This window comes from Falco punctatus (genome assembly GCF_963210335.1).
Source record: "Falco punctatus genome assembly, chromosome: 7".
Taxonomy (NCBI): Eukaryota; Metazoa; Chordata; class Aves; order Falconiformes; family Falconidae; genus Falco; species Falco punctatus.
Window position 1 is genome coordinate 37,819,365 of NC_137587.1, and position 121,896 is coordinate 37,941,260.

Consider the following 121,896-nt stretch of genomic DNA (forward strand, 5'->3'; position numbering starts at 1 on the left):
ATGAAGAATGCAGTGTAGTTGGTCTGCAGCTGCTTTTGCTAGAATAATCTGGCACATGTTACTATATGCTGTCTGATTCTCAGCTTCAGGTCATGCAAATGACTTGCTAAAATAGTAATCCACCTGCCTTCTGATTGACCTGCAGGCATTTTAATATTTTAAAATAAGAATTCTAAAATAGGAAGACAGGAATCAACTGGAAAGCTTAATGTGCAGGTGAATACTTCCAGTGAATTGTATTTAACTCCTAATAAAAAAAAATTAGCAGTTTCACTGTGCCAAAACAGCATTTAATCTTCGTGAAAAATCCTGAAGGACTCAAAGAAGTCTCCTAGGCTGAGACTTAATTTAAAGTTTTTAACTTTTATCACTTAAATAGAATATTGTATTTATTTTAAAAATATGCTGAATTTATTTTTGTGCTGTAGTGTACCTAATATATTTTTTAAAAATAAGCTTAGAAGGCATGCCATAGCAAAGAGTCTCACTATTTAACCTTAATTCTTTGGATTTCTATTAAATTGATGGCAAAGTTGTGTCTTGGTATGTACCTTTCTGTGTTTGGTCATAGTGGAATTCAAACAGTTTGTTTCTCCATAGTATTCTGGTTCTGCTTGGTTATTTTATGTTCTAATTGAATTAATGTATTTCTAAATAAAAATCGTTAGGTACATAAACATGCCCTAGGGACACCTTGGGAAGCAAATGAAAGAAAAAAAAAAAAAAAAAACCTCTTGAGTTTTTGATTGTGAGTGAAGTATTTAGCATCTTCATTCAATACACTTTTTAGAGTGTATGTGGACTGTCAGAAGCAGACAGTGGGGCCTGTGGAGATTCCATTTGATGCTTTGCAGCAGCCAGAGGTGATCCCAGGTAGTTATCTGTGCGTCAAGGTAACAGAGGTAAGAATGTTCTGTACCTGAATTGTCATATCTAATAATCAGTACCTAAATAACTTTTGCAGAAATGAGTATCTGACAAGCTTAAATTAAAAGAGTGGGTGCTAATAATGTTTTTAGCACAGGGGTATCTGTAAGAGGTATGGAGAATATTCTGGGTTTTACTTTTAGTAGTTGTTAAACAGTACTTGCATGTTGCAAATAAATTGCAAACATTGAAATCCGTTTGCACATTAAAAAATTGTGGGATTTGTTGGCAATAAGTGTTAGCTGGAAATAGGCATGAATGTAAAGAGGATTAAAGGGAGAGGTAGTATATTTGTGTACACTGTAGAAACGAGAATCAGTAGGTATTTGGGCCGTTTACCTGGCGGTTATTAAGTGGCAATTTCTTCAGAAACTAGAGGTGATAAATGAGAGGAATTAACAATACTGTATGTTCATTCAGGGAAAATATTGCATGCATAAGAGAGAGTGCATTAGGAAAAAATTATGTACATATATATAAGACTTCTCATTTCTGAAGCTGAGAATATTTATATCTTGTGTTAACCGTTATCTTCTCAACAAATTGAATAATAGCAAGCAATATGTATGCTGCTGAAATAAAAATAAATTTTAAAATCCAAACCACTGGTAGTGGAAATTATAGGCTGAAGCATTAAAACAACTCTTGATAGTAGTGACATGTTTTGCAAGTGCAGAAAAGAGTATTTTCTTCATTTTATTCAGCTAAGCCTCTTGGATCAAAAATGTTCATGGATTTGATCAGATGTATTCCAATCACATAGCTATCTATGCTTCTTCTATTTAATACACCAGATTTAATGATCGTATGTATTGTAAATAAAGATTCTTTTTTTATCATGAGCATTAGATACAAGATCAGAAATGTTACATGAGTTTAGTAAGCCATTTGAAAAGATTGCTTACTTTGTTCAATTTGATTTAAATAGTGGTGTGTTCTTCTCAGTTTCCTAAAGGATGGGTAATTATAACAGTAACAGTGCTGACTTGCTGAGAAACATAGCTAACTGCTATTCTTTCACTAACAAGAAAAGTGCACCATATCTGTATGTATCTGTCTAATAACTGTATACCTTTGTGCATATTAATTTGGTTTAGAAAAATGGAAGCAGTGTCTTAACTTTCTGATTTAGTAATGCTTACATCAGTATCTATTCAGATGAAAATTGTATTGCAGTTGCACAGCAAATAAACATTTTTAAATAATGTCTAATTATGAGAGAAATGTCTCACTGCAGTACTGCAGGATGAGAACATTTCTCTGTGTGTGTCAGGAGTAGAAGTGCTTTCATGTGTTTTGCTTAGATGTGTTTTGTATTTGATGTAGAAGAATAAAACAATATGAAATCCAATATTGTCTAATTTTTATACTTTCAGGTAGTAGAAGCTGGACACTTCTGGGGTTACAGGACAGATGAAAAAAACAGGACTGTACTCCAGGCTCTAACTACTGAAATGAACTGCCAGAACCTGATGATTTGCCAGTGTATCCACATCCGGGCTTGATTTGTCTGGCACCATTCCCTGATGTGGAAAATGGAGTATACTATAGAGCTAGTATTCTGCCTGTTTGTGAAGATTTTGCTGAGGTACAGTAATAGATTATGTCATACTGAATTGGTGGGATGTAATTGGGTTAACAGTCTTCAAGCTATGCTTTTATTTTTTACAAAGCACTGTGTTCGTTCAAATTATAAATATTCCAGTAAAGAAATCTGTAGAACTAGAACTAAAATAAAACCTTAATAGCATGCTGCTAGAACAGATGAATTATTTTTTTCCAGAACACAGGAATATTTTAGTATTAAATTGAGAGGCTGTTGTTGATACAGTAAAGTATTTTGTGTGCTGAAGCAGAGCAAAACAAAATAAAGACTAAAGTCTCCAGTAACTTGGAGAGCACAGTAAGGAATGCCTAGATCAGTCCAGTGCTGCATTGCTGGCAGCAGCCACATCAATTCTTCATAGAGACATTGAGATCCATCTGAAAAGTAAGTTTCTTGCCCCTGTTGTATCGGTAGTTTTAAGTCATTTGTGGCCAGTTCATCTGAGCTTGTTCTTCTGCCAGTATTTCTACTTTTCTTCCTCTTTTCCCTTCCCCTGTAGTTTTCCCCTCTTTTTTTTTCTTACTGGACTTAGTTTTGCTGATGGAAGCAAGCTGCAGTCTTTCTCATCTCACATACGGCATTGACTCTCTGCTCACCTGATCTCCATCTCACTCCAATTTTTTTTTGACCTCAGTTTTCTGAAGCAGAATTACACATGCTCCTGTACTTAGTTCTGCTTTTGCTTCTGCAATGATGCTAGTATTCCTCTTCCAACACAGTGTTTCTTATCTGCATTCAAAAATATTTCATATGGCAGATGCCACGTTTGCCTTCTCATAGGTTGTTGGTTTTTTTTCATGGGGCCACCTCTTGTCATCTTGCAGTCAGTATTGTCTCCTTGGTAATTTCCAAATCATTAGAATTTATAAATAATTATAGAGTATTTATAGCAGAAATTGTTAAAAATTCCAAAGGATGTGATCTTTTACTTCATCCCATCTGGTTTTGCCTATTCTGGTTGAGTTCTCAGGTCCATTCAGTGTGACTTTTTTTGTTTGTTTGTTTGGGTTTTTTGGTTTTTGTATCACTGTTTATGTTGCAGAGTTCTATATCATCAGCAAATTCATCAGAATACTTTGGCTTTTTGTGCTGAGATTTAGTTACGGAAATTAGCACCATAGATAAAGATTAGTATTCATTTCTCAGGCCAGTACTTTTCTTTTGAGCAGTTCAGGACAGATTTTTTTTATTATTATTACTTTTGTAAGATTGCCCTTTGCACAGCCCATTCCTCCTTTGAATTTCTTGATTTCTTAACATAGCTGGGTGTCACCCCTAGAGAGTTAATACTGAACATTGTCATCTGTTCAAAGTCATGGAAAACTAGTGAATAACAGTGCTAGTCTCATCTCTCTTTTGCATTTATAAATCACTGGATCCACGTTAGTATTTGCTTATCTTAAAGTAGTTATTAGGTAGTATCACTCACTGTTTAAGAAGTAAGGTTGTACAGATTAAATTGCAGGGAGAGAATGAGAGCCTTTCCGAGAAATAAGCCTTTTCTAGATTTAGCAGATCATTGGCATTACCAGTGGATGTTTAAGCCAAAGGATCAAATAATAGACATGATAAAATTTTACCTACTATTTTTGATATGACTTCATTTGCATGTTTTTCAGACTCTGAATTTACTTGCATTTCATTTGATAATAATTACAGTACAAGACAATCTTAAACTTGGGTTGACCCTTTCCTTGCTGTTATAAGTAGCACTTTTAATGTTGTGGAATCTCTGCAGATTCTCATGATTCTTTTTCCAGGGTTTTTTTTTGTGGATTATGGCAATAGATCAAAAGTGCCTTTGAAGACATTAAAAAACATTCCACAATGTCTTCGAGAGCATCCCTTCCAGGTAGGGGTGATCCTACTTGCTGCTGCTTGATAGATATCTTCATGTCTGGTCAGGCAAACAGAAGTGCATACCAAATCGTAATGCTTTTGAGAATAATAAAGAAATAACATGTGTTTTGCTAGTGGGAGTACCTACAAATCATTAATAGGTAGATAAATGTTTTCCACAGATGTGTATGCACAGAGCAGTAGTTCTTGTGTGTAACTGAATTGCATTTAATGTATTTGGTTGTAGAGAAATATTATCCAGCCTTTTGGTTTTGGGGGCATGTGCTAGAGGGGAAAAAAACCCAAAAAGTCTGAACTTGCCGCCTGACGAGATGTAAAAAAACCCGAGTATTCGCTTTGGGGTTTTTTTTTAGCTGAATGTTTGAACGAGTCCTGTGTCTGCAGGGGCAACATTGTGTGGTCTGTTTCCCACCTGTAATTACAGGAACAGTGGAAGGAGAGAGGAAATTGCTCTAACTGCCTTCTGCTGCTTGTTGCTTTTGGTTATTGGTTCCTTTGCTGTCCATCAGTTCTATGAGAAGTAGATCTTCCTACTAGGAGAATGTTGTTCTGGTTCCTCTACTATTGCCTGCTTATATGCAAAGCTCAGGAGTAACAGGCTGAGCAGTAGATCAGCTTTGCTTTAGCCTGAAGAACCTCTGAGCAAATGGCAGAGGTCTGTACAGCCTAGAGACAAGAAACCATCAATGACTAGTTTAATCTATCATTTTCTGCTTAAACCTAGCTGCTTCTACTATGGGCAAGTGGCAGCGTAGTGTCTCTTCTTGTCTGCATGGCACAAGTTTACAGTGGCAAGTATCTTGCGTGCAGTTACTGTGCAGAGTATTTTTGCACCATCAAGGCTCCTGCTCTGCTACACTTAGTTACAGGACAAATGCACTTGGGATACCTGGTTAAATTTTGCAAAGGTAGAGGTTGTCTTTCCTTTGTGCTGCTCTGCTATTCTTTAAACTGTAGGCTTTACTTGGATCTTTTTAGACAGAACTGTCTTGGTAATTAAATAGTGATCTGAAACACAAATATGAAGGACTTTATAGCTAATTTTTTAGATAAATAATTCTCTTGAGCTATTTTTACAAATAAAATAACTAGACTTCAAGTGAAATGCAGCTTTTCAGTCCTCATTCAGATATTTTTAAGCTATTTGAAACAGGTGTATCATACTAACTTTATCTGAAGTGTTTAATGATGAGAATGAAAAAGGAAGCAAAATTATATTTTTTATTTTCTTTATCTCTTTTTAGTATTAAATCTTGACAGGGCTAATTTTGTTTGGTTTTCTTTCTTAATTGATTAAAAAAATAAGTAAAATTACTTTTGGCAAGAAGCTTCCTTTTTTGTGTTTTCTTCACTTGTATTAAAGGGATCTCTTTCTGCTTTAGGCCTAATCTTTTAATTACAAGTTTTAATGACTGGATAGAATCATTCAAAGACAGAATTACAGATAGTGATTGTGGAAAGGGGTTAAATAAGAGCTTAATTACTCTTGCCTGCCAGGAACAGAATAGCTGCAGTGGTCTTGCCAAGTTTTCTGTTACCTTAGTAGAAAAGAACTGTGGATTGTGAAGCTTTTGTCAGAGAAGACACTTCTACACCCCTAAGATTCTAATGTGGATGGTGAACTACTACCAAATTATCTTTTATTTATGCTCTGTTTGCTCTGATTCATTAGCAACTCTATACATTATTGAAGTGATAGATGTAATGTGCAGTTGCATTGGCAGTGACAGAATAGAAATTATGTCAGTAGCTTTAAAGCAGTCCTAGGAATTAACATAAGCCACAGAAATTATTATAAAGTCATTTATAGCTATTAATTCAAACATTTTGAAAAAAATGATAGATTTTTGTGCTGATTCTCTACTGAGGCTTCCATGGTTTTGCTTTAGGCTTTAGAATTCAAGATGTGCAAGATGCATCCATCTGCAGAATCTCTTGTGCATGGGCAGTGCTGGACTTCTGCTGCTAACGAGAGATTTGCCTCACTAGTACATGGCTCTAATAATCTAATGAAGGTGAATTCAGTTGTGCATGGTGTTCTGCATGTGGATGTTTTCCATCTTTCAAGGAGTGAAAAGCTTGTGAATATCCAAGATACACTTATTGAAGAATGTTATGCTGAGCTAGCAGAAGAATCAGATGAATCACAGGTATGTATGTATTCAGTAAGCTGCTTCTGCTTTGCTTATACTAATTTATTTCAGCTCAGGCTGTCTGAAGTTCTGAGAAGTTGAGCTGAAGTCTTGACTAGTGCCATGGGATTAAACAAGATTAATACTTGAATGGGGCAGTTTATTTGTGTGTGTGTGCGTAATTCATAATGAGCTGTTGGCCAAAAGCGTTGCTGGTTTGAGACACCTTTTTTTCCCAGGAGATAATTGCATCAATTGAACTGTGCCACCGTTTTTTGAAACTTGGAAAAAGTGTAACTGCTTCATAGTTTTAACTGTCTTCCCTTTTTATGTTTCACATATCTGAAAGAGAAGAACATTAGGGTTTGTATTTATATGCGAGTATGCGTGTTCTTTGTATAGGACCTTTTTTGTGAAATGTTTTTAAATCAGAGCTTTTTCATGGTTTTAACAGTCTTCCATTATTATTATCTTTGAATTGCTCAAGGAATTATTTTTGGACCAAGCAAAGAAAGAAAAGAAAATGCTTGTATCTTCAAGAAAGGAAGAAAAGCGTCAAACTGAAAGGTGGTTAAACTGCTTTTCAGACAGTAAATCTAATGCACCAACCCACAAGGTAACTTGAGTGTTCTTTCTGGTATGTCATTAATTGACCCCGCTTCTCACACTGTTTGAATGGAGATAAAGACTGAAAGGACCTTTAATAACCAAACCATATTTGATGCCTTTTGTAGTACATTATACTTTCTGTTGGTAGAAAACCATAATGGGACCAGCATCGTGGACTAGTCTGTTGCAGCTTTTAACAGTTTTGAAGTATATCCTAAGAGCTGAGTGAACCAATTACTCTTAATACATTCTAAGGCAGTACTTTGAAACACTGCAGAATAAAGATAAAACTAAACATAATGTTTCCACACATGATAGCCTTCATTATATAAGCTAAGGTAAAAAGTAAGATTACAACCCTATCAATTTCTCAGAAAATTTAAACATGGTTATTACTATACACAGTGTTCCATTCTTCCTCAGCTAGTGATATTCCTAAGCAGATACTGATGATAATGAAACAGTGGATGTTTCTTCCACTGCCAATTCCAAACTCAGAATTTATTCTTACTTACGTATTTTCAGATACCTAGTCACTACAAAGCTGGAATATAAAATGTGAAAATGTGTGTCCTGTTCTGCATTCTGATTATAAGTAAAGCCTCATCTACATTATAATTCTTTTCCCATTTCAGACCTCACAGTTTCAACCTTTCAAGCACCTATTCATGCTCAGGAGTAATCCTGTTTAACTGTTGGCTTTTATAAAGTGAGATATTTTCAACACCTAAAGATCTGCTCATGTAAACAAAAATGACCTGATTTTGTTAGGTCTGAACTTGTGGTTTTTATGCCAGAGAAGAGTCATGAATCTCAAGCACCTGTGAAAATATATTATTTTTTTTAGGTGTCTCAACAAACAAAGCTTGCACAAAATGGGGGGGGAAATGCTGATACCAATTTATCAATTCAGTGTTGCTCAATACATGCGGTTTTGGTTTTCATTTTTAAAGGACTTTGATTTGGAGAGGTCCAAGGTGCTGGCTAACTAGAATATCATTTGTTCATTCTCTTTTTGAAGGTAACACTTTTTGGTCCACTCAGTCCTTATGAGGTAGAATGCTATGGTATGACTAGAATATCCCAGCCCAGGTATAAAAAGACTTTTTACTGTGAACTATAGGCATGTTCTCAGCTGTTATTTTTAATAAATAGGCAAAAATGATCCTAGTTATTCTTGCAGATTTTTGCAGAGATTTTATTCGTAGAAAAGACTGAAATAGTCAGGCCTGAATTGCATTAATATGCACGCTATTGCTATGAAAAATTTTAAGAATGGTTTTATTAAAAGTAATGTCTTACAGAGAGATTTTATTAACCATCTGCTAAATGGTGTTGAGGTAATCTTCACCCAATAACTGCTATCCACTGTGGTTGCATTGTGAATCTGAAATATTTTCTTACGTGTTTGTATGGTTTTTCGTTTTTTAATGTTGAAAATATTTCTTTTGCTTTCTCCTTAGAAGTGGTTTCATACAAAGGAACAGCATAAATTATGTTGTCATCCATGATGCTCCACAAGATTGCTTTCAGCAGTTGTTGGTTGCTGCTTCTTTATTAACAAATGAGACTGGTAATGCTTAACAGAAATGTTTAGACATTTTGTCTAGACTTGTGGTTTTTGTATGAATAGTTCTATGAGTAAATATGTCACTGTAGTTCTAAGTTACATCTTTTTGAGGTTTCGTTTTCATTAATACTCCTAAGCTTTTTGGGGATTTTTTGTGACAGGATCTGCTGTGTTGTTAGGGGAAGCATCTTTGATGCCTCCTATTCCTGGCCTGCTTGCACTTCTCAGTATGCTGTTTGCTCCTGCTATAGAACTCAGGTATTCATGCATTTTTAGAAGTGGTGTTTTTTTTCTTTTTTTTTTTTTTTTTTAGGACCCTCACTAACTGGTGAGGGTTTTTTGTTCTGCTTTCAGCATTCAGTGTATTCTCTTCCTGTTCATGTAATTCTTCTATCTTTTATCAGTTTTAGCATAGTATGTAGCTAAGATAACTTCCTTTCTGTAGTTAAGAATGGGTGCTGCAGCCTCTAGACTCACAATAAGGCAATACAGGTCCTGATAGTCGTGCTGGAAGCCTAGGCAGGTGAACTGTAGAACTACGCAAGTTTTAAACCTACATGAGGAAAGGAACTTGTGTGATTTTTGTAAAACCACAAGTTCTGGCAGTTGCATTGCTGTTTTTTGAAAAAATTCTTGTGTATGTAGACTGTAATTTCAACATAGTGAAGTTTGCTTTCTTTAATTAAACTTTCATTTTGCATATGTATGATTTTTTTCAAGTTTTACAAGTATATGTTTTCATAACCGGAATTTTAGTTTTGTTTAATCGCTATATTAAAAAAACTCCAACAACAAAACAGTATGACTAGGTGTGAATACCTCTCAGTTGTTTTAGCTTCTTTAAAACACCTCCATCTTGCTTGGCATGGCTTAGACAAGTTCATTTAGGTCTGTCTTCATATAAGTTTAGTTTCATCATCTCTAGGTAAGACTGTTTTCTTTCTTTTTTGTATAGGGTTGATAAAAGTGGAAAGCGCTTTACTGGTGTTCTGTGTGGTTTGGGCGGGAGTCAGACTTGTGGGGTTCCACTGCTACCAGAAAATGACATGAAGCTGACATTTGATGTGCATTTCAGAGTGGAAGACATCTTGAAGGTAAAACATACCTAAGAATTTTTGCTATAGTAGGAATGAAGTAAAATTTGTTGCATCGGAGCTTGTTAACTATTAGAGTTAATAGGAAAACTTGTTTTAAACTGTGGGTTTGGATTTTTTAAGTGTACTGTCTGTTTATAACCTTGGAATCTTATCAGAAAAAAAGTTACCCCCTCCATACACCTTGAACAAAATACAAGGCTATAGCACAATACATTGTACATTTTTGAAAACAAAAGCTTCGATTTTGCACTAATAGGATGTCAGTACTTGTTTATGTTCTTAGTTATTGCAGGTTTTACTGATCAGCCTAACGTTACTGGTTTGCAGTCTTCATTTTGATTTTACAGGTCTGATAAGTCATCTGTATCAAGCTGCTTCCTTAGAAGCAGATCAACCAACCAAACAATAAACCCCCCTTATTCCTCATTAAAGCCTTTTTGCAGCTTGCAGACAGAGATCTGTCAGAAGGAAGTATGTGTGAGGAAAGAATGTGCTCTGTTACGCAGGACAGTAAACTGTATTTGACCTGTGCTTGACATTGAGATGTGTTTTAGACAGTGAAGGACCTCACATGCCCTGATTAGTTTCTGTGTACAGAGCAGGTATGTTAGGTGATGACCAGTGGTTTCTAGATGCATTTTAAGGACACAGCGAACATGCTGATGCACATATCTGTGAGCTGTTGTTTTCTGAAAGCAGTGACTTGTGTGGGTGATGTCTAAATTCATGACACCTTAGCCAGAATGGTAACTCCAAGCTGTTGTGCATGTGAAAATTATGGACAGATAGAGAAAAATCCTTAAAACTTTTACAGAAGGAATTCTGTGTTCAAAATATCCAGGCAAGTGGTAGCCTGTATGTTTTATGGCCTATCTGAGTAACCTTTGAAGACTGTGATATCAAGTGGCTGAATGTTAATGTCTTTGACCAGCAGAGATGCATCTGGAGCAAGAAGTGTTTCTAAAGCTTCAGATGTTTTTGCTTATGTTAATAACATTCCAGTTGAAGTTCAGTGCTATGGGTGCAACAACCAACTCAAAATAGTGCTGGTATAGAGTGCATTATATTTAGTTACTGGTATTTTTGCAGATAAACGTCCTGAGGACAGCCATTAATCAGGTGCTTTCTGAATGTGCAGCGCCTTCTGGACAAGAGAGGATGACACAGCTGCAGGAAAACGTTCATCAGAAACTTCTATGGTAATGATTTTGTAGAAATAAAATCTTCTGTTTCAGTCTCAGCAAAAACAAATGATTGCTTGAAGCATAGCTCAGATTAAGCTTTGGGGAAGAAATACATGTTCACATTTAATGATGCATTTCATTTACTTTGTTTATTTGTAAAGCAGTATACTCAACTTTAGACTTCATGTGGAAGCACTGGTTCTTCAGGGAAGCCTGATCACTTAAGAGTCATATAACTTAGACTGTAAAACCTGTTCTGCAGGTTCTGAGGTGTATCTTTGCTTCATTCACCCAGGACAAAGCTAATAAAGTCCCATGGCATAAGAGTGCGGAAGGATTTACAGTTCTTTCACCCTGTACATGAAATTTGAATTGTCTGCTGCCTTTCCTTCCTCAACAGACCTGTGTAGCATAGGTGTTGGCCCAGTTAATTGCTGGAACTTCCAGGTTAACTAATGAATTGGAGTAGGGCCACCAGCCTCTTTTTCCAGCAGGCCTCTTGTAACTGAAGCAGTGGTTCTGAAAAGACGAGTGAGTCAGTGCAGATAGTCCTGATGAAGTGTTTGGGGGAGCTAGTTACAGGGATACTTCATTGAACAGCTCCTTCTAATGTCTGCCGCTGCTGAGCATGCTTGTTTGTAAACATAGTGTGCATTTCAGTGCTGTCTGTATCATCGGTAGACTCTTTTCATCCTTACCTGGCTGTGTACTGAACAGATCTAAATAAGCTGTGGCTCAGCTATGAATTAAGTTATGTTATGCCCTCTAGGATTGGCCTCCTCTCTGAAATATGGCCTTTTTTTGCCAGCAGAGCTTTTCTAAAGTAACTGTATGCCAGAATGGGGCAGCTCCTCATGTTGATAAAGATCAGAAGCTTTTAAGCTTAGCTGCTCTTACCCTAGGTTATCAAAATGATTGTCAGAGTAGCTGTTTATGCTGAGTTTTCAGGTTTTTCTTGGTTTTGAATGTACTCACTCAGTTGACTTTTTTTTTTTTCTTTCCATCTGTAAAAAAGCTTACATGGTCTTTAGTTGAAAGCAAGTACCCATATTTCTTATTTCCAAAACTTATAAGAAAGTACTGTGGTGCATTTTCTAGTGAATTAACAAGTGTAGGGGGAGTCAGCCTTACCTTTGAGGCACTGGAAGTGAAATTAAAAGAGCGTAAAGAAGTGCTAGAAGATGTGGAGCTATATGTTAGCTGACCAGCAGACATGTTGGATATGACAAGGGAAAAAGATGATTATTTTGGGGGGTGTTACACTGTGTGTGCTGCCAGTGGGTCAGCTGCTTTTCTCTCTGAGTCATGGCAGCTTCAAGCCAGCTCTTGCAGTGGCTTATGGGTGCCTCCAGAAAGTGGTGGTACAGTTTCGTAAAGGCTGTGACGCAGATGCATCACAGATGCAGAGATGCACGCTGCTTGTGCTGTCAGCTTAAGGGGCACCAGTGTAGGCTGCTGGTAAACTGTTTGCCACTAATGTCTGAAAAACTCCTGGTAAAATGCCAGCTGCTGAGTGTACCGCTGATGCAATATTTAATTTCCTGTTTGTGTCCAAGTACCTCAGGCCAGTTGGTGTCTGCATTGCCTTTGGACACTGCCATGTATTACCATGTTTAGACTTCAAAGCTGAATTAAGTTTGCTTGCGTGATTCATGTGGAAACAAGTGTATGGAGAACTCAAGAAAAGTGGATAGGCAGAAAGAAACAACCTCTCGGAAGGTGACTGTGACAATAGTAGGAGCTTGTGCTTGGACATCAACGCTTACATGCTAGATTGAAGGCACAAAAACGTCACTGCTCCTTCTTTAGACATGTGGATGCTTGCTACTGGTTTGGGCACCTATTGTAGGTTGATTGTTCAGACGTTTACAGCCAGTCGGGAAGGGAAGGAGCAGCCTGTGCAGGTCCTCAGCAGTGGCGTGTTCCCCAGTTCAGTCAGTGCTGACTGCCTGACTCAAGTCATTCTCAACCTTCTGGGCTTTTTTTCCTTTAGGGTTTTATACCTTTCTGTGGTAGCATTTTCTCTCTTTGAATCTTTGTACTTTCACTGATTCTGTTCCAGTAATCCTGTGGCTACTTTTTCTAATGTTCTAATTTTATCTTATTTTATATTTTTTACCTTTTTGCATGAAGAGACAATCTGATTACTGTCATGGTGTCTTCTTTTCATTTGTGTAAGATCTTTATTCGTTTTGAATATTTTTTCTGATTGTACTTTTTTTGTGTCTTGGAAAAATGCTAACTTTTTATTAATAAAGAGTATGTAGGTAAAAATTTAGCCTGGACAGTCTTCGTAACTTTTTTCTATTTTTCGAAAGGTAATTGTACTTACAATGTCACCACTGCTTAAGACTAAAATCACTGTTTGAAAAACACATTTAGACAGAATTAATTAAAGTCTACTACTGTTGTACATGGCACAGCTTGAGGAAGTAACTAGAGCAGACAGGCAATCTATGGTAATTGAGTTGTCATGCAAAACAAAATATCCTAAAAATAGCTGGATTATACTTTCTAGTGAATAAGCATGCGTAAGACTTACAGAATAAATGGCAGTTGCAAATTCTAGTACTTTGTGAATTAAAAACAAATAAATCATTGTTTTCTTTAAAAGAAAATACGTACTGATACGCTTAATGTCCCTATGAAAATTTGGGTTTTGACTTTTTACGCTAGAGGGGCAAAGTACAGAGAAGTGAACAAATCAAACTGGACTAACAAGGAAATGTAAGATTCCCTTCAGCACAGACACCTTGTAAATGCCTAATTGTATCTAATATAAAAATTCCTTTTTATAATTAATTAAATACAAGTTTTATTTCTTAAGGCTGGTTTTGTGTAATTTCAGTTTAATTTGCAAATCAAAACCTCGGGATGTAATTGTTCCTACTTCATATGAGAAGCCATTTGCATGGAATCAGATAAGGGTATAAAGATAATTGTTTTTTTCCTTAAGAAGAGTAGTTGGAGTACCCCGGTACAGTTAAGAGTAGTCAAAGGGACAGTTTCCTTTGGAAGGGTGTCATTTTTGAGTATTAAATTGAAAAATACTGAAAGCACTGTAGAGTTGAATTTTTAAGGTATAAGAACTGTTGTGTATACATCAGTCTCTATTGATACCCTATTTTTGTATTTCACTTGTTTGTGTATCCATATACATACACGATAACTTTGTGTATACAAATACTTAGCCTTTTCAAACGGAACATTTCAGGTTTTTTAAGCTGAGAGAGGTTGTAAAGGCAACTTTACATTTGTTGGAAGTTAAAATTTTGTATTCTTTCTGTTCAGCAACCATGGCCTAACAGAAGAAGATGGATAAGTTTTTCTTGTTTGGGATTTGTCTGAATGCAGTGCATTTTAGTTTTGTTTTGGGTTGCTGTGCTTTCAGGTGGCTTTTCCCTTTTAAGCAGGTAGAAATACGGCTTGCTTTAGAATGCATGTGGTGGGATCAGATAGGAGGGCAGTTTTCTCAAAACCCTACTTGGTTTGAGATCTTGCCTTTCTTTCTGGAAGGGCCTCTGCAGGCCACTAGATTTCCTGATGAACAAGTGCATTGTCTTAATTAAAAAGAGGCATGGATTTATTGAGTGCAGGAGTAAGATTTCTGCACGCACCCTCCCTGTGTCTGTCCCACTCTGAGGCATATGAATGAGGGAGTTACGTCTCTCCTGTTGAAAAGATTGACAACAGTGACCAAGTACACAAGTGCACTTACTTCTTCTAGTAGTCGTTCACTGAGGGCTTAGTTGTTGTGATATACTTTGAGTTAAGGCAGTAAGTATTTCTGTTTCCGTATTTCAAATTCAGTTATCCCTGGTATTATGACGATAATCTCCTATACAGTTATACCGGTGTTTAGCTTTTATTACACGTTAATAATATAGGCCTTGGATCAGGATTTTCCCCACTGCCTCTGAAGTCTGAAGAATCTCAGGACATCTTTCTTACATCATCACATAAAATATTACCTATAATGCTTTGGAATTGATTGTGGTATATTATTCTGACTCAGGCAAACAGTGAGATACAGTATTTTATAGTACTGGCTCTTATGTTGAAATGTGTGGCACGGATTTAAAATTCCTGCATGGTTTGAAACTGTCAAAACTTTTAAAGACACTTTTCCTTAATGTTATATAGGAAGTCATTATTGAGAATGCATTCTGACTTTCATCTTGCTTCTTTTGATTAGGTGGATTCTCAGTGTATTATTGACAAGTCTGAAAAGCAGCATGAGAGAATAAACTATCTTTATCAGCTACATAAGCTTGTTAAGTTGAATGTTTAAGTATTTCTAGAAGTCTTTCAGAGGACAAGGTATTACAACTAGTCTAAAAATTACTTCTGTCTTCTATATAACCTTTGGATGTTTGTTTTACAAAACTGTTCCTTAAGATAGCATGAAGTGGGCTAAAACACAGTTTGGAGTATGTTAATTGTTGTGGGTTTTTTAACAGTTAAGGTTTGCTGACCTAGAGCAGACAAGTTCATTCATAAAACAAACTGATGTTAAAGCTGGATGCAGTTTTCTTGTTAATAATACTTCTGAGCAGATTTCTCACAAGGTATGTGAAAGACAAAGTAAGTCTAGATGTAGCTGTTCATTTTCCATCTAAAAGCTCATAAGCCATGGGCATGGTCTTTTTGTCTTCAGCAGCAAGTTGCATTTTCCCATTTTTTTGTTGTCAATTTTTTTAAAAGCCATACCACAAAGGTGTTTGGGGTTTTTCTTAACAGAAACCTGGAAGTCAGAGGAAACTGATCTGAGTTATATTCTGGTCCAAACTAAACCTTCCTATACTGGATACAATTTTTCCATTAATGTTTCATACAGCAAAATGTAACATATGTTTTCTTTTCCTGTATAGCAGAAGAATGTATTCACAAAACCTTTGTTTCATCCTTTCCTCAGATTTTTACCTGTGAGTTCTTTAGTCCTAAAAATTAGGTCAGTGGTTTCAGAAGAAAATGCAAAATTGAAATAAAATGTATTTGTCTCCTCTGTTGTGCGGTCATGCTTAATGAAAGCTAAATCTACTTATTAATGGTATGTGATTGCATTCATGAAATGGATGAATACAAAAATAGTACATGGAAAAATAGTAGTCTTTTCACTGTTCACTCAGTGATTTGAAGATCACTTAATATCCAGTCAGCCTGTGAAGAACGGATGGAATCAATGGTCACCATAAAAAAAGTGGCAGATTTGGGGAAAATAAGGGAACGTTTAAAGTAAGAAATTATTTTAGGCTGTACTGAAACAGAGGGGCAACTAAGTAATAGGCAATTTCAGTAGCTTCATAATAAGCGTTACTTCCTTAGACCCATAATCCTTGTGAATTAGAAAAAAAAAATCATGCTTCATATAGTGACATAGGTTTAATAGAAAAATGGCATCTCAGTGGCTTAGACAACGGTATTTCTCAGGTATGTTGTATGCAAATCAAGTGTTGCAGTTAAACACCTTTAGGAGCAAATGAAATAGGCAGAATGTCAAATCTTTGCTTGTTAATGATGGGAATTTCTGTAGGCAAAGGTAACTTGGTAATAGCAAAAGGCGTGATATAAATACTGCAACTCACTGGGATTCCTCATAAGCAACACTGAAACTGAGAGTTGAGAGGAATAGAACTGTTTTTCCAAAAACATTTTTCGATTCTCTTGACAGCGCGTCCCGGTGTGTGGGCGCTGCCATCTGCCGGGTTACAGGCGTGCTGCTGCTTCCCGGGAAGGTCTGCTGCGCGTTGTTACGCTTTCAGTACAAAACAGGTGCTCTCTGTAATCGCTCATGTCATAATAAAACCAAAAGGTTTCTACTCTCGTCCTTATGATGAGAGGAGTAAATAATGTTAACTCCACCACATGCCCAGTAACCCATAACCTGCCCCTGGTCAATCGAGAAATGAGAACTGTGTATTAAATCTGAAGAGCTCCCAGTTTTGTCTGGGTACATCATGTGCCTGCAGACGTGATACATGACAAATTATCCTTGAAGGAAATGTTACAAGTTAGCCTTGCTGTGAAATGTTATTTATTGCCCGATGAAAATGTAGTATTAACGTTTTAAAAGCAGCAGTTGTGTTTTATTGTTTGATTTACCTTTCAACAGCATTGCAAAATCACTTAGACAAGTTTAAGGTAAACAGCTTCAGGATTTCTCCTTTCAAGGTTAAGATTATGGAGCACTGGAGAAAGAAGTATTCTGCAATATAGTAGCATCTTTGCATGGCTTTAGGCATAATCCCAGTCGACCTTGTGTGTTCCAGGGGTTACTTCCATAAGAAAAAAGCCATGACTGCTTGTCAAGATCCCTCTTATCTCCAGGTGCTCGCCAACATATAGCAGAATGAGATTTCCCTTACCGTGATTTTCTAGTGATCATCCACATTTATGTATTTCTTCCATCACTGAGTCCAAGGTAGAAATATTTGAATCTATAAATGGTCAGGTTAACCCTCTTGAATGTCTGCAGTAGTCATGATATAGTGACAGATTGTACTGGTAGTTGCTTCTCAAGTCTGAAAATGTGTGCATTCACTGTTATTCATGCTTTCCCCTACAGCTGAAATGAAATCAGGTAACAGTTTTAAATCAAAAGCATTTTTTTGCTGTTGCATGTAATTCATTTTGGAATTTACTGCTGCAGGCTGTGCTAGAAACGAAATACACAAATACAAAAAGGAATCAAAACTCCAGAGAGGGCATGTCCTTTGACAGCTTTTAAAATTGAGAAACTCAAACTCCCTACCCTATTGAATTCCAGAACCTGAGAAAATACACTGAAAGAATACCTTTTTTTTTTTTTTTTTTAATCCTTTCTCAGGCATTTATTTGTGGCAAATAGAAGGCTGGAGAATATTGTTTACATATTGTTTTAAAGTTGCCGTAATAGGTCAGACTAACAATGCCATCTGTGATTGAGACATTCTGAAATCAGCAATAGTAGAATTGCATAGCACGGGTGATCACTAATAGAATGAGATGTCATTTAACTAAGTCTAAAGAGTGTTTTTCAGGACATGTAGTCTGTGTTTCTTGCCTTACTCTCTTCTGCTGCCTTGGAACTGCTTGTGTAGGATTCTGCACTTGCAAGGAGGTGGAGGCACAGCTGGTGTAGTCTGCGCTCAGGTCTTCGTAGGAAGCATATGACTTCCAGGGTGCAGTTGTGCTGTGCAAATATAAATATGCTGGGCCAGAAGAATTCCAACTAGAACATGGGGTGTACGCACCTCAGTAGCTGGATGTGACCGGACAAATATATCCTAAAAAAAAATGTAGTTGCTGTGTGATAAGTGACTTCTCATTTCTTCTGTAAATTAGTATCTGGAAAGAACTTGAGTTTATGAATTATTTGAGCCGATGGTAGATTTGGTGAAGACCTCAGATTCTCTTTTGGTTTACTGTTTTTCCTAGATTACTACTTAGATTGGTTACAGCTGGATTAGAACGAGAGAGTCACAGAAGATTTTTTTGCTTGCCAGCCTATTAGTTTAGTTTTCAGATCATTAAATAAGAATAAAAAATCATAGAGCATGTGAAGTGAAATCCATTTTGGAACTACAGTTCAAGAGATGCACTGTATGAACCCTGTGAGTGGAGGAAATTCGAGAAGCCTTAAACGGAGCGATAAATGTGCTGTATCAGTCAGTTTCTCTTTGTGAGGGTATCACAACAGACAGTGTGTTCTGGTTTCAGGTGGGATAAACTTTCTTCCTAGTAGGTGGTACAGTGCTGTGTTTTGGATTTGGTGTGAGAGTAATGTTGATAACACTGATGGTTTTGTAGTTGTTGCTAGGTAATGTTTATACTAAGTCAAGGACTTCTAGTTTCTCAGACCCTGCCAGCGAGAGGGCTGGAGGGGCACAAAAAATGGGGAGGGGACAGAGGCAGGGCAGCTGACCCAAACTAACCAAAAGGGTATTCCATACCATGGGGTGTCATGCTGAGTATACATAAGCTGAGGCGAGAAGAAGGAAGCGGGGCGACATTCAGAGTTACAGTGTTTGTCTGCCCAGGTACAGGTTATGCATGATGCAGCCCAGCTTCCCAGGAGATGGCTGAGCACCTGCCAGCCCATGGGAGGTGGTGCATGAATTCCTTGGTTTGCTTTGCTTGTGTGCGCAGCTTTTGCTTTACCTATTGACCTGTCTTTATCTCAAGAGTTTTCTCACTTCATTTTCCTGATTCCCCTATCCTGCTGGGGGGCAGTGAGTGAGCCAGCTCTGTGGTGCTTAGTTGCTAGCTGGGGTTAAACCATGACACGGTGGTGTAGAATTTGTTGGGCTTGAACAACTTCAGGCTTGGTTCGAAAGCTGTCATTCTTGCCCCAAGAGACAATGATAATACTACTGCCCTTCAATGACAAGAAAATATGTTCATATTCCCTATACGTTCATATGTTGTTCATGGGAAAGAATGTTCATAATGAGTTCTTGTCATCTATTACAAACACAATGTTGGGTCAGCCCAAGCCAGCTGATTGTATTCAGCATCAATACTCTTCTTCTTTCTTCAAATAAGTATATTAATTATTCTTTGCCACTGAAATTAAGACTGTATTTTTCCTGTATCCCTAAATGTTTCAGGGTAAGGTAGTTGCCAGAAAGTTAGGTTTTGAGAGAAGAGGACTGGAAAGACACAAAAGCAAGATCTTTTCTGATCTCAGTGTTACGAGTTATGTAAAAAAAACCAAAAACAACCAAAAATAAACAAACCAAAACAACAAACAAACAAAACAACAAAAAAAACCACCACCAGAATTCCAGATATCTGCAGGCATTTTTCAGGAAGGTTTCTCTATTGAAAACAAACAGTGTATAGTTTGGACAGGTGGCAGCAGTGGCAGGAGTACCGTGTGTTGAAAATGCTCAGATTTCAGTGTCCTCTAGACTTGTGTTGAAGAGACTTAAAGGATATTTTGCTAAACATCATCTCTTTTGTTAATACTCAACTGTAGACTATGAAAAAGTACGAGGTAGGAATTACTGGAGAGAGTCCTGCCAAGGGTGACTAAGATCATTAAGGACTGGAGCATCTCTGCTGTGAGAAAAGGCTGAGAGAGCTGGGAATTGTTCGTGCCTAGAGAAGAGAAGGTTGAAGGGGGATCTTATCAATGTACATGAACTACATGCGGAAGACTGAAGCAAACTCTTTTCAGTGGTGCCTGGTGGAAGGGCGGGAGGCAATGGGCACAACCTAAAACACAGGAGGTGCTGCCTGACCATCAGGGAACACTTTTGCACTGTGATGGTGACCACACACTGGCACAGGTTGCCCAGAGAGGTTGTGTAGGCTCCAACCCTGGAGGTACTCAGAAGTTGTCTGGGCATGGTCCTGGGCAGCAAGGGGGTTGGAGAAGATGACCCCCAGAGGTGCTTCCAACCTCAACCTTTTTGTGATGCCATGATGAAGAGGCTTTTCCAAAAGCATGTGTAGACAAGGTTGAAGCCGCCTGTTACCCATTATCTGAGAGATAAGTGCCTGTAATGAGGGAAATTTGATTTTAAACATGAGAAGGGCTAATGCCTCCAGGAGTTAAATGCCAGTCAAGGACTGGGATAGCTTTGAGGACCAAGAGATCTCAGGACGTGCTTCTGAATTTATTTTACATAATTTTGTGTGGGCCTGTCCGTAATGAACAAGGGACTGCTGATCCTGTGTCTGTGATGGGTGTTTAAGACTGTCGGTATGTTCTCCAGTTTGTGGTGCACAGTTTACCCTATAGCATCATAATGACCTTTTCTAGTATTTAAATTCTGATCTGTTTGACTAGTATTTATGAAGGTGATGGACTCATCTTCCATGCTGAATGACCTTAGGCCTGCTTTAAAGAATTCATAGTGTAGTTGTCTAGAACATGGAAAAGGGTAAGCAGCAGCAGAAGCAAGCTGGAAGAAGACATTTTCTTTTTCCATCTGCATACTGCTGGTTCAGACAGCCGCACAGATGATGGTCCAAGGGGGAAAGAGCTGCTTTGCAGAAAGTGCAGAAATGCTGCGGCTTGCTAACTGAAGGTAAGACCTTGCTCTAAAACTGAGATCTGTGGAGCATTTGTGTAATTATGGGAAAGAAAACCACCATTGTGTGCAACCAGTGAGGTTTTCAGCGCTGCCCCCCACCCCCACTCCCAGTTTTATTTTATTGGGCAAGGAGCAGCTAGCCTTCACTTAAATGTAGGTGGGGGCAAGGGGAGCATCTCTGGATAAATTTGTCTGTTGCACCTCTGGAGATACCTGGGTTGATCCTTGGAACCGCTGAAATATTAAAGTCTTCAATGAGACAGCATGTCCTTAAGGCTCCATTCCCCTGTATAGCTTCCAAACAAACGGCATGCCATGCTGAGGGTTGTGCACATCTGCCACGTTCCTCAAAACGGACTGAACTGAGATACAGGGCTACGTACAAATGTCAAAAAGGCCATGTGAGTTAGGATAAATGACAGGATCACAGTTCAAACTATGCAAGTGTCTGCATAGACTGTGACAGGATTTAGATACTGATTTTGGAAAGTAATTAGCACATTTTCAGGGGCATAGTAACGGGGCTTTTTGTCTGACTTTAGCCTGTAGAAAGTGATAGAACCGAACAGAAAAATCAAAACCCCATCATCAATGTAAAGCTTGATTTGGAGTTTCCTTTCTGTAAAAGGACGTGGAGAAAAGCAGAGGGAACTCCAAAGAGTCTAATAATTGAGAGACCTGAGGCAAAGAGTCTGTATGAGGTCAAGAAAGGTATATATAAATCCTCCCAAGGAGTGTTGAGGGAGGAGGCAACCTCCAAGGTTATCTGGTGAATCTGTAGAGAGGTTGTTCTTTTCTTAGGTGCTGAGCACAGCCACGTGGGCAGGTGTTCCTCACCTCTGAAAGCTAAATACAGAAGCATCAGACACTCAAGTGCCAGAAATGTCTAGTCGGATAGATGCGATGACTTAAATCCCTTGGTGAAAGAGAGGGTATGGTGCTCACTCCTTCTGCTGAGGGAGCTCTTCCATCCCGTGGGACAGGGACAGGACCTCCCAGAGGCCCTGCCTTCAAGGGCAGTGGGTCGCCCTCTTGGTGACTTTACATCCCCACGATGGGGAGGTGCTGGCAGCAGTTCCTTGGCATGCAGAGGAGGTCGTGACTCTCTTGAGCCAGTGGGGTACCCTGGGCCCCTTTTCCAAAGGGGCAGAAAGCAGAGCTGGGGTGCTGGTGCTCACCACGGGGCTTGCCATCGGGCTGGTGAGCAGCAGGCAGGTTGAGGTGAGTGGGGCAGGAATGCCTTCCTGAAGGGTTATGGCCTTCACTCCTTCTCCCAAGTCACCAAGGACTCCCTCCTGGTGAGTCCCCTGGGGACAGAGAGAAGTGGGGTTGTTCAGGGGAAGGAGGGAGGCAACAGTATGCTCCAAATGCAGGTGTCTGTTTCCTCTTATCCTCTAAAAAGGGCAGAGTCTACTTTCTCTTCCAAAGAACTGTAGTCGAAACTTCTCTCGTGGTTGGATGAGTTCATGTCCTTTTCATGCAACACTTAGGAAACGTGGCTCCTCTCTCCTTGCCAGTCAGAGCGATGAGCCCCAGGTATTACACAAACGCACCACTGTGGTGGTTTTCTTTTTCCTCCTGTATTTGGTAGTCATGCACTCCATGGAGCGTTTTTCAGTCTTTTCAGCAATCTTTTAAAATCATTTCTCTCAATTTGTTTTCTTCCTAAACAGAGACTAAAACACCCGGGGGTAACTTTTTCCCTGGATGCTTGTGTTTCAAAAAGGAACAGTACAGCTGTCAGCGATATTTCAACACTTGCATAACTCTTTTTTTTTTTTTTTTTTTTTTTTTTTTTTTTTCTCTCTCCCTGGTTTTCTGGGTTTGGTGTTGTTTGGTTTAGTTGGGGTTTTTTTTGGTCTCGTAGTGAAATACCAGACTGCATAATAGTGAAGTGAACAGCACAGAGGATGCATATCTATCTATCTCTGGGGTTTTTTTTGTCTAACTTTTTAATAAACACAGGAAGCCCAAATTTAAAGGACAGGAAAATAGGTAAGATTGGATTAGAACTCTTGATACACACAGTATCTTCCACAGCACGCATTTCAAGAGATTCCAGAAAATAGCTGTAGGGAGTCCCTCTGCTTTCTCTAGTTTAAAATGTAAGCGCTCTCTTGAACTAGTTCTATTCAGTCTGGGTAGCAGTCATGGGCAAACAGACTCCTCCTGCCCAGTCGCCAGTTAGGCTGGGGATTGAACAGGCACACTTTGAACCTGACTATTTTACATGTTCTCTATGGAATAGATAATTTCTTGGGGTTTTTGTGAGGGGGGTGTTTGTTGTTTTTTGTTGTTGTTTTTTTTTTTAATGAGAGTAAGGAGGTAGAAAATACACTGGGAAAAAAACAAGCTGCTCCCCCTCACTGTCACCTCTCTTTTCACAGGATTGCCACGAATGCAGCAAAGAAACTGCAGGAGGAGCGAGGTAAGGGCCAGTGTGGCTGGGTTGGCCCCGTGTGGTGTCCCCCTGGGGGTCTGCACATCCCTGATCAGATTTTGGGGGCACAGAGTCATTGGGGAGCCCCGTCACACTCTGCTCAAGCATCAGGCTTGGCTTCCGTGGTGGGGACAAGTGGCTGTCCCCATCCTCCTTAGTGGGACAGAGGCATCTTGGTCTCATAACTGCTGCCTGGGACATGAGCATGGCAGCAGTCTTAGTGGGGGATGACAGCCCCCCCCTGCCCCCCCCCAGTCATGCCTGCTCTCGCCCCACTCTGCCTTTAGGGGTCCAGGTTGATGCTGTTGTCCTGGAGTCATCGTACCCCAGCATCCGCGAAGCAGCTGCCCACATCCCCATCAGCAAGGTGAGCCTGGGGCAGGACCATGCGAGCTGTGATCGGGAGCATCACATGGGGCAGTGCTTGGGGGTACACGAGCCTGTCTACAAACACCCCCTAACTCCCCTGGCACTGATGCCTGAGGACTAGCGAGACATCACCTGGGAGGGCTCAGACAACTTTTAAGCCCTCTTTCTTTTCTTAAGGTGACCTTGAAATGGGTCTGCAGGTTCAAAATACTTTTATGGGGGAGGAGCAAGGGAAACAAAACCCAGGCGCATGGATGCAGAGCGGATGGCATAAGCGTCACTCCGATAGGAACCCAGGCTTAAAACCCCATGAGACCCTGCAGTCGTGACAGGGGGTTTGCCACCCAGTCCCGCTGGCTGTGAGGGGGACACCTGGGACATCAGACGTGAGCTAAAAAGCGTAATAAAAGATTTAGCTCTCTGCAGCAGCTGGGGTAGCTGTGCTGCTCGGCACCCCCTTGGCATGTCACTGCCACCCAGCCCAGCGCCAGTGCCGGGGGATGTGGCAGAGCCAAGCAGGTCCCCAGCATCGAGCAGAGCCCTGTGCAGGGACGGGGCCGTGCCCCTGCAATGATGGAGGTTAGGAAAGGTGACTTTAAAGAGAAGGGGGCCTGGGTGGAGGCTTTCCTGGACAGATGTTAGCAGCCTTGGCTTTGTGCCAGTGGAGGGCCTTTTGTTTTGTTTTTTGATATTTGCTGTTTTGCTCTGACACTTGCTTCTGCCCTGATACTTGCTGAGGGTTTTTCTTTCTTTTCTTTTCTTTCTGCATTTGCTTTTTCATCCCTGGTTCAAACGCTTTTTCATCATGTCTTATGCTGAATTTAAAACCATCTGGTGCTTTGTTTTATTGTGAGCCCATCAAGTGCCAGGACATTTATCCCCCTTACCCTCCTCCTCGCCACGACAGCACCAGTGCCTCCTAATCCAAGTGACAGCCCTGAAAAATCCTTGCTGTCACCCAACAAAGAGACTAGCCACATATTGCATGCGTGCAGCCAGGTGGGCAATGGGGACATGCAGCATCCTTGGTGTCCCCATGTCCCCAGCCAGCCCACAGGGAGGCACAGACCCCCGGCTCAGCAGTGCCAGGCTGTATCACCCCAGTACAAATTCCTGACTAAATTTTAGGGCTGGCTGTTAGCAAAGGTATCCTGATTTCATCTTTTCCACCCTTTTCCTACAGGAGGAAAGCATGTTTTTAAGGAGCCACAGAACCCTGCCAGACACGGAGCCTGACAGCCTATTTTTGGAGCTCCCTTCCAGCAAGCAGCTGCATTTGAGGACAGCATTTGCAGTGAGCGGACTTTCCGAGCAAGCTCAGCAGAAGGAAACCTCCTAACCTAATATTCAAGTTCAGGGGTAAGCATTCACACGTGCCCTTGCAAAATACCTGCTGCAGGTGAGCACTGATGAGCCTGGACCCATGGGGGTCCCATTTCAACGTCACCTTAAAAAAGGGAAGAAGGCTTAAAAGTTGTCTGAGCCCTCCCAGGTGATGCTGAAGCAGGACTTCAGGGTGCTCTCTCTAGTCCTCACCGCCACTCACCCATGCCATCATGTGTGACACAAGCCACACAAAAAAAAAAAGGGGGGGGGGGGAGGTGGGGGGCAGGTGGGAAGATCCAGGACTGCCAGCTGTGAGCTGCTTCCAACAGCTGGGCCAGACCCTGCGCCACAGCCAGGCTCGGGGCTGGCATGGAGCCACCCAAAAATGGGGTCAGCAGCTGCGGACACCTGTGCAGGCAGTGGGTGACCCCTCTGTGAGGCTGCCAGTGCCTGGTCCCTGCATGGCTCTTGCTGCCCTGTCGTGCTTTCCTTCCCGTTGCCCCTGCACAATGGGGTGCTTTGTTCTGCCGGGGCAAGGAAAGGTCTGGCTGCAGCCCGGGGAGCTGGGGGAGAACTGAGAGCTGCTCCTGCCTTCCAGGGGTCTGCTCCCGCTGTGCTGGGCCGGGCAAAGCACCGTCACCACGGCCTCTCGCTGGCCCAGGGGAAAGCAGAGCCATAAACCAACGAAAAAAGCTATGAAACCATCAGCAAAAAATAAACAAAGGGAGCACTTAGGAAAAGACACAGGAGGAAAAAGCAGGCAGAACCCTCCCTGTCTCACAGCTGGTGTGGGGAGAAGTTTGGAGTGAACTAAGCCCAAAGTTGGATATTTTTTTTTTTGCTTAAGACAGTGGCAGCGGTGCTGGGCCGCAGGTGCCATGCCTCCTCGGCTGTGGCTCGTTGCTGCCATCGCATGTCCAGGCCCCGCTGTACGAGTTGCATTTCCACCGCCGCTGCTCGGGCCTGATCCTGCACACCCTTTCAGCTGCAGGATTTTTTCCTCCAGCCCACAAGACCCTCAAGTTTGCTACGTTTGCTGTGGTGGCTCCTTACGACTAGAAGCATTTCTGTGGCTGCTCCATCCCAGTGTGCAACGCTGCTTTGCTGGAGCGTGGAATGATGGAATGGTTTGAGTGGGGAGGGACCTTAAAGATCATTTAGCTCCAGTTCCCTGCCATGGGCAGGGACACCTTCCACTAGATCAGGTTGTTCCAAGCCCCCTCCAGCCTGGCCTTGAGCGCTTCCAGCAATCTGCTGTCACCTCTGTGCTGATCCCTTCCAGCTCTCGCTGCTGAATAAAGCCTCTGCAGGCAGCGCTGGCCCCACCTTGCCCTTCCCTGTGGGCAGTAAAGCAGAGGCACTGGGGACCATCTCCCATTATCTTCATGCCAATGCTGATGTGCCCCAGCACACGCTGGGAATGGGGAAAAATTGGGGATGGAAGGAAAAAGCTCTTTTGTGTCAAATCAGTCGCATCTGCTGGTTGCTTCTGCTGTCCTCCTGCCTTGTGGCAGGGGAAGAGCAGCTTGCGGCTGCCTTGTGCCACCTTGTTGCAACATCTGCTGCTGGGGAATGCGCACCTGCCTGCCCACAGCCCTGGTTTGACCAGACCTGTCTGGATTTGCATTCAGGGCTGGCGCAGGCTGTGAAACATAAACCATACGGATTCACAGAGCTGCACATACGCACCCTGCCAAGCCCCCCCAGGTACCTGCCACAGGTGCCAAAGGGCTGCAGGGCCACAATGGCGGCCTCCCCAGCTTGTCCCACCTCACGGCCCTGGGCTAAAATCGCAGTAGCAGGCTGCTGGGCACGGTGACCTCAGGGCAAGCAGCGCAGGCCTTGCTTTGGGGGCAGGTGGGGTAGGAGCAGCCTTTCAGGGTGCCCGGGGGGGCTGGCTGCCCCCCGCAGAAGGGGCTGTCCCCAGCCCACTGGCAGCCTGCTTGCCGCAGCCCTCTCGCCCGTGGGCCCGTCGGCAGGCACGGCCATGGGTGGCCCAGCCATGTGTGTCTGTGTCCAGGCAGCGCAGCCTCCTGCGCCGGGCGGAGATTCCTGGGGAATACTGGTAACGCTGGGATATTTCCTTCTCGGTGGGAACTTTCAGCCTGGAAAGTTCCAGCTGAGTCAGTCTGACAGTGCTGGGAGGGGAACCAGCGGCAGGTTTCCACCCCTCCGGCTGAAGGCCAGGGACACTAGGTTTGGTTTAAAACATTTTTTCCTTTAAAAATTATTTTTTTTCATAACCTGAAAGATGTAAAAAAAAAAAAAGAATTTTTTTTTCTTTTTATATAACCTGGAAGCTTTCCCTGTGCGCTCCTTGCCCTGGCATGGCTGGTTGTCCCGGCGTGTCACCCAGCTGCCGGCCCCGAGCTCCCCCCGGCCCGGCCCGGGCTGCGGACACAGGGGGCTGCAGCCCCGCGGGTCCCCCTGGGCGGCGGCAGCACGTGGCGGCCGCAGCCCCGCCCCCCGGCTCAAAGGGGCGGGGAGGGGGCGTGGCCTGCCGGCAACATTGGCACCGTGAGTGGGCGGAGCCTGGCGGGCGCGGCCGGACGGCGGGAGCCATGCGGCGGCGCGGCGAGCAGGGCGGCGGGGCGCGGGCCCGGGATGGGGATGGCGACGGGGCCGGCGACAGCGCCCGGGCGGAGGGCAAGGCCGACGCGGGCCGGCGGCAGCGGTGAGTACCCGGTGCGGTGCGGGCAGCCTGGGCTGCCAGGCCGGTGTGGGGGCGCTGCCGGGCGCTCCGCGGGACCGTGTCGCCGTCCCCTTGCGGTGTCCGCCCGTTGCCCCGTCTCCTAGCCGGACTCCTGTGAGCGTGTGCTAGCGCCGAGTCCCCTGTGCCGTAGATCTGTCCCTCTGCCGTAGCCATCATCCCATGCTGTGGCCGTGCCTCTGTGTCCCCGCACCGTGGCCTTGTCACCTGGCTGGGGCAGTGACCCTGTGCCTTTCTCCTTGCCATGGCCGTACCAGGGCTATGCCAGCTGTCAGAGATGCCCCTCGGTGGACATGTCCCCATGGGGCCAGGCCTGTCGGTGCTCACCTGCGGCAGGTATTTTGCAAGGGCGTGTGTGAGTGCTCGCCCCTGAACTTGACTATTAGGTGTCGACCGAGAGCAGCACCTAATAATTAACTGCGGTGTCAGCGAGGGCATCGCTGGCCCGTTGCTGCCAGCGCAGAGCGGCACTGCTCAGAACAAAGTCTTGGGGGGGTGGCTGGGGTTTGAGGAGCTCCCTGTGGCTCCAGTGTGGCCCATGTCACCCTACATCCCCCCGGGAAGGGTGCCTGTGCCTGGGAGACCATGCCATCCTGCCCTGGCACCTCCTCTGCAACCCTTCCTTGGCATCTTGCAGCACTCCCCAGGGCAGGCAATGGGCTAAATCCTCTTCTGACCCCAGTCATGTGCTGGCAGGGAGCAAGCTGTGCTTGGACGCCTGTCAGAAACCTCTGCCCTCAATCCCCCCGGTGCCCGGACTAGTTTCCCCATCACCTGGCATGTTCAGCCTGCGAGAGACGCCGATGCCGGGCCAGCTGCGGCTCTTGGCTTTCCCTTCCCTCTCGGGGGCTGGTGGGTACAGGGTCGGTGCGGGGGGCACGGCCCAGGGTGGCTGGATGCGCTCCCCAGCCCTTCAGTGCAGGCTGCTGTCGGAGATGGTCACATGCCCCACCCTATGCCGGTGGCACTGGGGGACATCACTCTGGGGACTGGTTTCCCCCGCGGCGCTGTGGGCTCCCTGAGCCCCTGTCCTGGCTTTCCTCCGTGTCCCTGGGGAGCTGCAGAGGCTCTCGGTGCCAGGCTGGGGGGCACCGCCGTGACCCTGCCTGACCAGCCACGGCTCGGGGTGTTGCCACAGTATCAGTTGCTCCTTATTGCTGGTTTGGCTTGGAGCTCCTGGCGCTGGCGTGGGCCCTGCCCTTCCTGCCTGCCAGTGTCCCGTGGGAGGCTGCCGGGGACTGGATGGTGGCCTCTTGTGACACTGTGTCACAGTAGGGCTGTTCTGACACCTTGGCACCATCGCCAAAAGCCAAACACAACCCTGACAGGGGACACCATTTCCTGGGCCCAGGGGGACACAAATGGCAGCCTCAGGTCCTTACAAGGGAAAACCCACTGTATCCAGCCATCACAGCTGGGGTTGGGAAGGGGGACCCTGCTCCACTGTGCCCCAGAGCCCTTGGGACAGGAGGGGACATGCTAACCAGGTGCCTTCCTTGCAGGGGCTGGCTGGCCTGCTGTCCCCGGCTGCGCACCCTCCTCCTGCACCTGCTTCTTATCTACATCTCCGTGCCCTTCCTCATCCGCCTCTTCCCCGTCTTGCTCACCAAATTTGTCTACCTGAACTTCTGTGAGTGCTCTGGGGCTGTCCCAAATGGGGGAGCCCCACCCCAGGAATTCAGTGGGCAGGGGGGGTTCCCCCCCAAACATGAGTGGGGCTGCACCCAGTGCCTGGGTGGCACCAGGGCAGCACCCGTCTGACCCCCCGCTAGCTGTGGGCTTGCAGAGGAGGCACAGAGGGACCTTTCCCGTTGGCGCCTTCTGTTTTGCAAGCTGTAATAACATAGTGCCACCAACCCTGTTTACCGCCTGCTGTTACAACATATCTGGGCACGCACAGCCTCAACGGGGCTGGAAATCTGGGTGGGAGGAGGTAGCAGAGGGCTGTGCTCGCCTACCCGCTCCCCGGGCTGGCCCTACCACAGCCCTTGGCTTTTAGGCAAATAATATAGAAACAACGGCATGTTGCTTTGGAAAAAATGCATAAAAGCAGCTGGGTATGAGGCTCCTGGGTTGCCCGTGTGATGGCTGTGATTTCTCCATTAGTGGCCTTCCCCTTCTTCGTGGACTTTCGGCGGCCAGAGCTGCTGCTGAACAACACCATCAACCTGTACCTCACCACTGAGCCAGACGTCACGGTTGGCATCTGGTGAGTGGGGCAACCCCAGCACCCCGGGCGGGCACAGCCGTGTGGCTACGCCAGCGTCCTGCCTGAACTGGGGTAACCCTGCTCTGCCCCCCACCAGGCACACGGTGCCGAGCAGCAGAGCGGACGAGGCGCAGGGCAAGGACCAGCGCTGGTATGAGGAGGCACTTGCCAACGCTCACCCTATCATCATCTACCTGCACGGCAATGGGGGAACCAGGCGAGTACCCGTGAGCGCTGCTGTGGGGCCGGGACCCCCCGCCGTGCCTCTCCCAGGGGACGATGGCATCAGCACAGGGGGAGAACTAGCAAAGTGGGTGCAGCAGCCAGCAGTGCTGCGGGGCTGGGGCTGCTGTGGTGGTTTCTCACCCCATGAGTCAAGGGAAGTCCTTTTGGGTGAAAGGTGAAAGTGAAACATCCAAACCACCCACCCCAGAGCACCCAGCACTCCCTTCCTGGGTAAAACTCAGCCTGGTCCCTTGTCTGGCACTGCAGGGGAGGGCTCCTTGGGGGTCCCTTCCCAAGCTCTAAACCAATTTTCCCCATCAGGGCTGCGAGCCACCGTGTCCAGTTCTTGAAGGTAAGTGGTCCACTGTGGGAGGACTGGGACCTGCTAGGGTCCCCACACTGGCTCTGGGAACCCAAGACAGACCCTGGGCAGAATGAACCCAGCGATGCTGGGGGGACCTGGGGGACATCCACTGCCCTGCCCCTGGACATAACACAGTGCCACTCCACTGACAGATGATGGGGGCTGCTGGATTCCACATCCTGGCTCTCGACTACAGAGGTAAAATCATCCCCCTGCCTCTTGCTGTGTGACCCCCTGGGGCTGGTGCCTGCCAGGGTCACGACACAGAGCCATGTCCCCCCCCAGGCTATGGGGACTCCAGCGGGTACCCCACAGAGAGCGGCTTTACCACAGATGTCCTGGCACTCTATGACTGGGCCAAAGCGCGGAGCGGGAACAACAGCATCCTCTTCTGGGGACACTCCTTGGGGACAGGGTAGGTGTGGGGCTGGGCAAGGGGGACACACCTTGTGGATGCCAGCTGACACTGGAGCCCACAGCTGGTCCTCGGGCTGTGATGCTGCTGCCAGACTGGTGCCACCCAGGGGTGGAGCAGGGGGTTAGAGCAGCTCCTCAGCAGAGGCACCTGCAAAGGAAAACCTGGCAGGCAAGGCGGGGGTGTGAGTGCTGTGCACCCTGACGGGGCATCGTGGATGCTCCCCCTCACTGTCACCTCGCTTTTCACAGGATTGCCACGAATGCAGCAAGAAAACTGCAGGAGGAGAGAGGTAAGGGCCAGTGTGGCTGGGTTGGCCCCGTGTGGTGTCCCCCTGGGGGTCTGCACATCCCTGATCAGATTCTGGGGGCACAGAGTCATTGGGGAGCCCCGTCACGCTCTGCTCAAGCATCAGGCTTGGCTTCCGTGGTGGGGACAAGTGGCTGTCCCCATCCTCCTTAGTGGGACAGAGGCATCTTGGTCTCATAACTGCTGCCTGGGACATGAGCATGGCAGCAGTCTTAGTGGGGGATGACAGCCCCCCCCTGCCCCCCCCCAGTCATGCCTGCTCTCGCCCCACTCTGCCTTTAGGGGTCCAGGTTGATGCTGTTGTCCTGGAGTCATCGTACCCCAGCATCCGCGAAGCAGCTGCCCACATCCCCATCAGCAAGGTGAGCCTGGGGGCTCTGCCTGTGGGGCTCCCCAGCAGTGATGAGCAGGGGATCTGCCTGTGGGGTCCCCCAGTGGTGACAGGTGGGGGGGTTCTGCCCATGAGGTCCCCTGGCAGTGGCAGCCCCAGCGGCCTGGGTCTTCCCCCCTCACAGGGGAAGGGTGCATCAGTCACAGCCATGGCTCAGCACCCCCGCAACTCTCTCCCTGGCAGATCTACCGCCAGTTCCCGGGTTTTGAGTACTTCATCCTGGACTCGCTAGCTCTGGGCAACATGTTCTTCTGCAACGACGAGAAGTGAGTGCCTGGTGTGAAGGTGCACAGACGTCCCCATGGGGCTGCGGGGATGATGTTGGGATCACCTGGCCGAGGATGAGTGGGTTGGACATAGAATCATAGAACGATTTGAGTTGGAAGGGACCTTCAAGACCATCTGGTTCCAACCCCCTGCCACGGGCCGGGACATCTTCCACTAGCCCAGGTTACTCAGCGCCCCGTGAAATACCTGTGCTCTTATTTGTGTTTGCCCAGCTTCCTCATGCTTTAAAAGTGGCTTTTTATTTGCATAATTTCAGGTACCATTATTAAGCAAAGTCCACAAGCCACCACCCTTTTTTTGAGTATTACGCACTTGGTTCTCACCCACGCTGCAGCACACATGCCACGGTAGCCTTTGCTAAAAGCCACCTGGCTCATGGGCACATTTCAAGCCTGAGCACCCCATAACGGGGGTTTAAAGTTATTGGGGTGCTTGGTGCTGCCATGCTGGGGCAAGCAGCGAGGGCATCGTCCTGACGTGGTTCAGCAGCTGCCCTTAGCCACCGATGGGCTGGATGGTTCTGAAGGGCAGTGCTGGCAGGGGTCAGGGATGCTGTGGGACAATTAGCAGGAGATGGGGAGACTCCCATGAGTCTGTCGGCTCCGGGGTGACTCCTCAGCACTGTGCTTGCTGTCCACAGTGTGAAGGTGCTGACCTGCCCACTCCTCATCCTGCACGCTGAAGATGATGCTGTCCTGCCTCTGCACCTGGCCCACAAGGTGAGGACCGCTGTCACCACATGGGCTTTAACGAGGCCATCGAGTCTGGTTTGGGGTCCCCTGCACATGCCACTAACAGCACTCCCATCCCACGCCAGCTCTTTGAGACTGCTCGCAGTACCTACAAGGACAAAACCAAGGTGAAGTTCATTACCTTTCCCAAAAAGCTGGGCCTGGGCCACGACTACATCTCATTCAACCCAGAGCTGCCTGCCCTGGTGAAGTAAGTGCTGCTCTGCAGAAATTGGGGTGCACAGAACGACCCTTGGCCAATTCTTCCACAGATGCATCCTCCCCTGCTGCAACCATGGGTGTGCCTTCCCCCTGCTCCCTCCCCTCCCTCCGGTGTTTGCTGGCGTTGAGTTTTGAGCTCCAGTTGCTCCTCACTGCTCTGAGGCTATCCTGAACCTGGGTGTCATGGGGAGGTGGCCCTGGGGATAGTGCCAGCTCCTCCCTGCCCTGAGTGCAGAGCTGCCAGGTGCAGCTCAGACCCACTGATCCAGGGATCAGAAATCCAGCTCTCGGGCAGGACAGGACAATCAGCAATACAGCGTAAGGTTTATTGCGTCTTGTTGCAGAGACTTCTTGAACAGTCAGTGACGCCACCTGCCACAGCGGCCACAAGCACTCCCTCAGACTCCCAGCAGGAACCCCTCATGGCACTGAACTTACTGCTGTAATAAAAACTACAGAGAAACTTTCTAATTTGCCCGCTGCCACAAGGATGCTGCAGGTTACTCAGGGGATGGAGGTACTGCTGCGGTCTGGATGCTTGCTTCTGGGGCAGCACCATGTGAGCTGTGACTGGGAGCGTCACATGGGGCAGTGCTGGGGGCACACGGGCCTGTCTGCCAACTCCCCGTAACCCCCCTGGCACTGATGCCTGAGGACTAGTGAGAGCTGCACCCCAAAGTCCTGCTTCAGCAGCAGCTAGGAGGGCTCAGGTGTCCAGCTGTGCCGGCCCATCCCCAGCAGCTCACCCCCTACACCCACTTTCTGTGTCGGCGTTGGTGCAGGCGAGCTCAGTCGCTAATTTTAGGCTTCAGCAAACAGCCCCTTGGACTCTAATGGCACTTTTATTTTTAGCACCTATGCAAGCAACAGGGCAACGTGGTTTTACTTTCCGCACAGCCCCTACATTATAAAAATTTCCCCCCTTCCCCCTCCGTCGGAAAGCCAGCAGCAGCAACATAGAGACTAGACAGCAGAGACAATTGTACAGCGCGTGTGCTTGTGTCCCCTGACTCCAGCTGGCAGCAGCTCCGTGCCCCTACGCTGCCGTGCCGTTCGGGGTCTTGTCCTCGGCTGCATCCCGGGGCTCGTTGGGTGGCGGAATCTTCAGGTCAGAGGGCTCCACATGCCAGATGTCCTGGGCATACTCCTTGATGGTGCGGTCGCTGGAGAACTTGCCAGCTGCTGCAATGTTCTTGATGACCATCTTGGTCCATGCCTTGGAGTTCTGCAAGGAGAAGGGTGGGACAGTGTGGCTGGAGGTTTGTGCCATGGGTGGCACCTTAGCCCCAAGCCCAGCTTTCAACCAGAGAGCCCCTACAGCAGCACAGCCAGGAGCCTCCTCGCTAGGAGCCCATCTAGGTACACAGCCCCACCAGACCCTGTCACCAGATGGGCTGCTGTGCCCTGTCACAGCTCCCCTGCCTCATCCCCAGGCTGGCACTCACCAGGTACAACTCGCTGACCTTCTCCTGGCATTTGACATAAGCCTCATAGTCTGCAAAAACTTTAAACCTGTAGCAGCGAAGAAAGCAGGAGTCAGCAAGAGCAACAGTGCAGAGGTGGGAGCACGGCGGCGGCCGGTGGGCTCAGCACAGGGGGCTGGGGCTGCCAGATCTGGGGCCCCCCCTGGCACAGGTGCTTCAGGCGAATTCATCCCCCCAAGCCCTGTTTGCACAGGGCCCTGCAAGCCCATAAGTGCTGTGGCACAGGCTGGATGGGTGCCCCGCCGGGGCACACCTTGTGTCAACTTGCCAGGAAAACATTTCTCCGGTGTGAAGTGCCCACACCCTTGGGTGCTTTGTGCTCTGGCCAGGAAAGGCTAAAGGCATCTATCATCTGGTGAGGGCTGCACACCCAAATCTGTCTTGGCCTTAATGTACCACGGGCTTTAATGCAGCAACCGAAGCGCCGTACACGGACAGCCTTGCGTACCCGTGGAGCATCAATTGCTCATCCGGGTGCACGGGCCAGAAAAATGGGACTTTATCAACCAGAGGGTGGATGGTTGGTGCAGGGGGCTGCTCCACACGGGCACCAGGACTTTGGTGGAGAGACCCAACCGAGGGGATGGATGGCATCCTAGGCCTCACCTGTCATGGTGGAAGAGCATGTTGACCACATCTTTGAAGAGATCAGGCTCATCTGGGGAGAAGAAGCCGCTCTTAATCTGGTCAATGGCTTGCTTCAGCTCAGGGAGCTGGTCGTAGTACTCGTGGGCATTGTACCTGGTGGGGAAGGGTCAATATGAGATGGTGCTGTCATGGTGGTGGCACCCCCACAATATCCACAGCCCTCACCCTTCCCTGTCCAGCTCCATGACGTCCTCCACCCTCATGCCAAAGATGAACAGGTTTTCCTCTCCAGCCTCCTCGGCCATTTCCACGTTAGCTCCATCCATGGTGCCGATGGTGAGAGCCCCGTTCAGCATGAATTTCATGTTCCCCGTACCCGATGCCTCGGTGCCCGCTGTGGAGATCTGCTCCGACAGGTCGGTAGCAGGGATCACTGCCAGCAAAACACATGGACAAGGGGCTTGTGGTGACCAGCTCTGGGTTTGTGTCATGCCAAAGGACATTAGATCTGCTGTCTCGCAGGGATGGAGCCATGGGGCGGACATCCCCTCCCCACAGCGTGCCCCACGTGGGCTACCTTTCTCCGCCAGTGAGACCCTGTAGTTCTCCAGGAAGATGACCTTCAGCTTGCTGCCCACAACGGGGTCGTTGTTCACCACGTGACCCACAGCATTAATGAGCTTGATGATCATTTTAGCCATGTGATACCCTGGAGCAGCCTAGGAGAAAAGCTGGGGGTGAGCCCGGAGGGCTGGCACCAGGGGCAGGTGAAGTGCACCAGCTGCCACAGGCACCCGCTCAGCCCTGCCCCCATCCAAGCCACACGTCACACCACCAGATTTTCGGGGGCTTGTGTGACCACAGGCAGCATACGGTTGTGCAACCCCCCCAAGAGCTTGGTGCCTTGCTTGGGTTGAAGCCAACAAGTGCTTCCCCAGCACTCCCTGGGGAGTTTCACAGACATGGCCCCACGAGACATCTGTACCCAAATTCCCCAGGATATTTTCAAGGACTTAGTCCAACATGCTTTAAAACTCCTGACCCCACTTACCTTGCCCCCAATGATCACTGTCCTTGGCACAAACAGCTTTGCAGGATCCCTCCTGATGCCTGGAGAAGACAGCAGTGTGGTGTCACCCTCTGTTTTAGCTGCAGCCCCAGGGGATAGGGATGCTCGTGCACCCCAGGGCAGCATGTCCCCTCGGGGTGCGCGGTGGCTTACGGTTGTACATGGTGATGATGTGCAGGCAGTTCATCAGCTGCCGCTTGTACTCGTGGATCCTCTTCACGTGCACGTCAAACATAGAGGAAGGGTTGATCTTCACTTTGTACTCCTTCTCCAGGTACAGCGCAAACTTCACCTTGTTCTCCTGGGCGAGGGGGCAGGGAACATGTCAGCTCCCAGGCTGCAGCCCCCTGCCTGCATCCCCCCTGCCCCCGTCCCCTCACCTGCTTCACTTTGGCAACCTCCCGGATGAAGAGGTCATCGTCCACAAACTCGTGCAGCTTTGTCAGCAGGCTCAGGTCCCGCACGTAGTCCTCCCCAATTTTCTGCAAGAGGAGCACAGGCACGTGCTGATGGTGGGACGGGGGTGGCTGCCCTCATCAGGCATGCTGCTCCCGCCCAGCAAAGCGGCTGGATCTCAGGTGAGAGCCAAGCAGAGCCTGAACGTTTAGAAGATGTAAACGGCTGAGGTTGGAGCAGCATCCCCAGGGTTGGGAAGGGTCAGGGACCGGTGCGCTCCCCCCATGCCATTACCTCTGCGATGAGCTCTGCCAGCCCCGGGTTGCAGAGCAGGAGCCAGCGCCGCGGGGTGATGCCATTGGTCTTGTTCTGAAACTTCTCCGGCTCCAGCACTGCAAAGTCCCTGAAGCTGTGAGGATGAGGAGGGGACGGCTTCAGGCTCACCGACCTGGCACCACCACATTTCCAAGCTGAGGATGATCCACCACCACCTCCCTCCCCGCACTTACACTTGAGCCTTGACTATTTCGGAGTGGATTTTCGCCACACCATTGACAGCGTGGGAGCCGACAATGCAGAGATGAGCCATGTTGATCCTCTTGGTGCCCCCCTCCTCTATCAGGGACATCCTCCGCAGCCGGTCCACGTCATTAGGGAAGAGGGATGCAATGTACTGCCAGTGGAGGCCGGAGAGGTGAGCGGTGCTGGTGTTTAGTGATGTCCCACCCGACAGTTCCCAAGGAAGGGACACAATGTCCCCAGTGTGTTTCACACCAGCCAGTGCAATGGCTTTAACTGCAGAGTGACGGTGCAAACCCCCTCCAAAGGGTGCCCTCCCCCAGCATGGATGCCTCTGGACAGAAGAGTCCCCATAGAGCGGGTCTTGTGGACACACGCTTGGTTAATGGGGCCACTTTGGCAAAAGCCTCGTGCTGCCAGACCAGGAGGCTAAACCATCATCTCCCTCGCACCCCAACCTCATCCTTCTCCAGGATGAATTTAGCATTTAGGGAGCAAGGCAATGCCAACAGGTAGGTCCTTGGAGCAATGGGTGAAGCCTCTAAAACAGCCACCAAGTGCAGGATGGCAACGTGCTGGTGGGAAAGGGCTTTCCTACACCTCAGCCTCCTGAAATAGCAGCCAGAACCACCCAGCCACACACTCAACATTACCAGTTTGTGCATCCCCCTAATCCCAATGGTACAATGCATGCCATCCCCATCCCGCTCTCCAGAGAGGGCTCCTACACTGCCCCAAGGCACTCACATCCAGGTGTCTCTGGTTGATCTCATAGATGATCTGCAGGTGTCTGGGGAGCAGCTTCTCCACCAGGTCCACCGGCCAGCGCTCCAGGGCTTCGGGAAGCACAGTGTGGTTGGTGTAGGCAAAGGTCCGTTTGGTGATGTCCCAGGCCTGCCCGGGGCAGGGGGAGACGGTGGTGAGCAGTGAAGGGGGAAGCTGGCACCCACACATGGTCCTCCCACTGTGGCCAGCAGCACCTCCAAGTCCATGCTGGTTAAACCCAACCTGATTGCCCCACATCACTCCCCAGGCCACCAGCAGCTATGGGACTGATTCCCCAGACCCCCCGGTGCAGGAGGGTGGGTGCAAGTGGAGGGGACCCAGGGGCCAGGTCAGGTCTCCCTACCTTGTTCCACGGCAGCTTCTCGATGTCCACAAAAACCCTCATCAGCTCAGGGATGGCCATGGCAGGGTGTGTGTCATTCAGCTGGATGGCAACCTGTAGGAAGAGCATGGGTGGCAGTGGGGACAGGTGGGGGACATGTGGGCATCCCACTGCCCAAGTCAGTTGGGCACAGGCATCATGGAGGGTCCACAAAACCTCCCCAGCCCTGGGTGTACATCTGAGAGGCATCAAAACGAGTTCCAAGGCACACGTCAGAGCAACCCTGGCTCATACCTGGTCGGGGAAGGAATCAAACACAGTCCGGACGCTGTCCGTGCTCCCGAATTTGGATGCTTTGAAGCGGCGTATGATGTCCTGGAGGGTGGCAGCCACAACAAAGTACTCCTGCTTCAGCCGCAGCTCCTTCCCCTCGAAGAACTGTGAGCAGAGAAGCAGGGTGCTGCAGGATTGCACCGCGCTGCCCAGGCACGCCTGCGCCTTCCTGGGGCTCCCTGCTGTGGGGGGACCCATGCCAGGACACATCCACCCCATGGTGTGGTGCAAGCCCCCAGCAACAGGTTTGGCAGCAGCTCTAACCCCTACATCGTCTTGCTTTCCCAAATTGAGCACAAGGGTTTGAGATGTGCTGGTACAAATGGAGCTTAAATCTCTCCCCCGAGCATCGTGTAAACCCGTTCTCCCTGGTTTGAAAGTTTCAGCAGGAAGGAGAGGTACCGGGGCAACGGGAAGGGAAGCCACAGGGGATGTAACACCTAGGAGCTATTTCTAAGACAAGACTTAAAGCCACCGCTCACGCAGCACAGAACGTTAACCTGCTGGTCTGCCAAAGAAGATCCGTAGGAGGCAACCTCCCCCCCTCCCCGGAGCTGTGACACCCCCAGCTCTCCTTGCCAGCTGGGAAGGCTGGGGTAGGGTTAAACAGGGAAAAACCCCATCAGGACCTGCCCAAAACAGGCTGCCCAGCAAGGGGAGCCACGCCTCACTATCTCCCCCCATTTCCCCCCCAGGTCACTCTCATCTCCACTCCCTCCCTCTGCTGAGCGCAGATTTGCCCAGGAACGGACTCGCCTCTGCTGCAGCCCTGGGCAGCGCTGCTGAGAGGCAGCAATCCCCACCCAAGCATTACAGGTGGCGTGAAACACAACTGAAAGCATCTCTGCAGCACCCCGGCAAGAGGGGCTGCTCCACTTCGCACTCTGGGTGCTCTGTAGCTGTCCCTAAGGCAGGGACAGCCACCCTGCGTTGTGACTTACGTTGTCATTGGGGTAGAGGACACGGGAGATGTTCTCTGCCAGGTTTCTGTCCAGCACGGCCTGGATGTAGTCTCCAACATTGACTGGGGAGGAGCAGAGGGATAAGGGGGGCGCAGGACAGCCCCCCGCCCCATCCCGCATGACACCCCGCCAGCACCCACTTACAGTCCCGCAGGTTGAAATCGTTGGGTGCCCGAGCTGACCACAGCCGCATGGTGTTGACAGTGTTGTTCATGTACCCGGGCACGGGGGTGTCGTAGGGCAGCGCCAGCACCACCTGGGACATCAGCAGGGCAGCTGCAGCCAGGCTGTGCCCCGGCTGGTGTCCCCCCACGGCCCCCCCTGCCCCGCCAGAGCCCTCCCATCCCACAGACCCTCCTGCAGGAGCGAGCTCAGGCTTGCACCTGCCTTCATGGGGTTGCGTGTGTGTGGATGCGCTTGGTACCCCCTGCCCCGGGGACACGCCAGGTCTGCCCGGTGGCTGGTGTTTGCCAGAAGCGCTCGGGGGATGGGGAAAGGCCGTGTCAGGAGAAGCTTAATTTAAGCCGTCCTGCTGGGCTGTGCGTTGCAGACCTGCTGGAGGGGCTTTTGGGTATTTCAGACGTTGGATGCAGACGTGGAGCAGCAAAACCAGTCCCCATCCCAATGCCCATCTCCTCAATTTGCTCCACCGCTGCCTTTTCCACCCCAGCGACACAGCCTCACCAGTGCAACCCTCCCGGGCAGAGACGCTGGCAGGACCCATGCCCAGGGCACAGCCGGCCAGTGGGAGCCCCCCAGGACAAGCCGTGCAGGGGGGGTTCCCCACACACTGGCCCCGCAAGGCTGCACCCCAGCCCGTACCTGGGTATCGACCCACTTGGCACCGGTGGCAGTGTGCTCCACCCGGCCGTAGAAATGCACGGGCAGCATGTACTCGGGGCGAGCTTTCTCCCAGGGGTTGCCATGCCGGAGCCAGTCGTCGGCTTCTTCCACCTGCCAGGAGTGAGAGCAGTGATGGGGCCACCCAACCCAGGGACCTCCCTGGGTTGTGCCACGTGGAGGATGGCTGCCAGTGGCTCCGGCTGCTTGTAGCAAAGGGGACGATGCTTCGGAGCTCGTCTGCCCCAAATCCGAGTTTTGGTGCTGGCAGGGCGAGGCGAGCCCGAAGGCTGGGTTCTACTCCAACCACCCTGAACCCTGGGGTCTCCCTGCCAGAGGGGTGATGGATGGGGACGAAAGCAGTGTTTCTCTTAGTGCATCACTAACGCTGCTGTGCTGTGGCCAAGACACCATTAGTCCCCCTTCATCAGAGTTTCAACCTCAGCCTGCAGGCTGGCTAACGCAGCGGGCTCATTCCCTACCCTGGCCGTGCTGTTACAGGAGACAGCCCAGGTTAGACATCACCTCTGGCACGGCCAGGGCAGAGCTCCCAGCAGCAGCACCAGGGGAGGTGAGCCCCGTTCAGACGCAGCAGCTGGGAAATGCGCTTGCTGGCTGTAGATACAGCTTTTGGGAGTCCTCACAGGGTCCCTGGGGGTATCTGGGGTTGCCTCCCAGCAGGAGTTTTGCAGATACACGCTTTTCAATTGCATTTCCAAAACAGCCTCTTCTACCCTCTGATGCTTTAACCCAGGCGTTGAGCAGCACAGCAGGACTGGGGGGCTGGAGCTGGCCTCCCCTAGACCTCCCCACGCGGTTCCTGTACCACCTTGGCCAAACAGCCCCCACCCCACGAGGAACAGGGACGCAACTTCTCCATCCTCTCCAGCTCCACACAGCCACAGAGAAGCTCTCGTGGCGGTGCTGGCCCCAAGCAGGGCACACTGTGCACACGGACGAGGGCAGCCTGCAGCAGCCAGAGAATTCCCAAGGAATCCCCAGCAAGGAAGAGCTGGGGATGCCCCAGAGGTGGAAGCACCGACCTCTCTGCTCCTACAGCAGCCCCAGAAAGGGGTCCTGCTCCCCGCAGAGATACGGCTCATGTGCCAACTACGTGGGCAGGCATCTGCACAGACCCAGCTGGGATTTTTGCTAATTAGCAAGGTGTGCTACGAGGCAGGTCTGCTCCCCTCCACGCGGCTGTGCCAAGCCACTAACAGGCCTGAGCGGGAACTGTGACACTGGGCTGATCCCCAGCCCCACACGCTGGAGCCAGCTGGGATGAAAGACTGGCTTCCCCACCACAGGGAGGGATGTTATGTGCTTGCACCAGTTTAAGAAGTTAAACTCGTTCGAGAAAACATCTGACAAGATTTAAATACCACAGCACTGACTTTGGCTCCAGCAGTCTCCAAGCTAAGGGAAAGCATCTGTACACCATGACCTTGGCCTGACCTAAGGGGGCCACTGGCCTAAGGCAGCCAGAGGAAGGCGAGGGCCACACGCCTCTGTCCGTACCTGCCACCCATCCCGGATCTTCTGGTTGAAGATGCCGTACTCGTAGCGGATGCCGTAGCCATATGCTGCCAGCCCCAGCGTCGCCATCGAGTCGAGGAAGCAGGCTGCCAGGGAGAGGGGAGAGCAGTGAGCTGCACCTCCCCGGCGAGCCAGGAGCCCCGGCAGACGGCAGGTCCTTCACCCCACGGCCAGCCAGCGGCCCCAGGCAGCAGCCCTGCAGGGACACAAGCCAGGGCCAGCACCCGCTGCTCGCTCCCCAGCCACCCAGCGCCTCTCACCCCGTGCTGGAAAGGCTGGAGCAATAAACCCCGCTGAGTTTAGGTATCCCCCCCACAGTGGCTGTAAAGCCCCCAGGGCTGTGCCCCACCACCCAGGCAATGAGAGTGTTTTAGGGGGCTCACTCACCAGCAAGCCTGCCGAGACCACCGTTGCCAAGGCCGGCATCCTCCTCGATTTCCTCCAGCTCTTCCATGTCCAGCCCGAGCTACAGCCGAGGAGGAGAAGGCGATGGGAGACTTTCTAAGTGCCCGGCCCCGTGCAGGGGAGGCACTGCTGGCACACACTCCTGGGTGCTGCCCTGCACCCACCGCTACCACCTTCCCCTGCAGGCGGGCTCCAGGAGGTGGGTGGAAAAGCACCCGACCCTGCAAAATCCATCCCTGCAGGTGGGACACGGCGGTTTGCCCCCAAAGCAGTCCCTCTCCCCCTCCACTGCTGCTGCACAGAGCTGGCAGGGACCAGCTCTGGTGTTTAAAGCCACTACACCAGCCTTTACAAGGGGGACACACACCCTTGACCTTGCCATGGACAAGCCTCTGGGGCAGGGGGCACCCAGACATAACCAGGGCACTGCTCTTGTGGTCCCAGACATTTTGGGCAGGTCTCCCAGAGCTCATTCCCAGCCCCACTTCCCTCTCTCCATGCCCCAGCCTCATGGCTGCAGCCCCCCAGGGGCCGGTTCCTGCTCCCCCAGCACCCTCATCTCCCCAGGGCAGGCACCCAAGGGCCCACCCCCCTGGCTCCAGGCATCACCCTCTAACAGAGACACCCAGAGAAGCGGCTATACCACTTTTCCAGGGAAATTTAAAGTTCCCAGCCCAGGATGCTGTGGGGAGGAAGAGGTTTTGCCTATGCAAAGCTCCTTGGGCAGCTCAGCGGGAAGTAAGACGGTGCCTTGCCAGGGCCGAGCCACCCTTTCCCATGGAAACCCCTTGGTCCAATGTCCCGCTGATGTCCCACAGTCACAGCAAGTGGGGATGGCCCCAAGGCCACGGGCACCCATGTGGGAAGGCTGGACCCGCACCACTCATATGGAAGTGGGCAGCACCTTCTCCCAAACCAACTGGCCACAGGCAAGTCCAGGAGCACCAGCACCGGCCACAGCCTCGCCGTTGTTCCACGGCACGAGGCTGCACAGCTCTGAATTTCATTGGCAGCCCCGAATGCCTACCACAGTATTGTAAGTGATTTATATTACACCAAACATTTTATTTTGGAAACGTTTGGCATTTGCATCTAGGGGGCTCAGCGTACGCAGTAAGGAAGATTTGCCTCAGAGCTTGACCTGCCATTGCTGCAAAGAGGATGATTTCCAAATAGTCACACCGTCTGCTTCCCCAGGCTCTTCCCCTCCACCCTCACCCACCAGCCGAGCCGCCATCCTCATTGCACGGTCAATAGATAAAATATATAAAAAAAACCCCAAAGTAAGTTCCTCTCCTTTGAATGTTTGCACAAAAGCTGCTGTTGTGCAACCACCCCAGCCACATACGACGGCGTTGCTCACAAGGGGTGCAAACCACCAAAACCCTTCAATAACCTGAGTGCCGCCTGGTGCCAGCACCAGGCTGGGGTTGAGTTCGGCTAAGGTTTTATTCTCCACTGCCATCGATTACAGCTATTAACGGGCCCATGCGCAGAGCCATGAGCTTCCTTGCCATTTATGGGCTGGAGCCCTCATCCTGCCGGTGCTCTGCAGCACCATGCTGCATCCCTCAGCATGCAGCCACCAGGCTGGGCAGCCCCGATTGAGCAAGCACCAGCACACGGCAGGTCCTGGACCAGTGTTTATCCATTACGGCACCGTCTGCAGCTGGGGAAGCAGTCTGCAGCCAGCATGGTGCAACACGGACATCCCCAGGAGCTGGAGAGCACAGAGCCCTCCTGGTCCAGGTCCTCACCGACCCCCTGGGATGCTCACCTGGTAGATGGCTTCGTCGCAAGCGTTCTGCAGCCCCAAGTTAATCATGGTGTTCTGCAGAGTCCTCCCCATGTAGAACTCCAGGGAGAGGTAGTAAATCCTCTGAAAGAGAAAACCATCCCTGGTCACCTTCCCCAGAGTTGGAAGATGCTCCCCTAGACCCCAGAAGCCACTACCAGGTGTTATCTGGAAACAAGAGGAAAAACGCAACTCTCACCAGAGTCAAGGTGGTTTGCACCAGGAATTTGAGGGCTGGGGCTCCCCAGAGGCCCCACGGCAGCCGTGCCCTGCAGCCCCTGCTCTCCCACTGCTGCTGTTTCCCAAGCGGGGAACAGCAGAGCGCCGAGACAGTTTTGTTTGGACAAGCTCCGGCGCCCTGTCCGACAGCAGGAACAACTCCACCATGGTCACCCCGAGCACGCTGGTGGCCACGGCCGTACAAAGTTAAACTTTAAAGAAGAGACGTTTCCTAATACCACCCTGAGCTGCAAAGCAACCAGAAAACCAAGTGAGCCATCAGGGCCAGGCACCCACGATGGCCGCAGGGACACAGGCTTCCTCTGCCAGCCCTGGGGGGCTTGGTCTCAGGAGCAGGGCACGCTTTGGCCTCCCCTCTCGCCAACACCACGGGTGCAGGATACGGCCGGTAAGGCAGAGCCTTGCGTAAGCCGTGCCCCAGCGTCAGCACCGGCAGGTTTTAAGGAAGGATTTAGGCCGGAGGAAGCAGCTGACTTGACAGGTTTCCCCAGGACCTGCGCAGAGTCGGGCTGGGGACAGCGATGGGATGCGCTGGCCAGGATCGGTTGGGCTTACTGGTTTGGCCCCAGCAGAGCTGGGAGTGGTGACGCCGGGCAGGAGGCACCTGGCACGGCTATCCAGGCAGGTCCCCACAGTCAAGCCCTGGAAAAGGCTCATCTTTTTTCTCACCCCTACACGACACGGGGAGGGGAGCTCCCAGGGGGCACGGTCCCAGCGAGGTGTTGGCAGGGAGGAAATTGGAGCTGACAGGGCCACCCAGGTGTCAGGAGGGGATAAGGGCTTAATCCCCCCGCGGCCAGAGCCCCACACGGGGCAAGCCAGCGGGCGAGCAGCGGCGCAGGGGCTCCGGCACAAACTGGATTTCTCACGCCTGGGATCACCGTCGCGCAGATGAGGCTTGTGCCTGTTTTAAACAAGGCCGGTTTGCGGCTTGGCTTCAGGGTCATCAGCTCCCTTCGGATAATTCACCCTGGAAAGCTTTGCGGCTGCTTTTGGTAAAGCGCAGCCGGCGTGCGGGACAGTAAACACGGTGCCCTGCGCCCAGCTCCCGGCCAGGCTGCGCCCTGTTTGTTTTGCAAAGCAAAGGACAGTGGCCTCGGCGTGTTGATGTCCAGCCCCTGCGCTCGGCGGAGTTCAGGGGAACATCCCCCAAACCCGAACTCGACATTCCCCACATCCCCCTACCGCGCCCCAGACGTTACGACGCTGCCCAAATCCCCCCTCTCCCACCCCATGTCGCCCACCCCGGGGATGCCGAGGGGGGGTCCCACCCCCACCTCCCCCCGCCCTGCGAGGAGGGGTGGCTCCCAGCAGCCCGGGAGGTGGCTCAGCATCCCCGCGCTCCCACCTTGGGGTCCTTCTCGTAGTAGTACTGCTGGGTGCGGATCCAGCGCCCCACCAGGTGGTCCCGCACGGTGTGGGCCAGGGCGAAGTAGTAGTCGCGGGGGGTGGCCACATTGCGGTCCTTGACCAGGGTGAAGTGGAGGTGGCGGTTGAAGCCCCGTTTCAGCTCGGCCACGCTCTCGGCCCCCACGATCCCGCGGATGCTGATCTGCTTCCGCCGCTCCTGGTCCGACAGCGGCCGCGACATCCCGGCGGGGCTGCGGGGACACGGGGAGGGGACACACACCGGCACGACGTTCCGCCTCCGCCCCGGCTGGCGCCGCCCCGCCGCCCGCCCACGCGTGGGGCGGGAGCCTCCGGCCACCGGGGGGGAGCGAGGGGGGGGCCCGGGGCGCACAGAGGGGCGTGCAAAGGGGGGGACACGACACCCCGGGGTGCACAGAGGGGCGTGCAAAGGGGGGGGACACGACACCCCGGGGTGCACAGAGGGGCGTGCAAAGGAAGGGGGCGACACACTCCGGGGAGCACAGAGGGGCGTGCAAAGGAGGGGGGGGAACACAACCCAGGGGGGTGTGCAAAGAGGCGGGGGACGACCCCAGGGGTGCACAAAGGGGCGTGCAAAGGCGTGGGGGCGGACCCGGGGCGTGCAAAGGGGGGGGGGGGGGGGGGCGGGGGTGGACCGGGGCGGAGTGTGTGCGCGCAAAGGGGGACGACGACGACCCTGGGGGTGCACAGGCGGCGGGTGTTGAGAGGCGGGACGGACCCTGGGGGCGCGCAGGGAGGGGATCTCGGGGACGCACAGAGGGGTGTGCAAAGGGCGGGGGGGACCCCGGGACAGTGCAAAGAGGAGGAGGGCACGGAGCCGGGGGCCAAGCACGGGTACCCCCCCCCCGGCCGCACCTACACCGAGCAGCCCCGGTGCCGCCGCCGGGCGGGGCGCGCTTATCCGGCGGCAGCGGGCGGGGCCACGCGGCCCGCGGCGGGGGGGGGCGGGGCCGGGGGGCGGGGCCGGGGCCCTGCGAGGCCCGTCGGGAAAAGCCGCTCGCCCGGCCCGGACGGGAAGTGTCGCGGTCCCCATCCCGGCCCCCATCCCGATCCCGGCCCTGCGCCCCTGCACCCCGTCTCCTTGCAGCCCTGCCCCTGCACCCCACCCCCTCGCACCCCTTCCCCAGCACCCCTGCCCCTGCACCCCACCCCCTTGCACCCCATCCCCTCGCAGCCCTGCCCCTGCACCCCATCCCCTCGCAGCCCTGCCCCTGCACCCCATCCCCTGCACCCCCTGCCCTTGCAGCAATCTCCCCTCGCCTCCTCACCTTGCCTGCTCCACAGTCCCTCTGGAAGTGGTGTTGGACCCCAGTTGGCTCCGAGCCCCTCGCGGCCGCCTCCCCAGGCAGAGCTGGGTGGCTGCCTGCCCTGCGGAGTCCTGTCCTGCCTCCGGTTCCTCCTGAGGGCAGGGATAGCTGAGCTGAGCGTACAACGCAACACCTCTTCCTCTTCCTCCAGCTGTGCCTGCGCAGGCTTTCCAGCCTGGCGCGCTTTCCCTGCCCAGTTCGGCAAAGCTAAACCACACACAGCCAAGGAGCAGCCAATGCCACTGCTGCCCCGCGGGCCGGCCAGCCCAGGCGCTGCTGGGGCTGACCCAGCCACCCTGGCCATCCCCTCGGCACGAGGCCGTGCGCTGAGCCGGGTCCTGGCAATGAGCTGCAGCGGCTCGCCAAAAGTTCAGGAACCAGCCCAAACTGCACACGTGCAATGCTGGAATAAAAGGAATGTGACCCATCTTCCTGATTTTTCACAAGGCAGTTGAGGCGTTATTATCCGGGTGGGAGCCTGAGCACAGTTGCCTTGCCCATAGGTGCCAGCCCAAGCAGATGGGGCCTCGGTGCCCAGAGCAGGCGTCTCATGCCCAGGACCTGCCCTCCGATGCAGGTGGGAACGGCAGCCGTGCAAACGGTGCCATGCAAAGGGCTCCGAGAGCTGCTGAGCGTGGGGCAGAGCCCTGGGTGGATCTGGGCAGACGGAGCCCCCGGTGCTGCTCCCTCAGAAGTTGGAGCTGGGATGCAGGAGCCCAGAGGCTCTGCCCTGGCCTTCAGGGGCCAACCCGGGTGGTGGGTGTCCTCTGGCCCTGGGCTGTTCCCTCCCCGCCATGCGTGGCTGGGTTTTACATGCTGCAGGCAGGACGCAGTTTCCCGTATCCCCGGTGTCCTGGGCATGTTCCCTCTCTGGAAAGGACAAGCACCGTTCTGAGACATCACTTAATGCACTTAATGTAATGCATTAGTGTTTTTTTTTCTTTAGCCCTGGACTCAAGCCCATGATGAGCTCAGAGGCTTCACATTGAAAACCTCTTCTGAGGTGCTCTGAGAAAATGCAGAGCAGGCGCTCATATCCAAGCAGCAAGCCCTTCTCAGGCCCCTGGAAGAGCTGGCCTTGCCTTTCCTTTGGAAATGACCCCAGCGCCACTCATCCCTTCGTCTTTGCCCCTGTTTCTGGAAGAAAGATCCCCCCTGAAGGGATGTTGGTGTTGCCAGCGCTGCATCGCAATGCTGCTGGGCTCTTTCGCTTAACATCTCATGATTTCCGTCATTTTCTCTCTCTTCCCCCCCTGATCCTTACCTCCATCTCTCATCCCGGAGGGGTCTCAGGGCAGGGGCTGGTGTTCGGGGTGGGGGGCTGCACTGGGCTGGACACTCCAGCTTGTCCCCCTGGGGAGATGCTGCTCCATATCCAGCCTAGGCAATTCCCCTCTCCCGCCGGATGCCATCCCTCTTTCCTTACATCCCAGCTCCTCAGTGCCCAGGACCGTCCCTTGGTCCCCCAAACTCTCACCCTGATGGGCTGCAGGCAGAGCGGGGAGCCCCAGGCAGGCACCGTGTTGCTGTGTGGCAGCAGGGCTGAGAGCTGCCCCATCCCCTCTCCCGCTGTCCCAGCTCAGCCGCATGCTGGGAATGGTGCCTCACCACCGCTCCTTGTGCACACAAAGGGCGGCGGGAGTTTGCTTGGCAAGGGAAAGGGTCAGGAAAGGGCTGGGCAGGCCGTGGGGCTGCTGGATTTGGTGTTCATGGCTGTGCCCGGGTTAGCTCCCCGACAGCCCTGCAGAGCTAATGCAGGCGTTGCAATCGCCCATCTCCTGGAGCATCTCCAGCTCACAGGGTGGAAAATAAAAAATTCCTGTCCTTGCTATCCCGTGGCTGCTGCTGCCTTACTGGCCCTGGCACCACCACGGAGAGAGGGTGCTGCAGTGCTGCCATGCCAGGGAAGGGGACATAGTGGCACCAGCTCCCCCTGCCCCTCGGTCATCTCACAGTGCTGCCGCCACACTGGGTTTCAGCTGGCTTCTGTGCCCCCCTCCCTCCCATGAACCGAGTTCTGTCCGTTCTCTGCGCAGTCTCCCAATAGGGACAGTGAGGGATGTGCGGTGTGTTCCAGCACCCTGCACTTGGCAGGGGGCGTGAGATGGGAGGCAAAGCCGGGAGCTGTGGTGGCACAGAGATGCTCTGGGAAGCTCTGCCCTTCTCTCATAAAAGTCCTTTATTAGAACAGCAAACATGACACTTCTCTTCAGTACAGCGGCTGTATGCAGCTATCATCGCGTACAGGGGGACGACGTCTTACAATCACTGGGAGTCTAACAAGCACCATGAACATCCTAAAGAACGGGGGATAACGGCTGAGAGAGGAGCCCCGGGTGAGCCGGCCACGGGGGGCTCGTCAGTAATTCACCAAAGAGCTGCTCGGCGTTGTCCCGCAACACGGCTCTCCTGCAGCTGAGAGAAACTCCTCGGTGTAAGTCAACAAGATAGCACCCATCCAATAAATTAGGTAAACTTAACACTGGAGCAACAAGGGAACGAATGGGACTGTCCTAGAGGAGGGCACGCTGGAAGGGAATGGTCTATTTACACTTGTCTTTCTGCTGGGCCGGTACTCCCATAGCATCCCACCCGGGCCCGGCTGGATGAGCTGCAGCTCTTGGGCCGGGCTGGGCATGCTGGCACCCCCCTGGCAGCGACACCGCTGCCCCCCCAGCTCCGCCAGCCATGCTGGGAGATGGCGCAGGACCGAAAAGCGAAGCGTGGGGATGTGCACATGCAGGCGCCCTTGGCACAGGAATGGGGGCTGGCGCCAGGCACGGCGCCGTGACCTCCCACTCCTCTCCTGCCTCTGAATTACCGGAAAGTCAGGGTAGGGAGTGGAGGCTGACGGGAACTGCTGCCGGCAGCAGGCGCAGGCAGGGCAGTGGGCACATATTCCTGAGCGCGTGGGAGGGCTGTGGCCAGCTCTCCTTGCTCCCCATCCCCATCCTCATCCCCATCTTCATTGCCATCCCCACCCCCATTCCTCATCCCCATCCTCGGGCTCCCTGTCAGACCCTCACTGCAGAATGAATTCTCTGGTGAACAGAAGGACACTATCAGTATTTAAGGCTAGGCTTTATATGGCAACTATAAAAAAATAAACACTAATCTCCAAAGAGCCAGGCAAGGGCTCTCCGGCGTATGGCTGTGGCACGTGTGCTGGCACCAGGCTGTGGGGAGCCAGGAGGGAGCACTGCGCAGGTGCTTGGTGCCGGAACAAGGGCCTGCCGGCACCCGGAGCACCTGGGGACAGGGTGGCCACCCCCTGCCCCACCGCTGCGCCCCACAGAAACGCTTCGGGGGGACAAGGGACCGGGCCGGGTGTTTTGGTAAGGACATGGAGACTGACTGGTAATCCAGGACCCACCTCTACACATGACCAAGGGCACTCTGCAAGAAAGGCCACAGGGGAAAGAAATATCCTGCAAAGTAACGGGGCTGGTGTGGGTGAAAGCTTCCCCGTGGCAGGGGTCCCTCCTCGGTCCCTCCGGCCAGCCCCACAGGAGGGGAAAGCGCTCTGACAAACGAGACGAAACCGCCTGCCCCTCCCCCCCGCCCCCCACAAACCCCAACTGAAATCAATAAACCCAAACCTAAAAGCGGACACAGAGGAACATCTCAGGCTACCTAGGTACTTCATCAGCCAAAAAGAGCTAAACAGCGAAGCGCACACACACAGGACAGCGCAGGAGGGTGGAAAGCAGAGATGGCCACAAGCTGGGGTCTTCCTCCCTGCTTCGCCTCCCCGTCTCCGGCTGGCGGCTGAGCAGGGACCCGGCGGCTTGGCGGCCGGCCTCGTCCCACAGGAGGGAACGGGCTGGCTCCTCTCATCCCGAGAAGAGGCAGCCGGCTCCAGGAGCATCCTCATGGCATGGCCGAGCGCGAAGTGTAGAATTCAGGGACCGGCAAGCCAGTGTGCAGCGTCACCTGCAACGAGAGACATGGGGCTCAGCCACGTCCCTCGGTGGCTGGTGGGACAGCTCATGGCACGGCAGCTGGCATGTTGCCCCCAGGGAGGGCAGGAGCAGCACCCGGGGGGAAGCAGGACAGGCTGTCCTCAGAATGGTGGCTCCATCTTGCGTTTTCATGACTTGCTGGCACTGCTGGAGCCCATATGAAGCGGGACGGCTGGTCCCAGCAGTACCAAGTCCCACATCTTCCAAGCTGGCTGCAGACAAATCCAACAGTCGGCTGCCAGAGAGGTGGGACACTACAGCAGTTGGGTCTTTCTGCAGATGGGTAATGGAGAGGCCTGAAAGACACGCGGCCACTCAGTACAGGAGACCTCTGAGAAGCCCCCGAGCTCAGCACGTGCCACACAGCGGAGGGGACGTGGCCAGTTGCTGGAGGAAGGTCCTTGGCAGCGGGGAAGCTGAGCAGCAGCAAGTGCTGGGGCAGGGCCATGCTACAGCGTGGGGGGTGCCCAAGTGAAACCTTGCACGGTCCCTTCCAGCCCACGCTATTCCACGATTCTGTGAAAACGGGAGCTAGGCGTTCGGCCTGGCATCATCTGGGGGGGGGGGAGTGATGTGGCAGAGACTGTGACACAGGGACAAAAGGGAAGAAATACTGGAGACCTGATGCTCACTGTGTCGAGGAAAATCCTGGTCTGTAAGGGATACAGGCAGGCTCTGCTTGGACAGCCTGCCTGGGCAAGGGGCCAGGGCATCCATGTGCTGTGCATCCGTGACTCAGTTCCCTCCACAAATGCTTTCATTTAGGAGGAAAGCACAATTCCTTCTTTTATTGGAACAGCAGCATTTTCCCCTTCAGACACAGACTTAGAGAAAACTTTTGGGTTTATTAGCAGCCTTTTATCAGCATCCCAGGGCATTTCTGTGTCAGGGGATTGAAGCTCTGCCTTGCCCAGAGAGCTGCCAGCGAGCAGAGGTGCTCCAGAAACACACTTGTCTGTTAGGGCTGTGTAAGGGACTGTGGTAGGAACGAAACCCATCACAGAGCAGGGTGTTTTTATCACACCAAATGAATGCAACAAACTCCAAAACCAGCGCAAACAAGATGGGCTTCTGTAATGTTTCCTAATTAAACACGGCATGTGACAGACACATTTGCCAGCCCTTCTCCAAGCTGGGCAGACGGCCCTGCCTGCGAGGCGCTGGGGGTGGGACACTGGCAGGGATGCTCCCAGGGTTTGGGATGGTACCGACCAACTGCAGCCCCAGTGCTGCTGCAAAACTGTCACTGCCTTGGTGACAGCACGGTACGCCCTATACCCTGACGGACAAAATAAAGCCTGCCCTAATCCACCAATCCCTATTTTAGAGGCCACTTCGCGCCTCTGCCCTTGCACAGAGGTGATGCCTTGGACATCCACTGGCAGAAGACCATGCCAAAATGTTCGTCACCCTGAGGTCATCTGTTACGTGCAGCGTGTCCTAGGATGTGCCTGGGCACTTGAGCAGTGTTGGAGGTGCAAGCAGTGGTAGAGTGGATGTGCCAAAGCCAGGCTGGGTGAATGTGGAAGGCTCACTGGGGGAGATGATGGCAGGGACGTGATCAGTGAGAAAAATGAAAGATGAAAATACCGGATAGGCCCAGGGAGCCACCACTTGGTGATGTTCAGGAGAGCAGAGAGCTTGGGAGAGAGGGAGAGAAGAGGGGTTTGAAACTCCCCAGAAGAAAATAGGCTTTCAAAGATGCCCTTCTCCCTGGTAATGCTCCTGGGTCCTGGGATGGCTGTAAGAGCTGGTGAGGCTCTTGTGGGGTGGCATCATGGAACAGAATTGTCAAACCCCATCAGCCAGGAAGGGCTGGAGAACCTGGTGCTCCAGCAGCCCTGATGGAGAAACATGGAGCAAGGAGCTGGACACAGCAGCTCTGTCTGCAGGAAGGCCTGCCCTACTTCAGAGACTCGCAGGTGGTTTAGTGTGTGAGTTTAGCTCCTTCCAAACCACCCCTCTTGCACAACAGCCCTCCCCGCCCCGCAGAGCCCCCACGCTGCTGAGTGTCAACAGGCACCGCAGCCACAGCGGCATCAGAGGGACCCTGCCAGCAAGCTCACCCGCAGGGAACGCTGCTGCGGTGCTCCACAGACCACGGGCAGCACACGTACCTGCACGTTCCTGTTGAGGCTGACCGCCGGGAAGAAGAGGCCCTCCAGGTTCTCGAAGGCGACAGGCCCTTGCTGGTCCTCGTTGATGGAGAACGTCAAAGTCCTCCTGGTCAAATCCAGCAGCACTCCCACCGTGGCACCTTTTGTTATGCCACCCTCGGTTCTGCGGGGACGAGAAGATCAGATCATCTCTGTGGTTTCATGTCCCTTGTGCTCCCAGTTCAGGGTTCAGGCCATGGACCTCAAGCGCCGATGACACTAAACTTCACAGCTCACCTGGAGGCAGGCCAAGACCTGCATCCATCCCAGCCACGCTCACAGCTCCCTGGGCACCTCCTCCGCAAGCCTCCCATGGAAGTGCTCTCTGCTTCCCATGATGTCCCCAAGGGCAAGGCTGCCTACCGGAGCGGCCACAGCAACACAGCCATGGGGTAAAGCAAGTGGACCCGGGGAGCAAAGCTGCAGAGCCCACCTCAACACCTGCCCTAGCCCTTGAGGCTGCAGGAAGGTGACACCAGGCTCTGCCCAAGCTTCCAAGCCCCCCAGCTCTGCTGTCCCGTGGGGAAAGCGAGCAATAGCGTGGCACAGGGATAAAGGCAAGCACTATTTTCTTGCTGCACAAGTTGCAAGGCTTTGGGTGTTGATGAGAAAGGGGTGCCGCACAGGGGTGATGCCGTGCATGCTTGGGGGAAGTCAGCACGGGAAGAGTCACAGTAGGCAGGGAAGGAGTACTGGAGCCGGGCAGAACCTGGGAGGCAGGGACTGGCCTTCGCCTGGGGCGAGGGCACATCCTCTAATGGAGGTGGTTAGGAGTGATGTCACCCTTCCAGTGGTGCCACTGGAAAAGTCACGGGCTCTTACTTGGGCTGAGATGGGGCTGTGGTCTCTGGGAGGAAGACCTTTTTCCAAGACCACGTACCTGTTGGTGTGTGAATTGTTGTGCATGAACCAGCTCCGATTATTGTCCACGTACATGGCCCAGGCCTTGTCGTCCTTGCCCAGCATGGCATCCTTCAGGACATCAATGCGTGCCACACCGAAGGCTGGGTCAGGGTGGTTATCGTACCGATCGATTGAGAGCTCCCAGTAATGGAGCCCTTTGGAAAAGCCCGTTTTCCCCAGCACAACCCTGTCATCATAGCTGTTGCAGGTGACAGTCAGGTTGTCATTAGAAAAGATGATGTCAGCATGGGCAGAGGCAGGATCGAAAGAAAACCAAGCAACTGGAACACACAAACAACATCAGGTTAGTCTGGCGGGAGCAGAGCCGTCAGTGACCGAGCCACGCGGAGCGGACACCAAACAGCGCATGCCGCATGCAGGGCCGACACGCAGCGCGAAGGCACGGCGGGGCTCGGGCTGCTGCCCACCGGCGTGGCAGCGAGAAGCAGACAGAGAGCTGCACAGCGGAGGGGGCTGCTGGCTCATGGAGGGCACCTTCCATCACAGAAGGATGCTTTGAACTTGTGCGGCTGCAGCCTGCCAGCGTGGATGAGGCTTTACGGCCGGGACTCAGACGAGTTTTGCTTCTGCTGCTCCCCGGTGTCCACCTGTCACCGTCCCCTCCCACTGTCTGTCTGTCTCCGCTCGTGAGCCCGCAGGATCCTCACCGTCTCCTAAAATTTGGCCCTAGCAGAAACATGCAATCCCGGCCAGGTCTCCAGGCTCTAGCTAACACAACTTACTCCTAGGACTAAGGGTTACTCATGCAAGCAACAGGTTGCAGGGTCAGGCCCAGTGTGGGATGTGGACTGAGGATTAGCAGATAAACTGCGTGTGTGCATCTGAGGACCGGCAGTCCCGGGAACCAAAAGCACATACAAAGGTCTACATCGACAGAGATGCTACGTCACACCAAGAAACCTCCCTGCGGAGCAACCGGCCACACATAAGACAACGAGCTAGCTCATGGGAAGGCTGGAAAATGCCCGAAAACCTCCACGACTTGGTACAGCTGCTGGTTTAAATGCACGGGACTCGGTTACTGCAAATCTGACAGATACAGTGTCACGTCCTCGACAAGACAGAGGCACGGGGTTTCACAAGCCACCAGCCCGGTTCCCCAGGTGGTTTTCTCCAGCGGTCACTTGAAACGTGAAGTGACACATCCACAAAACACTCTCATGCCTGCAGGAGTAAATACGGCTTGAAAAATAAAAACACTCTGGTGAGATTTATTCATTGGTTTATTGGATCGTTTCACAAGACAGCTCACATGCACGCGGGTGCCCCACTTTCACAACTCGACAGAGGTGATTCCGTACCTGCCACCATTTTTTTAATGTCAACTGTGGTTATTCCCAAGGCAAGGCATGCAGGAGAGAAAACAGCACATAAAGTTGGGTAAAGAAGGGAACGAGGAACAATTTCTGCTTGCCTGCTTCTCCAGCGAGCGCACGGACCTTTCAGCATTTTGCACAAATGTGGGGAGAGACGGAGCCAGGGTGGGCTGGGGCTGCGAGCGGGCGCAGGCTGGCCGGCACGGAGTGCGAGCTGCCCCAGGAGGGAATCCCGCCGGGCTGGGCACAGGGCTCCTTCTCCCAGGGGATGAAACGGGCCCGACCTTGCAGGCAGTTGGAAGGTGACAGGCAAACAGCTACCACCAGCGCTCACTCCAATTAGCTGCAGAGGGGCTAATCACCTCCTTGGCATCTGGCCCACGTTCAAGCGCCCTTAATGAACGGGAATACAAACTGCTTTGAGCAAGAGGATCAGTTCTTAATCACAGGGCCACTTCCAGAGCACTGACTTCAGGCTTCTCTTTAAAACCACAACGGGGAAAAACTTAAAATGCCTTTATATCATTCATCAGTCACCATTCCGCCTCCAAATTTGCCTACCGCCATGATACTCCGAGAGTGCTCTGCAATCAGGGTACACACAAGAAATGCTGCTCAGTCACTAAAGTTAAAGATTAAAAAAAAAAAAAGCAAAAAATATGAGCAACACAGAGTAGATGCCAGTTAATTGTAATAAATATACTTGCCTAATTGAGAGTAAGGCGTTCCTTGTGTCTCAAAATTGCACCCTATAAAGAGATACTACATTTCACACATCACAGCTAAGAAACAACCACCTGAAAAACACTCATGAGCGTTTGACCACTAACTAAGCGCCCAGCCAGCCATGGGAGGCCTGATTCATTAAAAGCCAGAGAGCATGGAGAGGGACCACAAATATGGGTTGACCTGTGAGTTTGAGTGTGGACTGCTGGCCGTTTTGGTGAGTCTCACCTCTGGGAAGTGTGGAGCATCTGTTCTTTCATTGCCAGATCCCACCACAGCCTTCAAGAGCATCAAGTCTGATTGCTACCTGCTTGGGATGCCAAATCATTGGACTTTCCTCCAAAAAAGAGGCAGGAAATTTTAGCCTTGGTGGAACATCTTGGCCGCTTGGTGAATGTTCTCTACATTGACTCTCAGTTGAATCACTTCAAAAACACTCCTTGGGACTGACCAACGAAGAGCAGCCACTGGCATGTCCAGTGGATAGGGACCACCAAGCTCTCCTGGGCTGCCGTGTGTGCTGTCTGGGCAGGAGTGGGGCAGGAGAGGGGGTCTGGGGGGGCAGGTGCCTGGCCTCAGACCCCCGCTAGCACCCAAAGGGCACCAGGGACTGGACTGCAGCCAGGGACTGATCCAGGAGCTTGTCCTGATCCAGGAGCTTGTCCTTGCCAGGAGGAGAGGGCAGCATGAAGCCCCATGCTGGCGCTGTGTGGGAGAGCATTTATGAAGGATGTGGTATTTTAAGGAAACCCCTGTCTAGCTCTGTGACTGGTTTTCACCTCTCCTCTGGCAAGGAAACAGGCTTTTCACCCTGCTGACGTGCGTGTTGGTGGGAAAGCGTCTGGCCGCAGTTGCGCTCCATGCCATGCTGCTGGTGAGTGCCAAGCAGCACCTCCTGAGGCTGTTTTAATGAATCGCGCCCCGGGCCCCTACTCAAAAAGTGGTTTTCAAGGTCTCTGCGCATCGCTGTGACACAGATTCACCTGAGTGCCAAACAGCACAGAGACATGAGCACATTCAGGACCCTGCTTTGCCCTGCCCCACCACCCCAGGCCGTGGCTGCAGAGGTCCCTACTTGCACACACAAGACCTGCTCACGGCCATCGCAGTGGATCTCGGTACACTGGACACAAAGTAAGAAACGTCCGTAACAAAACAGAGTCGAAGCCATTAGCGCACAGCAGTACGATGAGAAAAAAAAACAACATAAAAAGCACAAAGAAAAGAAAGTTGCAGGGTCCCCAGTTATTCTGGCAAGGGTCATGCTGCAGCATTCCTCATTCCGGGTTATGGGATGGAAATCAAACAATCGGGGGCCCCCATTCTTCCTGGGTTTACACCAGAGGAAGCCACAAATTACTCCACTGGAGCCCACGGCATAGTGTAAATCCAGAGTGGTGGAAGAATCAGGGCCCAGGATCTTTAGCAACGGAAGATGTGCAAAGACTTGTTAGAAAACAGCTCTGAGAGATGCACTGTGCCTGCAGCTCCTTCGCCGGCTGCCCGATACTGTCACTCATTCTGCCTGCACTGCCTATGTCCCACCACAGCCCACGAGGACCGGGCAACAAGGAGGCAAGCAAAGCGCTTGTTGGTGCTGCCAGACGAGCAAGGTATCACAGGAGTGGCTTCCTCTGCTCTGCACGAAACAAGACTTCGATACGATCACGTCTGGTTTTGCAAAAGCTGAGCCCAATGCTCAAAGCTGAGCGGACGAGAGCTCACATCTTCAGGGTCTTAAGAAGCCAGACTGCAAGAGGTCTGTGAGCTGGCCTTAGCCAGACCTTGCTTGCATCTAGACTTGCTTCTTTCTTAAGAAGGGTCTAGATTTAATCAAGCAAACTAATTTCGCAGAATAAATCTCACAGCAGAGGCTATGTTTCCTGGTTGTATAGGGAAAGCAAACCATCGAGACGTCCCCACAGGTTTCTCCCAGGGAGGGTCTGTTCTTCGGACTGTCCCTACACACAAAATCAATGCAAACTAGAGATGGGGGATCTGCTGTGCCAGCTGGCTCTGTGAAATGGTTCAGCCATGCTGGCCCTGCCAAGCACAGCACCCATGTAAGGAGTTACTGTGCTGCTCCGTCACCCCACGACTGAAACTGCCCATGCTGGTACGTACAGATGAAAACACCACGAGAACTACGTCACTGAAACTCCCTCTGTGGCAGGAGCAGGCCACTGACAAGCAGAAGGAGTTCCCCCTGCCATCTGCATGTCATGGGAAAAACAAACACAACAGAACAAAACAAACAAATACTTTGGAGATGCCCAGAAGCACAGACCAAGAGGAAATGCCAGAGGCACTCAGCTCACCGGCTGAATTCAGGGACTGTAAAGAAGAATGCAAGCTCAGCTGGTGGGCCGAAGATCTTAGCTCAAAGTAGGATCTCCCCGGAAAGCTGGGTTGTAGATTAAGGGTGGAGGAGAAAGGACTCATTCTACGAAGCTGCGATCTTTCCAAAGGCACTGGAAAAGGGAGGGTCTGTTCTTCTGACTGTGTGTCTAAACGTAAGATCAATGCAAACTAGAGATCAGAAATCAGGTCTGCTGGACGGTGTCACTCCATCGCCCGAGACCAGAGCTCGGACCAGAGCACAGACGCTTTGGCACGCACGGACCCTGCTTTGCTGCAGCGAGCATGCGTACGGTGTGTGGAGCGGAAATGTCTGGTGCTGTGCAACCCAGCGAGACCCTTCAGGAAAGCCTTGCCTCTGACAGTATCGGCAATGAACATATTTTCATCTTCCAAAATGTTCCCATGTCATCATGACAAATTCAATATGCTTTTCTTTAAAGCGAGTCCTGCACCTCTTCACAGTAATGCACCTAAAAAAATTCACAAGTTACCATGCACACTTCCCACCGTTCTTTAATAAATTTCATACCTTTTTGTGCACAATAATTAGTGGCGTAAAAACCAGTCGGTTGGTAATGCTGACAGGCATTTTGCAGGGCTGTACTAAGCTACATTACCCTAAGTACCACCAAGCACCCACCTTACTCAAAGGTTGTTCGGGATGTTGTGTTCTTGGTATCCCTTTGTACCTGTCAAAACACATCTGAGCCTTACAGTAAGAATTTAACTCATGTGATTCACAGCAAAATGTCAGAGTAGAGGGGACCTCTTGGGTCATCGGTTCCTGTTCCCCGCTAACACAAATGGTCACCTCCTGCCATGTCTACCCTCGCCTTCTCAAGGGATATGTTAACATGAAAATGTAGAATTCACCATCCTCCACACACTCAAATCAGACAAACTCCCGAACACCATATCCTCAGCTTTCCTGTCTCAGCTGTGAGTATGGATTGAGCTGGAAATCACATTAAAACACATAAAAGGAAACATTTCTTTGCACAGTGGATTGTAACTTCTGCAACTTGCTGCTGCGTGAGGCTGTGGAAGCAAAGAGCGTCAGTGGGTTCAGACACGGGTTAAATGACTGCACAACAGGTCAATAAATGGAGCTCAAGGTTAGGGAGGGATGTGCTCTCTAACATCTACCAAGAGTGAGAAGAACTCCTACCAAGAGTAGCCGCATTCATGACTCTCCCTAACTAGTATCTTATGTTCCTGTAGCTCCTTGCAGACTGTTTTCCCTTGTGTTGTTCACCCCTTTCCAAAAGCTGCCGGTTAAAAAGCCCTGGTTGCTGCGGAGGGTCACTCCATGGCTAGTAAGGGACTCAAAAGTTAGGCCCCAGATGTGGAACTGGGCTTGAAAGAAAATAAAACCTTCTGGTGCTCAGCTAGGCTGGGGAAGGGCTCTCAGGCTGTCGTGCCCAAGCCCCTTTGCCACAACTTGGCCAAGTTCGGGAACCCAGGAGAGGGGACGGCAGGGCACAGGGTGTGACAAGCCAGGCATTCCTCCCTGATCATCTGCTCCTAGGCTTGTGTCTCACCAAAGATATAAGCCAAAACCAGGCTTGCCTTGAAACTGCTGTCATGCCTAAAGCTAGAGACTCAGAGCAGCTGAGAGAAGGGGGAGTGGAGACACGGCTCCACTCCCGTGCTGGCTCTCAGTGCAAGGCTGCAGGCAGGAAGGGCAGCAGGCGCTCAGGAGGGACTGCTGAAGGCACGAAGCAGCCCAGTGGAAGGGCCAAGGTGTGGGCAGTCAGAGACCCATCGAAGGGTGAGAAGGGAGCAGCAGGTTTTGGCAGGAGGGAGGCTGAACCTCTGCACCAGCTAGGAGTCCAGATCTGGGCTTGGGGAGCAGGCAGGGACAGTCCTCTTCAGCACTGTCAAACTCTTCTTCTCCATCTCCACCTGGAGCCAGCTGGTCCTTCATCCCACCATCCAGCTTTCTGGACAGACCATGGGAAGAAACAACACTGGAGGGAATCAGAAGCCATCTCAGAAATCCTTGTAAAGAAAAGCAGCCCAGCAGCCAGCAGACTCTAATCCCACTGCAACTGGGAGGTCTCCTCCTCTGTTCTTTGCTGCTGTGCATTAGGTGCCTGTTTCAGGGAGTCTGCATCCCACCACGACCAGCAGACCAGAGCCAGGGGCTTCTGCAAAGCCTCCCAGTGGCTGCTCTTGCTGCAGCCATGAATGCACCGAGGCTGTGGGTGAAAATGGGAATGTGCCAGGAAGAAAACAGACTGGGTCCCCAAGTCAACAGGAGACTGGCCAGAGGCTGGAAGATCTGTTGGATGGGGAAAGATCAAGACAGCTGGGGCTGCCCCAGCACAGAGAGGAACAGGCTGGGGGGAGACTCAAAGCCCCCCAGGGCTGCGGACAGCCAAGCAGTGCTGCTGCTGGCCAAGCTTTGTAAGACAGGGTCACCTTGCAAACTTTCTTTCGGACCGATTTCCAAGTCTGCAGCTGAACTTCATTCAAGTGCTGAAGGAACAGGTTAAGCCAGGCCCCACATTGCAGTGCCTTGGAGCCTGCAGTGACGGTCCTGGGAGGCACCGGCTAAGATGTGACAGGGCAAGATACTCCTAGGGCTGCTGTGAACAGCCTGACATCAGCTAGGGAGCCGCAGCTCAAGGTAAAGACCATTGCCTTCAGCCCTTGCTGCCATTTGGCTGTGCTGCTGATGAGGAACTTCGTCCCTGGGAAGCCCCAGAGGGCCCAGCATGGGCGAAGGGCTCCGGGGCACGGATCTTCTCCCAGCCGGAAGCCACCTTGCCTGGCTGGTGGCACCAAGCATCAGCTTTGGAGAGTGAGCTGCAATTTCTCATCTGGAAAATGTAGTTTCCTTTGGGATGAACAGGAGAAGATGTGCCACACTGCTGGATAGGAAGGTGCTCTGCACCTTGCTGTAGGCTTGCATGCGTGCCAGCTTCCCATGTGCCATTCCTGACAGTGCTGCCTGGCTCACCTCGGCGGTTTGGCTGGGCAGGACCACAGAGGCATGCCTGGGGAGGCCCAAACACAATTTTACCCTCTTCTCACCCTTTTCTCTTTAGATGCTGAGGCCCTGCAAGCCATTTCATCCCCTGCTAGCCACTACAGCCCATTTCACTGCTCACTGAAGGCAGAAGAAAGACTTCCGTTAACTTCCACAGGCTGCAGATAAGGATCTTGTGTGCTAGGACTAGCCAGCTTTTAAGTAACAGCCTCTCAGCAAAATTTATCATAACCACTTACAGCAGGACAGCCATGTTCAGAGAGATGCTCTCTTCATATCAAGCCTGTCTCTTCTTTTGTCCTCTCTTCCCACACGAATACTGCAGCAAGCTGCAGAGCATGGCTGAAGGGGAAAGCTAAGCCTACTTCAGACAAAATAGCACTTAAAGGCCTGATGCTGCTGTAAAGGCCAGAAATAAAAGCCTAACCGAGAGCTGTGATGTGTGAGGCGGCTCTATTCAATAAGTCACTTGGATATCCAGAAGCTGCACGCAGATGTAATTTATTTCATTTTCAGTCCAAAAAGCTCAGGCAGCCTCTAAGAGCAGAAAATGCTCCAGGCTCATTTGACTTTTTCTCCCTCTTCCTTTTGTGCTGGAATAATAAATGCAAAAGCCCATTCAGTGAAAACACTGAATGCAGCAAACTTTCCTCTGATGCTCAGAAGAGTGAAACTTCTGTTGGCCGGCACAGACCAAGGCACCAGCCCCAAGCACAGCCTGGCCTGCTGGGACCATGAACAGCTACTTTCTTCCAGGTTCCTTTGTATTTTGGAGCTACGCAATAGGTGAGCTTGGCTCAAAAGTGAAAACACCTGAGAGGAAACCATAGCTGGAAAGATTATAGTGGGAACCCTGCAAACTCCTGGCTAGAACGACTTAAAGCTGAACTAGTTTTGGTTAGGAAACTGTCTCAAATGGGTCTTATGAGACACAGATGGGTTGAGAAGCCAAAGCTCCGGTATCTCCTGCAAAAGCTGGTGAAGCTGAGTAGTGAAGTGAGTGAGAACTGTTGACCTTCAGGCTTTGGGAGTGGTCCTGGCCACCCTCATGTGGGACTGGATCCAGGCTGTCCCATCCCTGGATCTCCAGAGGAAGGCTGCAGCCTCCTTGGCACTGGTGCTCAGCTTCCCAAATGCACACACAGCTCTCAGCCAGACGCGTCAAGGCCTTTGTGGCCTGTGATTTGAGTTTTCTGCCTCTTGCCTGAGAAGGTTTGTCACAGCTTTGCTCTCCTCTCTACCTCTGTCACATATGACTCCCAGTCCTCACCGACCTGTCCTGCCCATGCATCCAAACCTGGTACGTGCCCTTTCCAAATTGGAATGGTTATCTCCTGCACCTGAGCACAGGCGAGCGAGTGAAAATGCTCTGCATAGCCTTGCTCTGCTTTTGTCTTCCATTCTTTCAGCAGAAAATCCTTTTTTCTCCCTGCTCAAAGCCACCAGAGATGCCTTATGGCTCTATGGCTCTCACTCTCCTTCCACCTCACCAGCAGCCCCATGAGCTGCGTGTGTTCCCTCTGACCCCAGACTGCATCTGCCAGTAGTTGCTGAGGCTGCAGGAACGTGCTGCTGCTGTAGAGCCAGCTGCCAGCCAGGGCTGGTAATGCTGCTGGGAAACAACATCTTGACACAGCTTGGAAGACAGATTTTAGTCTGGGAGTAAGGAAAAGGGATTCCATCAAGTGTGGAAAACTACCAAGGAGGGGTTTCTTGCCTGGCAGTAAGGCTATGGGGCAGCAGATGTGCTGCTGGGGGCTCATTCCTTCTTTCACGGCTTCATCACCCACTGCTTCTGACTCCCACCTCGTTTCTTGGAGCTAGCCTTACAACTCTCCACCTGCATGTCGGAAGCAAGCCAATTTTCCGCCACAGATTAAGTGTCTGGTGTGACAAATATACTTAAAGTCAGGTGGGGAAACTCTTCTGCAACCTGCAAGGGAGTGTTTAATACTCTAGCTGAGCACTTGCTGGTGCTGGAGTGATGCAGACGATGCGTAGCCGCTCTCCACCCCATGGGTCTGCAGGGACACCTGTGCAGTAATGTGGTCTCTCTGCTCTCTGTTGTGTGCTGCCAGAGGCTGAAGGAGACATGGTGTGGTTATGGCGTTCTGCGGCCATGCACAGCCCTTAAGTACGTCTCAGGAGCAATGTTGACAGTGTTGTTTTGTTTTAAATGGAATTAATGAAAACATCTGAGTTTCCCTTTGTGTAATACAAACCCTGCTGCAATCAAATTCTGAATACCTCTCTGCAGAATGCCTCTCACTGTACCTCCCCCAAAAACACCTTCTGCAAAGGAAAGGGGTGAGAGAGAAATTCTGCCACTGTCCAAGGCTCCTGACATAACCTTTCCCCTACCGTCAGTGCTGGCTTTCCTGCAGCGATTGCCGAGGTACTGGAGGACCAGTGGAGCGGTTCCCTGTATTGCAATGCTAAGCTTGGGTGTGCTGGGCAGGCCCCACACGTGCGTGTGAGCAGTGTCTGAGTGTGTCAGGCTGGAGCTGTTGCAATGCCTTACCCTCAGATGTCTGGAGGACCAGGGTCTTGCTGTACGGGCTGACTCCTGTTTTGTTGAAGGCTTTGACACGTGCACTGTACGTGCTGTTGAAGTGAAGCCCATCCACCGTGCACATGGTCTCCTTGCCCACGTACACCTCCTGCAAAGCAAGAACAGTTAGTACCCAGACCACAAGAGTCCCAGGGGTGGGAGAATAGCTCATGGTGGTCGTGATGCACAGGGTTCAGCCATGCTCTGCTACCTAGGGCAGACTTATGAGCACAGGATACAGCTAAAGCAGAGCAAAATGACCCCGTGATTTGTTCCTTGACAAACTTTGGGCTGCATCAAAAGCAGTCAGGCCAGCAGGTCCAGGGAGGGGATTCTGCCCCTCTGCTCCACTCTGGTGAGACCCCTCCTGCAGTGCTGTGTCCAGCTCTGGGGCCCCCAGCATCAGGGGGACACGGACCTGCTGGAGTGAGTCCAGAGGAGACCACGGAGATGCTCAGAGGGCTGGAGCCCCTCTGCTGTGGAGACAGGCTGAGGGAGTTGGGGCTGTTCAGCCTGGAGAAGAGAAGGCTCCGGGGAGACCCTATAGCAGCCTTTCAATATTTAAAGGGGGCTTGTAAGAAAGACAGGGACAGACATTTTAGCAGGGCCTGATGCGATAGGACAAGGGGCAATGGATTTAAACTAAAAGAGAGTTGATTCAGACGAGATATAAGGGAGACATTTTTTACACTGAAGGTGGTGGGACACTGGCACAGGTTGCCCAGAGAGGTGGTGGATGACCCATTCCTGGAAACATTCAAGGCCAGGTTGGACAGGGCTCTGAGTGACCTGGTGGAGTTGAAGATGTCCCTGCTCGCTGCAGGGGGGTTGGGCTAGGGCCTGTAATGGTCCCTTCCCACCCAACCATTCTGATTCTATGAATACTGTGCCACAAAACCAGTTCCTGTAGGGGATGGAGATGCTATTCATATTGGTCCAAGTCATAAGGCATCAGTCCCAGCCAAACTCCCACTGAATCCCAGAAGAGCTCTGCCAGAGAATGCATACAGACTGAGCCCAGGACACAGAAAAATCCTTGCAGAAAACAATTTTGCATGCTCTTGGGTGGCAGGATCAAAGTGTGCTTTGAAAGAAAACAAGGTGATCACACCAAATGGGCACTGACTCACCAGCATGTCACGCTTTTGCTGCTGTAGCCCCACTCAGAGGAATAGAGCTGTGCAAGCAGGGACAGCGGTGAACAGGCCTACAGGCTACCAAGATCCATGGCTCACAAAACATTGGCTTGTAATTAGCAGATCCATGACAAATCCCTGTTTGCTGCCCTTCGTGGTGCAGATGGAGGCTCTGCGCAGGCAGCTTGCCTGTGTAGGAAAACTTCACTGCCCTGGCTCCCACTCCAGAGCCCGCTGTGCTTCGCTGCCTGAGTGATGGGGTGCTGCTGCTTCCAGAGCCAACACTTCAATCTGACCCCTTTCCTTGCAGGTGGGTGCACATCTCCAGAGCTTATAGGGCTGCCTGCATGCTCCCCTGCACTGCAGAGCTGAGATGATGGCTTCCACCCCTCCCGATGCCCTGAGCAGGGCTAGGAGCAGCCCAAGTCACAGCAGGCCTGGGAGCAGCAGTTATTCAGTGCTCAGGGTCAAGGAGCACAATGTAGGTGTCCTAACAACTTGGGTGAGATTTGTGATGGAAAGCTAAGGAGGCCCTGATCCACCTGGGCTCCAGCACCCACAGAGGTCTCCTGCAGCCAGCACCCCGCATGAGAGCACGGCTCCCACTTCACCACCCCAGGTCCACTGCAAGGAGTCCCTGTTAGGCTTGATGCCCAAAGACAGAGTCCTCTTGCCTTTGGGCACTGTCTCAATCTCTCCTGCCTGTTTGTGTGGGAGGTAGGTAACAGGCTTGGCTACACACTGACTTCCTCTTGGCAGGACTGTCACCTGTATGACAGTCAGCACTCCTAGCTTGCTGGGTAAATCACACCCTGACACGGTCAGCTTGCTGCTTTTGGGCAGGAGAATAGCTTAATGATCTGAGAAGCCAGCAATGTTCCCCTTTGTGGCACCAGCTGTATCCCATCAGCTGGAGCAGCTCTCTATAAGCCTGGCAGCAGGAATATCATGCACATCCAAGCCCCTCCAAACTGCTGGCAGAACGAGAGAAGATTGGTGCGCTGGGGAATTGCCCTCACCTTGCTGGGTGGCTGTGCTGAGCCTTGGCCTCCCTACACCCTGTTTCCTGCTACCTCCCTCTCCAGATCCCATCCATGTCACCTTTCTTCTGCCTCAACTCTGCTCTGGCTCCTGCATAGGTTTCTTGTGCATGAATTCAGAAAACACAATGGGCTGGTCCCTGTGCCTGCTCTGGTGGATGTGAACATGCCAGGATAATTATCAGTGTGTCGGATCAGAGAAAAATAATATTTTAATTGTGTAATTACAGCAATTTAAAAGCCCTCAGGCCTTAAACACCTCTGCTTGCTGGCAGCTGGCAAAGCATGAGTCTCATGGCAATTAGCATACCTTGCATGAAATATTTAGCAACCTAAAAAGATGGAGCTTCAAATGCGTTCTTTGTGTTTGCAAGTCACACTGCTCACTGGAAAGGCATTTCCAACCCCTCAAATAACCTTGCTCCCAAAAAAAGCCTGCAGCTTGTCTGCATCATCAGCTTCCCTGGCCACCCCAGCAGCAAATCTCACGTTCCCAGGGAAGGAGGGGACTTGTAAAAAAGTCTAGAGAATTCTTTGGTCACTTCATGGCAGGGCAATGCTGGAGCCAGATGAAACACATTGCCACTGAGACTGGCTTCACGCACTGGGCACCTACCCTGAACTGGCCGCCGTTGCCATCATCAAGCTCCAGGATGTAGCCTTCCACCTGCACCGTCGACAAGGGGGGCTGCTTCCAGGACAAGGTGGCACTGTTGTTGTGGGTGCAACACTCCTCTAGCTGCAGGATCGGGGGAGCCGGCACTGGGGAGGAAACTAAACACAAATTAGTGTAACCCTGGCTGCTAGCACCACAAAGGAGGAGCAGGGGGATAGCCATGGCATGCATGTTTCAGCTGGAGCGTGGATGATGCATTTATTGCCTTGGTGTGAAGCCAGCACAGCACAAGAGATGTAACTACGATCTTGTGCGTGTGAGGTGGGGAGGAAGTAGAAAGGACTGCTCTCCAAACAAGCTCCACCAAATTCCTCCACCCCGCAGCCTGGTAAAGCTGAGATTTACCCAGAGCTTTTCTGCTTTCCTCCTGTTTTCTAATGCATTTTGGTGAAATATGGCAGTGCAGCAATATACCTGGTATAGAACTGCCTGGATCCTTCACAGCAGCCAGTCCCAAATCTGCGACGTTTACCCACATGCTCTGCAGAGCTGGCTGCAGCTGTGGGCCTGGCCACAATCTAGCAGCAAGCACTGCTCTCCTTTTTCATCGAACAAATTCACTACAACAAAGCAAGTGATGCTGGAGCAGCAGGGATGAGTCTCAGGACCTGCAGAACAGGGAGCACCTGATCTTTTTGCCATAGTAGAGTCTGTCCTAAAAGGGGTGGCAACTGCACAAACTATGACACCGGGTGGAGAGGTGAGTGTGTCTCTCAACGATGCCTTTTTAGCACCCTTGACCTGCCTGAAAGGGCTCAGGGTCCTTCCACCCTGTCTCAAGTGGAGCACCCATTTTGGGGGTTACTGTGGGGTCCCCAAGGCTGCCCCCTCTGCCAGCCCACCAACAAACAGCCCTTGCTGCTGAACACCTCCCGGGGAGGCACAAGCACATTTCAGAGAGGTCTCCAAACAGGCACCAGACAGTCCTTGCCTTCAGCCTCTGCACTCCTCTGGTACTGAGGTTGCGAGGCTGTGTACCCTATAGCCTCCCATCAGCTACACGGGGGATATAAAGGACCGTCAGGGCTTTTTCTGCTCAAGCTGTAGATGCACGTGTGTATCACAGCCCACTCCTGCTCTGAAAAGCATGGAGGGGTGACAGCACAACAGGGAAAGGGGATGTCCACTGACACATCCCATGCCCTGCCCAGGGACAGCCCTCCCAAACCTCCTCTCAACAGAGCTGCTCATCCTCCATCCTTATTCTCACTGCCCAAAGTCTGACAAGAGCCAGAGAAAAAAAAGACATGGAGAACCCAGACAAGATATGGAGGAGCTACGGATGCCTGGGAGAGAAAAACCAGGCTTGCTGGCAAAGGTTCACCATGCACCACCTCCCTCTGCCACTCCTCCACCTCCTGGCTTGGATCCTCAGGAACCACCAGGCTGAGTGCCTGGAGAAACGGAGTGGTGAAAGCCCTCACATTACAGCTGATACAACAGAAGGGATGCTGCTTGTGCCCAGCATGTGCTGGCAATGGCTGCGGGGTGCTCTGTACCTATCGCTCACCTTTGCTCTTTATCAAGACCTCTGGTGTTGCCTTGTCTCCCCCGGTGCTGACACCTGTTTGGGATCCAAACCCAACCTCCTGCAAAGTCTACAAAATGCAACAACTTATTTTCACAGTGAGGGTGAGATGAGAGGTCAGCCTCTCTCGGGTCTGCTCTGCCTCCACAGAGGAGGGTGGGCAGCTAAACCAGCAGCAGATTTGCTCTTATTAATTAAAAATAACCCCCCTGGGCTAAATTGAAAGGAAGGACAGGAACACGCTAACATCTCCACAATTGTTGTGTAAGCAAAAAAGTAATCCAGCCCTCCCTCGGTTTGGCTCCCCTCCCTATCAGAAAATGTTACTGACACTTCAAATTAACAGCCTGGTTAAAGATGAGTAACTATGGGAGCAGCCATGCCCAATGCACCCTTCTCACTGCAGCAAATACCAGTGGGGCCATTATTTGAAAATACTTGTTATCTTTAGAGGAAGCGAGTGGTCAACAGCCTTCCTGTGCCTGACTGCTGAGAAATGCTGCTGTCTGCAAAGGGCTCCTGAGTCAGGAAATCCAGCTGTGAAGGCAATGAAGAACACGCCAGTCCCACAGCTGGTGGTCTTTCCTCCAGGCAGCTCATTTGCACCCACTGAAGGTACAGACCTAGATTCAATGTCCTCCTGAGCTTCCCTGCATCACAGCCCATTTGCATCTTCTGTCAGCTTTCCAGGACTTGCCAAATCACAAATTGCTCACAGGTTGCAGCTGCTCTCTGCTTCCTGCAACGCAAATGCAGTGGCTCTCCGTGGTACCAGAGAGTGAGCACAGAGAGAATGGAGAACAAGGAGAAAATTAAAACTGAAATGAAGGTCTAAAAAAACAATAGCAAGGAGAGGTGAGGGAGCAAAGACCCCAAGCTACGTGGCATGGCTCTTCATACCTTTGTATTTGGAGGGACACCGTGGCTGCCTGCAGCAGGCAGCTGGCTAGCTGGCCCATGCCAGGTGCTGCTTAGCACTGAGCCAGGGAATGTGTGTGAGTACAGGTGTGGGAAGTGCCTTGTGCTGCTCCTGAGACCCTGGTCCCAACCTGCAGAGTGCTTCTTAATGAGGCAAAACCAAGCTCTCAGCACCTCAGTCTGGCACACAGTTGCCCAGGGATCCAAGACAAGGAGGCAGATGACTGGCCCAGGGGTGCAAAATAGGGTCTGGGGTGCCGAATCTTGCCAGGAGAAGATTAAGAAACTCTCCTCTCCTGCCTCTTCCCTGTGATGCCTTGCATGGAAGCACTCAGCATGAACCAAGACAGGCTTTTGAAAGGAACTAGAAATATTCTTACCTTTCATCTGGACAAAGTCGAGCTGATGAATGGACTGCAGCAGAGGAGCATTGTCAAGGTTCAGGTCAAAGTCCGTGGTCATCCGAGGTGTGAGTGTCCCCTTTCCCCACTGGTCCTCGGTTAAGTGCACTCTCCTGATGAGAGCGTCGGAGATCTGGTGGCAAGGAGCATCCTCAGCTACCAAGAGCCACCAAGGCTACATGCTGTGCCTTGCCCCTACCCTGCTCCCCTCTTTCTCTGTGCCTCCCAGGCTGCCACTTCTGCCCCTGACTACCAAAGGCTGGGACTTCACACATGGTTTCTAGCATCATCCTTTGCTGCAGGCTCAGATTGGCAGAGGGACCCCAGGAGTTTTGGGGACTATTTTAAAGGCAGGGTCTAGCACCAAGGGACCAGCTCAGGAATGAATGGTGAGATGCAGTTCCCCAGTGCTATATGACCATCTCTTGCTGGAGAGCCACAAGACAGCACTTTATGATCACTGCTCCAGAGATACACTACCGTCTGCTGCAACCCTCTATTCCTCTGGTCAGAATAACAAATATCCCTGGCCTGGTTCTGCTTCTGTCCTGCTTCAAACCTACACGTGATGAGAGGCTTGATTTTATGGCTGGAAAAGCCGGGGACATCATCTTTGGTGTAACCCCCCCAACTCTGCTGTGTTACCCTAGGGCCTCTGGCTGCATGATACCTTTGCCATTCCCCCCGCCGCCCAGACGTGAGCAGCTCCACACCAACCTGCAGGAAGCCGCTGGGGTCGTTCTCCTTGATGACCTCCAGGCAGTACTCCATCAGGCCCGTGGTCTGGCGCAGCTTGACCGTGCAGTGAGAAATCTGGTCTCGTACCACCTGCAATGGGACAAGGAAAGCAGCGTTGCTCAGAGCCGCAGGGTTTGGGGAGACAGGGAGCAAATGGGCTTCGGTGCTGCGTGGGTACACAGGGATGGGCTCAGGTCAATGTGAAAAGCGACAAAGACTCAAGGGAACAGAAAAAGGCAGAGTTGGCCAAGACTCATACATCAAATTCCAGACCTTTGAAAACCTGGTGCTAAACAAGCCTTGTTTAGCTCAAAATTATTAACCCACATAATTATTTAAAGCAGTAGGGCAGTTCCATGCTCTGTCTTTATTTAAGACAACCTCCAAAGCTTATGAACACCATGCACACCAAATGCCTACCTCCATAGACACATAGCTGCTGCCCTATCCATCCCTGGCATGCAGCCGGGCTGCAGGGCTGGCTCCGGGGCAGCTGCACCCAACCACCAGCAGCGCTCCTGGCATTTTGGTATTTCTGAGAGAAATGAAAGCACCACCTCCCCAGCTTCAGCTCTGACTCATGGTCTGTTTGAGATGCTCATCTGCCCACCACCCGGGATGGACCATGCTGCAGAATTGCCTCATTTTCTCCACCGGCTGCAGCAGGAGTGTGGGGATGAGCTCAGAGAAAGAGATGTGCTAGTGAGAGGAGATAAATCCTGCTCGCCTTGCATCAAGGCTCTCTGTGGCACACTGAGCTCTGTCTGGGGCTGCCCAGGCTGCATGCTAAAGCATGTCTTCTTGTACCCATGGATGGTTTCCCCAGGGGAATGCGTTTCAGCATCCCAGCAGCGAAGCACAAGCATGTGGCTTGGCCGGTGCCTGTGGTCTCTGCTGATCTTCCCTGAAACACAGCAGGGAGGACAGGGTGCAGGCTCCCGTACCACAAGGATATATTTGAAGGCTGGCTGGTGCCTCATGCTGAATCCCCACAGAAGGAGACAATGCAGGTCTGCACCCAGTGTCAGCAGGATTTCTGTCATGGGAGATTGGCAGAACAGCTCAGGAAGAGAGACTATGCTTTAGAGAGGAACGTGCTCACGGCAGATCATTTTTTTTTTCTTCAAAGCTGTGTAAAGTTCTCCACTAGGATTGAACAAAGCTAGGCAGCTCTAGAGACCCCAGCTATCCAGGATGTTACAGACAGGAAAGATGAGCTTTGGCTCAGCAGCTGCAGCTGCAGTAGGATGGAAAAAGCTGCAATAAGCAGTGATTAACATTTCTGAAAGCGCAGTTGTGTCCTCAGCACCACAGTCAGTGAATCCCAGCATGCCCACCACTCCATAAGCACAGCAGCACTTGAATGACCACCCTGGGCTGGGAAGCACCTCCTCCTGTGAGCACCCCTACTGCTCTGAGGGATGGGGAGGTGAAAAGAAGCACATGTCAGCCTCCTGCGGTGAATAAATATGAAAGCTTTTCCATTCTCCCCACACAGCTGTATCTGTTTTTTTTCTTCTCTCAGCCATTTTATGAATGAAGGAACCCACTGGCTGGATACTTCTTGCTGAGTACTTGTGGTGCAAGTCAGGAGCACTGTGGCTGAGATGGGTGAAAGATCAGCCCATGGACTAATAATATGGTTGGACTTGATGATCTTACAAGGTCCTTTCCAACATAACTGATTATATGATTCTATGAATCTGGGCTTCAAGGGGGGTGATGACTCCTGCAGGGCAATCAATCACACCATGTGTTGATTAATTATAATTTAATCACCTCTACTTAATCACCTAACAGGAAGAAAAGAATTATCAGTCCTGCAGCTCGAGACAACATATCTGCTTCTGTGAAATGCCACAGAGCACTCTCCTAGATGGCTCTGGATTTTTTAGGGAGCAGCCACTTCTTGCTGCTTTTAGCAATCCCAGCCTATGGCAGAGGGAGGCCAGAGCAAGCTCAGGTGCTGGGAAGGGGGATGCAGCCGGTGCACCCTGCGTGCAGGGTAAACAAGGCAGCAGGGGGAGCTCCCATATTGTTCCTTTGGACCAAAAGACGTGTTAGGAGGCTTGCAGAGATGATGGATCACTCTGAGACAGGGCTACCGAGCAGCATGATTGGCACACGCTGGTTTTGGCATCAAACGCTGTCATTAGAGGGAAGAGTTCATTCAATGTCAGTTTCTAACACTTGAGTGCACTGGAATGGCTCTGCTGGGATGGAGCGGAGACAACAGCTAGTCCTGGAGATCTGGACTCCTACGCTGACCTTTTCTGAAAGTGTGGGCAAGCCCCTGGGCTTCATTTCGCAGCAGGGATGGTCAGTCCTTTGGGGTGGGATCCAGCAGGTGCAGTGGGGGTGCAAAGCCTGGCAGCAACCTGCAGCCCCTGCCATGCAACGCCCCTTGCATTGATTTGATCTCTTCTGCTCAGGGAGAGGGTGTTGGGGGGTTGTTCCGCTCTTGCGCGGGATGTCAGTTGTATGGATGTTGGGTCTCTCGGCTGCAGACCACTGTGTAACACTGTGAGATGAGCCCAGCTTGTGGGCTCCAGCCTTGCTGTTAAGAGCATATCCTGACTGCACCGACAGAGCTGGAGCAAGGTTCTGCACTCCCTGCTCGGCTGGGCTGCAGATGGGCGGGTGGGGATCCTACCCCAAATGCCCAGAAAATCAGCCTCCTTTCATGCGAGGCCCCTCTGTGGGGAAATGCACATGCCACCAGGAAGACAGCAAAGATGGGATTGGTAAAACAATCTTCTTATCTTCTTTGCAGCTTAAATTTGTGTCTGATTTGCAAATGAATTTGTGAGCCTCTCCCTGCCCGAGTAGATGCTTTATAAGTATTATCAGCAGAATTGCCATCTGCTACCTCCAGCCAGACGTGAGCCTCCAAGAAACAGCATTTACTCGATGAAGACAGACACAGTGTCCCAGGACAGCCCTGGACATGCAACTGGATCCCCTGGCACCCACTTGGCCAAGAGATGGGGTTACCAGCGAGGCAAGGGGACCTGCCACCACTGCTCCAGTGTTAGCATGAGACCTGCGGGGCTCCCTGGCACTGCCTGGGAGGAGGGAGCTGGGGCACGGAGATGCCAGCCCAGGCTTTGCCCCTCTATCAGCAGGGTGAGGTGAGGCCAGTGCCAGGCAACTCCAGGCTGATTAATAACTGAGCTTCCTGGCAGATTATCCCTGCTAATAAAGGTCTGGTTGGGAGTGGAAGCGCTTGCTGCAGGCTGCCACTGAGGCTACGTAAAACTTTATGTATGTGAGTGCAAAACGAGATACAAGAAATTTCATTTAAATGTAAATAAAAGCTTTTTTTATTTTTTGTAAATGTGATCAAAGACCAGAACAGAGAGGCTGTGGAGTCTCCAGCCTGGGAGACATTTAAAACCCAACTGGAGGCAGTCCAGGGCACCCTGCTCTAGGTGCCCAGAAACTGCACCAGAGAAGCTGCTGCAGCTCTGTCCCAGCCCGCACCTTCAGCCCCGTCGATCCTGCCCTTCTGTAACTCTGTGATCCCCTTTGGGGACCAAGCATCTATTTATCTGGAGAACTAGAGCGTGAAACAGCAGTTTAATTGTAGAATCTACACAGCAGGCAAGCCAACAGTGGAAATCCATGTTCCCTTTGCCACCAACAAACTGTTTTCAAGGCAAGAAGAGGGATCTTTGGTTGGGACCTAGGTAGGACTTTGTGGCATTACTGCTTCTGTGCTCCACAAGAGAAATGGGATGTAGTCACGAATCACTTTGATTAGGGAAAGTAAAGGTTTTAAAAATAAGACACAAACATCTCCCACACCTTTGAAGGGACAGTCTAAACCCAGTGGGGCCGATGAATCAGAAAAGTTTTCCACGTGGCCTTAAGCATCCTGTGGTTCTCATGCATCAGGAATTTCCACTCCCTGGGGTACCTCAGCTCCCTGTTACCCTGGTAATGAAGGGTATTTCAGTGAAGAGAGCTGAAAGTGAAATCTGGAGGTTCCTCAAGCCTTTGACTTGTGCAAGCAAATGAGGCTGTGTTGGGCTGAGGATCAGGAGGCCTCAAAAGGCTTGCAGTATTCACCAGACTGCCAGGGAAACCAGGCTGCCATGACTTCTGCATGAAGGTAGACAGTTCACAAACCTCTCCTGAAACTATGCGAGGAACACACCTCACTGCATGGTGGCATCTTCTGGGAAAGGGCTAATGGCTCAGCTGCTGAAGGCATTTGGGCAGTTCCATACATTTTGTTTGTGGTTGTTTTTATCAAATGCCTTTTTTTTAGGTGCCAAAGGAGGCAACAGCCAGAACCTGGCTGCTAATCACTACCTATAAAAAGGACTTTTGCTGTGCACTCACAGCAGTTCACTACTACCTTAAAATAGGACATTTATTTCAAGAGCTTTTTTTCCCCCTGTAAGATGACATTAGCTATAATTTACATTTTAATACAGCTCCTAGAAGGCACTAACATCTGCACTCATCTCTACTTAAAACGTCTTCCTCACCTTCCTCCTCTTTTGAGTACTCAGCTAGATAACCAGTTTCCAAGGCACTCAACCTCACTTGAACCTTGAGTCCTCAGCGTCTGAGATGAGTCTTGCAAGGAGGTCATGTGCAGGACACGGAGCCTCCTCTCTCCTGGCACACCATGGCCAGGGTAAGGTCACCCGCACAGTTGCAGGGATGGAGGGTAATGTTAAGGGGAGCGGGGCTCCTGTGCTTCACTGCAGTGCTGCAAACCCAGATGGAAAAATCCTGGACGGAAAAATCCCCAGAACAGATCCCGACACTTTGATTGTGCTGAATCCCACAGCCACGTGTCCTCTGAGCACAGCATTTCCAGGTGGATGTTTCCATGGTGACTTGCCTCTTGCTATTGGGAGAGGAGGCTCAAGCTGGAGCTGGGAAAAGCAGAGCTGCTGCGTTAACAACCGTGTGCAATGCTGGCGGCTGCACGTCCTGGAAGCTTGCATAGCCAGCTCTGATCAAAGCTTTTGTACAGCACCAACAAGTGTGGGAAGGTGTGGTACAGAGACCTGGTCTTCAGTGCAGAGCCACTGGAGGAACATAGCACATGGACAGATGCTATGGAGGACAGACTTGATAGAGCTTTTCAGCAGAACAAGTGGAAAGCTTGAGGGACATCAGAAAACTAGAGGCATCCCTGCAGCCTGATCACAGCTCTGCAGAGCTCCTCAGCCTCAGTGCTCGGCTCCTGGTGCTGATGCCCTTCCCAAGGTGGCCAGACATCATGACAGGGGAAAAACTGCAGAGTGTGGAGGGATTTGTAAGAGAAAGCAGTGGGCTGGTATTTGCATCTTCGGGAAATAATCTACCTTGTGATGAGCTTATCTGACCTGTGTGTCCTGTCTGGTGTTTCCAGAGAGAAATGGTATGGTACAGGAAACTAAACCGCACAGCTTCTCATCCTTACACACCAGTCCTGATTCCCAATGACCTAATCCAACAGGGGACATCAAGTTCCCTTGTGCTTCCGGGAAAATCCTGCCTGTAACCCCTAAGGAAGGGTCATGGACCAGCATTACATCTCTGGATATCCAGTGCTATAGGCTAGAGCCCTTGGTGAACGTTTCCTATATAATGAGCTCCCCTGAGAAATGTGACAACTGCTGCTTGCCTGCAAGGGCTCTGCAGTCAAAGCACCGTGGTGAAACCACAGAGCAAAGACATCCTATGACCTGAAGGCCAGAAGGCAGCCAGAATGGTCCACCACACTGCAGAGAGCTTAAAGGAGGTACATGCAGAGACCAATCCATGCATGCTGTGGATTGAGGAGAGATTTCTTCCTGGGACAGCACTGCAGGGAAGCCTCTATGTCCCCTGCACAAACCAGCCCATGCTGTAGGGCACCTTCCCTTCGCAAGACCATACTGGTCCTTTAAAAACCAGGGTCAGCGATGAGGAAGCAGGACAGACAAGGAGGTTGGTCCCAGAGATGGAGCAGGCACCTGGTCCCGCTGCTCCTCCAGATGTGATTTTTTAAAGCCTGGGTCCTTAATCTGAATCCAAGTGTAGGGGGTGGGTGGGGAAATGCTTCCAAGTTCATTTCCTCCCAAACCTCTCTCCACTCTGGAGTAATTAGTGTTGGCCCACAGGCAAACCTGGATTTGTGCTTGCCTCCATGAAATATGTGTCAAACCAAAGTAGGTCAGTCCTGAAGCTGAGCTGACCCCAACTCTGGCTGCCTCACAGAAATGGGAACTTGGGCTCTCCAGTGAAAGGCGCCTGTGGCACGGTGCCAGCCGGCAAGCTTTGTCCCTTCATGCCTCTCCTCCTCGCCTACACGGTGCCATGCCCTGCTGTGATGGCCAACCTCCCAGCAGGCAGGAGGGGCAGCCCACAGGGAGATCATCTGCGGCCAGGGCACTGCGGCTCCATGCCAGCTGCTGGAGCAGCTAGTTTGGATCTGAAAGGGGTCCTGGGTGGCACAGCTAAGCCTCACTAGTCAGTCTTATCTGCTCATCTCCTCCTCAGCTGAGTTGCTCTGGGGACACAAAGCAGCAAGTGGACATGCAGGCCAGGCTGGGATGCTCCGGGCTGGTCTCCTTTGGGAAGGGGTGAAGCTATCACCGGCAGTCAGCAGCCAGTGTCCCATCCTAACGTGACCATCAGCCAGGACAAGCCCTATGGTCCTGCAGGAAGACCCACCATGCATCCACAAAGTGCATGCCAGGGCATGTGCAGGAAGAGACAGCACCAAGCACACAGCATGCTGCTGCGGCAGGGTGGGCAGAGGTGGGGAGGTGGCTGTTCACAGAGGTGGCACAGTGTCACACCACACACATCATCCTTCCTGACACCCTGGAAGGATTCCTGCTCCCTCAGCAATGCTTCCAGTGCTCAAGAGCCTCAGAGCAATAGCTGGGGGCTTTTATCCCCCCCAGCCAGCCCCAGCCTTGGGCAGTGACAGGGACATCCCGTCGGGAGGCAGCTGCTCCAGACACAATGCTGCTCCCCTTTCATGTCTCGACCCTTTGAGTGAGGCCAGCCCAGCCTGTCCCCAGCTGGAGCTGCAGGTGCTGCCTTTGTCCAGGGGACTCCTTGGAAGGGGCAAAGGGGAAACTGCCCCATGCGGTGATGACCCGGGCAGCCCTTTCCCCTGGGTGACAGAAGCAATGCTGGGGATGGGGGTGGGGGGGACAGGCTGCAGGGTTGGTGGCAAATCTCGCCTCAGTGGCCTGGTGCGGCCAGGGGGCCCTGTGTGTGCACAATGAGGATGCCAAGGAGGTACCCAACAGGCCTGGGGCTCTCCTGCAGCCCCTGTCCCATCTGCAGCTTGTGAAAGCAGGCAAGACCCTCTCTGTCCCTGTCCCCCAAGCCAGAGGGGAAGGATGTGCATTCACCCGGGCTGCATGTTAAGGCTCTGTGTCCCAGCCTGACGACGCTGAAGCCACAGGAGGCAAATCTCAAGTGTGCAGGACTCTAGCTGGCACTCAGGTGGGTCAGGGCTGCACGACTCTTCCCACACAAGCCTAAGACCAAGGCAGAACCACTGCCTTTATTACTTAACCCCTCCACCCTGCAAGAATTAAAACTGAAAATCAAACAATTTCAGGCTAAAAATCTGAGCAACACTCCACAGGCTGCAAAGCAGAGGGGAGCAGCTTCTGGATTTTAAGCAACAGCTGCTGTGATGCTACTGGTAACTGGATGCAAGCTCATGTGCCACATCTGTTGGAGCACCCAGCACCACGGAGCCCCTCCTGCCCACACAGCTCCCTTCCCACGGTGTGTGGGGAGCTGTAAAAGCTTGGCCCTTCAGGAATGGAGGCTTGAGGGATGATTTTAACAGAGTCCAGTCTGAAACCCAGCAGCTGTTTCTTCTTTTAAGGTCCAGGACTGCCTAAAGCCCAGTTGATAACAAGGGTGGATGGGGGTGGGACATACGTGTGCATGTGCTGGGGGGACAGGCAATATGGTAAGAGCAAGCAGTGGGATGCAGATCCTTTCTTCTGGCCAAAAAGTGAAAGGTCTCTGTGGGTTGTGCTGAGCAGGGAAATTACTTTGTGCTGCCTGGCTTTGTAAGAGTTTAATTAACCGTGCCTTGAAGGGGAAGAGGGAAAGAGAGCCCACCAGGCAGTGGAGGTCCTCTCTGTGCCTAGAAGACAAGCTGGCGGCATGGCATGCCTATTTGAGGTTGTGCTTTATTGTTGGACACTGAGCACTGATGCTGGGCTCGGTCCCACAAAGCTGCTATTGTCCATCTCCTGATGGAAATGCTCACATGCCCTCGTGTTGCAGTGCCCGTCATCTGCAGGCGGACAACTGGCGGCCTCCTCCTCCATTTTAGGCAGGTCCAGGAATCCCTCTGGGAGCCTACTGGGTGGCCCAAATCAAGGCCGGGGGGGGATGCAAGTGGAGCCAGAAAAGAGACATGGATGTTTCTAGCCAGAACACTGAAAAGCCCTTGCAAGAGGGACCCTGGAAGCACAAAGTGATGTGAAATGCCTCAGTTGCCCTGTATCAGTGATGGCTGAGGTGCAACTAGCTTGTCCAGCAGATACTGGGCTATGCTACACCTGCTACCCCCAGTCCCGGGTGAGATTTGACACTTTGCTTCCATTTTCAGCCGTAAACCAGCTGAAAAGACACAGTGTAGTGACTGCAGTAACGACACAAGCCAGGAGCCCCTTTTCACAGCTGACCTCAATGCTCACGTTGAGAGCTGCACCTCAGCTCCCCCAATGCCGACAATTTACCTCTCAGTGCAACCACCACCTTGAGGCTATGAGGTGCTCACCAAGTACAAAACACAGAGCAATTCCTGCTCCTGCCTGGTGATGAAAGCGGCATCTCATGACAACGTGTGCCCCAGGACTTCAGCTGAAGACAGCAGAAGTTACAGGCACTCAACATCCTGCAGGATCACACCAGTAGCTTCAAACCAATGTTGTACATTTTCCAGCCTGTGGATGCTGTACACATGGTTGTGCTGACCTAATGACTAGTAACTGGCCCAATTTGGTAGGAACCACCACTTGGAGGAAGCAGCACTTTGTTCAGGGCCTGTCATGCTGGGAGTGGGCTGGGCATCTGCAGCAAAATGGAATTCAGCTAATGTGAAAAGCAAGAGCAGCTGCAGCTTTCCAGTGACCTCCCTGCTCCTCCCGTGGTACTTCACCCCAACAAACAGCACGACAGTCCTCATCCCCATCTGGTGCCAGCCCTGCAGAAAGCTCTCTGACCACCAAGCCGGTGGGTAGGGGCTCACCTTCAGCTTGTGCTCATGTTCCTTGTTGACCCGGGACAGCAACTGGGCTTTCCTTCTGTTGAGGGCATCAATGAGGGCGTCACACTGGGCCACCAGACAGGCCTCAAACTCCACGCTGTTCTCCTGTGGGTCAGAGCAGAGCATCACAGCCAGGGGAGCATCTCTATTTCAGTTGGGAAACCTTGTATTTTTTTATGACACCACATGAGCCGTATTTATATACGCAGCTGCACCACTGCAACTCACAAATCCACAGCAGTAGCACGTGGGATGCTTACGCCCTTGGCTCATGGCAAATGCCACCACGGTGGCAGGTGAGGAACAGGTTTTGTCCATCCTGCCACACCCTTGGATCTACCTGTGGCAGAGATCGGAAGGACTGGGGTCTCTGCTGCTCCCTCCACGACACAGGCAGCTTTGGGAGGAGCAGTTTTTGGGAGGGCTGCAGGGGGTAATAGGAAAAGCCAGGTGTGGGCCCCTTTGGGAGGACATCCACCAAACCAAGCTGGGGATGATGGGACAGAGGATTGCAGAGAGCAGCTCAAACTGGTAGGAGGGGGATGTTCCTTGGCCAGAAGACACAGTACCTGGATTTGCTGCACCATGTTGCGGAGTTGGACCAGGAACTCTTTTGCTTCCTTGGCTCTGTCTGACAACCCATTCAGGGCCTGGGAAAGCTGGCTCTGCAGAGGGAAGAAAGAGTGAGTTCATTTCCATGTCCTGGACTCATGCTTGCGCTGGAGGAGCTGATGTGCGATTTGGGCTGGGGATGGACTGCAGCCCAGCACTGCCTCCCCGGGCTGTGGAGCCTTCAGCAACCCACCAAGGTGTCCTTCTGCCCCTGCTGGCCCGAGTATAAGGAGAGGAAAAGGAGGGTTAGCCGTCATCATGGATGTCCTGGCTTTGGGAAGCAGATATTCAGTGTCCGCCTCCTCCACAGGCTTCCCTGCATGATCAGGGACAAATCGCATCCATCCTGGGTCTCAAAGTGAGTCAGTCACTACCTCCACTGGATCTGTGCTCTCCAGGGAGCCAGACACCAAAATCCTGTAGGATCTGACCCATGCCTGCTGAGGCTGACTACCACAAGGGCACAGGTCAGGCCACCTGATTCAGACTGAAAATCTCCCAGTCCCTCCTGAAAGCTAACATAAAGCAGGGTCCTCCATTGCTGTGCAAAATACTGACTGCTCCTTCCTCCTCCAGTGCTAGGGGTGGGAGCACACACCCACAGCCTGCTCTGGCCTGTGCTGAGCTGAGCAGCGTAACATGGAAATAATAATGATTGTCTTGTGCTTTCTCATTTTCATGGCGCTTCCCAAACATTAACTCAGGAATCTTTCTCTTTTGCCATGATTTCAGCAACAGTTATTATCTCAAGAGCTGGGCAAATCACCCCTGAAAATTTACCTCTCAGGACAGATTTTGCCTCTTTTGTGCGCTGCAAATTGCCTGCAAACATCATGCAGGTTTTGAGGTGTGATCTTTTTTTACAGCTGACACAGAAGGGAGCCCAGAAGATGGCTGATGTCCCCAAATCTCCAAAAACCTAATTGCAACCATCTCTCCTGTGATCAGGATGTTGGCACCAGGCTGGCCCCTGCTCTGTTGTGCCGTGCTCCCTCAGATGCTGGCACAGGGAGAGGGAGGAGGTGAGACAGGAACGGGGAGGAGGGGGAGTGATGGTGCAGAAGGGATGAGAGGTCAGCAGAGCACAGTGCCTGCTGAGATGGTGCTGGGCTGAAATCAAGAAAAAAAGAATTGCTATCGAAGAGACAAGGCAGCAAATGAATGGCAACCATTTAATGGCCCAGAAAATGACCTTACTGCTGCTTCCCCAGGAGATGTTAATATAACCCTAGTGATTTCTGCATTTCCTTTGTAATTTATCGTGCCCATGTCATTAGGATGTGGAGCTAATCAGTGAATGCATCTCTAATAAAAATGGGATTGCTAAGTCAGCTCAGCAGGTCTCTCTGTCTCTCCTCCCTCCCCGCCCCAAGCAAAGGCTGGAAGAGAGCAGAGGCCAGAGCCCGAGTTGCTCCCCACAGCACCGGCAGCCCCATGCACTTCAGGGACAACCCAGCCCTGCCTCACCCTCTCTGCTGCATCCCTGCAAAAGCCTCCCTCACCCTGCCCCGTGCTCGCTCTCCACAGCCCAGGCACGACTCCAGCCCTCCCACATTTAGGAAGACATCTTAAGCTTGGCAAGGTGGTTTGCTGAGAGCCAAGCGCTGCAGGGCCCTGGTCTCCGATAATGCAGGCAATTAATAGAGAACATCAGCAGGAGTTTGTTATGTTTACAAGCGTCTCATTAAAATTGCAGCATGGTGTGGTTTTTTTTTTCCTTTAATAAAATCTTTAGAAGGCTTTTTTTTTTCTATCAACATACATTTCAGAAGGGGGATCTTTAAATCAGCCTAACTCTTCAGGCTTCCCAATGGGAAAGCATTTTAAATATGCTCTTAAAATTTAATGAGCTCAACACCACCAGTGTGTGCTGTCCATGTGCAGCTCCTTCACCCTGGACACCCCAGACTCACAGCACAATGGCTTCCATGGCACAGCAAGCTTTGAGCCCGTACACAAAAAGAAAAAGATGGTCCATCGTGTTCAGAGCATCCCTCCCTGCAGTTTTACACTACATCCCCCTTCTCAGCTCAGCCCTTCCCTCTGCTCGAGATGTTCTCAATGCCACCAGTGCCTCCAGGTGAGGGGCACAAACCAGTCAGGAAACCATATTTTTTCCATAATCATAAGGTTAGTGAGGTGCACAGTGGACACCCTGCCCTGTGCCTCATCCCCAGCACGGAGAATGGGATGCCGACACCAGCATGCCCAGCTCACAGTGCTGTGCAGTAAGAGCCAGCATCACCTGTGCAAAGCTGATGATGCCAGCTCCTATGCATGGGTGGCCACAAACTCCTCAACACACATGAGAGTCCTAAGGTTTTGTTTTTCATCAGCATGAGCTTTGTGCCGATCTCCAGGAAGGGTCCCTATTACGCCACAGGCTCTCCTGGAGTGGAGATACATTCCTGGACATGTCCCCTTTGAAACAAACATCTGCCCAGCTCTCCTGCTGCATCCCTGCTGCTTATGGCAAGAGTCATCCCGCCGAGGACTCAGAGCTGCAAGCCATCACAGTTAGCCCATTAAACAAGGTTAATTAATGCTATACGACAACGGAGTGTGTATGAGAATGTGCGCAGGGACTCGCGAGCATGCCTGAATGTATTCATTAAGGGCAGCGCTGCAGGCGCAGTGACAACACAATTCATAACCGTATGCCACAGAAAAACAAAGTCCTTCTGGTTTCTGTTATGTTAATAAGTCAGAGGCTGCGGAGCAAAATTAAATGACTGATCAGGTCCATAAATTCTACAGGTACCTTCCATGACCCTTGGAGCAAACCCAAGCTTTAAGGCAGTCTGTCGCTTCAGAGAAGGATTTAATCACCGGACATGGAAGGTAGTGTCACAGGTTTCCCACAAGCGTGTGATCCACATGGAGGGAGCAGGAAATAGAGACTCAGGAGGAGTTCTCCACATGGGAGCAGTTGGCTGGAAGGATCTCAAGCCTTGTCTCCTGCAGGTGCTATACCAGATCATAGGAAACAAGATGCTGTTAGTACTTCTGACACACACTGGAGGGATTTCCCCTCCCTGCAGAAATGCAGCACTTTGCATCTCCATATGGAAACAAAATCTTTGGGTCTTCTCAGGGCCAGGAACCCCGACCTGGGAACCACTGTCCCCCTGCAGAGCAGGGGATGGTGGATTGAGATGCAGCACCCTTCAGTGTGCAGTGGGCCAGCCAGCTTGCATGCGCTGGACTGGAGCAGAGTCCCACCTCCAAGCTAGCACAGGCAGGGGAATTAATGAGTGTGAAATGAAGAAAAATCCCATTTAGCAGCGTCTTAAAATCAAGTGAATTTGTTCTTTGCAGAAAGCTGGCCTCTTTTTCAATGCTCTTGTTTCAAGGCAGTAAGAAGAGACCTCTGTAATTCACATTAGCATTAATGGGAGCTAAGCATTTAAATCTCTGTCCCCGGAGCACTTAGGAGAGAATCCGTCCACTCTTTGTGCTCGCTAATAGCTCTGTAACCCTCCTTCCCAGGCATGGTTGACAAAGGGATTTCTGTCACTCTTTGATTCCCTTGTCCCAGAGCACGGATAAGCGGATAAGCGCAGTTGGTGCAGAAGGCTGGTGGCTCATAGGGCTGAGCAGGCTCCAAGAAACAGAGAAAAGCACCATTTTAAACTCTGCATCATCTCTCAGACAGAGCTGGTTTGGTTCTCCTCCAGTACAACCTAGCTGCCAGGGATGGAGCTCCTCCACGTTTACCTTGAGGCGAGGAGGGAGCTGGGCCTGTTATTTTAGGAGGCACCAGGTCCCACTCAGCATTGGATGCTGGATTCACAGCGTCGGCTCTGTGTGACAGCTCCATCTGGCATACCGAGAAACGCCCAAAGTTAGCTAGCGTTGGCCACCAACAAGAGTGAGGAACAGTTGCTCTCATTTCAAACCCCAACTCACTTGCAGATTCTGACACTAGACAAGATGCCTGGAGTATTCAGGAGAGACACCACTTTCCTCCTCTGCAAGCTGAAAACCGGTTGCTAGCCCCGCTCCCTGTGCCCCTGCACACCCAGGAGCTCTGGAGCCCTGCCCGCCCCCAGCTCGCAAGGGCTGTGCCTCCATGCAGGAAAGCAAGTTTGCGTGTGATGGTGAAAAGTCATGAATTTAAATGACATCAAGAAAGGACATTTCTGATCAAGGCCAGGCCAAATGTACACCCCAGTGCAGCATCTTCTGTACAACGGTGCTCTTCCAGCCTCCAACAGTTCACAGCTCAGAAACCTGATGAGGCTGGCATGGCTTTCATGTAGCCTGTGTAACGCGCCTCAGATTTCTCTTCTACAGAACTAGCCTGTCTCCTCACAGACCAACATAAGCTTTGATCACCCGCAAGGTCCTGTAGCAAGGAGTTCACAGCTTAAGTTCATGCCTTGTGCAAGCCACCTCCTCTTGGCTGCAGCAGACTATGTCTTGCATCAAAGGCCGTTTGCACCTAAGATTTCAGATGACCGCACCTCCTTACCAGCCAAAGATGGGCTACATGCTCTGGGTCACCCCAGGACAGAAAACCTACCCCAAAAGAGCTCTTGGCATTACATCATGAGCCCAGTACCTGCTCTGACATCCCAAGTGTTGCAACCAGCCCCTGTTTCTTCTCTCCTTCCAACCACATCATCTTGCAGCCAGTTCCTCTGCTGGAGCACCCGTATGGAGGTAAAAGAGGAATAAGCCACAGAAAGAAAAGATGCTGTTCTGCACCCTCAAAATGAGCTGTCACAGATGCTGGAGTCGAAGTCAGGTGCTTCTTTCCTTTAATTAAAGCATAGGATCTACAGCCTTTGAATCTTGGGGCAAGCTTACTGTATGTGATGCCTGACTAATTAAAATGGGATGTTTAATTAAAATTTGCATTCAGTCAGGAAGTTGATGAAGCTAAACTGCTGCTAATTGGCTTTCGGCTCCAGTCACGACAGCCTGACTTTTGGATTCAACACTGCCCAAGAAGAGAAACCAGGAGCTCTGCCTGGAGCTGCAGCCTGGGCTGAACCCGCCCCTGGAGACTTGAGCCTGCACCACGGGGCGAGGGGGAGACCAGGCTGGACAGTGCCACATCCCGGGGTCCTGCAGGAGCTGGGCCTCATGGCAGACTGGTGACCGTGGGGAGCTGGCTGTGCCCTGTGCGGCAAAGAAGCCTGCCGACCTGCCCCAGGGAAGGCTCCTTCCTGAGCTTACTCCCAGCAATGATAAATGCAAAAATAAAATCACGCCTTCACCCTTCTCCCTGTTCCTCCTTTGCCACCTGACAATCATTCAGTCGCTCCTGCTAAGCCTGCTCTGGGGCTGACTTGGCATCACTGCTATGCACTGATGGCTAAAGCTCCTGGCTGCTCTCCAGCAACACCCACATGCCCACTGGCCATGCTGTCTCTGCTCCCACTGAACAGTGCCCAGACCCCTTCCCCATTTCCCTTGCACACATCCCCAAACTGTATCAGTGACCCCTGTGTACTTACTCTGATGAAGACAAGTAAATGAGTCTGAAACCTACTCAGAAACAGCTCTGTTTGATCACTGCTCACAGACAGCAGCTGCGAGAGCTCTGCCCACCAGCTCCTAATGCATGTGATGTGATGTGACAGCACACAGGGCTAGGCAGTTACCACCTGTGTGCATTTAATGACACCTCTTACCAAAAATGCCTTACACCTCTGCAGCTACTGCTATCAAAGCTGAACCTCCTCAAAGGTCCTCCTCCTTTCCTCTCCATCCTGCTCTGCTAAGCCTGGTCCATGAAATCACGCTGGAAATGCAGATGTGCAGCAGACAGTGGGTTACACCCCAAGGCAACCTCATCCCATGCCCAAAAGGTTGGTGGAGAGCTGCGCTTTCACTGCAGACCACTTCCTCTCTGCGTGCTGAAGTCCTTCAGCACCTTTGGAGAGCAAGCAGGCAACAGTCTTGAAAGCTGCAGACCAGCGCTTACTCCCAGGCCCACCCTGGCATGCCTCTGGCAGGGAAGTGGTGTAGATACAGGCGACTGATGTTCTGTGTTTGCAGGATGAGCAAAGCCAGACCATCTTAGCTCCTAGAAATGGTAACCTTGAGCCAAGGCAGGTGATAGGAACAGAGCATGGGTCTGAATTACCCCTTTCCAAACACCTCACCGTTCTGCTGCTGTGCATTTGACGTAGGTCCAGCTCAGGTTGTCCTGGCTTCCCATGAGAAGGATGTGCTGTCAGCCTGACATAAAGCCACAAATAAACTAACAGACGGGAAAGCCTACACTTGTCAGCAGGACACACATACACAGAGCCAAGTCTGTGAACAAAGCTCCTAGGTGCAAACTGCAGGCTAGAAATGAACCCCCGGGAATAGCTCCCGTGCTGCAGACAATGGGGGAAGCAAGGGATCGGAAGGCAGCAACCGCTACCGCTGTGTACCGATTGCTACCACTCCGTACCAGAGGTCTTGGTTCTCCTCCTTCATTGTCATTATGGGGGGGGAAACTGGGGTATGCAGGAGGAAGAAAAAAAGTAAATCACTACAATATAGCAGCCCTTGGGAGAGGAGCACCGTGCAGGCAGTGTGCCTCAGGGCCAGGCTGCTGCTCCTGCCTCTGCAGCAGCCTGGGGAGCAGCGGGGTCTGCAAAGCAGATGATCCTCTGCACATACCAGGTGGGCTGGCTCTCCAGGGCAGGCAAGCACCTGCAGAGCACATTGCCTGTGGGGCAATTTTTATTGACATTACAGTTAATTCCATGGCCTATGGAGGGGCCCCTCTATCTCTAGTAGAGGCAGACACTACACCCACTACTATTAATCCCAGACCCTGGTGGATCTTTCTGGGGGAAGCATGCAGTTCTTTGCCACTCCAATTCTGGGAAAACCCCAGGCAGAATCTGAGAAGGGAGGACACCTGAGATGGGGACACTTTGAGGTGTCTCAGCTCTGTGGTGGTGACACTCACGTGCAGGTCCACAAGGACCCCCAGCCCAGGTTGAGGCATGGGTGAGTTACAGCCTTGTCAGTGCAAACAGAGGGATGCAGTGGCTTTGGGATGCCCAAATATCCAACCTGGCATGGCTGTATGGATAGTGTGGAGCAGCAGATCATCCAGCCCTCAACCCCTCTGCAGTGCCAAGGGTACCCAGCGCCCACAGACAGCAACAGGTGCTGAGGGTGCTCAGCACCCTTGGGGACACAGACTATGTTTTGTGCACAGAGAATTTTCCTCCTGCAGCTTCCTCCCTTCTCTCATCTCCCATCCTTTCTCCCTAGCCCCATGCAGCAACACAGCAGACTCACGTGTGCCACCCAAAGCCACACTCCAGAAGAGACTGTGGGCCAAGCCAGAATGGAGGCAGTGGAAAATTCAGCTGGGAAAAAATCCTCACATCCCCTCTGCCAGGCAGACAGGATGTCTGCAGCCCTCCCACAAGCTGGGGGAGGTGATGAAGTGAGTTTTGCCCCATGCCAAGTCCCAAAGCCGGACTGCTGCCTGCCGGCTGGTAGGATTTTGTTAAAGCCACTTATTTTTTGATAGCGTTGATAACAGAGCGGCAAAGATGTTCTGGGTGCTGCAGTGCAGAACAGAAATCACTGCCAATCCCAGCGGTGTCAGAGTTGGAGGCCTTATCAGCTCAGCCCAGGTTGTTCTTATTTATTGCTGCCCACCCTGAGTCATTGCTTATCAAGGTGAAATCTTGCATGTGGACACTCGTCTGTCCTTCCCTGCAATAAGGAGCTGCCACAGGGCTACGCGTGTTTGTTGGGTCTGTGGAGGGCTGTGCATGGCACGGTCTCCAGAAGCAGAACCTGGAATGTCCAGGTGAAGGGCAAGCCAGGTCAGATGCTGTGGACAGCTGCCTACCCCACACAAGCCTGGATGGTACCAGGATGCCTGCCTGCTGTGGCACAGTGCTGGCCTAGCCAACCCCTTGGGTACACAGCTAAGCCTGTGTCTGCACCATTTCTGGCCCAAGCCCTGTGTTTGTGGGATTGCCTGCTTCCTTGGGATGCTCATCCTACCTCATCATCTCCCCTGTGTTCTCTGTGGGATGATGACTGCAATAACCAGCCAGGAGCTGAAGCCCCCAGTACCAACATGCTGTCACTTGGGCACACAGATGGCCCCAGCCACTGGCTTTGTTCACACAGACACAAGGGCAGTGTATTTCCTCAGCAGGCAGAACTGATTCAAAGGCTCCAGCCTGAAAATAAAGCAAGTATATATTCTTTTCAAGCATAACCTTGCTAAAACCCTTTCATTGCCTTCCATGTGGCTACAGGATTCCCTGGCCTTGGGAAGGCAGGCTGCTCTGCCTCTCCCAGCCTTGCTGTGGGCAATGCTGAATTCACACTGATTTTCCTGTGTGTTTTATTTAGCCTGGTCTCACTGACATCCTGCAGCAGCAGTGGTAACGTCCATCGGACCTCTGTACCAGCACAGTGACTTGCCTAGCCCAGCTCACTGCCTGGCTGCCCAGAGCCCCTCACACATGGCAGAAAGGGGAGGGTTCTACGTCCTGACCAGCCCCAGACTTCAGGGGTTCTCTCTGAAAGGAGATTTCTCATGTTTTGAAAATGACCTGCTGCAACTTGATTGCCAAGCTCTGGAACTGTGCATTAGCCAGCACTGGAGACACTGCTGGAAGCAAGAAACTTAGGGTAAAAACATCAATTATTCTCTTTGCGTGGACTTCAATGCATGTAATTGCTATGCCAAAATTGTGAAAGAAAGGGCCTCCAAGACCCCCTGCTATGAGCAGCGTGCATGACGGTCTAGCTGGGATGCCGGAGCTGTGGGTGCCTGGGGGGACAGGCCACATGCTGCTTCTTCCACTCTGAAATGGCAAAGCATTTTGCTCCTGCTGTGATTCCTTGTGCTCACTTGAACCTGCTACTCCCTGGTTCGCAGACCTTCCATGGCCAGGACAGCTGGTGCTTTGCAGCCTGCAATGATTTCTCGTACAGGCTTTGAGAGAAGCCTGTACGAGAAGGAGAAGGAGGACTGAAATCTCCAGCTTCCAGCATCTTTGCACTTTGACCCCACTTCTTCAAAAGACAAACAATCAGGCAAAAAAACTCTCCAGCAGAAGATACAGCTGCCAAGTGGCCTGTGAGATAACATGCCAGTGGCTGGCTTCCAAAAATGTGGGGATGCCAGATGAAATTATTATACACCACTGGAGCCACAGTGAACTTCTGTCTCAAGCACTGCTGTGGGATCAACCTTGGTTTAGCTTAGGCCCCTGGAAGAGGGCAGATCTAGGAAGATTTCTTGCAACCTGATGAAGGCCAGCTTTGCACACAGGGACACTGTGTTGATCAGTTCCTTTGTGGCAACTTGCTTGGCTGTCTCTAGTCCCTGGGCTAAACAAATACAAGAGGTATGTAATGTCCTGGGCTGCTCCTTGTTGACAGTTCCTTGCTGTGAGGATGTGTTGAAGATGCTCTGTCCTTGCTTTGATATAGAAAATAGTCCTTGCTTTGATTTTTAAGGAGAAGAAACATAAGCACCTACTAATAGCCCTTTGATATTGTCCAATTAATTCCTGTTTTGCTTCATTAACACCCAACAACAAATCATCTTAGCTTTTCACTGGCAAAACATAACACATGTCCCTTTGAAATCCCAGACAGAACTGCCAGATCTATTACAGCAACACTGAGAAAAACACAAGATAAGCAAGGGTCTGCTACCTGCCCACAGGGACACAGAGGGGCAAACAAGGTAAGGGTGAGAAACTATTTAAAAAAGGGCAAATATGGTGGACTGATTGGCACAGATCTGTAGAGTGAGTAGATGCTGAGATCTGCTTTTCCTATATTTCAGGAGGAGAGACACTTTGGACTCACCCTTGCCTGGTTGTGCTTCAGTTGCACTGCATTAGGCGTGCTCCTGGAGTGCATCCTCCAGGCTGCATCCATGAGAGGAGTCCAGGTCTGCTGCAGCTCTGCACACAGACATCAGGGTGGACATGCAGGGTGGGAGTATTGCAAATGCATGCTGCAGCTTTTCGCTGCAGGCTGTTTTTCCGAGCTAAGCAATTTCCACATTCTGGTCTAGGTAGCAGTCTTCCTTGGAGTCTTGTAACCAAGATGATACTGATTGAGTCTGACTTCTTCTGGGATCTGAACTCTGTCAAGAAGGCCACAAACTTCGCTAGCGGCTGGTTTGTGCAAGCAAGACTAGAATAAATTTGTCCCCATTGTCCCTTGTGGGGCTGCTCAGGGCACAACAGGCAGCAAGCAGCTCAGCTCCCAGCTCTAAAGTCTACAGCTAGCCGAGATCCAAATGGGATCCTCAGGACACATCTCTTCCCCCTGCAACACTCACAGGCAACCTTGCAGGCTAGGGGGGAAATTAGCACAGGCTGGATGATGCATTTGTGCACAATCCTCCTGTTCCTTACATCAGCCAGGCCTGCTGTAGATGCAGGGTCCCTCTCCTGGCATCAGTGCACCCAGCAGCAGTGTCTTGCCAACCGTGAAGGGTGGTAAAGTTTGCACACTGGTGCTTGCCTCCTCTTTGTTCATGCCTCTGCAACTCTGGGGTAGCTTTGCTGGTTCTACAACTGACAGTCACCAGGCCCAGCAAGTCTGAGTAACCAAAACAGGCATGGAGGGCATGCACCTTTGCTGTGAGATAGCGGGGAATCTGTAGAGCAATTAACAAGAAGGCATCAACTGAAAGCAGTCCCTTTGTTCGCCACCTTCATCAGATGCATGAGTCCTGTCACTACTGGAGGCCAAGATGAGAGCTCAGGGAAGAAGGCTCTTGTTCTGTCTGCATTATTGATGCCCAAGCCTTGATATACAGCAGACTCCACCGCCAGCTTTGTGCACCTGCACAGCCTCTGACTGCCACAACAGTGAAAGCTCTGTGAAGGATGTGACCGACATCACCAATCTACCAGCACTGCAGAGATCCTCCCACAGCCTGGGTACAGCTCCCAGGTACCAAGGGTGCAACACCTCATCTCCAGCACCACAGGTGTATGCTAAAGGAGTGCTCTTTGGGCTGAGGAGATGTGCAGATATGATGGATGCAGACACTGAAGTGACATGGGCCAGCAACAGAAGTATGGGCAGCTCCATATGGGTTGTAAGGAGGCTGGTGTGAGGAAGCAAAGAGATGCTTTGTGTGGAAAAGGCCCAGTGAAGATCCTGGTGCAAGCCAGTCCATCCAGAGTAACAGCAGCACGCAGCTCCCTTTAATGACTGTGCTGAGCCATGTCTTGAGGACTGCAATCGTAATGATGGCTGATTACTGTCACTTGTGACCCAGCTGGGAGCACACTGATCTATAGTTGCTGTCGTGTGGCTGGTGGCATTTCCAAACCACTCTGGAAGCACAGGGCTCATTTGCTGTGTGTCAGTGTTGTTATGTTTTGAGAGATGAATGAGGCTGGCGAGAGGCAGAGGACAGCTCGCAGCCGAGTAATGACTTCTGCAGGCTTCCCCCCCCCTCCCCTGCAAAGCATGGTCCAGCAACAATGTGGTGTCCTGAGCAGATGGAAATGCTTGTAGCTCTCCTGGACCAGCACACAGCCACATCCCTAAGCAGATGGGCTGGTTCTTTATTAGAGGTGCAACTTACAGGCAGAATAAGCACGTACACTTCTCTCCGAAAAAGCTGGAAACACACTGTCTTGCACACTTTTCCTATATTTGTGGAAAAAGTAGGTTTAAGCATCCTTTGGTGCTCTCCAGCCCTCAGCGTGGCAAAAGGCAGCCTTGTGGGCACTGTCACTGCAGCCACTGGGGCTGTTTCACAGGCTCTGACCCCTGAAGACAGTGCCTGGGCATGCTGCTCCTCCTGGGCTCCCACCTGCTGGAGCCTGCAGCCTGTTTCCCTGATGGCTGGAGGAGTCAGGAGGGACAGCATGCACCCCTCTAACCTGGAGTGCCTCTCTCATCTGCAGAGGGGCATTCCCACCGGGCATGGCTTCTGCCAGGCTCCCCTGCTTCCAACTGCAGCTGCTGCTAGCACAGGGGCAAGGAGATGAAACGAGCAGAGCTGAATCCAATTAGAGAGATCTGGAAACAAGAGAGGAGATGGGACCGTGTCCAAGTTGCTGAGAGCTCCGTGTGCCCTCATGCCAAAAGAGGAGAATCACAGATGAGGAGGACAGGATGCCTGGTCCTGCTTAAGGATCCTTTGGCCAAATGGTGGTGTCAGAAAACTGCAGGCGAGAGCTGAGCACAACAGCATGCAGCATGGCTTAGCATCATACCACAAGCTCCGTTAGCATGCCTGGCGCTTGGGCTAACTAGCCTGGGTGCAGCTCCATGCTGCACGGGCCATGCTTGGAGGAAGCTCTTGAATGGCACCACAGGTCTGCACTGTGGCCTCCTACTTGAGATGAGCAGACTGGGGTTGAGCCCAGCTGGCAAAGGGCTTCCTTGGACACAAATCAGTCAGGGATAAGAATACAGCTGTCGACCTCCTAACAGCACTGGGGCTGCCTGCTGACATCAGGCACATCCTGGCCTGATCAACAGATTTCCTTTCCCTAGGGATGACAAAGGGCAGGACACGTTGTAGACAGACTACAAGGGAAAAGCAGCCAGAAGACAAGTCTGTGCTGGAAGGGAAACTGCAGAAATTTGGCTTCCTGGTGCCCTGCAAAGTGAGATGCATGTTACCCAGAGCTGCTGTTAATGCTGCTTTCCTTTGCTACCCTTACCAATGTAGAACCAGCCCTGAACAAGCACCGAGGAGCGAAACAGAGAGATGGCTTATTGACAATGCGTTACCTACCGGTCTGCTGCACAGCTGTTGAGAAAGTCAGTGCATGACAAATATTGAGAGTAATAACGTTCGGCAGTGCAAGGTAATCAAGGCAACTGATCTAGTTATAATAAGCCTCAGTGAGCGCAGAGTTCAGCTTCTGGAGGAGTACTCTGCAGGTCCGAAGGAACTGGCTCATCAAGCAAAATCTTCCCTACCTCAGGCAGCCACTGAAATAGCATTATTATTGTTTTTAAAACGTAACAAATTCATTGCACAGCCTTAATTGGAGAGAAAGGCAGTTAATAAAACTAGTCACTGCATTTTCTCAGAAGGCTGCTTAGCAGCTAATCTCTACAGCAGCTGATCCCTCCTTAGATGGCTGCTCTTTGTGGCATTTTCCCTTCACTCTGAATAAGCCTCCAAGCCCCAGATTCCCCTTCCCACAGCACAGAAGACATAAGGGAACACATATTAGGCATTCAGCTTGTGTCCTGAGCTCCTGGCCATCTCCAAGTGTAGTCTCCCCTCGATGCTGGCCTCTTAGCTCAAATGCTGTCCTCTTGAGATGCAGTGATCATCTCTACGTCATCTTCCTGGCAGCAGCAGTCCTCCATGGCTCAGTGTTCACCTCTGGCTCAGATGAACGCTGGGCCAGTGAAGTGACACACACAAGGAACCCCAAGCAGCCAGCTCCAGGGACCATCCCAGGGCACACTGGAGAGGGAGCTGCCTCTACAAGGGGTCTGGAATTAAACAAATGGCCGTGGAGGAGGTTGAACAAGATAAAAAACTCAAATGGCTCAGCAGGAATGCACTGGTAAGAGCATGGACTCTTTTTAGGAGCCTTCAGGCATGCTGCAACAGTAGGAGAACCTGGAGAAATGGGCTTAAACCCAGCTTTTTTGTGAGTGATAAAGGAGTGTGCTGGTATTGCATCCATCTAGCTCCACTCTCTACTGTGCACAGGGAAGAGTTGGTCATGGCAACTCCCCAGGCAATAGCATGCTGACACATGGTGTTAACCTTAACAGAAGTGCTCTTTCTTGGCCTCGTGTTGGCAGGAGAACTGGGCCAAATATGGCTTACTTTCTCCATAAAAATCAAATAAAACTCCATAAAGATCAAACAAATCTTCTGGGTTTTGCTGTTTGTCTCACCAAAGAAAATTTCCATTGCCTAATTTGTCTAACTTGCCTAAAAATGAATTTACAAGAGCAAAAGCTGCTGTAAGGGAAAAGCCTGGACACAAGGCTGCCTTCTGACCCACAACACTGCTGCAAACAAAAGCAGCCTTCGTTCTCTGGGAAAACTACTTTGGGATGTAAAGGACCGCACCAGTAACACCCTCCAAGAGAAGGTTCTTCTGCACCATTCTTCCCACAAGCTAGTGGAAGACCTCAGGAGAGGCAACAGAGCTTCTTACCGAGGTGGAAGGATGTACATCCATCATAGGACTAGAGGTATAGTCACCATATGACCAAGATGCCACTGTTGCTGTCCTGTGAGCATGGCATGTCTGGCCACTTCTGGTAATTTTATGTCAGTCACACACCCAGGCAAGGCCCCATCACCTAGCTGTTCATGCAAGCATGCAGTATGCTAAGACCATTAGCTCCCAAACACTGCAGAAGGGAATGGGCTCATTCTAGCCACATGGCGAATGCAGTCCTGGTTCTGGAGAAGACAGGCTGTGGGGTGCGATGAATTCCCACCAAAGCTTTAGAGACAGAGAAGCAGCCGCTCTGGTCAATGGCAAACTCCAAAGGAGGCCTCCACATGATGCTCAGGGAACATCTCACTATGGTCAAGCTTGTCAGCTCTTTCCAAGGACTCCCATGAGCCTATGACACGAAGAGTCAGAAGTGAAATAGTGATGGTGTTATGGCCAGTGTTAATTACATATATGAAGCAGCAAAACCCTATCCCTGCTTCAGCTCACTGCTGCAAAAGGCTCAAGGCTGTAATATGTTGCGTCACCAGGGCTGCATCCATACTGAGACAAACCTCTCAAGTTTTGGTCTACATTTTTCTTGCAGAATTCCTTAAACCCACCTGTGCATTGTGAAAATGCCCAGTGAACAGCCCATTTCCTACAGGTCAAACTCAGGTTTGTTGACAGAGTGGTCAGGATAGAGGTTCAGTATCTCTCTAGAGGTTCAGTATCTCTCACAGTGGAGAAAAAGCAATGCAGCAGCAACCTCCTGGCATCTACCTAGCAAACACCCCTCAGGTGCCAGTGCTCCATTTGACCTTCCTTCTTCTTCAGGCTCAAGTTGTGCCAGAGGACGAGTCCATCCAGAAGAAAAGGAGCTCCCCAGGGATTGCTAAGAAATGGTCATAATTATGCAGAACAAATGAGCACTAGGGGAAGGACTGCCAGAAAAAGTCAAGGAGCTTTAAATCACTTCCAGTCAGGTCAGTAATAGGGAAAGGCTGGGGTTTGGCCAGGTTGGAACAGCACAAACTACTGCTGCACCTTTTTATTAAAAAACATCTGGGGGACATTCTTGTAAATTCTTGAAATTCCCACCTGGCAAACCCTGTCTCCTTAGAGCCCACTTTTCTCCATGGTGCATAGAGAAACACGTAAGCAAAGACTCAGCTTACAATCTCACAGACCAAGATCTGTGTTCTGTATAGAACAAAGGTACTGTGGATGCACAAGCGTGGAAACAAACTAAGACCATCAGCCTGAGGGTGAAGCTGCCAGGGGACCAGTACACCCGCTTTGTGGGGTACAGTTAGCATAAGAGTACAGAGATGCCAGGCTACTCCTGTGTGCAAGCACCAAGCATCTTCTCCTATGCAGTCATCCAGGCAGTGCACGGGGTCCTGGCACCGCCCAATATCCAGGAAGGTGCACACTGAAGATCCTGTGCTTTCTGCCTTAAAATTTTGCTCCATCTGCCTTCAATCCAATTACTGGACACTATTCCCACTCGGCATGCCTCTGTGGTTACTCACAACTTTAGCTCTTCCATCCCATTATTGCATTAAGCCTCTCAATCTGATTACTTTGTTTGGAGTGAAATTTAAACTTGATTAACTGCATAAACAATGATTTTTACCAGTCCTAGCCCAAACATAGGAGAAAGCAGGCTGAAGGCCCCATGGAGCAATTCCTCTTTCTGCAGTGAGACTATTGACCATCCTTTTGTCTTGTCCTGCAGCCTTTAATAACCATCTGTGTCCTTAATCTGGCACAGTCATCAACAGGCTTAACAGCTAGCCAACACCTTGACTTTGCTTTGACATTTAGTTGCCTAGAAAAGCAAACTGCATTGCCCTCTTCGGCTCGGAGCAGTACTCACTGAGGCACTAATATAGAATACATCCCATCGCTGCGATCGGCTGGCATTCAGTGCACTCACTTTGGCTGGCACGAGTGACTGCAACTCATCAGCACCACCACTGATGACCATGAAGTCCCACCACAAAGGGCAGCTCCATGAAACTGCCTTCCTGCTGAATGTGGTCCCGATTCTGCATCCAGGAGGCCTGGAGTCTAAGCCCTGCTCCACCATAGCTGACCAGTGTGATGCTGGGCAAGTCCACTTCTCCCATCTCCTGTCAGTGCAGACTGGAAAGCTCTGGGGCAGTTGGGTGGGTGGGCACTCGGTCTAAGGAAGCCTCATGCGCTTCCTAAAAAGGTAAAAGCGCAACTTTCAAACAACACCAACATGCAGGCTGACACCAAACAGGTCACACAGCCTTAGCATCCTCCTGACTCTGCGTGTTGTCAGTCCTGTGCAGTAGGTATCTCACCAGCCATCTGAACTAAGCTAGCAATGCACTGCGGCTTCCAGAGATCCCAGCCTGCTGCCTTATCAGCAGCATCTCATTTCACAGCCTTTTGCCTCTTTGGCTGCAGACCAAAACTGGGATTTTGCAGAACATCAGCAAGCACTCGTGGACTTAGCTGAAGGGAGGTTTTCAAAGGCACAGATGCGAGACGGCATCTCACTCCCTTTGGCTACCAACACACAGGCCTTCCCTTCAATGGGAGGAAGCACGTGTATCCCCCCAGCATCTCCGCAAAGTGGGGATGCGTCACGGCCTTGCACACAACCCATCTGCTGCATTTCCTAATAAATCCTTGATGCTGCAGCCTCCGAGGATGGGCTGGTTTACCCAAAAGCTTGTCTGCCTTTCCCAAACGAATAAGCTTAACAGAAGTATGTCCTCTCCTGCTCAAATCTTACCTTGGGCACATCCAAAGTCCTGCACAACTACCAGACCGTTGCTTTTCTGTGTATGTTCCTGGTGGCTATTTGCCCTGTGGAAAGCAGTCTGGCATGTGCTGAAGTTAAACAGCGTCAGCACTGAGGGGGCTGGAGTAGATGACCTTTCAAGGTCCCTTCCAACACAAACCATTCTATAATTCTATGACTGCAGCCTACAGTTGGTCTTTTCCATCATTGCCTCAAATCTAAATGCTCTCAGCTTTCAGCCTTCCTTCCTAATCTGATATTCCCTGAAGGGACAGTGGCTAATACCTGTTCAAGGAGATGGTATTTGGGGTCATTAGCACTTATTCTGGCCACTGCCCATATGCCAAAACTCCCAATCACAAAGTCTGGTCTGGGAGAAGCGTAAATTTAACCACATTTCTACTGCTACAAATTAAACACCAAACTTCTCACTCATTCATGGAAACACAAAGTTAACAAAGTGAACACAACAGTTCACTATAGGCTTGAAGACCATCACAATCTCTCTCTCCAAACCTCCTCTTCTCCTCTCCATGCATGCCCAGCTCATTCATTCCTTCCCCTGTGGTCACTCCAGCTGCTCTCCCTGCATGCTATGACCATGGTTTACAACTGCCTCAATGCCTGGGTGCCCCAAACTGTCACCATCTTCCAGCTGAGGCTGCACCAGCAAGACTTTCCCCAACAGGAATGATAGCTCACAGCACCCTTTTGGAGTGTTTCTTGTGCTCTCCTCCGAGGTCTTCAATCGACTGTGCTGTGTATGGGATGTGACCAAATACATCACTGGGTATTAGTGTCTCTTTGGGCAAATACACCACTACCTACCTAACCCTGGAGTACACAGCAAATCCCTCTCTCTCTGCTTCTCTGACACACTTTTAAGAGAATGTGAGTTCTTTGTTCCCGTTTTTTTCTAAATGTTGCTTTTGGCTAGTGCTTTAAAGCTCGTGTTTAACGGTGAGTGCCTGATGAGCATAAAAGCGAAACATTAAATCTCCCGAGATGTTCTGTGTAACAAGGATGCCCCAGAGCCATCAGTGAAACACACTCCAGGGATCTGAGCACTTCCAGCAGCTGTCCTGAGCTCTCCCTCACATCTCTAGGAAACAGCCGAGCTCCGTCTCTGCCACAAACCCTTGTGTGATGGCTGAACCGCAGGCAATATGGCTCGAAACATTCGTGCTCTGTCATTTAAGTGCAGTGGAGTAAGCTCGAGTGGACATCACCGTAACACACTTGGCTGCAAGGTGTGACTGCTCAGGAGCTGTTTCGCAGTCACACCTGAGCCCCTGTACAGCAGGGCAGCTCTCCTGGGGACATGCAGAGGGCACAGCTGAACAGCCCATCTGACTTACCCAGCCCATCTGTGCCAGCCAGCTTGCTCAGCAGAGGCAGTACCCATGCTGGAAGATCTCTGCTTTGCTAGAAGTCATTGGCAGACAAGATTTTACTAGCAACAGAACATCAGCAAATTATTACTGATTTTATGCTTTCTGCCTTTGATAAGATTGCTGGTATCACACAGCAGCAGCAGGAGGAGGAGAAGGGAAACAAAATCAAGATGCATATGGATCAACTGGACTTTCTGCTTCATTCCTTCCCTCTCCAACAGGATGGGAAACTACTCTGGAGACCACCACTTCAGATACTTGCTTTCAGCCATGAGCCTCTTGCAGACTCCATCCAGTCCAGGCAAGAGACAAGAAGCTCTCAGCAGTACAGAAGCATTTCTCATGCCTGGGAAGCAGGGATTGTAGGTTTGGCATTGCTTCTTCTTATGCCTCATTAAAGATCCAGAGGCCAGAGGAACCTGCCCCAGGTTGAGCTTACTAGAGCTGCTGCTTCTGATCAGAAGGCTGGACTTGAGCTCTCTGAAGTCTCTTTTGATTTGAAGTTTTCTATGACCAAAGCTGTATTAATAAAGAGCTTTTGCCTGACATGAACATCTCTGCCTGAGCAGAGATGCTCCCACCTAGTTGCCTACTGCAGTTTCAGTGTGGGGACAAAGCAGCTCCAGGCTCTTCAGCAGAGCAAGGCCACTGCCAAACCCTTGGACTTCATGTAGACCTACCTCTACATAAGTGATTTCTCTGAGAGAAGTTCCTCTTTCAGCTCTGGGCAGAGGGAAGGCTCTGCAAGCATGCACTGAACTCCTGCTCATTTAAACCAATGACTGTTGTCAATGCTGTGCATAGGGGAGGGCTCTCCAAGGAGAAAACCAAGGGCAGGTGCAACAGAAATCAAAGGGCAGGTCCAAGGACCAGGATTTCATATTACCTTTGAAGCACAACTTTAGAAATACTTCCCATCACCATGGATACTGGAGCACTGGGAACACAACACTCACCACAGCAGCAGTAGAGATGCTCAGGTGGCTGCTGCTAAGAAAGCACTTAGAGCAGAGTAAGGAAGCTCAAATCTCACTTCAGGTGCAGGAAAAACACAGCAAATCCAGCATTTCTCCTCTGTTAACTCCTTCCTCCAGACACTGCAGTCTGAGGCCCTACATCTGGATCCAATCATCCCAAGCTGGAAAGGGTTCTGTTTGGGATTACTCCAAAAATGTGATAGCAACCAGACTGCATTTGGTGCTGCAGATAACCCAAAAAGCTAGTCTGGACCACAGAGACTTCAAAACACAGAGGGACCAGGACTTACAGGGAAGGACAGAGGTTGGCAAGCATCCAATTCTCAGACTAAGAATAGCCAGAAGTCCTGCTTCAAACAGGGAGCAGACTATGTGTGCACTAGATGCTCTGCCCCCATATTGGGTGTGCACAGGGGTTATTTTGCAGGCCCCTTGTCTTCCTCTGCCTGGGTGCTGGAGATGGCCTCAGGCAAACAAGCTCAACACTACTGTAAACCCCAAGCTCCCTAGTAGCCATCTACTCCCAGCAGCAAGACCCGACTGCTCAGCTTTTTTCCAGTAAGCTCAGGACATGCTCCAGTGGCTGCAGCACATTGCTCCAGAGTCCATCAAATCAATCCCTTGGGACATGCCATGTTTTTTTATTTCTGGGGATGCTGAGCAGAAAGCAACCCTGGCACTCAGACACATGCATGACCCTGAGGTCCTCAGGCCTCCCCAGCTGCACAGATGCTGCAGTGAAACCAACAGAGCAACTCTGCAAGCATCCCGTTTGCTAAGGAGTACTGAAAGGGTACCAAGAGGCAGAAGACCCAGACCTCTGGCCTCCTCACTTGCTGGCTTGCAGGCCTATAATCCCTTTTGGAAGCAGGACAGCATGGCACAACACAAGGCAGGAAGAAACAAGCAGCCAGTGGAAGGGGTTTAACACCAGGTCCTGCAGGGACCACCTACCAAAGCCAGCAAGCTGCCCAGAGCAAAGGTGCAGGGAAGATGCGAATTCGGCAAGTGCAAAGATTTAAAACCTCTGAGATTTCAACTTCCATCTCTCCTAATGCAATCCAGGAATGAGCTCTTTGGAAACCCCATTCCCTCAAGCTCAGAGGATGTGTCTGAAGTGGTCTCTTGAGAGTCCACACTAAGATTTTTCAAGGAAAATAAACTACACAGAGAGGCACAGAGCAACAAAAACCCTTGAAAGCAGTATGAGGCTAGGTGTAAGCAGTATGAGAAGGGTGTAAGCAGGGAAGGATGACAGTCGTTATCAGGAAGGCTAATCAAATGAACTGGATGGATTATGTGAAGATTGTAGACCCATTAATAAAAAAGAAGGAAGAATAAATCAATAATTCTGGAAGAGCTCAGATAATGAATGCCTTTAAAAAAATTATTCTTTAATAAGAAAGGACGTATGGCTAATTATGAAGTAATGAAGGACTTGTCAGTGTATCTACAGAGAGCAAGGAGATGAGGGGGCTCCGTACCCAGAACTGAAGGATATCCGAATCACTGGAGCTGAGCAATACATCTTAGTGTCACAAGGAAAGCAGTTAATGGACTCGCTGAATCATTCATGATTATTTATGAAGAAGTGAAGAATCCAGGAAGCACCAAGGAATGGGAGGGGGGAGTAATTCACATTTACTTCTGTAATACGGGGTTTTTTTAGAGGAATGAAAGTGCTCCCAAGACCTAAGAAAAAACAACCTAAGGAGAAGAGGAGCCACAAATACAGTAATTGGCTTTAAAATTCTCTAGAAAATACTAACCTGCCTCAGTGTGGGGAAGATATACCTGGATGTTGGACTCTTGCATCCTCTTGCAGCAAAGGCATCACCAGCAAGGCCAGGGCTCATTCTGCAGGGAGCCCAAGCCTCACCAACCTGGGCCCCACCTCTTGGGAGGGTCTCCAGCAACTTGGCTTCTGCAAGGACTTCAGATGTGTGGTTGGGATCTGAGCACAGTGGATGGATAGCCAAGCTGGGGGCCCTCCATGGAGCACAGCAGTCAAAAGCAAGAAAACCACATCATGTGGAGGAGGAATATCACTGGATAGGTAAATGAAGGTTGGCCAACACCACTAAGAGCAGGAGCCAAACAGCTCTAAGAGATCTTCCTGGCTATAAACATGCATGAGAAACAGATGTGAGCTCCAGCCAGGAAGAACATGGGAAGATTCACACAGCAATCACCTCCACCCAGTTTGAAACGAAGAAGTATGCTTGGGAAATAGTAAAATGAGAAAAAACCTGAGGTGTGCAAGAGATGTCTATGCCTTCAGAGCATGAATCCAGCTCCCCTGTGCAAGGACAGGTACCTCTCAGCTGGGCTGAGAAGGGGCGATGACCAACAGAGAAACTGGGAGAGAGGGAGCCTGGCAGAGGCAGAACAGGAGCAGAGGAATCTGGAAAGGGCAGGAGAAACAGGGCGACAGCAGGAGACGGAGTTGAAGTCTTGGGGCTGACTAGCAAAAATATTGCACCTCAGTCTAAAGTACTGCACGAGACCTTGGTTATGTGCACACCATGCGCAGAGCCTCCTCTAGCTGACGATGACACCTTTAAAAATCCAGACATACCTAGCACTTCTGTGCTGGCTCTGCCCAATCGGTAGAGGGAACAGAAGTCAGTTCCCTTTATCTCTTAGCAGTGGCTGCAATCACCTAGCAGGAATCACTGTTCCCTTATTCTTCTACTAAAACATGAACATGCCTAATGTGGGATGAGAAATCGTTAAAACCCTTATGAACAAACATGAGAATTTGGTACCCAACACGCTGACTAGCCAAAGACCAGATGCAAAGCAGCAAAGGAGGGAGAAAATAGTGCTGAGGAGTGTGGCCACAGAACAAGAGCTGTCTCTCTCCTCCACCACCCACCTTGTGGGAAAGGAGCTTTCAGGAGGCCAGGGAAGTAATGTGGGAGATGCAGAAGGGCCTGAGAAGATCAAGCAGCTTGTGATATTTGAAAGGACAGTCAGGGGTGACACAGAAGTGATGGTGATGTCTCCTTGGGATGTGACAGCCAGAGGAGGCCATGAGGTCCAAGGGGAAAGGGCCATTCCAAGCTGGCATCCAAGTCAAGGGCATGGCAGGAGGGATGTGGTATGGAGGATGCTGTGACACCTCCAAACTGAGCCTCTCGTGGTCAGTGGGCAGCAGGCTACCTTTCCCATTAGAGAGATGACCTGCATCTCTGCATATCCCAAGGTAAATCAGCAGAGAAGACACAGGATGCACAGCCATTCCCAGTAAGTAACAACTGTTGTAATAAAAGAAGCCCATCACTTTGGTCTCTGACTTGTGGCCGCTGCTAGCTACATTAACGAGGCAACTCAATGAGAATGTGATTTTTAACTTGGAAGCTATCAAGGTAAGGGAAAAGAACTGGAGAAACTCTCTAATTCAAATAGGTGAGTGGGGAAAGGGAGAAATGAGAGACAGGTTTAGTTCACAGAAGGCACATCAAGTGGTTTTCTTAAGTTGTAAACTGCCTTGTAAAGGGCCACGTACAGGATTAGCAGGTGGTATCTCAAATCTCACACAAGGCTGTGCAGTATTTACCTTTACAAACAAAAACTGTTTTATACCACAAAAGTACAAAGAGAGTTGGAAGTGATAAATTTTATCCCTTTTATATAACACGTCTTTTTCCTTTTTTTAAAACAAGGTGTCTCTGAGTCCTCATGTCATCTATATTCAACAGGCACTTGGGGTCCCCTCTCATTTCACAAAGTCAGGAAAACCCCCACTCTTTCCACTGTAGTAAAAGGTTTAAGTCACTGGTTTAACTTAGGGGGAAAAGAAGTCTCTTGCAACAAGCTCGCTGAGGGTTTGAAACTCTTGGGGAGGTAAGTGCTTTGGTAATGTTTATAAGCTCAGCCTCAAACCCAGCACCAAGCTGACAAGCTTGCAGTAGTGGTCCGCAGCATCTTGGGACTCCGTATTCCAGCGTCCAGCTCTGCTGCAACTCCAGCAAACGTTAAAGAGAACAGGAGAGGATCTCCCGGGTGCGGAAAGCAAACACACCGCGATGTGCTGGCAGGGGCTCAAAGCAGCTTGTTAAAACGCTCTTTGTTCTCCCTGTTGCTGGATGAGCAGCAGCAAAAGCAAATCTCAGATGAGCATCCCTCCTCCTGCTACTTAATTCTGGTCCAGTGCAGCAAGGATCTAACCGGTAAGCAGAGTACCTGCTCAGGAGAAGCATTATCTTAGCAGCAGCCCGTACACACAGCAGAGGGACTGCATGTAGCCCGACAGTGTTGAAAGGTGCTCTGGCAAGTATTGGTTTCATTAGGTATACTACTGTGGTGCAGAAGAAAAGGGTGCGGGGCCTGCCATGGGTGTCTGAGCTAGGATGTCCATGCCACAGAGCTGGAAAAATAACAGATCCACTCTAGCGGGATTAGCACAGTGCTCTGCCTGAGCTTATTAGCCCTGGAAAATTTGATGGCCTTCTACAATGGGGTTACGGTGTTGATTGGATGACGGAAGAGCAAGTGATGTCATCTACTTGGACTTGTGCAAAGCATTTGACACTGTCCCATATGACACCCTCATCTCTAAATTGGAGAGACATGGATTTATATGGTGGACAAGGAATTGGCTGGATGGTTACACTCAAGAGTTGTGGTCAACCGCTCGATGTCCAAGTGGAGACCAGTGACAACTGGCATTCCTTAGGGGTCAGTATTGGGACCAGCACTGTTTAACATCTTTGTCAGTGACATAGACAGTGGGATCAAGTGAACCCTCAGCAAGTTTGCCAACGACACCAAGCTGTGTGGTGTGGTTGACACGCTGGAGGGAAAGGATGCCATCCAGAGGGACCCTGACAGGTCATGAACCTCATGAAGTTCAACAACGCCAAATGCAAGATCCTGCACATGGGTCAGGGTAATCCCAAGCACAGATACAGGCTGGGCAGAGAACAGATCGAGAGCAGCCCTGAGGAAGGCTCAGGGGTGTTGGTGGACGAGGAGCTCAGCATGGCCCAGCCCAGAAAGCCAACCGTACCCTGCGCTGCATCACCAGCGGCGTGGCCAGCGGGTCGAGGAAGGGGATTCTGCCCCTCTGCTCCGCTCTGGTGAGACCCCTCCTGCAGTGCTGTGTCCAGTCTGGGGCCCCCGGCATCAGGGGGACATGGACCTGCTGGAGCAAGTCCAGAGGAGGCCACGGAGATGCTCAGAGGGCTGGAGCCCCTCTGCTGTGGAGACAGGCTGAGGGAGTTGGGGCTGTTCAGCCTGGAGAAGAGAAGGCTGCGGGGAGACCTGACAGCACCTGCCAGTACCCAAAGGGGCCGACAGGGAAGCTGGGGAGGGGCTTTTTACAGGGGCATAGAGTGGCAGGACAACGGGGAATGGTTTTAAATTGAAAGAGGAGAGATTTAGATGAGATATGAGGAAGGAATTCTTCACTATGAGGGCGGCGAGGCACTGGCACAGGCTGCCCAGAGCAGCTGTGGATGCCCCATCCCTGGGAGTGCTCAGGGCCAGGCTGGATGGGGCTTGGAGCAACCTGGGCTGGTGGGAGGTGTCCCTGCCCGTGGCAGGGGGTTGGAACTGGATGGTCTTTAAGGTCCCTCCCAAACCATTCTATGATTCTATGACTCTTATTTAGTTCCCAGGTGGTCAGCTTGAGTGTCCCTGTCATAACCCCTTGGTTTCACAATCCATATGCACAGGATGAGTGTGGATTTTTCCCACAGCTGCTCCAAGCTCTTTGCCCTGTCTGCACCACCCACCTCCAGGCAGAAAGCTGTACAGTGCAGCTCACCTTCACCTCTAGCACCACTGGCTTCAAAGCACTAGTACTGTGAAGTGTCTGTGGTGGCTTCTCATGACAGCTTGGAAGGAATAAAGGACAAGGGCTCTGAATGCAAATGTTGCGGAAAACCAGGGTTTCTAATGTAACTCTAAAATGTGAAGTTTGGACTTCTTTCAGCAGCACATTGCAAGGCAAGGGGGTAAATTACAGAAGTGCCAGAGCCTGTTCCTTTGGATTGCAGCTTTGATCCTTCAAGATTTTGACTGACTTAAATATGTTTCTATTTAAACTTACAACCAGTTTTGAATACAGCAGGGAAAACCAGCTCATTAAGCAAAACTTGCCCAGGCCTATCCTTCCTTCTCTCAAGCACAGGGAAGGGGCTCGCAGGGCTCCCAGCAAAGCAGCAACAAAATGCACTCGCAGGAGTAAACAGCACTGTGGGCTGCAAGACATCACAGGCACTTCCACTGTGGAAAGGCCCCGAGGAGACACCTGTGCACCACAGGACAAGTCCTTAAGAGGAGGAATGCGTCTCATGCTGGCAGCTGTAACAGCCCCGAAATAAAATCTGTTTCGCAAGGCAAATAAATCGGTGCAACTTAATGGCTTGCTTAAGCAAGTGTAAAGCCCTGCTCAGAGGAGCACAGAAGCAGGTCCTCCCACCTACCACCCTTTGGGGACACTGCATCAGTATGGCCACGACACTCCCCACATGGACCCCATCTCTCCCAGGCACGGGGAGGGCCCAGCCAGCTGACCAAGGCCACTGGAAACCAGATATCCCTGGGTGTGCTGGAGGGAGCATGTGGAGGGATGTGCAGGGCTGGGGCCAAAATTCTTCTCAGCAGAACAAGAGACCCTTCTCCCCTGTCCACTCTTCCTCCACCTGCCTCATTCACACCCTATCATCTCCATATCCCTTGTCTAGGGCCACGGATGTTACAGTTTTTTAATTAAAGACTACACTGTCTGCCACTCTAAACACATATATTAAAAATAATCATTTGTGTATCAACTGTCTTGGAATAAACACTGATGTTTTATTGCAGAGCTGCGCAGCTGCTGAGGCTACCTGCTTGTAAAATATTCTCAGTAACAAAAAGGTGTTTATGCACATACAAAATCGTGAACGCAGCAAGTTGTTACATAAACTGTTATATAAATTACTTACCAATAGCACATACATTTTCAAATTCCACCAACGTCATGCTGGAGGGGTATATCACTTCAAGTTACCACAGCTATTCCTGATGGTAGGGATCACTCCACACAAATGAAGGATGCAGAATCTGGCCTTAAATTACACACTTGGCAGACATTTATGATATTGCTTGTATTCAGAGATCTCATGGCTCCTTCAGACTGTAACTGCAAATCAACTTGGGAGACGCCAAACTAAGTAAACTGTCTGTTTAAACAAAATGACTGCAATATAATATATATTGATTTTGTAAACATTTTTCTGAGGTTAAAAGGTATTCATAGAGATGGTCACTAGGTACATAACTCTGCTCCGGATCCCTGCTAAGCACATTTATTAATAGGTCATATACTATAGCAGAGTCTCAGGCAGTCTAAACCAGCACAGCTCCCCTGAACTTGACACTGCAGTACCTGTTCTTGCCAGGTGATGACATTGGTCCTGTAAGCTTCATTATATTTAATTTAAATCAAATGTATTTTGGGGCATGTACAAGTAAAGTGGATGTTTTCTTGGGTTCAGGAACCCTGCTGTGACGGAAACACTTCCGGCATAGCTTAACACCTGGTAGCTGCATAAATACAAACTCTACTTGTATGTTTTTGTTTCAAATCACACTCATTTTACTGTTTGTAACATAAAAGGTGATGAAAACCACATTCTCTAGAAGAGGATTGTTCCATGACCTACCTGAAGACAACTCTGAATAAACCACACTGCCTGGTACCCTTCAGACAGCCTTGGTGATCTGTGCTGGAAACCATCAGTCCACATGCTGGGTGAGGAAAAACTCTGGTATTCCACCCTTCCAATCCCAGCCACCTGATGAAATATGAGCTCAACTCACCTATTTTCTGGCTAGCACCTTTCCTCTCATTTGACAATATGATTGCTCTCTGTAGTAGGGAATTGCTGCCAATTCAATGATAAAACCCCAAGGAGCCCTTGCATGACTGGGGGATGATGAAGCCCTCAGACACACAGACTTTATCAGGACCTGGGGAGGACCACTGCGTGCGCTTCAGATCACATGCCGACTGCCAGTCAGGTGCCATATCTGGAGCTGGGAAAGCACAAACCCCTCCAGTTTTGCAAGAGTACCTAGGTGGATCATTGGGTTTCTGTCAACTCTCATCACGTGCGCAGAACAGAGATGGGACAATCACTGTGGTCAATGGCATTTGATGGCATGATCTACACAAGGCTTTAGCTGTATCTTGAGACCATCAAGTTCTGCACATTTTGCCATTCCAGACCCACCTGGCATCAAACTGCTCAACTGTCATAGACCCACAGACCGGTTTGGGTTGGAAAGGAGCTTTGTAAGTCCAACCTCCCTGCAATGAGCCAGGACATCTTCAACTCCATCAGGTCGCTCAGAGCCGCGTTCAACCTGACCTTGAATATTTCCAGGGATGGGGCATCTACCACCTCTCAGGGCAACCTATGTTGGTGTCTCACCACCCTCATCGTAAAAAATGTCTCCCTTATATCTAGTCTGAATCTATTCCCTTTGTCCTATCGCAACAGGCCCTGCTAAAACGTCTGTCCCTCCCTCCCAGATCTCTTTGGGGCCACAGGCTGGTTTGTAAAATGTAGGGCTCTTAGACCTGACATGACTCATAACAACTGTAACAATTCACAGCTTTATTAAAGCCAAATTTGTAGCATATGGCAGGAATGGCTTTTATCCTACCATACACAGCCTGCTGCAGTCATAACATAAATTATTGCCCCAACTTTCCTTTTGATGCATCACAAGATGAACTGAGGTGCCAAATGCTGAGCACATGTGGTCCTGCAGTAAGACAATACATGCTAATTGCCACAAATGACCTCGTGCGGTGTCATCCTCCTGACACTGCCTCTGTCGGGTTGCAAACGATCCCAGGAACTGAAACAGCCCCACAAAAGTGTCCCGGTTTTCCCACTCAGCAGAAGAAACATCACTTAATTGCAGGAGGTATTCCCCCAGGTCACATGCAGCTCACATTTGAAGCAAGCTGTGTATTCCCCTCTTTTCTAGAGAAGTCACAGGGGAAGGATCATGCTCAGGGAGAAGATGCTTAAGTCAACAAATCTATGTCAATTTACTCCAGCTGAGAAATAGGGCAGGAGCCTGGGGTAAATAGCACCTGCTTATAAATCTGATCTCACTACTTCATTTCCAGTGCTTTCCAAGAACCTGAGCACAGCCAGACTTTGCTTCCCAATGGCACCCACTCTCAGGTGAAGACTGACCATGCAGCTACCAGCATGTAAGACAGCTACAAAACCCTGGAAATCAGACCTGTAAGGCATGAGCTAAAGCCAGCTAAAGCACTAATGAACAGCTCCACAAGCTTTGGTATTTTTCCCCACAATAACCTACTCATGCAAGTCTCAGAATCCCACCAAGAAGACATGGCTTGCTTGCTCCTCCTCCTGCTGCACTGCACCGCACCGTGCTCTTGCTTGCTATGGACTACAAACTGCCCTACAACCAAACAAAGTAGCTTTTGCCTGAGCAGAAACAGGGTTGTTCCAAAACAAAATCCACCTGCACTGCTTCTCACAGCATCTGCAGCCAGCTGACTTGCTTGTATCATGAAATGTCTCTAGTTCAGTCACAAAGAGGGTTCAAATGAGGTTTCAGTCTCATCAGGTAGAGCTCCTTACACTCCCTCCGTCACCAGGGGAATCATAGAGTCATTTAGGTTGGAACAGGCCTTTAAGATCATCCAGTCCACCCAGTGGTCTATTTCTCCTGAGAGCAGTTAGGAAAGGAGACAAACTTAACGCTACTAAAGAGCACTCCACTGTCCCTGAGTCCACCCCAGCTGCTGAAGCGCTGCAGCTGCAAGGTGGGGAAGGAGAATGCAGCTGGAAGCACAGGGTGGGATGGATCCTACCTCCTTTTCCCTTTCTTCCTCTCACCCTTCTCTCCTGCAACAGATGCATTCCTCCATGCCTCACACATCGTTATGAGACATCCCAGCAGCAAAGCAGTGTGGTGGCCCTCCTCTGGCACCTACCTACTGCTTACAGCTCATCAAGAAATCACACATTAGGCCAATCATCCACATCTGGCACATCTGTCAGAAGCAAATACTGGGGCATGGTAGCATGAGCCAGAATAACAGGCAGCGTCAATCTGCATCTTGGCAGGGTCTGCCCACCGGAGATGTGGGCAAGTCACCAGCCTGCCAGCAGCGGAGGAAGGATCCTCCTTGGAGCTATTTGCAGAGTGCCCTTCACCATCTGACAACCCAGTGCCACAGTAGGAAATCAATAGAGAGCCTAACCATTGCCCAAGTCACAGATGGATCAACTGATTGGTCATCTGGTTCATAGCTCCAGAAGCACAGCATGATACACACAGTTGATACGACGAAATAACCTTCTTGCCCCTTGATCTGGGCTGTCATCTGCCATTCAGCAGAGCAGAGGGGAAGGTGCAGCGCTTGGCTCCCCTCCATCCTGACAAGCAGCCAGAGGGCAAAATTTTAAATAGCACAAAACCACAACTCTTTGTGGGTATGGGATATTTTATTTTTTTTTTTTTTAGCCAACAACAAATTTTAACTGCTGTACTCTGAGGGAGGTGAGAAATAATCTCATAGGTGAGAAACTGTCTACACACTTGTTCTGATTCACCAAGCTGTGGGCTGATGGCGGCACAGACCTAAGCAAATGCCCTTTCAGGTCCTCATTTCCAGGGAATTCAGTGTCAAGACAGAAGAAGTGTTACAACAGGATGGATACAGGACAAACTCGGCCATGTCTGAGCTGTGGAGCTGAGTGAGTTCTATGCAACAGTGCGACATGAACCATTGCTACCGCTTCCCCTAGAAAAGACCTTCACAAAGAGCTGGCTGTAGATTAAAAACGGCATAAGAAAGAGGCAGTCAGCTGAACTACAAAGGAGCACTAATAAAATATATATCAGGACAATCAGAGGCATTTTGACTGGTTCCTCAGACAGCCAGACTAAGACTTAACTGGTTTTGCCATGAAAGTCGAAGCTTGTTTTACACTTCTATCTTGTAACTCGCCAAAGAAAGAGCGCTGTGTTCCCAGGAAACAGTGGCTTCTGTCATCGAGCCAAGGGACAACGCCAGCTCTCACCCAGCACACAGTTAATCCAATGCTGTTTGCACATCAAGTGCTCTCACCAGTTTACCATTTCAGATGCCCCAGCACAAGAAAGCATTTAAGTCATGCCCTTAAATCTCTGAGACTTCAATTTAAGACTGAACATGTATGGAAGTGCTTTCCCAGGGAGAGAGGTTGATGCTCTCATTATGTCCTTGATGGGATTTCACCCAGCCCTGACAGCTACAATGCCCTCTGCGTTGTCGAAGTTCTCAGTACATCTCCATGTGTAGCAGGCGGTGCCTGATTATGAATTTGCATTACACCATGATCAGGTTGCTGGGCTGGAGGAAGGGAGCTGTGCTAAACATACATTTCTAAGAGGCAACTTTGAACAAGCTAGTGCAGTCTGAGGCAGGGGAAAGGACAGACAGGGAGGCTATGCAATTATTTGCCCAGGAGCATGTAGCAAATCCTCAGCAGGGAGAACTGACCTCCAGTCACAGCAACAAGCCCACCCCTTCTTTTTCCAGCATCCTTAGAGAAATGTTGCCACAGTTCACTTCCTCACTGCAGTATAAATAGCTGGAGCTGCACTTGACAGCATCTTCCCACTCCTCCCCTGCTTCAGGCTGAATCACCAGGTGCTTTGGATAACACAGTCCAGCCCTGCCAGGAAGGGGAGCAAGGGAATGGTGGCTCTGACCCCAAAGCAGTATGTCTGTGTCTTGAAATCAATAAATATGCCTTGTAAGAAACTATCCATTTCAAAGCTTGACACAACCCCTACCCCTCCTTCTCCCATTCTCCCAGCTTTACATACTCCAGTGAAGAAACCACAGCAAAAAATAAATCAGAGAAAACCGTTTGGAAAGGCATGCTTTCCCAACAACACCCTGGAGTCAAACCCAGACCTCTGAGTCTGCCTCTACAGACATAAAGGTCCTTCCCAAGCAGAAAGCCCACCAGCACAGCAAAGCCCCCAGCTAACAAAGGGACAGAGACCCTGGGCAGTCAGTGCACCGAGTGTGGGGCCAGAAAGGAGCAGTTCTTTCCACTGCCTACAGCTGATGCCTACAGATGTCAAGAGGTAAAAAGCCGGGAGGAAGAAAGTGGTGAAGTTAAAAGAATTAGTGAATTAATGCCTCTCGAATCAAGGGGCATTGGTTATCTGGGAAGACAGAAGGGTTTTCATCAGAGAAGACCCCAAGAGCTGCAGGTGGATAGCAGCTGCAGTTCCACAGCACAGGCTTAAACAAGTGATGCTACGGATGCATTATGCACCCTTGAGCTGAAAAAGCGCAGCCATAAGCCATCTAATTCACACACACTAAACATGATAAGAAAAGGGAACTGACTGTGCAAATCCAGAAGGGCCAGCCAGGGGAAAGGGAAAAAAAAAAAAAAAAAAGGAATTAAATGCAAGGGTCTGACCCACCAAAACAGAAGAAAAAACTGGATCACTGGTTGAAAGATGTGCCATGGTTCCAGGGTTCATGCAAATAATTCAACTGATCTTTGTCCAGGTGTATAGGCATTACACCTCTACCCCAAGCTGGAAAAAGCAGCAGCCCCAGCGTGGGAACCCGGGCTGGGATCTCCACATCAGGCATTCAAACTTGCAAACATGATCTTCCACTCAAATGGCTCAGTGCTGCGGCATCTGCTTCGGTGGAGCCCTGCTCATTTACACCAGCTGTGGATCTGACCTCCTGCTGTCGGGCAACGGCAACCCTGGCTCCAGGTCACAGCACTTCAGGCAACAAATACGCATGCCATATTAACATCCCATCCTTTTTTAAAAATCCATCAACTAATATAAGGTTAGTAAAGGGGAAGGGGTAATTAACACTGATGGGAAATCCCTCAACTGTTAGATCCCTTCCAGAGCAATTTCTGCTGACTGTGTTATGGAACTGAGCGTGTGCCTATTAATGTGCCTGTGTTTCTGTAATTCAGGGAATTTAGTTAATCAAATGCAAAACCAGAGCGCAAAACCTAGTCCATGCTGCACCCACCGTGTTTTAGTTTGGTATCGCCTCTCACAGTCAAGGACCTCTCTGTTCTCACCTGTTGCTACAGCCATGTGCTGGCTTAAAAAAATTTCAAAATAAACTTGGTCTTACCTTTCCTAGCTAGAAACTCTGCTCTTAGCAGAAAAAGTTGAGCCTCCGCTGAGCTTTTCCAGCCAGCTCCATGTCAGGCTCTCCCCCAGAAAGGTGTATTCAATTCTGAAGGCAAAATGCAAGTTAGTTCAGACAGCCACGAAAATTTTCCTCAGTATAGGAAAGCTGAATTCTTTGACATGCTGTTCTCAGCTCTGGTCTCCTTTGCATTATAAATGGTCATTTCACCTTTCTGCATTAATCAGTGAGGTGCCACTGGTATGGATGAGAGCTGGGCCCAGTTTCTATATACATATGTGTCTCCCTGTTACAAAGTTTAATAGTTTTCATTTTTATGACTGCCTGCTAGGACCCTCATCCACTAAGCAACCCCTCAAAAGCAGTCCCAGAGCACCATCTTACTTGCACAGCCTTTTCAGTTACAATGTGGATGGTCCATGAGAATTTGAGAAATTCACCCAGAGTTCTAGTACCACTGCTTTACTCTTCACAGTAATCGAGCTGCTGCTGCACCGGCCTCTGCCTCTCCTTCTAGGATGCTACCTGAGCTAGGCTCACCAGAGATTTACATGATGAGATCTCTTTGCCTTATGTGCTTGCTCTAAATAGATATTTATCCAATTCATCCCAGCAGGACTATCTGAATGAACAGGGAATGAGCTGGCTTATTTATAAGCCAATTTAACAGGTAAAATGCATACCACAGCCACACAGAACACCTCACCTCAAGAACAAACAAAGCAAGGAACAAAGCTGACAAAAGAGCAGCTTGGAGAGTTGGGGAGTTGTAATGTTTCAACTGTGATTTTTTAAAAATTATTCTTTCATACAGCTGGGAAGAGCACATGCAATTTAAAAGCACTCTGTTTTAAATGAATATGTATGTGAATCATGCAAGTTAATTAAGGGATGCACAAGACTCCTTCAAACTTTAGGAAAGAGAATGAAAATATCTCCAAATGGTATGTGTTGGGTCTCTAGAAAGAACACTACAAGACTTCTTAACAGGATTTTGTAGTCATATGTGAACAGGTTCTGTTAAGTGACACCAACCCAAGTTTTCCCTCTAAAAACCTGAACTTTCGGGTGCTGGTTTATTTAGAAGAATGTGAAAAAGCAATGCAGAGCAGCCCCATAAGCCTCTTGAGAACATATTACCAACAAAGATCCACTCGGCACCACTGTCAGCTCTCTGAACACATCTTGTGAAACCTGGTAAATAAGCACCAATGCCTTTTTCTCACTCTCATGTAATTTATTTAACAAAAGGCGAGGTGCAGTGTTTGCTCTGCTTATTAATTCTCCTGTTTTTTCAGGACAAGGATGTGGTGATAGGAGAATCTCTGGTGACGTACTGATACCTGCTGAAATTTCCATGAAAGAGAGACAAGAATTAGAATCATAGAATAATTTAGGTTGGAAAGGACATTTAAGGTCATTGACTTCAACCACATTAGTCCATTTTTCACCCATTTCAGCTGCAGTGCTCCTGGCTTGCGCCACAGTAAACACAGCAAGAAATATCAAGCCAGTGGGATTCCCTTCACTCATAAAGTGGACAAGAGAAGAAAAAAAATCAGATATAACTGTGTGGGGAGAATGGAATAGGTTTGGTATTTACAGAGCACAGGAACCTTCTGGATGAAGACAGATCCCACCAGACACCAGTCTGCGCAGAGATGCTTAAAAGCCTTTGGAGAGCCTGAGCACAGATGGTGCAACACAGCATCGCCCTGTCAGGTTGGTGTATTTTTGGACTTCCCACTGGAACTGACGAAGCTGCAGTGATTTACACCCGCTCTGAGACAGCTCTGGGCCCATTTCCATTTGCAAATAACTAAAAGGACATCTCCTGGCATCAAGTGCCACGTGGGCTCCAAGAACACCTCGTAGAACTTGCTGTACCGCATTACCTTTGATTAACATGATATTCATGGTTGCTCCTTACTCCATTAATAGCAGTAAGTGTAGAGGAAAGAGCCACCTGACAGAAAGCTGTTTTCTAAATAAATTAATACAAGAAGGCAGCATCACCTCTGGATCCCAGGCAGACACAAGCTGGTGTAAATCCATGGACCTTAGTGACATTTCTCTGATTTTTTTCAACTTCAAAGCATCTCAGCCTGATTGCCACTCTCAAGGATTTGGCCACAGAAAAATGGAGCACTCAGGAAGTCTGTTTGGCATTGCTAGAGAAGAACAGGAGGGATGCTGCTGCTGCAGATGGCAGGTGATGGAACAAGGGTGGTGGGATTCTGGAAGGCCATCAAACAAAGGCTTGGGAAAAAGCACTGCATGCAACAGGAAAAGATTAAGGATTCTCCCTGCTTCTGTTTTAGCAGTAAATATTTTACTTTTACAAAAGCAAACAGATCTTCATCATACAGCAACTCCCTGGATACTTCCCCAAGCGCTGTGGACCGCAGAAATTACCACAGACCCAACAGCAGTATGTTCTCAAGGCCTCAAGAAAGCAACACCCCATGGAAGATTCTCCAGCAACTAACACAGAGACCCAGCCAAGTACGCTAATGAATAATGCTGTTTGCTTGTCCCTGTCTTGGCTCTGATGCCTGCTGTCCCCTGGGCAGAAACTAAGAGGCACTGGTAGTGTTTTCCACCCCTTATTTCACCCCAGATGTGTGAACCAACTGGAATAAAGTCGTACCTAGCGTACATGGGATTTTTTGTTCTTAAAAGACGTCCCCACACATCCCTCATCCCATCTGTGCTAGTGACAGTCTGGATAAGCTGAGGTCTAGATAATGCCTCTGCTAATTAGCCTCTGACTGCTAACAGTCATTACAGCTGATTCAACAGAGTGCATAATGTCCGTTCACAGTGTTGGTCTCTACTGCAATCTGTAGAGATGCTGCAGGGGTTTGCAATCTGAGGATGGTTTGTGTTTTCAGCCTGGGCAATCCCATCCTGGGCAGTTAAATCACACATAAAAGTGAAAGCACTATTTACCTTCCACTGCAGTCAAGACCTGTTTCTGCTCCACTACAAGAGGAACTGAATAGGCTGCCTAACCTGCTCCCCTTTCAGCATCAAGGCAAAGCAGATAGTGGTCCCACCCCAGAGTCTTGGTTTAAGGCAAAAGGAATGTGAAAGAGATGCTAGTGGGGAAAAAGAGGCAAAGCCCCTGAGCCCCTGTAAAGAAAACCCATGATCTCAACCCAGAGCAGAGTGAAGCTTCTTGCTCAACTGCCCAAAAGGAGAGCAGAAGCTTGCATCAGCATTCACTGTGGGACCACTGACCTCTTCAGTTTATTTCTGCACCCAGTAAATCCAGGTTCATGCTTGCTGCAGTTCGGATACCGATCTCAAAGACAAAAGCAGGCTCTGGCAGGCATGACCCACTCCAGGGAGGGTATCCAACCACAAGGTGAGACATACCAGGCACTGTGCAGAGGATAGCCACATACACAACAGCACTGGGCCACAACCCAGAAAGCTTTCACACCTGCTTAAAAGCCACTACAAGAAAACATGAACTTCTGGGAAATCTTTCTAATATGCATCGGCAGGGGTAAAATGTTTTTAAGACAGAGCTTGATCAACTGATGGATGGGATTCACGGCTGTCAGAGACACCTAGGGACTGGACAGTGTGACCCCGGAGGTCCATTACAGTTTATCTGTATATGTATATATCTATCTCTCCACAAAAAAAAAAAGCATTAGCAAGCTGCTGAGCCTGCACTCACCACATACTTCCCAGCAAAAAGCAAGAGGGAGTTGAATGCACAAAGAATAAATGATTCAGCTCCATCTTGTGTTTCTGCTTTTGACATGCCAAGCAACACTCCAGCTTGTCAGGATAAAATCCAGACAGCTGCAATATATGTACAAAACTGGGACAATTCAGATTAAAAACCCATTTTCCGCTGTGTTTCTCTGAATATTTACCCCTCTCCCAACAGCTGTCCTGAAAGGTAGATAGGAAGAGAGAGGATTTCCCACAATCTGTGGCCGGCTTAGAAATCCTAGCTCCCTGAATTATGTTTGATTGTGCCTCAGCAGATTATTTTGAAACAATCATCTGCGAGAACCACACAATCAGCACTCAGCTAGAGGAAAGCAAAAATTGGGGCAGTTCCCAAAGAGGTTTGTAAAATCCCCTTTGGTCTCCTTTCTAAAGTGAAGCACACTGCACTTAACAGCAATTGCCTAGGGCCCAGCAATCATGTACTGACCCGTGAACGCTGCTTTCAAGAACAACAGCTCATCAAGGCACTCTCAGGTCATTGCAGACTGCAGCAGTCTCCTTGGGTCAGAAATTAAGAGCACAGATGTATCCCAAAGAACATTTTGCACTGAGAGGTGTTGTAATCACAGAGGAGAATTGAAGAGTTGACAACTCTGTCCTTTCCTGCAAGCTGTAGGTACTCATTACAACCGCTTATCACAGCAAAAAGATTAGGCAAAAAAGGAACAGTCACCCTCTCAGCAAGTTTGTCTTGCTGTCAAAGGCCTCTCTCCTCAAAAAATGACACACAGATACTTTTGCGAGAAGTTCACCACTCAAATCCACAGGTGGTTTGGTTCCTAATGCCCAGTACAGGATAAAGCCTGAAATATCAACAGCCTCTCCCCTTGATTTTGTTACATGGCATCTCCAGGAGCAATCTGAACTCTGGCCATGAAATCCCTTCTTCAGTTATACTGTACTGCCACATTTGACTCAGTCTCCTTTCCCTCCCCTAACACAAGCAAACATCAGAAACAGCAGTAACTCCCTGCAGAAACGCAGGCTCACTCAAAGCAGGTGTGATTTCACTGTCTCATTTCCAAAAATCTGAGAGAAATCACATGAAAATCATTATGTCAAATAATGTTACAGTTCCATGTCTGTTAGCTACATCAATGAAAATCTGCACTGCTAAAGCTCTCCCCCGTGAAAAGGTATTCTGAAAGAAAAGCTAAGCATTCAAGGAAGAGCAAGCCATCCTAATCAAGAAAACAAGGACTGAACCTGAAGTATCCGAGTACTTGCATATGAAGTTGTCCAGATGCTCACGTGTCTAAGCAAGCACCTTGCTGCACCTGAATCAAAGCAGGAAGGTGAAGCTAAAACCTTATGAAAAGGCCTGGCACCCATCAGGTTTCTCTTGTGTTGGAGAGCAACATCGACAGCTGGACCCGGCTCCACTCCTGCTCTGTGTCATCACAGATCGAATGGTTTCATCCTCCACCAGGAGCTGGGCCAGGACCAGACTCTGGAGAACAGACCACTCTCGTGCAGCAGGCACTTACTGGGTTTTGTAACAGGCAAGAGAAACAAGATACTCACAGCATCCGACAGCTCATGCTATGCTAACATGTCAGTGAAGAGCCCCTGCGCTCCTGTGAGTGGGTGAGCAGTCACCTGTGCATGGTGCCCCCCAGCAGCCCAACACCAGTTGGGTGCTCCCGCTGGTCTTGGGAGTAGTGACGGCACCCGATGCATAAGGACAAGGGCATGGGGCACCAAAACTGCTCTGGCACATGGGCTTCATCTTTGCAAGAGTGCTGAAAAGCTGGGGAGGAGGTAAAAGGGGGTCAGGACAAGCCCTATCCAGCAGCAACGGGCACTGCTGTACCCTCTCCACCCACGGCAACATAATGCGGTTATGCTCTCCCCACAGCCCTCTCAAGGGGCATCATGTCAAGCGACAGCCTGTCCCTGCATGCACCCAATGACCCAACACAGGGTGCAGAGCTGCAGCTCAGCAGTCTGCATCCTCCACAGAGCCACACACCAGCACGGAGCCTGCCAAAACATGACAGGGATGTTCCTGCCAAAGTGATCCAGCTGAGCCCCTTTTGATGGGGGAGGGGGCGGGAATCACACACCTACTCATCTCTCCCCAACTCCTTGTCACAGGTCCCTCCACCTGCTCCTGCCTGCACAGATTTGCTGCAGCAGAGGACAATTATTTCAATGTTCATCTGACGAGTGATGCTCATCCCCTTATGCCCTGTCCGCCTGTGTCCCAGTCACTTCTGCCCCAGTTCCTTCAGCGAGGGGGTCACTGGCACAAAGAGGGAGAGGCAGCGGACTTGAGCTGAAGCTAATACCAGCTGCATCCCTGCCTCAAGCACTGCAAGCCTCTCCTCCAGCGAGGATGCGTGTGGGAGTGAGTACGCTCAAGAGGAGCTGATCAGTATTCAGTGAAAGGCTCCGCTACCGCGCTGCCTGCTTGCCCACTGCCGTCCCTCCTCCTCCCCATGACGGTGTGCGGGAGGAGGCAGCAGCCCTTCCTCAGCAGCAGCCCTTCCTCAGCAGCACCCAGCTCCCGCATCCCCGTCCTCCCCCGCCACAGATTTATTTCATGCCATCCTCCTCATGAAAGCATCGCTCCCCATCACTTTTCCAGCTCTGCAGCACAAATGTCCCTGATCCACCCCCACAACATCACCCATGGGTCCTGGCTGGCTCCCTCGGCAGAGCTTCGGCTCATGGGGGCATGGCACGATTTGGTGACCCACGAGGAGCATTACCTGTCCCGTGCCAGGGGACAACTCTCATCTCAAGCAAGGGTACGAAACGCAGTCCCAGCGCAGGAGAGGGCGAGTGGCGATGCTCCCAGCCTGCCAGCTGAGGCAAGGTGGGCTTCGTGGGGCAAGGTGGGCTGGACAGGCGGCCCCGCACGGCCACCTCCAAGCCACCAGGCTCGGCCGGGGCTGCTGGCAGAGGCCAGCCCGGGTCCGGTTCTCACCTTATGGAGCTTCCACATGGCGCCCAGGGCTTTGACTTCGTGGCTGGAGTGCTTGCCCTCCTCGAGGCACTGGTAGCAGACGGGGCTCTTGCACTGCACGCAGTACATGCTGTGGTTCTCCAGCTCGTGGTCGGTGCAGGTGGAGATCTTGCGGGGGCTGAGGCGGCGGCTGACGCGACCCTGGGCCGGTGGGACCAGGCGGTGCTTGGCCAGCGGGCCCCGCGGCGGGTGGCAGCGCAGGCGGCAGGGATCGCAGTAGAAGACGTCGCACTGCTCGCACATGACGGCCGCCTCCTTGGGCGCCTTCTCGCAGAGCTGGCAGCGCAAGGCCGCCGCCCTGCCTTGCTGGTAGCGGTCGATGACGCCCTCCAGCAGGCGGTTGCGGGGGAAGCCACGCAGCCCGCGCTCGTCCAGCACCAGGCTGCGGTGGCACTGCGGGCAGGTGAGGCAGGCGTTCCGCGGCGGCGGCGGCGCCAGGGCGGCGGGGGGCGGCGGGGCGGCCGGCGGAAAGACGCGGACGCCGTTGGGGGATTTCTGGCAGGGGGTGGTGGGAGCGCTGGCGAAGCCGCCGTAGGAGCCGTAGCCGCTGTCCGCCTCGCTGTACAGGCTCATCTTATCCAGGTCCAGGTAGTCGTAGTCGGAGACGGCCGAGCCCGAGGCGCGGCGGCTCTGCGGAGACTCCGACTCCGGCGTCTGCACCAGGATGTTGCGGGCGCACGCCTGGCACAGGTTGTGCGAGCAGGGCAGGATGATGGGCTCCCGGTAAAAGGAGCCGCACACCGGGCATTTCAGCTCCTCTTCCATCTCTTCCATAGGGGAGGGAGGGCAGCGGCGCGGCACCGGCAGCGGCCGCGGCAGAGCCAGAGGAGCCACCCGCACCGCCCCACGCCTCAGCGCCGACTGCCTGCCGCCCGCCCGCGCTCCGCTCCGCCCCGCCCCGCGCCTCGCCATTGGGCCGCCGCCGACGGGGAGGCGGACTGCGCCTTGCGATTGGCTGCGCCGTCTGTTCGTCACCCGCCCGCCGGCGGCGCTGCGGGGGTCTCTCCTCAGGGCTGAGGTGCGGAGCTACGAGGTCGGTGCCAGCCCACGGGGCTTGGCCCTGGGGCCACCCCCGCCGCGGCTCCCCCCGCCTCGCATCCCGACCGTGCGTCCTGCGGCAGCTGTCCCTACCGCCACGGGCTGTTCGCCTTCCCCGCGGGCTGCTCGCCTTCCCCGCAGCAGCCTGCCCCAAGGCCCAGGGGTGCCCCCCAAGATGGCGGCCTCCCTCAGGCCCCCACACTGCAGTGTCCCCTGGCCGTTGAGGGGCTTCAGGGGTCTCGCTGCCGGCAGCGGGAGGGCCGGCAGGGTCCCGCTGCGTGCGGCTGGCGCGTCGGGGCTGTGTGTTGGGTTACTGTAGCGAGAGGCAGGTCCCAGCCCTCAGGGGTACTGCGGTGGTCGGCTCAGCCTGCAGGGAAGGTGGCCTGGGCTCCTTGCAGAAAATCCCCGCTAGTTCGATGGCCGCAGGACTGTTTGCAGCCTCTCTGCTGTTTGGTTTGTAAGGGGACCCAGCAGGTGAGGCTCCGCTGTGGGGGGCTTTTGTGGGGCACTGAGCCCTGTGGCCATGGCTGCGTGACAGCAGCAGTGCTGCAAAGGGCAGCAGGGTAAGAAAGGAGCCCCCATTCCAGGGAGAGTGTATCTGAGGGGAAGCTTTGCAGAGGACGGGGCATGTGTGCGATACGGGGGCGCTCCAGGGGCTTCTGCAGTTTCCTCTGACAGCACAAGGCAAGAAGCCTGCTGAAGGACTAGGTCATGAGGCTATAATGATAATTACTAGAGTAACCACACAAATATAATGCAACACACTCTTTCTATTAACTGTATCAGTAAGGTGACTGCGTCAATAGGCAGGTCTGCCCTGGCATGGTGGGGGCACAGGCAGGGTGCTTGGGGTGGCATGCCATGGTCCCTGAGCCTGGGGTGCCCGGTGGGTGTGAAGGGGCCTGGTGGGTCGCCTGCGGCTGGCTTGTCAACTGTGCTTAGTCTGAAGGTCATCTAAGGTCTTCAAAATATCCTGGCAACATGCAATGTGGCATAGCGGTTCCTTTTCAGCCAACGGAAAAATAAGATTCCTTGGAATGTCTCTGTGTTGTCTCTTATTCCCCTCTCTGTGCACGTGTTTGGGGCTGCCTGTTAGCACAGTTGCTCTGCACCTCCCATGACAGTGTCTTTGGACCTCTCTTGGGAGAGAAGCCGTGAAGTGAGAAATATGGTATGGGAGCTTGAGGGCAGAGTCCGGCCTGGACCGTGAAATTGGTGCTCAGAGGGGCTGCAGAGTCTGTGAAGCCACCGTGGGGGCGGTGAGGAGCCAAAGAAGGTTGGTTTCTCATTCCACCTGTGCGGCACAGGGCCCTAGCCCAAAGGAAAGGATGAACCCTTGCTGCTGTTCACAGGCAGTTACTGAGGGTGTGGAGAGATTGGCTTTGGGATCCCGATGCTCAACAGCCAAGCCATGGGG

The 121,896-nt window shown here is 50.9% G+C and overlaps 3 protein-coding genes across 19 annotated transcripts; 1 reads left to right on the top strand and 2 right to left on the bottom strand.

The window, feature by feature from the left end:
• Nucleotides 1-23,843: 23,843 nt before the first annotated feature.
• On the top strand, nucleotides 23,844-33,473 carry LOC308067159 (lysophosphatidylserine lipase ABHD12-like; the record flags this gene model as incomplete). Of its 3 annotated transcripts, XM_080395515.1 has the most annotated exons (13): nucleotides 23,844-27,816; nucleotides 29,355-29,482; nucleotides 29,959-30,061; nucleotides 30,159-30,278; nucleotides 30,608-30,638; nucleotides 30,803-30,848; nucleotides 30,936-31,065; nucleotides 31,317-31,357; nucleotides 31,657-31,736; nucleotides 31,949-32,031; nucleotides 32,694-32,772; nucleotides 32,871-32,995; nucleotides 33,351-33,473. In XM_080395515.1, exons 1-13 carry the CDS (start codon nucleotides 27,470-27,472, stop codon nucleotides 33,370-33,372), a joined length of 1,335 nt encoding a protein of 444 aa, XP_080251641.1. In that variant the 5' UTR covers nucleotides 23,844-27,469. The 3 variants fall into 3 exon arrangements, with proteins under 3 accessions (XP_080251641.1, XP_080251643.1, XP_080251642.1); XM_080395517.1 differs by lacking the exon at nucleotides 32,871-32,995 and having other exon boundaries at nucleotides 25,000-27,816; XM_080395516.1 differs by lacking the exon at nucleotides 33,351-33,473 and having other exon boundaries at nucleotides 25,000-27,816; nucleotides 32,871-32,999.
• A 356-nt stretch (nucleotides 33,474-33,829) lies between these two features.
• LOC308067157 (glycogen phosphorylase, liver form) lies at nucleotides 33,830-45,872 on the bottom strand (the record flags this gene model as incomplete). The annotated part of the gene is made up of 20 exons (XM_080395499.1): nucleotides 33,830-34,231; nucleotides 34,452-34,518; nucleotides 35,097-35,231; nucleotides 35,304-35,511; nucleotides 35,656-35,797; nucleotides 36,130-36,188; nucleotides 36,301-36,448; nucleotides 36,528-36,629; nucleotides 36,838-36,952; nucleotides 37,053-37,216; nucleotides 37,810-37,956; nucleotides 38,192-38,284; nucleotides 38,465-38,608; nucleotides 39,445-39,527; nucleotides 39,610-39,721; nucleotides 40,288-40,419; nucleotides 41,824-41,927; nucleotides 42,229-42,307; nucleotides 44,024-44,125; nucleotides 45,630-45,872. The coding sequence occupies 20 exons, from the start codon at nucleotides 45,870-45,872 to the stop codon at nucleotides 34,043-34,045; spliced, it is 2,568 nt and encodes an 855-aa protein (XP_080251625.1). The 3' UTR covers nucleotides 33,830-34,042.
• Nucleotides 45,873-47,245: 1,373 nt separating this feature from the next.
• On the bottom strand, nucleotides 47,246-121,158 carry TRIM9 (tripartite motif containing 9). 15 transcript variants are annotated; one of them, XM_080395510.1, is made up of 13 exons: nucleotides 119,403-121,158; nucleotides 80,216-80,311; nucleotides 79,629-79,751; nucleotides 70,385-70,495; nucleotides 69,647-69,800; nucleotides 66,761-66,906; nucleotides 63,939-64,077; nucleotides 58,380-58,568; nucleotides 56,043-56,084; nucleotides 55,321-55,344; nucleotides 53,976-54,279; nucleotides 53,057-53,219; nucleotides 47,246-50,910 (listed from the first exon to the last, which is right to left on the bottom strand). In XM_080395510.1, exons 1-13 carry the CDS (start codon nucleotides 120,351-120,353, stop codon nucleotides 50,848-50,850), a joined length of 2,505 nt encoding a protein of 834 aa, XP_080251636.1. In that variant the 5' UTR covers nucleotides 120,354-121,158; the 3' UTR covers nucleotides 47,246-50,847. The 15 variants fall into 15 exon arrangements, with proteins under 15 accessions (XP_080251636.1, XP_080251635.1, XP_080251628.1 ...); XM_080395509.1 differs by having other exon boundaries at nucleotides 66,761-66,918; XM_080395507.1 differs by lacking the exon at nucleotides 47,246-50,910 and adding an exon at nucleotides 50,921-52,579.
• Nucleotides 121,159-121,896: the final 738 nt, after the last annotated feature.

What these genes read in the sequence shown, in the direction of transcription:
- TRIM9 (XM_080395500.1), bottom strand. Translation starts at nt 120,353, where the DNA reads ATGGCGAGGCGCGGGGCGGGGCGGAGCGGAGCGCGGGCGGGCGGCAGG. An exon ending in ACCCCAGCGGCTTCCTGCAG is followed by an intron (nt 69,801 to 70,384) that starts GTTGGTGTGGAG and finishes CCTTGCCACCAG; the next exon opens with ATCTCCGACGCTCTCATCAG. An exon ending in ACAGTCCCTGAATTCAGCCG is followed by an intron (nt 56,085 to 58,379) that starts GTGAGCTGAGTG and finishes ATCTCTTTATAG; the next exon opens with GGTGCAATTTTGAGACACAA.